The 124,527-nt window shown below is 35.8% G+C and overlaps 8 protein-coding genes, 1 non-coding gene and 3 pseudogenes across 12 annotated transcripts; 4 read left to right on the top strand and 8 right to left on the bottom strand.

Annotated features, from left to right (window-relative positions):
* Positions 1-12,519: 12,519 nt before the first annotated feature.
* LOC142633370 (DNA N(6)-methyladenine demethylase ALKBH1C-like) lies at positions 12,520-18,459 on the top strand. Of its 3 annotated transcripts, XM_075807598.1 has the most exons (6): positions 12,521-12,947; positions 13,936-14,112; positions 14,339-14,515; positions 16,590-16,696; positions 16,961-17,711; positions 17,908-18,459. In XM_075807598.1, the coding sequence occupies exons 1-6, from the start codon at positions 12,855-12,857 to the stop codon at positions 18,181-18,183; spliced, it is 1,581 nt and encodes a 526-aa protein (XP_075663713.1). In that variant the 5' UTR covers positions 12,521-12,854; the 3' UTR covers positions 18,184-18,459. The 3 variants fall into 3 exon arrangements, with proteins under 3 accessions (XP_075663711.1, XP_075663712.1, XP_075663713.1); XM_075807596.1 differs by having other exon boundaries at positions 12,520-12,947; positions 16,590-17,711; XM_075807597.1 differs by lacking the exon at positions 13,936-14,112 and having other exon boundaries at positions 12,520-12,947; positions 16,590-17,711.
* A 1,913-nt stretch (positions 18,460-20,372) lies between these two features.
* LOC142634156 (uncharacterized) lies at positions 20,373-24,029 on the bottom strand. The gene is made up of 5 exons (XM_075808444.1): positions 23,917-24,029; positions 22,684-23,377; positions 21,826-22,062; positions 21,332-21,423; positions 20,373-21,229 (listed from the first exon to the last, which is right to left on the bottom strand). The coding sequence occupies exons 2-5, from the start codon at positions 23,332-23,334 to the stop codon at positions 20,617-20,619; spliced, it is 1,593 nt and encodes a 530-aa protein (XP_075664559.1). The 5' UTR covers positions 23,335-23,377; positions 23,917-24,029; the 3' UTR covers positions 20,373-20,616.
* Positions 24,030-25,089: 1,060 nt separating this feature from the next.
* LOC142633349 (ABC transporter B family member 19-like) lies at positions 25,090-32,605 on the bottom strand (annotated as a pseudogene).
* Positions 32,606-37,238: 4,633 nt separating this feature from the next.
* On the top strand, positions 37,239-37,718 carry LOC142633480 (glucosamine 6-phosphate N-acetyltransferase-like; annotated as a pseudogene).
* Positions 37,719-44,354: 6,636 nt separating this feature from the next.
* On the top strand, positions 44,355-48,539 carry LOC142634286 (amidase 1-like; annotated as a pseudogene).
* A 3,809-nt stretch (positions 48,540-52,348) lies between these two features.
* On the bottom strand, positions 52,349-65,401 carry LOC142634357 (uncharacterized). 2 transcript variants are annotated; one of them, XM_075808654.1, is made up of 11 exons: positions 64,991-65,401; positions 64,141-64,357; positions 63,861-64,043; positions 63,649-63,748; positions 63,521-63,551; positions 60,689-60,731; positions 59,901-60,053; positions 55,535-57,791; positions 53,590-54,994; positions 52,903-52,983; positions 52,349-52,712 (listed from the first exon to the last, which is right to left on the bottom strand). In XM_075808654.1, exons 2-11 carry the CDS (start codon positions 64,197-64,199, stop codon positions 52,648-52,650), a joined length of 4,377 nt encoding a protein of 1,458 aa, XP_075664769.1. In that variant the 5' UTR covers positions 64,200-64,357; positions 64,991-65,401; the 3' UTR covers positions 52,349-52,647. The 2 variants fall into 2 exon arrangements, 1 of the variants encoding a protein (XP_075664769.1); XR_012844125.1 differs by having other exon boundaries at positions 52,575-52,712; positions 52,798-52,983.
* An 11,250-nt stretch (positions 65,402-76,651) lies between these two features.
* LOC142633524 (trihelix transcription factor ASIL2) lies at positions 76,652-78,904 on the bottom strand. Its single transcript, XM_075807761.1, has one exon. It carries the CDS (start codon positions 78,178-78,180, stop codon positions 76,855-76,857), a length of 1,326 nt encoding a protein of 441 aa, XP_075663876.1. The 5' UTR covers positions 78,181-78,904; the 3' UTR covers positions 76,652-76,854.
* Positions 78,905-83,093: 4,189 nt separating this feature from the next.
* LOC142636878 (uncharacterized) lies at positions 83,094-88,074 on the bottom strand. The gene is made up of 8 exons (XM_075811167.1): positions 87,946-88,074; positions 87,318-87,391; positions 85,628-85,695; positions 84,649-84,716; positions 84,312-84,418; positions 83,909-83,958; positions 83,558-83,640; positions 83,094-83,465 (listed from the first exon to the last, which is right to left on the bottom strand). Exons 2-8 carry the CDS (start codon positions 87,373-87,375, stop codon positions 83,390-83,392), a joined length of 510 nt encoding a protein of 169 aa, XP_075667282.1. The 5' UTR covers positions 87,376-87,391; positions 87,946-88,074; the 3' UTR covers positions 83,094-83,389.
* Positions 88,075-88,076: 2 nt separating this feature from the next.
* On the bottom strand, positions 88,077-88,149 carry TRNAA-UGC (transfer RNA alanine (anticodon UGC)). Its single transcript has one exon. It is a non-coding gene; the product is annotated as a tRNA-Ala (tRNA).
* A 14,275-nt stretch (positions 88,150-102,424) lies between these two features.
* On the bottom strand, positions 102,425-105,765 carry LOC142633469 (MATH domain and coiled-coil domain-containing protein At2g05420-like). The gene is made up of 5 exons (XM_075807709.1): positions 105,761-105,765; positions 103,599-103,768; positions 103,035-103,323; positions 102,767-102,927; positions 102,425-102,570 (listed from the first exon to the last, which is right to left on the bottom strand). Exons 1-5 carry the CDS (start codon positions 105,763-105,765, stop codon positions 102,425-102,427), a joined length of 771 nt encoding a protein of 256 aa, XP_075663824.1.
* Positions 105,766-110,226: 4,461 nt separating this feature from the next.
* On the bottom strand, positions 110,227-112,313 carry LOC142633467 (MATH domain and coiled-coil domain-containing protein At3g58260-like). The gene is made up of 5 exons (XM_075807708.1): positions 112,282-112,313; positions 112,050-112,219; positions 110,836-111,127; positions 110,570-110,730; positions 110,227-110,375 (listed from the first exon to the last, which is right to left on the bottom strand). The coding sequence occupies exons 1-5, from the start codon at positions 112,311-112,313 to the stop codon at positions 110,227-110,229; spliced, it is 804 nt and encodes a 267-aa protein (XP_075663823.1).
* A 3,299-nt stretch (positions 112,314-115,612) lies between these two features.
* Positions 115,613-116,029, top strand: LOC142633883 (large ribosomal subunit protein uL11x-like). Its single transcript, XM_075808139.1, has one exon. The coding sequence runs from the start codon at positions 115,613-115,615 to the stop codon at positions 116,027-116,029; it is 417 nt and encodes a 138-aa protein (XP_075664254.1).
* Positions 116,030-124,527: the final 8,498 nt, after the last annotated feature.

Raw genomic sequence — 124,527 nt, 5'->3', positions numbered from 1 at the left:
ACAAAAACAAATTGATATCTACTTTAATGATATACATACAAACATTGCATTAAAAACCGATTTCCAATCAAATTCTTTACTTAATAGAATGCAAATCCTCGAAGAAAATTTTAATATATATGTGTGTGTATGAGTATATATGTGTGTGCGCAATACATACTTGGCGGATATATAAAGGGCATCCTTTCGAAAATTTTAAATCAATCACTTTTTATAAATTAAAATAGACTATTCTATTCATCAAAAAAAAAAGAAAAAAAGAAAGACGATGCTATATATTATTTATAGTCCACAATAATATTCACTTTTGAAACTATAATTTCTCTTTATGGTTAATTTTTATAAATATTTCTAATTTCCAATTTTATTGATTTTCATTTGGATAAAGTTCTAGGGTAAAATACTATTTTTATCCTTAAACTATAACAAAATTTTGTTTTTCATCCCTAAACTTTAAAAAGTTTTTTTTATCCCTAAACTTTGTAAAGAGTTTTTCCAATGGTTCTAAGACAAAAAATAAGGATAAAAAAAAACTTTTTTTGATAGCTTAGGGATGAAAAACGAACTTTTAGTAAAGTTTAAGGACATACATAAAAAAATTTCAATAGTTTAGAGACGAAAGATGAACTTTTTCGTAGATTAGGGACGAAAAATGAACTTCTTAAAGTTTAGGGATAAAAAACAAATACCTGGTAAAATTTAGAGACTAAAATTGTATTTTACCCAAAGTTCTAAAAATTGGTCTATTTTTGGATGGTGGCTCTTTAAAATTGAATTACTCATCCTATGTAAATACTAAACAAAGCATCAAATTTATGAATCTTATTCCTCTTAAAACATTTCTCAAAAAAAAAAATCCTTTAAAAACAATATAAAAAAATCAATGATTCCTCTAAATTTGTGACAAAAATCCCATCCTTTTATTTGTGTCCAATGCAAAAAATAAAGTGCACAAGAAAAGTCATATTTTAAACTACATTAAAATATACATACATACATATATATATATATATATATATATATAAGCTACATTTAAAATAGGATAAATTATTGGTCCAAAAAAAAAGGATAAATTATATCTTTCCATCTTAATCTTTCACTATGATTACACTTGTTAATCCCATAAATTATCAAAACACACAATCGACCCCCTAAAATTGTTTCAATGTCCCCCCACTGTCTATTTTTGTATTGATTATGATAGAATTTAATATTGAAAGACCATTTTACTCCTCTCTTCAAGATAGACATCAAAAGGGTAAATTAGTCCTTCATTGCTAGATTCCATCATACTCCGTAATTACCAGCAAAACATTTTGTAGAACGTAAGTGTAATATATTTTTAAAATTAAGGGGTCAACCATATGTTTCAATAATTCATATGTTTAAGTGTAATCATAGTCATAATTCATGGTAGAAAAGTGTAATTTTTCCATTAAAAAAAAGGGGAAGTTGGCTTTATTTATGATATTATAAATGTGTGAAATTTTACCTTTATAGTTGAGGGGTTTCTATGAAATGTATTAATTATTAATTTTTTTTTTCCTTTTATGACTATTATTTGAGAATTATATTTTTACCAATGAACTTAATGAAAATCTCTTCTTCTTTTTTTGAGAAGGAAATTTAATGAAAATCTTATAAACCTAAATTTTCATATTTTTATTTGACTTACAATTAAGGGAAGATCAAATAACTCTGTCTCTCTCTCTCTCTCTCTCTCTATAGAAGATTATCATGCATATTATAAGCGTTAAATTTTATTAAATCAAATTTTTAGGCATTATTTTAATGTAACCCCAATGCATATGAATTTTCATTTTATTACGTTAACTATTGTTCTTTCTTTTTCCTTGCAAGTTGCAACAAATAGGGTACAGAATATTTGAACCTAAAATCTTAACATTAGAAGAACTTGGTAATACCATTGAACATTAAGATTCTTGGCTATATGGATTACGAAGTGCTTTATATTACAATACTAAAATAACAAGTACATTTTCTCTCGTGGTTTGTCATCATTTAAATCTATAAAACTTTTAGCATAGGCTTATGAATGACCTATTAGTTTTTGTCGTTGTTATTGTTTTAGCGATAATTTGATAGTTCAATAAGGAGGGTGGATTTGAATCATAGATGTTTTAGAAACACCTAGAGGTAGCAACGAATTGAATTACAAGTCTCTTAGCATCTCTTAGATTTTTTTTTTTTTCCAGAATTTCAACCTATGGCGTTCACTTCTAATGATAGCTCTTTATTATCAGACCAATATACCAATCAATTTTTAGTGTAGGCGGTGATTAAACCCTAGATTTCTTATTCAACCATCAGAGACTTTACCAGTTGAGTTAATTGGAATTCACAGCATCTCTTAGGTTAGTTTAATATGATAGAGAAATAAATCAATGACTCTTTTCATTGTGTTAGTAAGATTATTAGCATGGCTTTTGGCACCTCTTGGGTTAGTTTAATATGATGGAGAAATATATCAATGACTTTTTTTTTTTTATTGTGTTAGCAAGATTATTAGGATTAGTCCCATATTTGTAAGGATTTTTGTTTGTTTTATTTTTTTGATAGATTCAACAAATACAACGAGGATGTGGGATTTTGAATTTTGGACAACTCCATTGAAAATGCCAAAAAGGTAAGCTGCTAGTTAAGTTACAAAAGGCACTTAACCTCGTCAATGTAGGTTATATATTCACTTATGTAATTTTCGATTGCGTTACATTGAATAAACTTTATTAAGTCACAATGTGTTATATCATCACTGATTATGTTATACCATATGGTAGCATAAACTTTTAGAGAATCTTTACTATCACGTTTGCATAGAGTTCTATAAAGGATAACATCTGTATTTAACAAACGTTTGCATAGAGTTCTATAAAAGATAACATTTGTATTTAACAAAAATACTTTGACACAATTCTGAAAAAGCTTTAATCCTATATTTGAGTAAAGAAAAGTAAGGAAGAAAAGTAAAAAAGAAGAAAAGAAGAAAAAGTATACATTACTACTTCATGCTCCATTCCATTTAGTTTGCCACTTTTCCTAGTATTTCATTGGCGTAAATTCACTTTTAGTCCCTACATTTTGGGGCTTTTTCTATTTTGGTCCCTACATTTTATTTTTACCACTTTTAGTCCCTAAACCAATTAACGTGTGACATTTAAGTCCTTATCGTCACCCAACTAACAGAAAATACTGACGTGGCTAACGGTACAGTAAAATAATAATTAAAAAAAATCTATTTTAACATTAAAAAGTTGCCACGCCAGAGTTTAAATAAATTTTAATTAAATAAGAAAAAATTAAAAACAAAATTAATCTTGTGCTCTGTTTCTCAAAAAAAAAAAAAACTTGTGCTCTCGAATTTCGTGCCCAAATCAAAGTTCTCAAATATCGTCTTTAACAAAAAGCAAAAAAAAACCCAACTTTACTTTACAACTATACATGATTGGTCTATAATTTTCAAGTTTCTTTTCACAAACTGTGATTTGCTGAAACGGCAGGCAAATTGGGTTCTTTCAGATACACTTTTACAGAGAAGAGAGAGAGGTTGCTATCAATAAAGGGGTACTCCGAGCTAGGTGGGTTCAATCCTCTAGGACCCTATGAAGAAGAAGAAGAAGAAGCAGGGACCAAGTGTTGGTCATTTGGTTCGGTTAAGGATAGAGTTTCGAGGCTATGGAGAACAGTGAAAGATGTGGGTTACAAAGCTTGGAAGATGGGTCGGAGCGACCCTAGAAAGATTGTGTTCTCAGCGAAAATGGGTCTAGCTTTGACTCTCATTTCGCTGCTGATTTTCTTAAAAGAACCGGTCAAAGACCTTAGCTGATACTCTGTCTGGGCTATTCTTACTGTTGTTGTGGTCAAATCTCTTGTGTTTGGGATCGGAGAAAGCAAAGCGAAGTGAAGAGAGAGAGAGCGGCGTAGCTTTTTCGATAGGAATCTCGGTCCGATTCCGTCTCGATGGAAGGGAGCTTGTTGTTGGGTGCTGGGTTTGACTAGGTTCGTTGGTTGGGATTGTAGGGTTTGTTGTTGTTGTTGGTCTGATCAGTGTAGGTTTGTTGTTGTTGGTTTGGGTGTGGTTCAGTCTGATCTATTTTGTTGTTATTAATGTTCATATTCTTGATTCTGGGTTTGATGTTCATGTTCTTGATCCTGGGTTTGTTGTTCTTTGATGTTCATGTTCTTGATTCTGGGTTTGATGTTCATGTTCTTAATTTTGGGTTTGTTGTTCATGTTCTTAATTTTGGGTTTGTTGTTCGTTGATGTTCATGTTCTTGATTCTGAGTTTGATGTTCATGTTCTTGATTCTGGATTTGTTGTTGTAGACGTTTATGTTCAATTTTTTGTTTTTAATTTTTTTTATTTAATTAAAATTAATTTAAACTCTGATGTGGCAATTTTTTAATGCAAAATAGATTTTTTAATTATTACTTTACTGTGCCGTTAGCCACGTCAACATTTTCTGTTAGTTGGGTGACGATAAAGACTTAAATGTCACGCGTTAATTGGTTTAGGGACTAAAAGTGGTAAAAATAAAATGTAGGGACCAAAATAGAAAAAGTCCCAAAATGTAAGGACTAAAAGTGCATTTACGCCTATTTCATTTTGAGTTTTACTAAAGTATGCCTTTAGATGATATGTTAGTAAATTATTTTAAGAAACTTTTTTGTGAAATAAAAAAATGACAAATAATGCTAGAGATACAAACTATTTTACAAAAAATTTTATAAACTGCTGATGTGTTAAGATGCTGTGTGTGTGTGTACTTAGGGAGTGTTGTGCTCAGTAGTTGTGCATATAATTGTACTTTGCTTAGTCACGTGCAATGCTGGTGCAAGGCATAAGTGAGTAATTGAGAATTAGTTAATAAGGTGGTTAGAGTTGGTTAGAGTTAGTTAAGCGAGTAGTTACGAATTAGAGGATTTGGGAATTGGTTGTAATTGTATATAACTCCAATTGTTGACAGAGAATGGGAAGTATAGAATGAATTCAGTTTCTTCCCTCAAAGTCTTTTCTAATCTTGCTCTGTTTGGAGGAGGTTACCCTCGAAGCTAACCAACACTTCTTCTTTCTCCCTTTCCAATTCTTGCAATCTTTCTGATTTACCAAGCTCTTAACAATTGGTATCAGAGCCCTCTTTCCTACGACCATGGCTGAAACTCGATCTACTTCGTATATCAATGAATCCATTGCATCCTTACGTACCACCATAGACCACCATGCCCACTCTCTTCAAGAAATCACCAATCAACTGAATGTCCATACCCAGTAGTTAAACGCCATTAGTGTTGCCTTACAAAAGTTAACTGATGCTGAAGAGAAGAGACAACAACCCTCATCGCCCAAGACACCATCGTCCCAAGCTGTGACTTTGCCATTACAGAGCTTGGCTAAAAGTGTGCGACTTGAATTTCCAAGATTTAGAGGAGAGGATCCAACGACGTGGGTATACAAAGCTAATCAATACTTCAATTTCTATCAAACCCCACTTAGTGAGAGGCTTCTGATGGCTTCTTTTCATATGGATGGTGATGCTTTAGTCTGGTTTCAAGATTGTGAAGCATCAGGGTTGTTTGTGGCTTGGGAGAGCTTTGTGGAGGCCCTGTTAATCAGGTTTGGTTCATCTGCCTATGAAAATCCTATGGAGGCCTTGACAAGGTTAAGACAAACAAGTAACGTGATTAACTACAAAGGGCAATTTGAAGCTCTCTCCAACAAAATTAGGGATTTGTCTGAAAATCACAAACTGAGTTGTTTCCTCAGTGGCCTTAGAAATGAAATTAGGCTGCCTGTAAAAATGCTTAATCCAAAAACTCTTAATGAGGCTTTTGGTTTGGCTAAAATTCAAGAGGAATATGTGATGAGTAGTAGGAAATTTCTAAAATCATCCTCATTGGAATTGTTTAAACCTTCAATTCTCGGACCAAGACCTGATACTAAGTTGGACTCCAAGTTCAAGATGCCTTTGCAGAAATTGTCACCAGCACAGATGGGAGAGAGGAGGAAGAAAGGACTCTGCTTTAATTATGATGAGAAATTTCAACCTGGACACCATTGTAAGTCTTCTAAGTTCTTTTTGTTGGAAGGCCTTTGCCCCTTTCAAGGTTCTAGTTCTAATGTACAATTGGTGGAACTTAATGATAATGATAGTTCATTAAATCCTGTTTCTGATATGCCTCATCATGTGTCTGGTGGGTCTAAACGTAACATGGTTGAAGCAGATATTACCCTTTATGCTCTTTTAGGTAGCCCTTCACCTGGTACAATGAGAATTAGGGGCACAATTAATGGTCATTGGGTTACCATCTTGATTGACACTGGTAGCACTCATGACTTCCTTGATGCTGCAATTCTTTCCAAGTTACAACTGCATTTGGATCCTACTATGTCATTTGAGGTTAAGGTAGCTAATGGAGAAGCCATTAAGACTAAGGGCGTTTGTTTAGATGTCAAAGTGGCTATGCAAGGTCATGTATTTTCTATGGACTTGAATGTCTTACCCTTAAGGGATTGTGAGTTGGTCTTAAGCACTCAATGGCTTAGGTCTTTGGGTATGATTCAATGGGATTTTTTGGCATTATCCATGAATTTCATGCATCTTGGCAAATCTGTTACCTTGTTTGGTTTGCATATTTCTAATTCTACTCTTCAAGAAGGTGAACATTTCTTTAGGAAGCCTATTAGGAAGAGAATTTTTCTGCAGATAGTTTCATTGGGTTCAGGAACTTCTCCATCTCAGCCAGCTTGTGATCCTCTGATTGAGAAGCTGTTGCTGGAGTTTGCCTCAGTTTTTGATACATCCCATAGGTTTACCACCTTCTAAAGGGCATGAACATCAAATTCTTTTAAAGGATGGGGCTTCTCCAATCTGCCAAAGGCCTTATAGGTACCCACATTTCCAAAAAACTGAAATTGAGAAGATTATGACTGATTTGTTGGAAGCTGGTTCTATCAGGCCTAGCCGAAGCCCTTTTTCTTCTCCAGTTTTGTTGGTGAGGAAGACAGATGGTTCTTGGAGAATGTGCATTGACTATAGAGCTTTGAGTCAAGCTACAATCAAAGACAAGTTTCCCATACTTGTAGTTGATGAGTTATTGGATGACCTTGCTAATTCCACCATCTTCTTTAAGCTTGATTTAAGATCAGGTTACCATCAGATTCGTATGAAGGAGGAGGATGTTCCAAAGACTGCATTTAGGACACATGATGGCCACTATGAGTTCTTAGTTATGCCATTTGGCTTAACTAATACTCCATCCACTTTTCAGGCCCTTATGAATGATGCTTTTAGGCCTTATTTGAGAAGGTTTGTACTAGTATTTTTTGATAACATCTTAGTTTTTAGCCCAACCTTAGAGCTTCATCTTCAACATCTTAGATCAGTGTTGGGGCTGCTGCAACATCACCAATTGTATGCCAAGAGAAGCAAATGTGCCTTTGGCTGCCCAGAGGTAGAATATTTGGGTCATATTATTTCTGGTAATGGTGTTAGCACTGATCCGAGGAAGACTGCTGCTATGGAGGCCTGGCCAACTCCGAATTCTGTCAAAGCTTTGAAGGGATTTTTGGGTTTGACTGGTTACTACAGGAAGTTTATTCAGAATTATGGTCAGATTGCTGCTCCCTTGACTGCTTTGCTTAAAAAAAACGCCTTTGTGTGGTCTGATGCAGCGGATAAGGCTTTCCTACGACTCAAGTTAGCTGTTAGTAAGCCTCCAGTTCTTGCTCTGCCTGATTTTAGCCAACCCTTCATAATTGAATGTGATGCATCAGGGGGTGGTTTAGGAGCTGTTTTGATGTAGCACCAAATACCAATTGCATTTCACAGTCAAGTTCTTAAGTGCAAAGCTTTGCAATTGTCTACTTCTGAAAAAGAGTTGTTAGCATTGGTCACAGCAGTGCATAAATGGAGACCATATCTCTTAGGCAGGCCATTTATTATTAAAACTGATCAACAAAGCTTGAAGTATATCCTAGAGCAGAGAATTGCTACCCCTTCTCAACAGAAATGGCTAACTAAGTTGTTAGGGTATTTGTTTGTGGTGGAATATAAAAAAGGATGTGAGAACAAAGTTGCTGATGCCTTATCTAGGAGGACTGAGTCAGATCTTGTTCCTGAGGATGCTTCTGTATTCAGCACTTCAGTGCACTCTCCCTGCTTGTGTTTGATTTCCTTTCCAAGTCCTTCTTGGATTGTGGAATTGAAGGCTAGCTATCAATCTTCCCCTGAAATGCACCAACTGCTGCACCAACTGCAATCTGGTTCAACTTGTTCTAGATTCTTTTCCCTGCAAAATGGTTTGATTTTGTACAAAGGGAGAGTTTACTTGGACTCGCACAGTGGGTTGAAGTCTAAAGTGCTTCATTTGGTTCATGACAGCCCTTTGGGAGGCCATTCTGGTTTCCTCAAATCTTTCCATAGATTGAAACAGGACTTCTTTTGGGTAGGCATGAAATCAGACTTGAAGTTGCATATCAGGGAATGTGGTATCTGCTAGCAAATGAAGCATGAGACTTGCAAACCAGCTGGGTTGTTACAGCCCCTACCCATTCCCACTAGGCCTTGGACTGCTGTTAGTATGGACTTTGTTGGTGGATTACCTACTTCCCAAAGGTTAGATACAATCATGGTGGTAGTGGATAGGCTCACTAAGTATGTCCACTTCATTGGGTTGTCTCATCCCTACTCTGCTGCTAAGGTGGCTGCATTATTTTCTCAAAATGTTTTGAAGCTACATGGTATGCCAACTTCCATTGTTTCTGACAGGCATCCTGTGTTTACTGCCAAGTTTTGGGCTGAATTGTTCAAACTACAGGGAGCTCAACTTGCCATGTCTTCAGCTTATCATCCCCAAACTGATGGGCAGACAGAAGTGGTGAATAGATGTTTAGAACTATACTTGAGGTCTTTTTCTGCAGATAGGCCTACTGAATGGTCAGATTGGTTGTATTTAGCTGAATTTTGGTTCAACAGTAATTACCATTTAGCTACAAAATTAACTCCATATGAGGCTGTGTATGGTCTTCCCCCTTCTCATTTGTTGGATTACATACCAGGTACAGCCCAAGTGGCAGCTGTGGACTCATTTTTACAGTCCAGGCAACATATCCTATCCTTGCTCAGACAGAATGTGGTGGATGCACAAGCTCGTATGAGCAGCAATATGACCTTCATAGAAGTGAGAGAGCATTTAATGTGGGTGATTGGGTTTACTTAAAATTACAGCCTTACAAGCAGCAGTCAGTGGCTTATAGAGCTACTCATAAACTCTCTCCCAGGTTTTTTGGTCCCTTCCAAGTTCTTGAGAAAATTGGAGAGGTTGCTTATAGATTGGATTTACCTGCTGGTTCTGCTATTCATCCAGTCTTCCATGTCTCTTGCTTGAAAGCTCAGTTGGGCCAACACCAAGTAGCTATTTCCTTGTTACCAACAGTGAACTCTCAAGGCATCCTTACACCTGAACCTGCAGCTATTCTTCAGACCAGATCTCATAGACTTCAAAATAGGCTTATCACTCAACACCTGATCCAGTGGCAAGGGGGAACTGCAGATGATGCTACTTGGGAGGATTTGCTCTTCCTCCAACAGCAATTTCCCCATCTTGTGGGCAAGCTGTTCTATGGGGGAAGGAGTTGTTAAGATGCTGTGTGTGTGTGTATTTAGGGAGTGTTGTGCTCAGTAGTTGTGCATGTAATTGTACTTTGCTTAGTCACGTGCTATGCAGGTGCAAGGCATAAGTGAGTAATTGAGAATTAGTTAATAAGGTGGTTAGAGTTGGTTAGAGTTAGTTAAGTGAGTAGTTACAGATTAGAGGATTTGGGAATTGGTTGTAATTGTATATAACTCCAATTGTTGACAGAGAATGGGAGGTATTGAATGAATTCAGTTTCTTCCCTCAAAGTCTTTTCTAATCTTGCTCTGTTTGGAGGAGGTTACCCTCGAAGCTAACCAACACTTCTTCTTTCTCCCTTTCCATTTCTTGCAATCATTCTGATTTACCAAGCTCTTAACATGATGTGGTGAGTGATTATTGATAAATGAAAAAGTGATATTAATGGTAGACATAAATGAAAATCAATAAGCGGTTAGTCACATTAACATTTTAAAAAAAAAATTGTAAAATAGTTTGTGGCGGTAGCATTTCTCATGACTAACCTTTTTGACTTTTTTTTTTTTTTCAAATTTCCATAAAAGGTTTCATAAAATAGATGACTAATGTATGCTTTAAATGTAGGAAATATGGATGAAATTCCCAAATATGTGAGATGCAAAAAATAGAAAAAAGAAATATGTACCAAAGAAAATTATCATACAAGACAAAGATTTATGTTGTTTGGTAATTTGGCTATTTTCACAAAGTTATAATAATTTTACTATTCACAAAGAAAATACAAGATGGGGCAGTACCTTTTTTTTTTTTGACGAAAACTCCATTTTGGTCCCTAAAAGGGTCATAGTCAATTTGATTCATACATTTTAGTAGCAGTCAGTTTGGTCCCTGCTATTTTCAATTTGTAATTGATTTGGTCCTTACCGTTAACTCACTAACAAAAAATATTTACGTGGCACTTGGTGTACACAATTGGAACATGTGATGCTGATGTGGAAAAAAAAATAATTCTATTTTATAAATATTTTAAAATGTCACATACGCATTTATTTAAAAAAAAAATAATAATTTCGCAAATTTTAAAGATGAAAAACAAAATTAAAAATCCCAAATTTTCTTTGATTTTCATGGCAACCAAACACAAAAATCACCTTGATTTTTCTATCTTAAATCCTTGAAATCTTAAATACATTCCACAACATCTCACCTCTATACAATTGAGAAACACGTGGAATAGAAATAACCAATAGGAAATTGAAATTTTAGAACACAAAAAATTCAACAAATTCCCCCAGCAAACTTTCTCAAAAACCAAACAGAAACCAAAAAAAAAAAAAAGGAAAAAAAAGCCCAAATGAAGAAGAGACTCTCATTTCAGGTTGGTGTCTTTGTGTTGAGTACAATCCAGTGGCTTTGATGGAGACAAATCCAACTAAATTTGTTTATACAAAACCCAGATAATTTGGTGGCCAAATTTCACCTTAAACCTCAAAAACCCAAATCAAAACACCAAACCCACGAATCTAAAATCAACCTCAAAACCCCATATTCCAAACCCAAGCAACCAAAAGAAAATCCATTACAAAGAAAACAACTTGCTCATTGGGTGGCTACGATGAGATATTCGTTTGGTGCTGAGGTTCAATGGCTGGTGATGGCGCAAGGCAAGAACGGCGACAATGGCGCTATGGACAATGAAAAGACATTTTTCAAATGACTGCATTTGAATAGCCAAAGAGATCTAAGTTTGCTGAGACAAGCAAGCTGGTGTTTTTTTTTTTTGGTGAATACAAGCAAGCTGATGTTGTGCATTGCTAAAGGATCTCTGGAAATTGGCCTATGATATATCTCTGTTATTAAAATTATGATGTCTTATTAAAATTAGAAAAATACATAGGTTACATTTTAAAATATTTATTGCAAGTTTCAAAAAAAAAAAAAAAATTTATTGCACCATATTTTTATTATTTTATCTTCCTTGTCAGCATCACATATGCCAACTATTGCGTAAACATTTTTCGTTAGTGAGTTAATTGTAAGGACCAAATTTATTGCAAGTTAAAAATAGTAAGGACCAAATTGATTGTTATCAAAATGTAAGGACTAAATTGATTGTGACCTCAAAATGTAAGAACCAAAATTGTATTTTTGTATTTTTTTTTCTCTCTCTCAAAACAATACACAAAACCCTAGGGGGTGTTTGGTTAGTGTTTTCAAATAAACATTTTTAGTTTTTAAATAATATTTTACGCATTTTTATATACTTTTTCACCCACATGTATTTTTATAAAATTTTCAAATAACAATTTTAAATTTTTAAACACATGTATTAAACGGGCCCCTAATTTTCAAAATAATAGTTTTTTAATCATGCGCACAAGATTTATAATGGGCTAAAAAAAGACCCCTAAGGAGGCTTGTCCATGAGTGCTCCGACTTGGCTCATTAAAAATCGTGACACATTTTATATCAGATTGTGTCATAATTCAAATCAAATATAGTTAGGTTCCACAAAATTTTTTCTAAAAAAAAGGGATCCATAAAGCTTAACACTAAGGGCATGCATAAATCGGATTCTTTTATTTTATCCCAAAAAGGTTTGTCTAATTTTATAAATCAATAAATACATTTTCATAACTTTCTTAATTACACCTCATGTCTATCAAAATATTATAAGTTGATGGGTTACTCTACTGTAGAATGCTCCATTATTTGATTTTATTTGAAAAATCAATTCTTAATATTTTATTTGAGTTTTGAATTTTTGAAAACTCATAATTTTTCATTTTAAATAATACTATTTATCTTACAATTAAAAAAAAACATGAATAATACTATTTCCTTAGAAATTTAAGCTGGGGAAAATAGATTTCTTGTTCAAAATTCACATCCCTTATTAATTCAGATTCTTTATTCTTAGCCTTAGTTCTAGGGAAGACAAAAAGTTTTAAAACCCTTCACCTTCTTCCTTTCTTTCCTTTCCTTCTCCTACAAGTTATATTATACCATCCTCTACTTTACTCTTTCTGAATTTTCAAAAACAAAACTTTACTATCTGTGACTGACTTTATATCTCTTACACAAACACAAAATCTCCGCCAACCCAGAGCAGAGTTTGTGTTCATCATCATCATCATCAAAGATCATCAAACACTCAAAAAGTCTCAAACTTGATTTATCCACCTTCATTCTTCGCCCAATAAAAGCAACCCCACCAAAACAAACATGCGTCGTGGAACTGACCGTGGCAGAACTAGGAGCACCGTAGCCAAATGGGTTCAAAAGGGGACCGGTGATTCAGTGCATCGTCAAAGCCCTGTAATTTTACCACACCCCTCTTCCCATTTTTTCTTCTTATTGTAGAATTTTAGCATAAAAAAATGCAGTCTTTGTAGAATTTGTGATTTCTCATTTTGTTGAAGGTGTTTTGATATATGGGAAATGTACAGTTAGTGGTTAATATTTTGATTATGATGTGAAATGAGACATGTTTATGTAAAAAGTTGCAAATTTGAGATATGGGTTTTTGTCATTGTTGGATTAGTTCAAGGAATATTGTGAAAGATCTGCAAATGACCCAAGTTGAATATTTGAATTGAAAAGGATGGTGTGGGTTTAGTAAGTAAGAAAATTTGGTCATGATTGTGTAATGTGTGAAAATTCTGCAAATTTATGTAACTGTGATTGTGTACTGATTGGATTACACAATATTTATCTGGCATAATATGAGAATTTCATTACAAATGTCATATATGATATATGTTCTGTGCTACAGCCTTCGCGTTACTGCGTAAGTTTTTAATGTCTATATGTGATAAATCCTACAGAAATTCCAGGTTGTGTGTTATCCAGTTTAAATATATACACACAGAAATTTGTTATTAAGAAATATTACACTCATTTTATTTACTTATGGTGAATTTGATAGTTCTGTTTCCATCTTGGACAAAAACTCAATTCCTAAGCTGTCTGGTATTGTTGTTATTTTGGGGGGCAGGGTTTTGGGTGCTGGTCATTGTTTGAAGTTGCTGTACTCAGAATATATACTTGAAGCAAATTGATTATCCTCTTTGTATTCTATTTCCATTATTTATCAATTGATTTTATGAGTGTTTATGGGGGTTGAGCCTGAGTAACTGGTTTTGATTAAACTTGGGGTTTACTTATTTATTGTACAAACTACAGGTCATATTCTCTTTCCATTATTTATCGCTTGATTTTATGAGTGTTTATGGGATTTGAGTTTGAGAAATTGGTTTTGATTAACCTTGGGCTTGTTTTATTTATTGTATTATACAAACTACAGATTGGAGCAGATAGACTCACTGAGGAGGCTGTTCGTGGTAAGGATGGATCCTCCATAGGCAAAAGGAATAATTTCCAGCAAATGTCACATGGTAGTGCTCCAAAGCACTCTGAGTATAAACCCAAATTTGTTAGCAAAAACAGGCAGGAGTGGCATTCACATGGTGGCATTCAAGAGGTACCAATTAAGTTACAAGAGGGTCTTGATCCCTTATATATGTGTGTGTGTGTGTGTGTTCACTTATGTAGTTTTTTCGATTGCGTTGTATTGAGTAAATTTTTTATTTTATTTTATTTTTGGGTAGAAGCGCTTGATTTTATGAGTGTTTATGGGATTTGAGTTTGAGAAATTGGTTTTGATTAACCTTGGGCTTGTTTTATTTATTGTATTATACAAACTACAGATTGGAGCAGATAGACTCGCTGAGGAGGCTGTTCGTGGTAAGGATGGATCCTCCATAGGCAAAAGGAATAATTTCCAGCAAATGTCACATGGTAGTGCTCCAAAGCACTCTGAGTATAAACCCAAATTTGTTAGCAAAAACAGGCAGGAGTGGCATTCACATGGTGGCATTCAAGAGGTACCAATTAAGTTACAAGAGGGTCTTGATCTCTTATGTATATATATGTGTGTGTGTGTGTGTTCACTTATGTAGTTTTTTCGATTGCGTTGTATTGAGTAAATTTTTTATTTTATTTTTGGGTAGAAGCATTGAGTAAATTTTGTTAAGTCATGTATTATTTCATCATTAATTGTGTCTAACCATATGGTAGCATAAACTTTTAGAGAATCCTTACTATCACTTTTTACAGAGAGTTTTGTAAAGGACTACACTTTGCTTTTAACAAAGAATACTTTGACACTATATTGAAAAAGTTTTAAACCCTACATTTTTTTTTAATTTTATAAAGATGCTTGAACCCTACATTTGAGTAAAGAAAAAATAAGGAAGAAAAGTTGAAAAAAAAAAAAAAAAGGGCATACATTACTACTTTTAATTTTAAATTATCCTTAAATCTTTTTCCAATTTTAAAATTAATAAATAAATTTTCATAACTTTCTTAATAACACCTTATAATTTGATGGGTCATTCTACAGTTTCTACTGTAGAATGCTCCATTTTTTGATTTGGTTTATTTGAAAAATCAAATTTTAATATTTTATTGAAGTATTTTTTTATTTATAAAATATGTATAAATAATATTCCCTTAAAATTTTAGAATTTAAGCTGGACAGAAAGGATTAACTTGTTCAAAATATCCCTTATTTTCACATAATTTTTTTTTTTTAAAATCACTTATTTATTAGATTCTTAGCCCCTCGGTCTGGAGAAGAGAAAAGGGTTTAAAACCCTTCACCTTCTTCCTTTCCTTTTCCTTCTGCTTCAAGTTATATAACACCATCCTCTACTTTACTCTCTGTGACTGACTCTATCTCTCTCACACACACACAAACTCAGACAACCCAGAGCAGAGTTTGTGTTAATCATCATCATCATCAAAGATCATCAAATGCTCAAAAAGTCTCAAACTTTCCCTTTCAATAAAAGCAAATAATCAAAACCACCAAAACAAACATGCATCGTGGAACTGGCCATGGCAGAGCTAAGAGCACCGGAGCCAATTGGGTTAAAAAAGAGACTGGTGGTTCAGTGCATCGTCACAGCCCTGTAATTGTGCCACACCCTTTTTCCCATTATTTTTTATTTTATGGAAAAGATAGAGTCTTTGTAGAATCTGTGATTTCTCTATTTGTTGAAGGTGTTATGATATATGGGAAAATTACGGTTATTGGTTAATTTTATTTATTTATTTATTATGATGTGAAATGTGACATGTTTGTGTAAAAAGTTGCAAATTTGAGATATGGGTTTTTGTCATTGTTGGATTAGTTTAAGGAATATTGTGAAAGATTTGAAATAAACCCAAGTTGAATATGTAAGAAAAGTTGGTTATGATTGTCTAATTAATGTGTAATGTGTCAAAATTTTGGAATTTATGTAATTATGATTGTGTAATGATTGGATTATGCAATATTTACACGGCATGATAGGGATAATTTCATTACAAATGTGGTATGATATATGTTATGTGTTACAGCTTTCGCATGACTGCGTAAGTTTTTAATGTTTATATAAGATAAATACAACAGAAATTCCAGGTTGTGTTATCCAATTTATATGTATACACACACAGGAATTTGGTATTAAGGAAGATTGAGAAATGTTACACTCATTCTATTTACTTATGGTGAATTTGATAGTTTTGTTTCCATCTTGGATAACACCTCAATTTCTCAGCTGTCTGGTATTGTTGTCATTTTGGGGGGCAGGATTTCGGGTGCTGGTCATTGTTTGAAATTGCTTGAAATTAATTACTGAGAATATATGCTTGAAGCAAATTCATTGTCCTGCTTGTATTCTCTTTCCATTATTCATCAATTGATTTTACGAGTGTTTATGGGATTTGAGTTTGAGTAATTGGTTTGATTAAACTTGAGGTTTATTTTATTTACTGTACTTTACGAACTACAGGTTGCATTCTCTTTACATTATTTATCACTTGATTTTATGAGCGTTTATGGGATTTGAGTTTGAGTAATTGGTTTTGATTAACCTTGAGTTTGTTTTATTTTTTGTATTATATGAACTACAGGTTGGGGCAGACAGACTTGCTGGGGAGACTGTTAGTGGTGAGGATGGATCCTCCATAGGCAAAAGGAATAATTCACAGCAAATGTCACAGGGTATTGTTCCAAAGAACTCTGAGTATAAACCCAAACTTGGTAGCAAAACCCGGCAGGAGTGGCATTCACATGGTGGCAAAGATGGTTTTGCTAATATAGTGAGGTCTCAACGAGGAATAAATTCACCAGAGAGTGTAGGCAGTAGATCAAAACAATTCAAGAGCATGGGTACTCCAGATTCAGCCCATAAACAGGATTTTCCTCAATTGTCTGGGCAGTCTAATTCTGAGGACTTGGATGCAGGGAGAATTCAGAGTGGGAAAATCTTAAGTGTGGGGACTGCTGATAGCATAACATTACAGGATGATCTCCCGCACCAAGCAGCTCCTTCCAACGAAGGAGCCAGTTTGAAGGTGGACGTGGAATCCAAGTTGAAAACTTCCGTCCATCAGGTTGAGACTCAGGTCCTCTCCATATCTACTAAAAAATATGAGCCTTCTTCAAGCAAGGATCCAAAAAGTTCTGCAGGCCATAAAAATTTAGAGCATTCCGAGCACTCTGCGATGCTTGATCCTTTTGATCTCTGCCCAACCAAATCTGAGAAAACTGTTATGCTCAAACCTCCTTTACTTGTACAGAATAGAGAAAGGCGGAATGAAATCAAGTCCTCCTTGGAGGGGCAAAATGTAATTGTGTTGAGGGCTGGGATGGTCCTTCTAAAGAGTTACATATCATTCAGTGATCAGGTCAAAATAGTAAAAAAATGCCGGGACCTTGGTCTGGGTCCTGGAGGTTTCTACCAACCAGGTTACCGTGATGGAGCAAAACTGCGATTGAAGATGATGTGCCTCGGTAAAAATTGGGACCCTGATACAGGTAACTATGGAGATCACCGTCCAGTTGATGAGGCTAAACCACCCACTATACCTGCTGAATTCTATCAGTTGGTCAAAAAATCAATTGAAGATTCCCATTCCCTTATTCAGAAAAATTCCAAATCAAGCAATGTAGAAAGCATACTTCCCTGGATGTCACCAAACATTTGTCTTGTAAATTTTTACTCTGAAAATGGTCGACTTGGTCTCCATCAGGTGTGCCTTACCCGTATAATCTGACTTACCAATTTCTTTGCAATTTCTATTCTTGGAAATTCTTCCTTCCTTGATTATGTTTTCTTTTTCATGAATTATTCATCCATAACTTGCACCTCACTTGTTTCTCTAGATTCCTTGTTAACTATGGCTTTGTGAAGTTTCTATGACAGCTAATGACTACAATTCCATGCAGGATCGCGATGAAAGCCAAGAAAGTCTTGCTAAAGGTTTACCTGTGGTCTCTTTTTCCATTGGTGACAAGGCAGACTTCTTATATGGTGATCAGAGGGATGTTGACAAGGCAGAGAAGGTTGTGTTGGAATCCGGAGATGTTCTTATATTTGGTGGAAAATCTAGGCATATTTTTCACGGTGTTACAGCCATTCACCCAAACAGTGCACCAAAGTCCTTGCTTGAAGAAACAAAACTCCGGCCTGGCCGGTTGAATCTTACTTTCAGACAGTATTGAAAACCTTGGTATATATTTTGAACTCCCTCAAAGTGATTAAGAAAGTTTCTTGAAGCAGAGAGGTACATGATAGTTTTGTTGATGTAATAACCGTTTATGTAGATATTCTGGGTGGTCATTGTAAGCGCTGCTTAGGCCCTTACCTTTTGATGATGACTACCTTCCCTTTCCTCTCCTATCTCCATCTCCCACCTCCAAAGTCCAAACATATGCAAAAAAGACGTGTATCACAGTTTTCCTTGTAAATGATTTATGTTTCAGTTTTCATTTTTACAATTTTCCTTTCTTCCCCCTCCCCCTAAAACAACTTTTAGCTCTTTTTATTTATTTATTTTCTCATTAAACGACCTGTAGAGGTGGCATATTTTGGTTTCAAGTAATACTAGTGGTATAAAATTCCATATATAAAATGGTCTATTATTGCAAATATTGGTGGTACTGGTATAAGATTGTGATTGTTGCCAAGAGCCTTGAAGATCAATTGACGCTTTCAAATGTTTCCAATAAAGAGACGCTTAGGGTTCAAATTCCATTTTCCTCAACTGTCAAATTAAAAGAAAAAATGCATTTGTTTTCTCAGAAAAAATTTCCCATCTCATTAAGTAATAATTCAACTCTCTCTCTCTCTGTCTGTCTGTCTGTCTCTGCAGTATACCCTACAAAAGCTTCTATGGTTCCACATGAGAAACCAGTACGAATATAAACTACATATCCAATTGAACTATGAGCTAGAGGTCTTTTTACTTTCGTTTGGGCCATGGCGGCCAGTGCTCCTAAGATCATAGAAGCAATGCTGCAGTCTAATCATTTAGATTGTCTTGCTATTGGAATCAAGTTATTTCCATACGGCATGCCCATTTGCCTAAACGACGCACATTCTCTTTTGCTAGGTGCAAATAAACCATTTTAATTATTATAATTTTACTTTTGTGTAAGAATGCTCTTGCAAGGCAATTGTACCTTTTAAGGATTCTTGAATCCGACAGTTCCTTTGAAGCTACCTGGTTCAACAATAGGATCCCTATTGGTAAGGGATGGTGAGAGTACAGTTTGTTTAGATCTCCAACTAGGCCATGGTGGGTGGTCTGCCATACCCTGGGGGTACTACTTTATGTTTGCATTTGGTTTATCTCATATGGGCGTAAATTCACTTTTAGTCTCTACATTTTTTGCTTTTTTTTTTTTTTTTTTTTTTTTTTTTTTTTTTTTTTTTCATTTTAGTCCCCACATTTTAATTTTACCACTTTTAGTCACTAAATCAATTAACGTCTTTTATTTTGGTCCTTTCCATTAGCCCACTAACGAAAATTGCTTAGGTGACATGCTGAGTACATTGCTTGTTGACTCGGCCAATTAAAAAATAATAAAAAATTTTAATTAACATTTTAAAAAATGCCATGCGTTCTTTGTGTTTGTAGTGAATTAAATCTAAATTTGATGTATTTTAGCTGAAATTTTTTGTGCTTTGGACACTTCATTTACCGCTTATTTGGCAGCCAAACTTCAACAGTCACTTCACCAAAGTTTGTTTGGTACTAGCATGCCTTTGGTTTTTGCTTAATGCATGACATAAAAATTCTTATTTTATACGCAAACCACAAGACAACCACTCTCCCACCAGAAAAAAAATGCTTGCATTTAAAATTTCATATGTGGGATCCACGTAAGCTCATCAGCCTTGGACAGCGTTAATCACAACCATACAAGTACATTTTACAAAATACAAAAAGTATTTGGAATTCCTTGTATCCCATTATTCAACAATGTTGTTTAATATCTATCAACCATATAAGTGCCAGTTCTAAGTCTAAACATTAAGCTATTTAACCAATGCTTTTGAACTTTCAGCCTCCAGGAAATGGAGATAGGGAGAGGGTGAGCCATGCTGGAGAAGCAGGGCACATGCCAGATATATCAGAATGAAGATCTGAGAATTTTGCATGTGCTCTAGCTCTCCAGCTTGGATCCTCTTTCTTGCAAGTACAGGTTAAATAGATTGAGCAGGCCTTGAAATAAAAGAGGTAATTTGCCTGCAAGTTTGTCTTGAAACTTCTACTTCAAAAGATGCATTTGCTAAGGGTCTAAAAAAGATTGTAGTATCACAATGTTTCATCTTCATACATAATCATTTGTCCTACATATTCTTGACATATCATTCTATTTATTCTTTAAATTAGGTAGAGGATCCATTGAGGAAATAACACACACACACACACACCATTTACATTAATATGGACCTTTGGTGGCCTTAATTATTTTCACACACAACTAAAATAATAAATAATTTGCAATACAAACCTGTTTGGCCAACACTTCAAGAACATTGTTTGGCTCCTATCATCTGTAGTTAGCAATCCACGTCACCTTAACCATAAGTTATTTTCAAACATCATAAGACAAACAAAGTTTTTAAAACCATCCTTTGTTGATCAATCAACTACGATTCTCCAGGGCTGATGCAGCAGACTCTACATGAGCAAGCAAACAAGAATAAACTTTCTGCTTCAACCGCTCAACTGTCTCTGCTAATCCATCATTCTCTGAGCTCAATTTGCTTCTCAGTTTATCCAACCACTCATTTGCATGCTTAAGCTGTGACAGTGTGACAGCAATATGGTTGTCTGGCTCCATTCGCCGTCCTGCACTGTCCTTACCTTTCTTCTCTTGGGTAACTACACGAAACCCGATATCCAATGCTCCCTCCAAAAATTTCAAAAACCAAGATCTTGTTTCATTTAAGAGAACCTCTCTAAGTTCTTTGATCTCTTTTGCACCATCCCCTTTAGCCCATTCTAATTTCTCAGTCCCACTTAACTCAATAGGGGGCTTTGGAGACTTTAACATACCTTTACCATGAATAAGACCAGCCTTTTTGCTAGTTTTGTCTGTGTTTGGAGCAGATTGGTGAGCCAATAACTGAAGTGATTTATTCTTTAATGGATCTGCTACATTTGGTTGTTCAACGAGCTGGTACAGTGTAAAGAACTTGGTGAGATATAGGTGGGGGTTCTCTGGTGAGGAATATGCGCAGAGCTCAGCAAACATACTGAAAGAAAAATGCGCAAGTAAGACTTGGATATAATTATAAACTGGTTCCTTTATGGTGATATGTTTTGAAATGAATGATTTTGTCGTGAAATGAACTTACTTGAGGCACTTTACAAGAGTTGCAGCTGTGGATGCCTCCTTTTGAGCTTCTGCTGCAACCAAAGAAGCTAAATTTCTCCTTCTAAGCATTCCCTTATAAAATTTTAATAAAGGAAAAGAAAGAAGAATCACTTAGTGATATTAAAGAATTTGTGATATTTTGTTGTTTTAAGGTATTTTTCCCATGTCAATTCTAAATTGATTATTAGGCCATCTACTCAGTCAACAAAAACTGATAACAGATAGTCCATTTGGTCAGATAGTAGGCAATGCAAGGCATATTTGGCCATAATTTTAGTGAAATGCAGCAGGATGAATGTAGTTGTTCAAATTAAGTACTGCCATATATGCTACCAAAAAAGAAGCAGCAAAAGATATCCATTGAATTGTCAATGTGGCAGATGAAACAGTAACCATATATCTAATTTATGAAATATAGAAGTTGTATAAAAGTAAAAAATAATTAATGGAAGTGGTGGAAACAAGGAAAGTTACCTTCCCTGGCTTCGAAAGTTTAGCAGGTAGAGAAGCCCATAAAATTGCCTCAGCTGATTGGTTTTTATCTTTATTGTTTGATAAAAAATTAAAGTTCATGTTTTCCTGTTTACTTGAAGTACGTTTTGCAGGAGTGCTCTTCGAAGGCACTGCAGTCTCCTTGTTGTCAGATACAGCTACGTCTGGCTTTGATGAAAGTGAATCAGATCGATTTCTGGAAGGAGTCATTGAGCGTGTCTGTAATGATAGTACAAATGATTGTCACTAAAGAGGTTTTTTACACACATTTAAGCTTCATTTGATTGACATTTCTTCATTGAGCCCATCACATGAACCATGTATCATTTATTTGATTGTCCCAATGACATGAATCATTGTCTAAAATTGCTTTTTTTTTTTTTCCTTTTCTTTTCTTATAGGGGACAATAAATCCTAAATAATTCTGTATAATACACACCACTATTTTCATTTGATGTATAGAAACTGTTTCTTTACTAATTCCTATAAATACTTCTTGTTAATTCACTTATTTCACTGTATGCACCTTACATTTTTATTGTATCAGGAGTTTTGCAGAATCTAATTACATTAGGATTTCAGGGTTGTACTGCATAAAAACATGACATCCTAATAAATTGGCACATATATTATTATTATTATTATTATTATTATTATTATTATTATTATTATTATTATCATTATATTCTAAATTTTTCCCATGGCTTTTCAATTGTTACCATACTAATATAATTTCCAACAAATATTGCCTAGACAAAGAAGGCAGAATAAAAAAAGTACTAGAATTGTTTATTTTTTCCTTTAAGATTGGAATATATGTCAAACAAGCAAGAATCATACCTGACCTTTCAGCTCTTGCTGCTTTCCTTTCACTAATCCAATCTTCTTACTTGCTCCAACACTCTCATTCTCATTGCTTTTCCCACCTTCATTTGATTCTGCCCCACTTGCCTTAGCATTATTTGGTGTCAAAACACCCTGCATGTACCTGGATGCAACAGCTGCCTTTTCCTCTTTGATTACAATTTTCTGCCTTGAGCTTTCCTCCTTCACTTCCAATAACTCATTCAATTTTGTGCCATTTGTTCCTTCATTATCAGATTGGACTGGACCCTCTGATGGCTCTAACATTTGCATCAAATCCTTTGGATTCCCCACAAAAGGGTGGCGTCCTGGGACCGGTCTCACTCCAACAAGAATAGGAACTGGTCTTCCAGCTTCCACCCTATCAACATAGAAAAACTGCCCAAGTTGCAACTTGTTGTTCAAGATGAGCTCATTGTCTTCTCTTGATAGTGAGACATATGTTGAATGAGACGAGTCAGAGACTTTGATGAAGAAGCCTTGATTAGGCCACAAGTCAGACCCAGTTAAGGCAGGCACAATGCTAATCACTTGCAGTAGAACGGATCGATATTCTCCACGTACTTTTACATTGGAATTTATACTCTGAAGAAGCTTTAGTAGTACTCCAGGAGTAAGTGATGCCATTCTCTTCCCTTGTCTTCTGAATATCCAAATTTGTAACGTCTACCTGAATGATGCATTGAAGTTCATGGCATTAACTAATCAGAGTTACCTGTCTATTCCATGAAATTTACCTCATACATTACAAATATTAATACTATGCATTCCTTCATGCCAAAGACTGCCACATTTTCAGGATGTGTAAGATTTTTCTAGGAAAATTAGATTGACACTTTCTGTCTATAGCTTCCTATTATTAATAAGGTTTCATTCAAGTGTGTGGTAATAGCAATAAAATTTCCTATTACTGAATTGTACTAATCATTTAAATAAATCAAGTACGAAAATTTTAAATGTTTTGCACCCTATCAGGCTAGACAATCTTTCACATCATAAACTGGGGGGAAAAAAAAGAACTATAATGCTTGAAACATCACAAGGCTATATTCATTGACAAACAAGAAATAAACCAAGAAAAGTAAGCATTGGATTTTTTTTTCTTTCTAAAATGAATAAATGGTATAAGTTATTAAGCTGTATGTGTTACAATGATGTGCTTTGGAATGAATAAAAATATTGACATGAGCAAGAAAGAAATATAAGTACCTGAGAGAGAGAGAGAGAGAGAGAGAGAGAGAGAGAGAGCATAAAGAGCCAAGAGAAAAAAAAATAAAGAGGTCCTTCTCTGAGTGAAAGAACAAAGTTTTGCATAAAGAAGTAAAACAACTGTAGCTTGAAGACACAAAGTGAGTCTTATTGTATTGGTCCAAGGCTTCAACAAGAGCCTCTATAGCTTTGCATGTCAGGCACGTAATTATCAACTTTCTCTTGGCTTTTAAGCCAAGAGACAATATTTATATGTTTGAATTATGTGGTCCTTTGATTTAAAATGACAAATCTGCCCCCCCTTTAGTGGAGCATCATGTTAGAGCTTTATTAGCACGTCAATGGGCATTCTAGTCAGTTGGTTGAGGGTGGTCTTTTCCAGGTTGCATTTCCTTTTACGTTAGAGGAAAGGGAGCCATTGGGAAAGGTAAAGGGATTCCAATGTCTACTTCAGTCATTAATGCAGTATTTAATCATTTTAATTTTTTTTATAAACTTAATCATTTTAATTTGACTAGAGAACTTGCACATATGACACATAAGAAATGGGATAAAAATGTGACCTTTTTTTTTTTGGATAAACATATTGATGTAGATGGTAGAACAATGAGCTCTCATACCAATATGGTAACTCAGGAAAAAAAAAACCAAAACTTGATACTAATTAGCTTTATTAACTGTAATATAAGACTTAAAATAACATACAATTGACTTCCTAAATGGAATAAAACAAAATTAAAATGAATATAGTCCTATACCGAGCATTCTCTCAACTAAGGCTATTGAAAGTGAACTATTACCTAATACTTATCTAGGCTCGGCTTAGATTCATGGAAAAAGTAATAAGGAAGCCAAGTCTCTTTTCTTTTGTCCCCTTCTGACTCAAGAAAAGATAGGAAAAAAAAAAGGAACTCATTAGGACACCTACCCCAAGTGTAAGTTTCAACCAATCCAAATCCATGGGCCCAATTACAAATCTAATAAAAATGTAGGACCTGAATCATCTGATGTTACTTGATGTAAGTAGATATAATAGTCAGTTCAAACTCTCGACTTGATGGTTTCACATTAAATATCAGCTATCAATCACAAATTACAATCATTAAAATTACAAAAAAAAAAAAAATGTTTAGTAACAAAATGAAGCTAAAGTTACTCTATTCATGGGAAGCAAACTTTATAACATGAAGATATGAATAAAATATATATTGCTCAGGAAAATGCATTGGCTTCAGTTTCTGCACGAACCAAGCTAGCACAAACACCATTAACATGGGAAGCCATGAGTGTCTCATGGTCCCCATACTCCACAACTGCACCATCTCCACAACAGCAATCATTCCGGCCTCTTTGATCGTATTGAGGCGGTGGGCCACTATGATTGTGGTGGCTCGCTTAGTAATCTTCCTTAATGCATCTTGGACATGCTTCTCTGACTCCAAGTCCAGTGCACTGCTAGCTTCATCTAGTAGTAGCACCCTTGATCTCTTCAGTATGGCCCTTGCTATTGCAATCCTTTGTTTCTGCCCACCCGATAACTGGACCCCACTTGCACCAACCTATAAAACAAACAACAATAATCAAGCTTTAGTCCTAATATTTTGGGATCAGCTATGAATTCTCAAAAGACTAACCAAGGGTAGGCCACATGTATACTAGTAAAAAATTAAAAGAAATGGTAAGGTAATTAGAGATTGGTCACTTGCTATGGTGTATCATATAAGGTCCCTCATAAGCCATCTAATTACAATTTCATCTCACCCTTGATTAAACCTTTAAGAGAATGTATTTTAGATCTTATGATAATCCCAGTATTTATTCCATACCTGAGTTTCATAGCCTTCAGGTAGGCCACTGATGAACTTGTGAATGTAAGCTTCCTTAGCAGCCTCTTCGATCTCAGCCCATGACGCATTTGGATCCCCAAATGCAATATTTTCTGCTATGGTCCCTGCAAACAATGCAGGCTCTTGACCCACCAAAGCTGTTTGCCTTCTCAACCACTTAGCATCAAATTGCCTCAAATCAATACCTCCCATCATTACCTTCCCTTGAATTGGATCATAAAATCTTTGTATCAACCATACTACCGTTGATTTTCCTGATCCACATCCCCCCACTAAGGCCACCATGCTTCCACCTTTGACCTTTGAGTTGAAATCACTTAACACAACCACCTCTGGCCGAGAAGGGTATGCAAATTTCACCCTTTTGAACTCAATATCCACTGGCTTTGACCTTTCAATCTTTCTGCCTTTATGTTGATCATTACCAATCAATGGCCTACGATTAATGATGTTGAGTATTGCTGGAATTGCTGTTGCAGCCATGGAAGTGTCTGGGGCTAGACCAGCTAATTGTCCAACAGAAAATGAGCTCAAAACAAGAATGAGAAATATCTTATATACCACCCCAAAGTTTGTTGTGTCTTCTTGGACAAGGCGTGCACCATACCAAAGGATTAAGGTATATGCTCCATACAGGGCACCTTGAGAAAAGCCAAGTGTTAGGCCTTGAATTTGTGACCTTTTCACTGATTTTTTCTTAGGCTCTGCTAAGGCTTGGTCAAATGACTTAATTATCTGTTCTTGAGCTGAAAATGTTGTGACTTTTCTAATGTTTGAAACTGCACCAGATGCAATATTGCTAGCTTTGGCATATGATTTGTTATCAAGTCTTGGTCCAATATTTATGATCAAACTCAAGTAGCTTGCACCAAGGGTAAAAGGAGTGAGAGCTGCAGCTACAAGGGTTAGTTTCCATTGAAGGTAAAATGACACACCAGGTCCAACTGCAGCTGAACTCAATCCCATTAATAAGACTGATAGACGATCACCAAGGACTAAACGAAAACTAGTACAACCAATTGAGAGCCTTGAGACAAGTACCCCAGTGGAGTTTTCTTCAAAATCAAACCAACCAGGTTCTTGCTTTAATATAGATTGGAATAAGAGGTCTCTCACTCTTATTGTGAGATTTGTTCCAGCCCAACCACACAAGCCTTGCTGTCCTGTAATGAAGATTATACACCCAAAGCCAAGCCCAACAAGTACTAAACAAAGGTCACCAACTTTTTGTTTCATCTTTGATGGGGGTTCATCAACATAAAACTGAAGGGATAGGCCAAGAATTAGAGGAAAAATAGATAGAACTGCACCTGCAAGCAATCCCAAGAGAAATCCTAATACTAACATGAAGATGTCTGGTCTTTGTAACTTCCAAATTTCTGAAAGTTTATAATTTTCTGGATTTGTTTCTTGTTTTTCTTCCTTCTCTTCTAGTTCTTCATCTAGCATAGACTTCAGGTAATTCGACCTTGAAACATCATTTAAGTACTTCAATCCCGATACATCATAAGTTGATTTCCCATTCATAGACAACTCAGAAACTTTTCCAGTATTATTTTTTGAAGTGTGGTTTGAAACTGCATCAGAAGCAAGCTTGACAAGGCTATAGTAGGCCCCGGCTTTTTCCATAAGCTGATTATGGTTGCCAATTTCTACAGCAGAACCACGGTCAAGAACCACAATGGTATGAGCATTTCTTACTGTTGCTAGCTTGTGAGCAATGACAAATGTGGTTCTGCCAGAGCAAATCTTGTCAATGGCCTGTTGGACTATGGTCTCAGACTCAGGGTCTAGTGCACTGGTAGGCTCATCCAAGAGAAGGATGCTGGGGTCTTTGATCATGGCACGAGCGAGTGCAATTCGCTGTTTTTGACCACCTGAGAGCTGGGTTCCCCTGTCTCCAACCTGTCCAAGTAAAGTAATTAAACCAAGTCAGAGTATGAATGTGTTTTGTAAGTATTTATATATGTATAATGGTCTATGTATATGTTGTTAACTATGTCTGATTGGACCTGAGTATCATAGCCTAGTGGGAGGTCAGTGATGAATCTGTGAGCATTGGCTGCAACGCAAGCCGCAATTGCCTCTTTCTTGGTAGCATTCTCCTTCCCCATCATCACATTTTCTAATATGCTTGTGGCAAAAAGAGCTGGCTCCTGACCAAGCATACCTATCTGGTCTCTTAGCCACTTGACTTGCAGTGTCCTTAAATCATGACCATCCAATGTGATTGTTCCTGCCAAAATATTTGATACTCTAACCAAATCAGGAGTGAAATGTAGTAATGGCAACACTTTTGCGTAATATGATCATAAGCTTACCTATGATAGGGTCATAGAATCTCTCTATAAGAGCAAAAATAGTGGACTTTCCACCTCCACTTGCACCAACCAATGCAAGAGTCTTATGAGATGGAATCACCAGATGAAGAGAATTGAGAATTTGAGCATTGGGACGAGATGGGTATGCGAAAGTAATGCCTTTGAACTCAATCCTTCCACGAACACTTTTGATTGCCCTCCCTTCAGGGCTGTAGGGATTTATCTCTGGAACTCTGTCCATAATTTCAAACACCCGGCTTGCCGCCACAGTTCCTTGTGCAAATTGAGCATAGTATGATAGCGGCAATGCCAAGCCCCTGTGAAAATGTAGACACGTATCTTTCATGTCAAGTACTAACAACATTGTTGAAGATTTGGTGCCTTTTCAAGAAAATTTCAGAATCATTTTAATGTCATTGTGATGCCCGGAAAAATTTGATAATTTGTTTTTTTGTTAAGTGAAAAATGAAAATAGTAGTTAAGACCTATTAGTGTTAGTTCCAAAGCCTTCTTAAAATGATGTGATTATTTTCTAACAAAATATAGTTGATACATTATACTATTAGATTTTCTAAATTAAGTTATTTATATTTGTTATTTTAAAGTGTTTAAAATTTTGTAAGTTTTTTTTTTCAAGAAAACATAATGCACTTTACATTCAATTTATTATATAAAGCAACATATTTTATAAATAATGTAATGCTTGATTGGGATTTGTTTCTAGTACTCTTTACAAATGATTTATATTTGATAAGTCTTGAATGACCTAAGGATTAAACATATATAAGTAAATTTATCACGAAAAAAAATATACACAAGACTTTAATAACATAATAAAAATGTAATTTTATCAAGAACCTACCAAAATCACACTGAGAATGTGACACAATGAAGCAGCTCCTCTTTCTACAAAAACTTCTACTTCCAAAATATCAACGAAATGGATTGAATGGAAGTAGATCAAAATTTACCTAAATAGACTGAGATAGATCGAAATGGACCAAATGGACTGAGTTAGATCGAATGGACTGAATTAGACTGAAATAGACTAAAGTAGATTGAAGTAGACCTAAATGGATTGAAATTATTCTATAAAAAAAAACAAGGATTGAAATAAACCAAAGTCGATCAAAATAGACCAAAGAAAACCTAATCAACCAAAGTGGACCAAATAGGCTAAAGTAGACCGAATTAGACTAAAATGATCCGAAGTATATCTAAATGGATTGAAATGGACCGAATAAACTGAAGTGACCTAAATGGATTGAAATGGACCAAAGTGGACTGAAGTAGACCTAAATGGAATGAAATGGATCGAAGTAGACCAAAATAAACTGAAGAGAATCTAATGGACCAAAGTCATCCGGAGTAGACCAAATGGGCCAAAGTAGACAGAAACGGACCGAGTAGACTAAAGTGGACTTTATGGACCGATTGGACCTAATTAGACTGAAATAATTTGAAGTAGACCTAAATGGATCAAAACGGACTGAGCTAGACCGATTGAACCAAAGTGGACCGAACGAACTGAAGTGACCTAAATGGACTAAAATGGACCGATATGGACCGAATTAGAACTAAATGGACTGAAATGGATTGAACCGGGCCAAATTGGACCATGTTGGACCGAAATGCTACACTGATGTTGCTTAATGGAGTATAACAACAATAAATGTTATGCTTCAGCTTTTAGATATTATAGATGCAATGTGCAGGATTATGTTTCAAAAGGCACATGTAATTGAGAAACTAATTTTCATTTAATGGAATTAGTTTGCATGATTCTTAGTAATTTCTTAAGAAAGTGGATATCAAGTTTATTACCTTTCCCCAAGATTGACACCAAAGAAACAAGCAATGGCAGCACCTCCAGAGATCTCTCCCCTAGCAACCAAGATACCTCCATACCAGAAAGCCAATGCCCATGTTGAATAAGTAACCAAATAGATTACTCCAATTCCTGCACCCTTAGCAAAGCCAAGCTTTGCTCCAAGAGGCATTGATTTTGTCAACAATTCAGCATATCTTGCAGTCAGTTTATCCTCGGCAACAAATGAAAATACAGTTCTGATTGAACTGATGGTTTGCTCTACCACACTACCAGCTTTCCTATAGGAAACCTGAAACAAAATCACCAAAAAGAATGAGCAAAATGCTAAGACATGACACGAAAAGAAGTTGTTTAGTCCATGTTATTCTCTTTTCTACTTACCTCTTCTTTTGCAGCTAGACCTACATAAATAGCTTTGTAAGCAATACCACAGAACATCATCAATGGGATGACTGAGAAGACTACTAGAGATACTTTCCATGACCTCAAAAATCCAACAGTATATCCACAGATGAAGGTAAATATATGGTGGATGAAGTGTGCCATCTACAGTTAAAAACACATGATCAAAAAAAAAAAAAAAAAGGTGCAAATTTGTTAAAATGCTAATTGTCTTAATAACATGCTACTCAACTTAGCTGTTCTATAAACATAGACATACTGCTGGCTTAAATCTCCAAAAAGAATACTTCATATGAGATTATCTTATAATTATGAAGCAAATAACAAATTATAATGAAAAGGAATGTGAAATATTTTTTTGAAACATTGAGGTTTAACCTTCTCTCCCATCACTTCTTGTATTTGAGCAACATCACTTGAAATTCCATGCATGATATCACTAGTGCTGATTTCTGTGTCAAAAAGGCCATTATCCTGTAGCAGAACTGCTCTTAGATATTCTGTTCTTATTCGTTGGGCAGATCTCTCTCCCACCAGTCTCCAGCAAGTGATCTCTGCAAATTTTGAGATATAGAAAACAGTACACTGTTGTATTACTTTTGAAGACATTTAAGTCTTACAAAAAAGGCTCTAAAAAGTTACAAAGGAAAATGAAATGAAGTATTGTAGGTCTTTATTCTGTAATCTCCCTCTTACCCAGGTATGCTCCAACGACCACAATTGCTGATAATCCAGTCATAATTACCTACCTAAGAATTGAAAATTTCAAAGAAAAAATGATTAATTTCCAGTTAGTCAAAATATATTCTGACTCATTCTTTTGGTTTATTACAACAAAATATTTAAGAATATTAGGATGTAACCTATTAATTTATCCTTTCAGTTTTGTTAGAATAATAGTTAAATGATTAAATTTATATTTTCCTAACAGTTTAAACTTTTAGAACAACTGAAAATTTAATTATCATGGTATTAGAGTAAGTGGTCTTGAGTTTTAAGCTTTTGGAACAATTAAAACTTTATTAGGTGGAACATTGAGTTGCATAATAAGGCTAATCCTCCATTTTCAATCCTTTATCTTCCATGGTTCAATACTCATAGACCTCCCTTCTGAGGTTGGAGGGGCAAATGGTACTTGTTATTTCACTCTAAAAATAATGGCACTAGGGGGGGAAAGGTTATCTATACAGAAAGTTGTGTACCTTCTCTACATCCTTCATCATCTGTTCTTTTTCTCCATTTAACGATTCTGTGGCAATATTATGCACAAACGCTCCAAAAAAATATGAATACCAAGGAAGGGATCCTCCATTAATCAGAGCTCCCAAACAACCCAAGATCACAAGAAATATATCCCACTTTGTTGAATACTTGAACAAGCCAAGCAGCCCAATTGACTTTGCTGGCCCCCCATCACCCTCATCATCATCATCTTCCTCATACGCTGAAACCTTATCACTGTCATTGTACTGATCATCACCCCCATAATGATGACTTGGAGTTTGCTGACCCCCATGTGATAGCCCATGACCATTGTGCTCATAACTATATTGTTCACCATGGTGTCCAATATGTGAAATTTCCTGACCACGGTGATCATAACCATGATGATGATAATTACCAAGGTCATGTCCAATATGTGATAGGTCATGACCATGATGATGATAATTACCTTTATGAGACGAGCCATGAAGAAATTCATGTTCTTGAGACTCATATTTAATCATATTAAGCTCATCTTTCGTAGCCAAAGGACCACTACCATTTCCGCCTCTAATGTCCAATGTTGAAACCCCACGAGGCCTACATTCACCAGAAATGAAACTGTTTCCAAAAAATGGACTCTCGCCGTCTCTAGCAACATAACTTTGGAGCTCAAGCCTCCCTGCAGAAACAGCCCCATAGCCTGAATAATCATGATATGGACTTCTGAAGTCTCGAAAGCCTTTTGATCGAGAGTGGTAATAGTCATTGGCTGAACGACGAAATATACGACTCTCTGAGGGGGGCATGGGAGTCCATGGATTTAAAGCTGCACTTAAGTTGCTACTAGCATGCCAGCTAGTAGGCTCAAACTGCCATGATAGTTCACCTTGCCATGACATGTCATTGTCTGAGGCAAAAGGTGTGGCCGGAGGTCTGTTTCGGGTTCTTCTAGGGGTGGGAGTATGGGACCTGTGATGAGAGCTGGAAGAAGTGCCAAAGTGTGAGCTGGTGGGTGTGTGATGGAGGTGGTTTTGGTGGCTTGAGGGAGAGTAGAATTCCATTTCAAAGGAGGAGTCGGCCATTGATGGAGGAGTGTGATGGTGTGGAAATGTGGCATGAGCTTGAAATGGAATTGGTGAAGAGGAAGGGAAGGGGAGAATATAGAGGTGAAGAAAGAACAAGGACTACATTGTTTGAGTTGGCGTCCATTGTTGGTTTGTTAGTCACTATACTTTGACTCTTCCGCCTGTATTTTAGTTTAGTTAGACTAAGGTGGATTATGGTTAGTTTAATTGGTAAACTCTTTTGTCGGACTTAATTTTTAATTTTGTTTAAATAAAAAAAAAAGTTTATTTTGGTGTCTTGATTAAATAGTAAAGAACAATCATCATAAAGTGAACCTCATAAATTTGAAATCTTATCGAATCTAAAAAAAAAATGAAAAAGATTAGTTGTTAAAGGTTCTGTTTAGTATAGTCCAAGTTGCTCTACAGGATCAGAACAATCGAAAGATAGGTTCAAGGTTCTCTTTGTTTTGTCTGAGTTGAGGTCTTGTAATTGCAAAGGTACAAGGACCAGCAATATTATGCATATTAAGAACAGGAGGGTCTATTGTTCTAGTTTGAAAAAATGTCAAAACATTTTGTTGACTCATCAATTTTTAAAGTTAATAGTGTCATACTATCCTTCTTTATTCAACCAAAGGGAGATTTTAACATCTATTTTAAGTTGCAACACTATTTGAATAGACAAATGGCCTTGTTTTGGGTATGTGAGTTAATCCCTAAAGACAGACATCACAACATAGTGCACGGCCAGCGTATAATGCAAGGAGGCCGGCTACTAAAAAATGTTCATATTTATAGTTGAATTAAGACATTGACTTAATCATTTTAGGAAATATTAAAAAAAAATATATTTGTATCTTTCTAAACTAAGCAATGATTTATAGTTGTAGATACTAAATCTTAGCAGTATTTTCATTTTTTGACTGAAGCAGTATTTTCTTGAATTGTGATGGGTTGTTTTCACTTAATTTTGTTATGAAAACGATTTTTTTTTATTTTTATAGTAAAGATTCTGAGTGTTTGCTAGCGAATAATAACAAATATTCTCTCCCTAGATGGCAGAAAATTATCAATAGTTTATATTTACAAGCTTTCCTAATGTGATTTAACAAGGGCCCGGACTGGATCCACTGGTGAAGAGACCACAGCATCCAACAATGAATGATAGTCAATTATACATGAAAGATTGTCCATGACACTGTCCTCAAAAAGTTCTCAAAAAAAAAAAAAGGAAAAATACTGTTAGAAATACTGAATTCAATAGTATTGTATTTCATGAATAAAATAATATATATGAGTGCCTTTATATAGAAGGCATATGAGTGCTGTACAAGTAAATATGAGTGTAGTACAAGTAGTACAATGTGTGCTCTACAAGTAAGTGATCTAGATGAGCCAAGCCCACATATGAGTGTACGTTAACAGCCCCTCTCAAACTCAAGGTGGATGTGAGACCAACTTGAGGTTGTCAACCAAATCACGAAGGCGTCCCTTAGGATGGGACTTGGTGAAGATGTCTGCAAGTTGATTTTTGGAGGAGACGGAGTAGAGCTTGAGAGCACCATGAACAAGATGATAACGGATCAAATGACAATCAATCTCAATATGTTTAGTCCGTTCATGGAAGACATCATTGTGAGCAATGTGAATGGCACTCTGATTATCACAATAAAGAGGTGTAGAAGAGGATGTAGACACACCTAAGTCTGTAAGAAGCCATCGTAACTAAAGAAGCTCAGATGTGGTATCAGCAAGAGCACGATATTCTGCTTCAGTACTGGAGCGGGCCACAAAGGTTTGTTTCTTACTTCGCCAAGAAATCAAGGAAGAGCCAAGTAGAAAACAATAGCCAATGGTGGACCTACGATCAGTGGGATCTTCTGCCCAATCAGCATCAGAGAATGCACGGAGTACAAGAGGAGATTGAGCTGAGTAGAAAAGGTCATGGAAGAGAGTGCCCTTCAAGTATCGAAGAATGCGCAGAACAGTAGCATAGTGAGTCGACTGTGGAGCAGACAAATACTGGCTGACCTGATGAACAACATAAGAAATGTCTGGACGAGTAACTGTGAGATAAACTAGGCTGCCAACTAATCGTCTGTAAAGAGAAGGATTAGACAATGGTTTCCCCCCCGAGGGAGTCAGATGCGCATTAAGCTCAACTGAGGTGTCAACAGTCTTGCTGTTAGTGAGTCCAGCACGAGACAAAAGATCAGAAGCATACTTGGCTTGAGTAATATAAAGACCATCTGAGGAACGAGTGATTTCAAGACCCAAGAAATAGCTAAGATGTCCAAGATCTTTCATCTCAAACTGCTGAGTAAGAAAATCATTGAGTTCTTGTATGCCACTAAGGTCATCACCAGTTATGATCATATCATCCACATAGAGGAGAAGTAGAATGGTGCCCTTATCAGTACGACGAAGAAATAAGGCAGCATCATAAGGACTGGCAGTGTAACCCAAGCGAAAAATAGTAGAGCTAAATTTTGCAAACCAGGCTCGAGGAACTCCCAAAGCTTAGGGAGGAATTAAAGAGATAATTTTACCATCAAATCCAACTAGCATCAAAATGGACAATTACGTTTTCATAGTTTAAAATATGAGACTTCTCAAAAAGAAAACAAATGAAAATACAAGATATCAATCTGCACCAGGATAGATATACCTATTACCTATCCACCTGCTGGAAGGTTATGTATGATATAATTTGGATGGATTTGATTTGATTGGATTGAATTGTTTAAATTTGTATTAAGCGGGTGTGTGTGCTAATTTTCATTTCGAATTTTTACTTACTAGATGAATCTTGAGTTCATTAGTGATTATGAAAAGTTTCGATTGCAACTTTAAAAAAAAAAATTTTTGATAGTTGGGGAAAATGAGATTTGACCTTGAATGTCATTACTCTTTTCCAAAAATATGATTTCTATTTTTCTTTCATTTTAATACCTACAATTATTTATTTATTTTATTGAATGACAATTTTATACCTATAAAGGATGCGTGACAAGGTTTGACATAAAAAACTTGTTACTCGCAACATTGGTTTACAACATATGGTTTTATTCTTCCCCAATAACCCATTGAACATATTCAAAAAATGAAAAGAAAAAAAAGAGTAGCCCATTGAACATACCATCAGGTATTATTAGTGATATGCAAGAAGCCTATATAGAAGTGCTATGAAGCTTCTTTTTTTTTTTTTTTTTGGAAGTGCTATATCCAATTTATAACAAATTATAGATAGTAAGTTAATATTGGTTATAATTTAAACTTACTACTAAAATTACTTTTTTACTCACCAGTAATAACCCATAACAATTTGTCACTTATGAGGCTTTGTTGGTAAGATGAGAATGAGAGATCAAATTCCAAGTAGATAATACCAAGTCCTATGTCTCACTTATTGCTTTAAGACCAAATTCTATATGAAAGGTTGAGATTTCAGTGAAAGAATTCAGCCTGTTCAAAATGGTACAAAGATGAGTACTGCCATTTATATCCACATTGTCTTTTTTCCTTCTTGGGATGCAATTTATGAATTAATGTTTAGTAAAGAGGATGATGGTCATTACTCATTAGTCACATTAAACATATGAGGGCATGAACATGTGTACCATTATATTGGAGACGGTTTTCACCATTTGAACCAGAGAATAAGTTCATGTCAACCCGGCACGGCCTATAAGAGAAAAGGCATATTTATTGACACCTATATTTCAGTTATCATAGTACACACGATCATAAGCTAAAAAGTTCATAATCCACACGCATGCACACCTCAGTGTTTGGCACGGGTTTAAAAAGCCTAATGTTCGGAGTCCGCTTATTTTGCTGAAATTAAAATTTTTTATTGAAATTACTGAAAATAAATGTAAAAGTTAGCTGAAATAATATAGTGGGGTCTGTGAATAGTACCAAAAAGTGCAGTAAGACACATGAATAATAGCAAAAATAAGTTGACAAAATTAATTATGCCAAACGGACTAGTTTATTTTCTACTATTCAATTTATTTTTGTTACTATTCAGTTTATTTTTGTTACTATTCAGCTTATCTTTGCTACTATTTATAGGTCTCATTACACTTTTTTGTACTATTAATAGGTTTCACTGTATAGTGAAATGCCTTTTAGCTTTATCTATAGTATTTTTAGAAAAAAAAAAATTTAGTTTCAACTAAATAAACTATTCCCAAATAGACACTTAAGGTGTGATTGTTTGGAAGTGAAATATGGTGAATAAAAAATTTTGAAGAGAAAATACGGCAGAAAATGGGTTTGCATGTTGTTTGGCTAGGAGGGGAAAAAAACGTTTGTGGGACCAGGCATTTTCCACCCGACCCACACAAAACTTTTCTCTCCCAAACAGAGAGAAAAGAGGGGAGAAAATGCTAAGGCCTCTTCATCCTTATCTCTTAGCATCGATGGACTCCACGTTCTCTTCTTCTTCTTCTTCTTTTTGCCTTGTCCTCGTTATATTCCACATTCTATTGAATTAATCTATTGTTTCTTGTTGATTTTTTGTTTCGTATGGAATTGAAATGTTTTTTTTTTTTTTATCATCATTTGTTGATCTGCCTTATCCTCGTTATTTTCCTTTTTTTCCTAATAAGTTAGGCAAAGAACTGAAGTACTTTCGAAAAAGATGCGTGCCAGTAACTCGTCTAGTGAAGAGTAGAAGTTTCAGGTCCGAAAATTACAGATCTCAGACAAAAACAAGGGTTTCATAGAGCTACTGAGGCAACTAACTGTTTGTGACTCTGTATTTGACAAAGATTTTGAAGATCGATTTTGGGAGCTCAGTGCCCTTGGAGATGACCACATTATTTTTGTGATAGAAGATGAATCTTCTGGGAAAATTATTGCAATTGGGAGCATTTTCATTGAGAAATTTTTTTTGAGGAATTGTGGCAAAGTTGGGCACATTGAAGATGTTGTAGTTGACTCCAATGCTCAAGGGTTGAAATTAGGCAAGAAAATTATTGCATTCCTCACAGAGCATGCTCATTTGATGGGATGTTATAAGGTGATTCTTAACTGCAGTTTGGAGAATAAAGTGTTTTATGAAAAATGTGGCTTTAAACAGAAAGAAATTCAGATGGTTAAGAGGCTGTTTGGTTTTTAAAATTTCATCACTCATCACTTAATTTTCGCCACTCATCACTCATCATTCATCATTCATCACTTATTACCCATCACTTAAAATACCCCAATTTCCTAAACTCCATCCGTTTGGCACATATTTTCAACTTCTCATCACTCAAATTTTTCTACTTTTTGTGGGACACATACCTGAGCATCATGTCATAAGTTCTATTAGCCTACCCACCTCACCCTCAACTCATTTCATTTCATTTTCTTCTCCTTTAGTCACCATTGCCCTGTTACTCTCCTAACACAAACTTGAACCTAGCTAAGATAGAAGACGATCAGACCTATGGCGCCGATCTCCACTATCACTAGGGCCACTCGATCTCCTCCGACGTGTAGCGGTGGTGCCAATCTCCCACCTTCTCAACACACCAGCTCTGATGAAGTGTGAAGAAACGTGACCCATGTCTATGTTTTATTGGTGTTGATTTTTGAAAACCCCAAGGCTTGATTTTTCATAGACCCCTTAAGTTTTATTGGCAAAATTTGTAAAGATTTTTTGTGGGTATTTTTTTGTTTGAAAATTTTGTTTCTTGATTTTTTTTATGGGTTTGAGACTGAGATGATGGTGCCGAAGATGGAAATGGAGAAGAAAAATAGCAATACCCACACACAAACATCCTACTAGGTTTCTTTTTTTGTGCAGTTGGGGTTGTGTTTGTTTTGGGTTGAGGTTTGTTTTGGGTTGATGTTTGTTTTGGAGATTGTTTGAATTGAAAAGTTTGTTTCTTGATTTTGGAAGGATGGAGAAGATGGTGGATCTGAGCTCTGATTGGTAGTGGAATGAAGATGGTGGTATAATTTACCCAAAAAAAAATGTAACCAAACCCAGAAACCCAATGTGAAAAGGAAAGAAAAGAAGAAGAAGGAGAAAAAAAAAAAAAAAGAGAAGAGAACCCAAGCCTAGAAACCTAGTGAAAAGGAATGGAAATTAAAAAAAAATGCAACCAAACCCAGAAACCAACATGAAAAGGAAAGAAAAGAAGAAGAAGAAGAAGAGAATAGAGAAAGGTGATCCAGACCCAGCGTGAAAGACAAAAAAAAAAGAAAAAAAAAAGAAAAAAAAGAAGACAAATGTGTTGGAGAGAGAAAAAGGTATGACCGTGGGTCTCTCAATATGTGCGTATTTACAAAAATGCCATCATAACTCTGTTTCCATAACTTGAAAACACCTAAAATGTATTTTCAGTTTTCATAACCGATCACTCAAAAATCAGAGAATTGAGTGATGGAAACAAAACTTGAAAACAAATCCAAACAAGCTTCTCTCCGTGGGTTCCACCATTTTTGAGTAGTGAGTGATGGAAACACTAAAAACCAACCAGCCCCTAAGTACTTTATTTGGTTTTATTTTTGTATTACATACAAACCATTTTTGGCAGCGGTTGTTGTCTAATTATATTTGGAGATTTTTTTTTTCAATTGGATTGAGGAAAATTCTCTTTGTGCATGGTGTCTACATGTACAAGATAGGTTTTCTCGAAATCAGTGAGTTTAGATGTTCAGTTCCTCGTTCACAATTACATCGTTTTGCCCATTGGTAGCATCAGCTTCAGCATCAATAGGTGGGATATCGTTCTGGCCATAGTTAATATCAGCAAGTGGGACTTCGTTCTGGTGGTCATTAGCAACAACAGTAGGTTGTCTTGCAGTCCAAATGGACCAAATCCTTCTGCATATGCATATCAGTAGTAGGAGTAGAACAACAAAGTTGACAAGGGACCCAACTACATCATGAATGAATGAGTTCTAGGACTGACACAACTTGCTGGAATCTGAAACAAAATGGAATTGTTAGGATAACAGTAAAGTTGACAGAGCATTAATAATGGGTTATGGGGAGAAAGAAGCTGAAATACTTTCTCACCCTTCATCTGCCATTGAGATTATTTGGTGAAGATCGCTTATTAACCGCAGGAGTAGAACAACAATGCGGTCAAGAGTCCCAACTACTTCAGAAATGAGTTCTAGGACCAACTCAACTTGTTGAAATCTAAAACAAAAATAGATTGTTAGAAAAAATTTACAGAGTGCCAATAATGGGTTGTGGGGAGGAAGAAGTTGAAACTCTCTCACCCATCATGATTCATGTGCCATTGAGATTATTTAATCCATTTTTTCAAAATTATTCTTGATGTGTTCTAAAAAGAGTATTTACAAACAAATTCCCAAAAAAAAAAAAGGTTAAAAAATAAATAAACATATGGCTACTACTAACATTATGTAACTAAATTAATTCTGCATTAAAAGATTTTATCTTTTTAAAATTTTTCTTTATGACTAAGAGGTCTCAAATGGTCAAAATGTAATTACCAAATACCCAAAAATTGGATGATTTAGTTGATCAGTGATACCATTTATGACCAAAGCTGGTTCCGATCAATATATATTAAATTGATTAATGAAACTTTCATAATATTGATGAGAATGAGAATCTTTTATTCCACCCGTAATATTCCATTTTTTACACCGGTATGCATTTTCCTAAACAAGGGGAAAAAATCAGTATATCATGTGCATGTGAAAAAAAGAAGGTGTGGCATATTACGATTGTTGGAATAGAAAGTGGACCAGTCAGATTTGGACATCATTATATTGATTTTGGGGCAACCTTTTCGTTCTAACAAAGATTTGTTGATCTACACAAGTTTTAATGTAGTAAGTGGTTAAGAAGCAGTGTGATGCATCTATTCTAACACATTAGATGGGTATATGTACACATAATTTCACACTAGCTACGATTTTTAAGCAAATAATTTTTTTTTTTCTGTTTTTTTTTTTTATAAAATAAAAATGAGGGGGTATTCGAGTCCAATATTTGTCATGGAAGAGATTAGAAACTACCACTAAACTACAAGATCAATGACAAGCAAATTATGATTTAGTGCAGAGTGCTCAGACTATCAAATGCTATTACTTTATATAAATAACTTTCTCTTTTTTTTCTTTTCTTTTTTTATACTGGCCCATTCTTTGTTTTGACAATATAATACCATTGTAGGCTAATCTAACAAAATTAATCCATGTATCTTCTTGATTTGGTGCTTCTTTATGATAGTTTAAACTTATTGGCTTAAAATATAAGTCGAATAAAAATACAATTGTAACTAAAAAAAATATTAAAGCCACAAAAAACTATACATAAATTAGATAAAGAAGTCAGCTTATAAGCTGAAACAAATGGGCTCTTAATGGAATTTGATCATGGGAATCGAAACATGAAACTGGAGGCAAAGAGAAATATTTTATAATTAGTAAAGGTAACAACTATAATTTAGCCAACTTTTAGCAAAAAGCCAAAAAAGTTGATACCCAAACAGACACCAAACTCCTCATTAGATTGACCAAGATCCTATGCTGCTGAATTAACAAAGCTAAATTTGAGTCAGAATAGAAAGAATTTTGATGGACTCCACTCAGCAAATTCACGCAGGAAGTTGCTCTAAATGTGAAGCAAAAAGAAGATGATTAAAGTGACTCTTGAGTGTGGATTTGGCTTCTATTTCAAGCACCTTAATAACAGAGGATTTAAGTCTAGTGTGAAAATTAACAAATCAAAATTGCTTTTCAGACTTCAACCTCATTTGAAAATTGAACCAATGTCCATGTTTAGGGATGACAATAGGGCGGGGAGAGGTGAGGCCGAAGGATGGGATCTTTCCTCCTACCCCACATAGTTTTGTCTTGCCCTATACCCATCCCGCTCCACATGACAGGAAAGTTTTTGTTACCCCGTCCCTACCCCTTAGGGCCTTGTGAAGTCTCACCCCACCCCATAAAACTCTACTTTTTGTTCATTTTCCCTAAAACTATTTCATTAATAAAAATATCCTTGAAATTATAACTAAATTTATCCCATTAAATCAAACTAATTTTTAACAAAAACTGAATAATAATATCCAAGTGTTTAACAAAGACAATATCACAACAAAAACAAAATCTCATAGTATAACAAATAAGAAAATAGAGGCAGAAAGCCATGTTGGATAGAATAAAATAAGCTAATATTGATATTTTATTTAAATAGTAGGGTTTTAGGGTATGAAAAATTTACAATTATAACATTTATTAATGCAAGGTGGAGCGAGGTGAGTCTAAAAAGTCTAAACTCATCATCGCCCCGCCCCGTGGTGCGGGGCTAAAATCTCACCACATCCTTACCCCACCACCTTTACAGGGTGAAAAAAATTCGCGCAAAGTAAAGCAGGGAGGGGTGGGTCAAGTGGGGCGGGGCAAAATTGCTATAAAAATTGATGTTGGAAGTTAGAAGAGTAACACAATTGTTAATTAACTCTCATATTTATAAGAAGAAAGAGTAATACTACTATTTAGAGTAAGTAGCACTCCCTTTGAGCTATTCTAATTTTAAGCATCTTGACACACTAAAATTACCAAGTACCAATGCCTTTGTATTTTATTGCGCTTAAATGCTTCTTTTTGCTTTTAAGACATTTTTTTGTCTATTCAATAAGCTTATTCATTTTCTTATGCTCTTCTTACTATCATGGTATTTTATGCACCAGACCATTCTATCCCTATACTTCTTAATTGGTTATAGAATATATTTATCATTTTAGGATCACATATTATAGTGTTTTTTTTTCAACTACTGTGATGCAAGGAGCACCAAAAAAATTTCAGATTTTAATTTTGAACTTGAAATTATTTTTCTTTTTGAATTTGGTTTTTTATGGGATTTAATTAGATATTTCATATGGATGTAATTCTTGAAAGTTGAAACCCTATTAAACTAGTGCTCTTGTAATCATGAAAGACTTTAAGATTGGAATAAGAAATTCACGGTATGTGTTTCTCTTTGTATGGTGGTGATGTCAAACACACTTAGGTGATGATGCCTAAGGTTTTCAAGCAGATTCTTGGTGGTGAACCCAAGCATTTGTTCTGTTTATTTTACTTTCCTCTTTATCTCAATATTCCTACCCTTTTTCTACATTATGTTGTGACTTAAATCCTACAAGTATTGAGAATATTCAGAAAATATGAAGATTTTCATTTTCATGGCTATGCAGATATATAATTAGATATCGTTTCTTTTTCAGAGTTGATGTTAGATATAAAATTAATCTCTGCTTAAATATGCTCTTTCATGCAGGTATGTTGGTATCTCGAATAGCTTAAGGGCTGTATTTTTTGGTAAATTCCCCTATCCATGTATAGGGATGTCTTTGCAATGGTTTAGCGATGGTGGGAATAATTGGTTCTGAACTGCTAATTTTCGTACTTCCTAACATCCATTTTTCTTGCCTGGGTGCAAACAGCTAATCTGTTCTCTGTAGACATTTCTGTACCCTTGGGCATCAATTTATACCATTCATTAATCATGTGATCATCATCGTTTCCACTAGCAATGCATATTTGAAAGCATTAGACAGATTTATACAGCACTTGTCTGTAAAAAACTGGTATTGGTTTTGCTAATGGGTGTTGGTGATGGTTGCAGGCCTTGCTTTTAGCACTGCATGTGTTGATCGGTGGTTGATTAGTGAGTGTCCATGCATGTATTGTAATTAGTAGGAAAGGTCTATGGAGTTTTCATTTTCACAGTTAATGTTAATACCCTTCTTGAGCACTATCTTGGGGGCCAAAAAGGTTAATATGTTGGGTACAATCTTTGTTGAAAGGAACTCCAGCTCTCACTTCTCATAGAGATTCATCCACCTGATAGATTTGAAATGACTGTAATGGCCTCAGCCCCTCCCGAATCAGAGGTTCAATATTGTATAAGGGATATACAGTGTAAAATAGGTAGGTAATTTATACAGGCTTTCAAATGTGACTTGCCACACGGTCGCAAAACAAGTATATAACAAAAACTATCAAATGATAACTTCATTATACTTTGTAAGGGCCTTGATAGAAGAGAGCAAAGTGGAGAAAGGAATTTCATCTGCCTCTTTTCTCTTAGATGTACCAAATGGAGGCAATCAATTAGACACCTTCCAAACGATTTTTTTTTTTTTTTTGGGGGTAAGCTCTAAGGGCAGATTTACTATTGTCACCACCCTTTAAAATTATACTTAAATACAATATTGGTAATGCAACTTGCTAGTTCAAATATGGCCGATGTTCAGAGCTATATTGAAGCTTTGATGATTTTTTTTTTTTTAGAGATAATTACAACATGCTGCTAGCCCTGCAGCTCGAACTCTTCCTCCCCTAGACCCCTAAGCACTTTGTACATGGAGAGGTGACAATTCAGTTACAAGACCTTTAGCAAGCTTTGATGATTTAGCACATTAAAAAGTTTCTTCGCTCACATTGAATGTCATCTATGCGACTATATCTACATTTCTATCTATCTACTAACTATATAAAAAGTGTCAATGACACTTTCTACTGTTCTTTGGTTTAGTCAAGTACCTTGTCTGTTTTTTGTGAGTCCAAATGTTGAGTTTTGTTGAGAAAAAGCCAGTCTCATTTTCAGTGATAGACCCAAACAAAACTTGATGTACTAAGGCATGTCTTTAGTGTTTTTGGCTGAGTCAATTTGGAGAGAAAAAACTCACAGCTTCACGACACCTGGCCTCTTTTCTTTTCTGTTTTTTTTCTTTCTTTTAAACACCTGGCAACATTTTCCACTTTAAAAAGATGTGTGAGAGAGAGAGAGACAGAGACAGAGACAGAGACAGAGCTCAGACATGGCAAAAGATTCAGACTATGGTGCATTCATGGAGAAGTTCGTTCTACAACCAAGCCCATCAGCCCATGAGCTTCCTTTGAATTCACTCACCTTTGCTGTTAAAGACATGTCAGTCCTAATATACACTTTCACTTTTATTAGTTTTCAGTTATACTATTTATCAATCATCTTTGTCCTCCAAAAATTCAAAGCTTTCGTACTTGTTTTCTTTTGCTTTTAAGTTTTAACTACTGGGCTTTCTCCAATTTTTTATTTTGAAGTGTGTTGGTGCGTGAAAAATCATGCACAGTAAAATTCAGAGTGAGATAGTCTTTTATGAATCTTAACTATTGGGTTTAAGCCATGCTTTTTTGAAGTTTGAAGTTTGTGTATCTATATTCTTTAATTGTGTGTGCAAGCTTCTGCATCAATGTCATATATTGTTTGTGATTTTGTGTTTTTTGTGTGTGGATAACAATATCAGCAATTGGGTTTTTTTGTGTGTGTGTGTGTGTTGGTCTGCAGACTGCAGATTGTGTGTGTGTATTAGATTTGTCTTTTTATGTTTTTTATCTGGAAACAGATATGATGTGGATGGATATGTGACTGGGTTTGGAAATCCTGACTGGGCAAGGACTCATCCGGCTGCCACGTCGACAGCCCCAGCCGTTTTGTCAGTCTTAAGGGCAGGTGCTACATGCATTGGTAAAACTGTCATGGATGAAATGGCATGCAGGTTAGTATTGAAAATATCAATAACTTGATTACCATCTATTAACTTTTTTTTTTGGAATTGATAACAATTCAATTCAAGATTATCACCATGTCTCTATGTATAACATATAGTCTAAACAAATTTTTTCACATGGAAAATGACATGAAATATGATACTGAAAAAAATTCATGTCTGCCCAGGTTCTAATTGCTTACTAAATAGTTGAGGCCTCACTTAGTTATTCATCTTGAAAAAAAAAAGGGCCCCTTAATATTCATATCATAGTTGTTGGGCATATCAATGAAGGGACCGCATATTTTTCACAGTATAGAAGGAGAAAATATACATTATGGCACACCTAGAAATCCATGTGCGCCTGATCGGATACCCGGAGGATCTTCCAGTGGATCAGCTGTTGCTGTAGCCGCAAAGCTTGTTGATTTTGCCTTAGGCAAGTTTCTTTCGTGGACAATTTTTACGTTTCTTGGATTTTCCTCAACAAATTTAAACAAAAAGTTCTTTCTATCATAGGAACTGACACTGGAGGAAGTGTAAGAGTACCTGCATCATACTGTGGAATTCTTGGCTTTCGGCCTTCACATGATGTCGTTTCTACAACTGGAGTTATTCCTATGGCACAGAGTTTTGATAGCATGGGTAAGGAACTGACCATTTGATGGCTTGATTTGAAATTTCTAAACTTAATATTGTGTGCATCTAAAACAGATTCAACTCTGCACCTGAAAGGTATGGCCATATGGTGATGATATTGTTGACATTGGTACATTGGTTTAGACAATGATGCAACAAGAAACTTCTGTTTTTTGAGTTTTTCCTCAATGTCTAATGACCAAAATTGCTGCTATTTTTTTTAATAGTGTGATTAGTGATTCCTCATCTATTTGGTCCTTTTAATGGCACACACTTTGTTCTAACACCAATTTCTCATCCAGGATGGTTTGCTAGGGATCCTGTGATTTTGAACAGAGTTGGACGAGTACTAATGCAATTACCTGATGTGGATCCTGTCAACCCCTCCTAGATAATTATTGCTGAAGATTGTTTCCAGCTTTCAGCCATTCCAAGTGATCGTGTTACTGAACCACTTTTTAAATCAGTGAACAAGCTCTTTGGAGGTTAGTGCATTGACCATATAAATTTGTTGGTTGTATAGTTCTATATGTGGGACGAGTTCGTACATCATATAGATTTGAAATAATTCAATCTTGTTTCATTAGAATTTTAATTACAAAAGCCCCCTCTAGAGTGGATTTATGCAGTATCACCCTAAAAAAGATGGTAATTTACTAGAGTGTCTCCTTAATCATGTGGCGAATGAGACATTTTTTTTTAATGCTAAAAAGAGAAAGAGAGAAAGCTTAGATCTTTATCAATTTTATGCCATATAGTATTATTTCATTGTTTTTCTGTTTCCAAACACATCCATGTTTGCGCAAGTATTTTTTTTCACTGAATGAGAAGTCGCATCATGCATTTCACAAATAATGCAGGTGATCTTGTAAAGCATGCAATCCTTGGGGACTATGTCAAGGAAAAAGTTCCAAGTTTAAAACAATTTATGACTGAGGAAACTGCAGATCAAGAGTACAATATACCATCTTTGGCAGCCCTTTCAAGTGCCATGCGGCTGCTTCAAAGGTGCTGATTTTCACTATCTTAATTAATTCAAATGACTTGAATGATAACTGTGATATCGGTGTTTATCTTTCTAGATGATAATAATGTTCTTATATAAACATTGGCTCCTGAACTTACTAATTTTGCAAAGCTTAGGTATGAACTCAAGAAAAACCATGGTGAATGGGTCAGTACTGTCAAACCTGATTTGGGTCCTGCAATATCAGAAAGGATATGCAAAGCCGTTAGGACAACAGATGAAAATGTGGATGTCTGTCACTCTGTAAGGACTGAACTATGTGCTGCTCTTAATGCTCTTCTTGGGGTAATCTCTCTTTTCCTATGCTGCTGAATGTTTTAACAAAACTAGGATCGTCTATATGGAAATCCCATAATCCCACAATTATTATTTTTTTTTTTAAATAAGTTTGGTGCTTAATATGTGATCGTGGATGTGTCTATGAGATGACAATATGTGCTTGTATGCCTCTATAGGACACACCCTCATCTTCCATAAAGAGAAACACCCTTGAGGCAAAAGAGGCACTAAAAAGTAAAAGATAATTTGTATGCATTAAAAATTAATTTCTACACCAAGACATTTGTTCTTTTAATCTTTTTATCTTATAAACACATCTCAATCAAATTCTCTCTAATTCAAATTTTAGAACTAGGAGTGATGTGATTGCAGTTGTTCAGTCTATTTAGCTTCAATTTATTTATGTGCGAAACACAATTTGAAAAAGAAAAAAGGTTAAGTGTTTTCATGCTATTGACACAAACAAGATGGAATACAGGCCTATTTCTTGGAAATGCATTCCAAAGTGAAAGTGAAATTATTTTCTTCAAGAATTACAGATTGTTTTAAACAAATTACATATGTTGCTTTTTAAACAAATTACATATATATATATTGACTGGTGTTTTCCATTACAGTTGTAGTCATATTCTTTCTACAAGTACTAACTGGAGTTTAAAATTTTTGAAAAGTGGTGAGGGTAGTGAAAGTTGCATATAGTTATGACATGCTTGTATTTCAAAATTGAGTAAATTTTAGGAAGTATAGAACACCATATCTGCATCTCTTTTCTTTTTCTCTCACAAACAACCTGTAGCAGCTAAAGAAAGTGGTATCATCTCTGATAAATGAATTCAACTTTCCACTATCTTGAGTTACTCTTCTGTATGACGATTTTTCAGGATTGTGGTGTCCTGGCAATTCCCACGGTTTTAGAGCCTCCACCAAAACTACAATGTGATCCGATTTCATTAGAAGCTCTTTCAGTCAAGGCTTTTAGCTTGGTGTCAATTGCTGGATTATCCGGATTCTGCCAAGTTCTCTCTCTCTCTCTCTCTCTCTCTCTCTGTGTCGAGGCATGACGTTCTTACTTTTTCCTTGTTTGTTTTAAGACCTTTGAAAAACCACATAAATTTGTTTCTGCATATCTACAGGTGAGCATACCACTAGGGCTGTATGATAATCTTCCTGTGTCAATTTCCTTGTTGGCGAAACATGGCTCAGATGGGTTCCTGCTTCATCTTGTTGAGTCTCTGTACAAAAATATCCAAGAAGAGGCTGGCATTGCTGAGAAAAAGGGTTACTGAATTCTCTCTCCCTAATGTTTTAATGTAACTGTTACATCCTACTCAAAGAAATAAAATTGGGATAGGGCTTTCTGCTTGCACTTTGGTGCCACAGAGGCCATTTAATCCCAAAACACTTTAATTCTCCAAGTGACTCTGTAATGTAACTAATAACTACTTGATCATCGTCAATATATATTGTGCTATTTCCAACTCAATGGATTATACTTCATAGCCAGACCTTTCTCCAGTTTTATCTTCAGTTTGAGACAATCAAGGAATTTTGCGCTAGATATACCTTTTGATAATAGATTTAGGTTTAAAACAATTACTTATCCCAGTTTATAATTTAATACTGGAGATAAGATAGTATAACTTGGACATAGATCGGAGGCATTGAATAAGATGGCTAGTATCTCTATATCTTCTATATCTATATATAAAAGCGCCAATGCACGTATGCACTGTAGCTACCGTGCTTTTGGTTTAGTTAACTGGCACTGTAGCTAAAGTTTTTTTTTTTTTTTTTTCCTTTTAAATATTTGGTATATATATTGTTATACTGACACAACAAATTTCATAATATTTTTACGCGAATGCGCATATCTCTTGGTTTAGTTAACTGGCACTGTAGCTACAGTGCCTAAAGTTTTTTTTTTTTTTTTTCTTTCGGCAATCGGTTTGTGTTTTTTTTTTTTTTTTAATATTTATGTAAGATAGTATATATATTGTTATACTGACACAATAAATTTCACAATATTTTCACAATTATTAACGTGTCAATTCCTTACGAGTCGAAATAAAATAAAAAATATGAAATTGTGACCAATCACAACTAAAAATAAATGTTTTGTGAAAATGTTGTAACACTTGTTATCACGATATTTTCACAATTGTTGAAAACTCAATTTCTTATAGATCAAATAAAAAATTGCTAAGTCCACAATATTTTCATATTAATTTCACAACAAATCATAAGTGGTAAGCTACTATTGATGGATAAAAAAAGTGATATCAGTTGTGGGTCCATTTTAAAATCAGTAACAATTTGCCATTTAGAATTTGTTATGTAAATATTATGGAGATAGCATTTCTATAATATTTATATATATATATATAACCAAAATTTATCACGATTGAAAATAAAAGTATTGTGAAAATATTGTGACATTTTGTTATGTTCCTAGACTTCTCTTTTGGTTTAGTCAAATTTGGTGAGCAAAAATTCATTGTTTCACGTATAATTTTCTTTTGTTGGTTTTTTTTTTTTAATGCATAGTTTAAAGTGCGTGTCCCAATTAAAAATCAACAACAATTTACCATCTAGAATTTGCTGTAAAAATGTTGTGGATATAGCATTATTCTAAAATAAAATTATAAAATGTCATATCAGGACCCACCATAGCTAAAATAAAAGTATTGAGAAAATATTGTGACATTTATTGTGTTCCTAACTTTTTTTTTCTTGTTTAGCCAATTTGTTGAGCCAAAATTCATAGTTTTACAGACAGTTTTCTTGGGGGGTTTTTTTTAACACATTGTTTAAAGTAAAAAACACATAATTTACCAACAAAAAAAAAATTTATAGAAAAAAGTACTTTCCCCCTTTATGTTTGGAGTAGTTTTATCCCCTAACTTTAAAGTTGAATAATTTCCTCATTTATATTTTGTACACAAGCATATAATCTCTATTGTTACTCTCTTAGTTAAATCATAACAAAATCTTATGATTTCTAGAATATTTCATCGTGCAATATCTAAAAATGTCTCACTAAATTTTAATGTCCCAAAAATTTTCTTTGTATATTTTGAGATTTATGTGTTAGTTATACTTAAAAAGTAAAAATTGTGATCTGGTATTGTGAGGTCACTTCCCCAATTAATCGGTAATTGTCCTCTTTGGGGAGCCAGTCCCTCACGGTTTTGTCCTCGTCCCCGAGTGTAGGCAGGATTTTCACCCGGACCAAGGGCTGGCCTTGTAATCGTAGGCTTGACACCAAGTCCCACATCGGTTAGAGAACCCTCCCACTCATGGTTTATAAGCTTCTGGAGCGACCATGAGTGTACCACTACTACACATGGTCCGGGTGAAAATCCTCCCTGCACTCGGGGACGAGAACAAAACCGTGAGGGACTGGCTCCCCAAAGCGGACAATTCCGATTAATTGGGGAAGTGACCTCACATTAAAAGGGCTGGCCTTGTAATCGCAGGCTTGACACCAAGTTCCACATCGGTTAGAGAACCCTCTCACTCATGGTTTATAAGCTTCTAGAGCAACCATGAGTGTACCACTACAACACCTTGTAATCGCAGGCTTGACACCAAGTCCCACATCGATGTGGGACTTGGTGTCAAGCTTGCGATTACAAGGCCAGCCCTTGGTCCGGGTGAAAATCCTGCCTACACTCGGGGACGAGGACAAAACCGTGAGGGACTGGCTCCCCAAAGCGGACAATTACCGATTAATTAGGGAAGTGACCTCACAAGTATTCTATTTGTTACCTAGAGAACACTAATTTATCTAATTTATTAGAGGTTTAAATATTCTAGATTTATAATTTTATCTAATAGAAACTTCAATGACATATGTCTTTTGTTATTTTATTTTTCTATTTCTTTTATTTCTTAAAAAGGTGTTCATTAAAAATTAAGTAAGCGAAGTATCGTAGTTAGTCTCATAAAATAAAATGATAAAGAAGGAAGTATGTATAACAAAACATTCATTGCAAATGGTTGTAAGTATTTAATTTGATGAAGAGTTTCAATTGTAGCATATGTCATTATTTATTGCGAAAATTTAAATATTGTGACAATGTTTTATCAAAACTTAGTTGTTTATTGTTGGGAAATGATGACATTTGTTATCATTCTTATTATAATTTTTTTGGTAAATAGATACTGTCTTTAGTAAATAAGTTCTAAGAAATTATAATACTAAATAAATAGAGAGTCATATGTTAAATAACTATTCGAAATTTAAATACATGATTTGGTACTACTTTAAATAAAAATTCTATATCAAATTTTTCACTCAAGGAGTAGCACGGGCCTTGCATGTGCAACCCTTACTAGTATATATAAAAAGGGCAAGCAAATGCACAATAGCTACAATGCCTTTTTGGTTTGTTCAATTGGCACTAAGCACGAATGTACAAATGCACAGTAGCTATAGTGCCTTTTTGGTTTGTTTAATTGGCACTGTAACTACATTATTATTATTTTTTTCAGTCATCGGTTTGTTCTTTTTTTTTTCCTTTTAAATATTTATATGAGTTGGTATATGTATTCTTATACTGACACAACAAATTTTACAATATTTTCACAATTATTAAGATGTCAATTTCTTATAGGTTAAAATAAAATAATAAAATATGAGACTCTAACCAACTACAACTAGACATAAATGTTTTATGAAAATAAAAGGCGCAAATGTGCAAATGAACAGTAGCTACTGATTGGCACAGTAGATATTTTTTTTTTTTGGTCATTGGTTTCTTCTTCTTTTTTTCTTTTAAATATTTATATGAGCTAATATATATATATATATTATATTGACATAACAAATTTAACAATATTTTCAATTATTGAAATGTCAATTTTTCATATGTCGAAATAAAATAATAAAATATGAGACTGTGACATACCACAATTGAAAATAAAAGTTTTTTGAAAATTTTATAACACTTGTTATTATTACAATATTTTCACAATTGTTGAAATCTCAATTTTTTATAGATCAAATTAAAAAAAATGCTAAATCCACAATATTTTCACAACAAATCATAGGTAAGCTACTATTGATGGATAAAAAAGTAATATTAGTTGTGGGTTCATTTTGAAATCAATAACTTACCGTCTAGAATTTGTTATGAAAATAACATTTCTATAAAATAAATAATAATATATCAAACCGAAACTTACCACAGCTAAAAATAAATGTATTGTGAAATTATTGTGCCATTTTGTTGTGTTCTAGACTTCTTTTTTGGTTTAGTAAACAATAAGTGCCTATCATTCCCAACAAAATTCAATGACAAAAGTCTCTGACGTAAATTGATTACAAACATTCACAAAATTTTGACAAATACAACCAAAAATAGCGACTCTTCGTTCAATAGCATATACAACATATTGAATCACACTATGAGATTACCGACTAAATCATGAGGAAGGCCTCATGAGACCAAGAAGATATACATAGTCCATTCTAGATCTTTTATAAATGTTCGTATCATCCCTACCTCAAGCATTTGTATCTTATAATCCTTTACACCCTACCAATTTCAACAATCCAACACATTTGCTCTGGACCATCCACTCAATGATTATCTAGGCTTTGAATCACTTCCCTTGCTTCGGAATGATGAGAGCGAGAAAAATGATCTTGGAGCTGTAAGATTAAAAATTTGGGTATTACACCGTCAGAAAAATGTTCAACAATTCTTTAATGATTAATTATTTTGATCAAGAGTCACCTCTGACAGAGAGACTATTTCTTCAGCTCCATCGCATTGATAATGTTACTGCTAGGAAAAGTATGATAAACAACACAGAATCAGATTAATGCTGATTAACCATACCTTTTAAGGAGCTTCCGGACATATGATCGTCCCTTAGTTTGAAGTTTGCTGGAGGTGCTGGGATAGAGCTGTAGGCTTGGACTGAAAGAAATGAAAGCGATTGATTGATCAACTTTTGTTTTAATTTTATTGAGTGATCAACTAGAGAAGTGATGTTACATTTCTCTGTCTATCCCAAGCATAAAAAAGAAAAGAAATAGACAGATAGAGGAGAAGATGCAACAAATAACGAAAGCATAATTTAACCCAGTGGAAAACAAGTTACACACTCTAAATAAGTTGCAAGTGGCTATCATGCAGACCATAAACTCAAAGTTGGCAGCAGTTACATTTAGAAAAATGATCATTTAACAGAATGATGGTTGAAACTTAACCCATATAAGCAAGCAGCACCAATGGAACTCCTGAAATCTTTTTATTAAGTGACAAAATTTTATGCTTGCTGCCAACAATTGAACTCCATTTTCTGCAGAAGGTTTTCTAGATTTTGGGATTCCATGAGCTTTCATTAGTTCCTGTTTATTCGTTACTTTTGTTCTCTTCTTATTTCTTTCTGTGGTATCACTTGCATACAGTCCGTGTACTTGGGCACTGCTTTTCTTATTGATTTTTCAATAAATTTATTTACTTCTAAAAGTAAAAATAATAAATATGAAAAACTTAAAAATAGGGGAAAGAGTAAGTTACCCTGTTCATTGAACTCGCTCTCATTGAAGCTCTCGTCAGAAGGATGACCATGTGAGAATCCCATTCTGGACTTCCTCAAGTCTTCTGATGATCTATTGGCAACATCACGCCCATCTTCTGCATCATCATCTCCTTCAGAAGTTGTAGCAGAGATCCAGTCAACCAAACTATCAGCCCCGCGACTTTTCCTTCCAAACTTCAACAGCCGTTTAAACCCTTTTGTGACATCCTTACGAGATTGATTGTGGGATGCATTGGCAACAACAATAGGCTTCTGAGCAGCTCCCCATTTCTTTCTCATTCGAGCTGCATCAGCCTCTGTTTGGGTAAGACTATGAGAATTCCAAGATGCAGGGCTCCCAATTGGAGAATCCACAAAAGCATCAATATCAGATGTCTCATGTGGGTAAGAAAATGGATGATGCATGCGTGAATTCCATGAGATCGGGCTTCCATTTGGTGAGTCCTGCAGAGATCCTACATTGTGGAAAGTTGAAGCCACAGTAGCAGGCAATTCAGCAACAGAAGTAGGGTCCACTTGAGAAAGAGATATCATGGAATCACCATTTTCAGACCCAGAATTAGCTGACTTGTCATATTCTTGACTTAGTCTTGTTTCTCCATTATCCATGTCAGCACAATCTTCGACTGGCATGGTTTCAAGCTCTTCCTCTTCTTCCTCTTCTTCCTCTTTGGCCATATCCACATCATCTGCTGATTCATATTCTTCGTCATTTTCCAAAGTCTCGGATGCCAATGAAGCTTTCAGCTTAGCTATACTAGCCCCAGCACCAGGACCTATGCCATTACCCTTCCTGAGGAAAGCCTTTGAATCCACATTCTTTGAAATTTTTTCAGATGGGATCTGCTCAGTCTGCTCTTTATCAAATTTTAATGGAGCCAAAACAGAGTTGTCAGAGTTCACAGCAGACAAATCCTTCAACTCTACAGGATTAGAGGCACTTTTTCTTGAGGACTGAGACCGCCGTGGCTTCTCTTCCTTAGCATTTGGTGCCTCTTCACTGATACTCTTGCTGCGGTTAAAGTTTCTCACCTGTGAGCGGGGGGTTGTTTTGCCGACTCCCAAAGAAGGTTTTGTGTTTTCTTTCCTGAAATCTGAGAAGTTTGGAACTGACTGTGCAAGAGGATTTTCCGCTTGCACTCTTCTCCTCCCAGTACTGGAATTGGAGACTTTGGCTGATGACCGTGTAACTGAATTTACTGTGGTGCGAGGAGTAGATGTAGACATGTTTCTGTTAGGCAAAATCTTCTTTGCTTGAGTGCTTCTGGAAGCAACATCTCCCACAGATGGTTCGCTGAAAAATCTGTCTTGTCCATAAAATTTATGTTCAGGAAATTCAGAAAGGTCTTCATCTTCTTCACTCTGAAAGGAATCTATTGGGTGCTGTGAAAGCACAATCTTATTATGATTAGTTACAAGAAAGAAAATCAAAAACCAAAATACGGCTTCAGAATTAAGATTGAGTGTACACATCAAATTATACAAGTCATCAGATTTAGCACTTATGTCCTATATGTTAGTCCCAAGTCTACTTCAAAAGGAGTACTTTAAGCTCCGATAAGCACTTATAAGTCTACATGCTCGCTCCTTTGGGTTTTGGGATTAAGCTCATAAGCATGAAAAGTTCTATTTAATTTGGTTAAGAGAATAGATGATATTAGGACTTATAGGTGTGGTGTTAAATGACAGGAGAAAAATGTAGAAAATAATGATCCATGGAGGATAGGAGAAAATATAGGTGAATGTGTCAAAGCTTTTAAGAACCATTGCTTTGCATTCAATTATACAATTTCAAATAAATCCCAAGTGACAGCACAATTAGCTGGGAACAACTCCTCATTAAGCTTGATATCATACTCAAAGGTACATAAATTTGAATGAGGGGACACTTATTTCCTAAAAACATAACTATAATAAGAATACCTGTTCCCTCTTCACACTCGACCGAAAATTGAAAGATCTGAGTTTATCTGCACGTCTACGAGCACTAGAGACATCCCTATCAGCAGAGGCAGAAAACTTGAGCTTCATCTCAGCTTTACTCTGCTCAAGGTTATCCTGCATGGCCTTCATCTTGGCTTCCTTCTCTGCCCTGTTGGAACTCCATTCTTCCCTCAGTTTAGCATCTCTTTTTTGCATGTACTTCTCATAGAATTTTCCTCTGGAATCATCTGTGAAATGAAGCTCAGCAAAGTTCTTCCTCAGACTATCACCATAATCCTGAATATCTACCATCTTCATTGGCGGCGGGGTAGAGGTATTGAACTTTGCCATATTAATAGAAGTCCCAACTGGTTCAATCACTGAAGGTTTTTCAGATAATTGTGCAGGAGCTACCTCCACTGCTTCTGGTTTTTTATACTGTGAACTTGCTGCCTTTTCCATTTGTTTTTCAGCAGGCTTGTTTCTCCGTGCAGAACCAGACTGATCCCCAGGAACCCGAAGCTTGTGCTCAGCAAAAAGCTTTTCAAGTTCATTAGCCTTCATTTTCAGCTCATCATTGAGCTCCTGATTTCCCTTAGACTGTCTAACTCTCTGAACTTGCTCCAATGGCATTGTTGGCATCGTAGAAATGCTTTCTTGAGCCTCCGAAGCCTTTTTACCAGGATAATCCAACTTGCTATTTTCATAAGAAAAACCAGCCTCATCCTTCCTACCACCCTGAGGCTTCTTAATCTGCTCACGACTAGCAGAAACTGGTTTCTGAAACTTCATGTTCTGGGGTCCAGATTCTTCCACTTTCTGAAACTTCATGTTCCCAGACTCTTCCACTTTCATTTGTTGCCTATCTGATGAACCCAATTCTTTCTTTCCCACCTCCTCTAGTTCTCCCGTAAAAGATCTCCACTTGGACTGAGGATCCAATTGATCACCCTCAACTCCTTTGACCAGACCCGAAGGGGCGGCTTCCCGAAGTTTTAGCCCACTACCACCTTCAAACTGTCCCGAAAAGGAGCGGCTATGACTATTATAAGCCCTAGACCGCGATTGAGTCACCGTTCCTGAATCCCCGACTCTATTTACAAATCCACCATCAGATGATCCATCCCCTACCTTGCTTCCAAAACCTCCAACTTGATTCTTCCCTCCAACAACCTCAGACCGATCCCTATTTACAAATCCACCATCAGACGCACCATCTCCTACCTTGCTTGCAAAACCCACAACTTGATGATCTTTAACCCCCTCTTGATCACTGAAATCCCTTGATTGATTCAAAGACCCCACTTTATGATCCTTCCAATTCGCCCGCCCCTTCACTCCCACACCTTCCTCTTCTTTACCTTGATCTTTCAACCCAACAGAGCTTGCAGTGTCATTCAACAACCCCTTCTTATCCTTATCCTTACAATCCTCAGCTCCACTGCCCAAAAACCCATTACTACTATTCAATTTGGGCTGCAAAACAAACGGAGAATTAACAGAAGACGGTGTACACAAGGGGCTCTCTACTACATCCTTCTTTTCTCCACTAACATCAATGCTCATATCACTGGCACCACTCCATCTCCTCAACACCGGCAGAGGTGGCGCCGCGGCCGCGGCAGCAGAAGATACGTCAGAAGAGAGCCTCCTGAGCTCCACTGCCGCCTTCCCAACTACGACAACCGGCTTGCCACCACTACTACCGCTACCGCTACCACCACTGCCGCCAGTCTCCTTCTGCTTGTTCTCAAAGAGGTTTATACGGTCCTGCACGCTGAGTCGCCTCGCAGGTTGACTCGCCGCTATGGAAGAAGAAAATGGCGGAGAGTCTGATGACTCGGTCACAGAAAACGAAGAATCTTCTTTCTTGTTGTCGTTGCTGTTGTTGTTAATGTTGTTTGTAAGTTGTGCTGTTGTTGCAGTATTGGCGGGTTGGTTGGGTTCGTTTTTCTCGTTCAAGTTTCGTCTTGTGGGGAACTTGGGCTGCTGACACGTGGAGATCTGTGATTGGTTTTGCGCTGTACCATAACTGTGTTGTTGTTGTTTTTGATGTTGTTGTTGGTCTTGACCGGCTGTTGTTGTTGTTGGGTGGTGGGTCCCGTTGTTTGGGTCTTCTGCTGAAGTGGGGTCATCGATTGACATGTCAGACCCTGTGGATGATCGGACGGCTGTGTCGTCGACACCTGGCTTCCATGTGTTGATTATGAGGTCGGGTCTTCTTTGGCACAGTGTCATAAACTTGGTGCATGCTTCACTGCACACAAAAAAATTTAAAAAAAAAAAAAGAAAAAAAAATTATTTTATTAGAAAAAAAAAAAGGTACAACTATATTAAAAGGTGAGAGAGAATTGAAAGCCAGATGGGCTTTGAAAAATGGAAAGGACCCCTATAACTACTGTAACTTCCAAATCAATATTGAATGTGATGGTACTTTTTTATTATTTATTTATTAATTAAATTAGACTTGTTCAATAAGTCCAACATGGTCCACTAGATAAAAAAATCATAAAATCTTTGTCATGGGTCCACCATAAAGTAAAAGAACAGATGGTATCCAGCATAAATTTACCATGTTAAAGACTGTAAAAATTGATAAATTGAGGAGCTTTGGTAACTTTTGGCACATAATAGTAAGAGCTTGACCCCCATAAAAATTGGGATTTATTACCCACCCCTTGATGAAACCGACAAGTGGGGAATGGGAACAAATGAGCAGGCCAACAATTGGTCAATTCAAGAATGGGCCCCACTAACCCAAAGAACGAAGTTTTGAAAGGAAACAAGATCTGGGTTCTGTTTAATTTGGGACTTATATGATGCACCTTGTGGAGATTTCATGATTTACCAATCATGAAATACAACCATAGCCCATGACAATAATGACCCTAGATAAAAATATATATATTTAAAAATGTTTACAGTGCTTTCCTATTCTCACATCTGACAAATCTTATTCACCAAATGATAGATCACAAGCACTTGTCAGGCCAGCCTATTTTATATCTTTGGCTATCACTGAGCATTTTTAAGGATAGGTGCTAGAATTTCATTTTCAAAGTAGCTTGGCAATTGCATAAATTTAGGCAAGTGGACCCGGGATGATGTGACCTATCAACATTGATTATTATTGGCCTAAACAGCTTAACAAGTTCCTCACTCAAGGGCCTAAAGTTGGGGCATTTGAAAACTGCACGGAACCATAATGATTCAATTTTTAGTGCCCTCATCACTATTGCTTTTTATAAAAATGAGGCATTATCAAAATCATCAAAATGACAATGGACTTTTATGGAAAAATTAGTGATGGGAGCTACTTTCACAAACCAAAAACTTCGCCAAGTAATAGGAACATTAAAAAAATAAATTCAAAAAAAAAAAAAAAACCAATTCAAAAACCAAATAAAACCAGAACACACTCCCATGGTTTTTAAATTTTGGAGGGGGAAAAAAAGACTCAAGTTAAATGATAAGAGAAACAAAAAGAAGTAACCTTTGCACTTTGGTTTCCAAAATGCCCCAACTGACTCTTCCAACACAAGCTGTTTCAAAAGACATTGGGATTATACCAAGAATTAGTTGACAACATGGCAAATAAGTTAAACTTCCATTAAAAAACAAGGTATCTCCCTGACTTGACTGCATATGCTACCAATTCAGCAGACAATGTGTCAAAATCCTTTGATAAGATAACACAATGAGGAGCAGGGTCAAGGGAAGAATAGGTGAAGGGTAAAATCTTGGCAATTATGTTCTATTCTATTAGAAAATCTAGTTGTGAGGGTAAAGTTTTGTGAATAAATTACTGACCTGGCATACTTGCTAATGTTTTCTATATAAACCCCCCAACGAAATGGTGAAGCGTATGGAGAGAAAACTTGAAACAACAGTTAATTTTAAGTCATATTAGTTTCCCCCTTATTACATGTCTTCAGTAAAAGGGATTTTCATTTTCCATTGTCCACACCACTTGCAATTGGTGTTGATGAAAAAGCATTGTGGCATAAAAGGTTCCCGTCAAGCATGCATTACTTTTGAAGTTTTCCACCTTATTTCAGTTTGGGAAGAGATTTTGACCTGAAGGGGGAGAAGTTTTAAACATTTCCTCTTCAATTCTCTTTTCTTTTGTGTTTGCCATCCCAGCAAACCAGAGGAAGATTCTTCCCTCTTTCACTGCTACCAAACCCCAGGACTAAATTGCTACAAAAAGCTGGATTCACTTGATGCCACATCCACAAGCAAACATGCACACGCACACGCACACATGAATAGGCACACACGCGCACACACACACACTGAGAGGAGGAATAGGAGCTTTAGCTATATAAGGTTTAGTTGAAGATAGAATTTCTCAGAGAGTTCTTACTTCAAGCGATGGGCGCCAAACCGATTTGCAAAATGATGGAGTTCAGACACTGAATCGGGGTTGAAACCAGCAGCTGATGCACGAGCACAAGCTGTGGTCAAGTCCTGCCTAACTGCAACAAGCCGTACGTCAATGGCCCTTAGAAGCTCCTTCCTGGATAAGAGGTGAAAATAGCAAAACAAAAATAAGAAAGAAAGTAAGCAACTCAGAGAGTTGTCAATACAACATATCAAGAACATCTGTTATAAAATAATTTGTCATTTTAAATTGTTGATGACCAAGTGATGGCATTTTTTCTAAGAAATTAATGCAATTTACTATGATCATGAACTGTGTACTTCAATCATTGGTCATGATCAACATAACTGTCTTTGCGCTTTCTTAACTGTTGACCATGTATGCTAGTTTGTCCACCTGCTCAAAACATTAAATCTTTGATACTCCAGTCGACTTCCATGATATGATGATTCCTATGTTCGTGAAAATCCCAGACCTACTCTATTAAAAACCAAAAAGGGCTTCAAAACATTATTGCTGCGATGCAGGATCCAAGCTAGCATACATCAGTCACAGCAAAAAGGGAGATCTCATCTTAAATAAATATCAAAAGTATCTTCAATGGCTGATTTTTAAAGGGCACGTGCAATTGACTAAGTGAACATTTGCAAAACAAAATGAAACCCAAAGAGTTCAAATGAAACCCAGAATATAGTAAATGTTAAGCAATTTGAAAAACTGATCAAATTTAGTTTAAACAAAAACTTGGGGGGAAGAAAAGTAAGTATTACTTTGTTGCATCTGCTGCTCCTGCGGTTCCTATTCCATCTCCACCTGGAGCATATTATCCAATATCAGAATATTAACAACTCGTGCTTTAAAAATAATGTAGCTTTTACTAGACAGTTCCCACATAAAATATTTCAAAAGAATTTTCAGGCGTCTAATAACCTAGGCAGAACATAGCCCATGACATATTCCAAGGAAATGAGACTCTCCAAAGAACCATACTGAAGATGGGAAATTGACAAAGTAAAAGATAACATTAGTAATATTGGCAAACAGCTGATCTTAACACAACAGACAACAAAGAATTCAACAACATGCTTGATTATTAAAAGAAAAACTTAATTCCTAGAGCTAACTTTTCAGGATGCATTACCACAACTGTTAAAATATGTTACGTAATGATTTAACCAAAAACAATAGCTCAGGATGAGTTTGCATTCCTCTTCCAATTCCCCCCAGAAACCATCATGACCCATGACATCATAGAAAAATTACGTTTTTCTTTTGGGTATGTATCATGGAAGGCAAATTCACAATTGTATGACACAACATCCTATACCCCCCCCCCCCCCCCCACAAAAAACATAAAAGAAGTATGGACAAAAAATAAAACAAAGGACTAAATTTCATGCATAGGTATATTCAATAGTTATTTCCCTAAAGAATCTCCATAATCGCTTCTATAGGCTCAAATGTGATAATGATCTCCAGTAAAATAAACAATTCATGACTGGCTCTTAAACAGAAAAGATTTGGAACAAAATCTCTAGCAGATGTCCCTCAGCAGAACACAACTCCAACTCATTTTCTCAGTAGTGTGCTACTGGCATCAACACAACAGGTAGACCAATTTACGTAAAATGCATCACATACTTGATTAAGCAGAAGAAACCCTTGCCGGCAAACAAAATTATTCACAGTAAAATTCACTAAATCAGAGAGGTCTACTTATTGAGCCAATGAGCCACCACTTGGATCAAAAGATACACTTTAAGTGTTTAACCCAAAAACCAGGCCTAGCATAATACCCTTAGTACAATGGCAAGTTAATTATGTGAGATTCCATTGGATAAGCCACCAATTCCCAGTTCCTAGATTGTCTTCACTATAAGAGCCATTGCCCATAGAAAGTTTGCAGTAATATCATCAGTACATCTTCGCCTCGGTGCCCCACTCCCAAGTCTGATCCAGTGCTCCATACCTAATGAAACTGAGCTTGCCAGTAGATCCCAACAGCTCCAAGGAAGAGATCCAAGCTTTAAAAGAACAGGTAATGGGCTTTACCTAGGTCAAAGGACCTTTCTTTTTTTCTTTTTTCTTCTCTGATATTTCTCTCATGATGCAACCATTTTTGTCTACAACAAAATGATGAAATAAGTTTCTCCTCTTCACTAACTTCTTCAATACAATCCATAGCAAAACTCTAGTGTCATATTTTTGCAAGGATATGGGGTGTTGATCTTCAATATTCATGAAGGCACGCTGTTAAAATTTCAATATATGTTTGTAGTACTTGCTTGCTATGATTGCATGCACACAATCAAGCTCCCCCCCCAACCCCTTTGTCCTTTGCCAAGTAAATTGGCCATAACATAAACAATGGAATCTTTATTTCTTTAGGCACCAATGCACTACATACAAATGCAAACTTAGTGTAGTCTCATTCTAAATGCAACTTGATATAAGTGCCCAACCTTGTGTAAGATGAGTATTGATGATGCAACTATAGTGACTGATCCACCATGTATAACTAGAAGAAAATGATCATAATTACATAGATAATGTCAAAATAAATCATGTGACTTAAGTAGATCACCTCTATGAGGAATAAGCTAAATTATCAGATAAAAAAGAAAATAAAATTCTTATTGCTAATGAATTTGACTTATATTAGCAGGTTATATGAGATTATAATTTTTTTTTTTTTTTCTTATAAGGAAGTCATTCTAATTGAATACTTCCAGCTTGACATTCTACACCACGAATGTATAACTTAACATATAACTGCATCAAAAAGAATCTGATCTTGACAAGACTCCAAGGCTTTTTGGCATGCATAACTTATTGAAGGCTTCACGAAGAGGCACTCAGTGATGACATTTGCATAGATTTGTGCTCTATGTATATAAAATAATCCCCACTAGCCAGAATTTAGTCCAGTTTGTGGCAGTTTATGCTTCAAAGATTGACAACATTCCGGTGAAATTGATGCTCTGTGCTTTATCCTTTATCACTATGTAAAAATTTTCTCTTGACTAGTAATTTCACATGGACCTAGTGGGCAATGAACCCAAAACCTCCCCTCCACCATGCATTTACAGGGCGATGAGGTGCCATTCAAGCTAGAGCTCATTGGCACATTCCCATTATGTATAATGTCAGCATGTACAAGGTTTTTAATAGGCACCTTAGAAAATTAATTCAAGAAATTCAGCAGTCTCAATGGGATATCTATTGCTATTCTTCTGATCATACCAGCATCACCAACCATTGGCACCTTGGTTTATGCCTATGTTGAGAACCAATGCAACTCAGACTTTGCCACTAGTAATGATTAAAACAAAATAACAATAATGGTCAGCCACTGGGCATTTCCACTAACTCTAATGTCCCACTTCTCAGTCTCAGCTTAAACTTTCACTGGTACTGTCCACATAATATCACAAAAGAATAATACAACATTAACTCCTAAACATCATACTTGCTTCTGTGTATAAAATATATAATGTCTTCCTAGACAGGATTTTGCATGGTAAGTTTTCTTGTAATGAGACCATCCGAGGTTAGAAGTAAAATAAACTATCTAAAGTCAAATAGAAAGAAACAAAGCATACCTAATGCCCCAGAATTCTGATCTCCTGCCCTCTGACATAAAATAATTTCCCAAATTCAGTGATAAAAATAATTGTATTTCCAATTATCAGCACATTGGTTGTCTAATTAATTGAATTGTGGTTATTACCTGTGAATATATTTTCTGGGCTGCTTCCAACTGAGACATCTCTGCATCATATGTGTTAACCAGTTCCAAGACCTCTGGTGTACTAACAAACCGAACAAACCTGGAGAACAAGTTCCAATCAAGTCAAAGAGAAAAATTAAAACTGTATTATGTAGAAAGGCAGCAAAATCCAAGTATACTAAAAATTTGTTTCAACTGGCAGTATGTATTACCTTTCCAGTGTTCCTTTAGTGAACCATGTCTCAGCATTTCTTCGCTTCTCAACTTCAAGCTTAATCGACTGAACTGCAAGTGCAACCTGCTCTTCTGCAACCTTTAAATGGGTCACAAATGGCTTTACTAATCCTGATGCAAGCTTCTCAGTGTTTCCATCACTTGAGACAAACAACTCACAACTGCCCAGAAAGGAAGAAGATTATAACCCCATATCAAAACAATACAAATAGGAAAACAGAATATTAAAATCTAAAACCCAGTAACAGTTATCCTCACCGTGAACGTTTTGGTGACAATTGGAACACAGCATAATCAAGAGGCATGTCAGACTTCATCTTCCCCCTACTATTGCTAAATTAGCTCTTCTCTGAATTATTCATATACCCAGATGTACTTTCAGTAAAATGCAAGCCCAGATCCTCACAACTTTAATTATTCAAGTCATAAACCAGCAAAACTTCAATCACAAAACTCCACTACCACAATGTAGATTCTGGAAAAATCAATAAAAATACACAGAAACATAGTTACCATTTATAAAAGTGATGATGCAAATACATAATCTAAATTCATAAACTACAAATAAAGATGAAGTTAATAAAGAGGTGAGAAACTTTAATTATTCAACTCAAATAAGAGAACCATCTATGGTAATCCACATTTCAAATCCAACTAGATTACTAAAAATAAGTTCAAATTAAAAAAGTGGATGACAAGTGGCTAAAACCCACTAAACTTTTTGGCCAGATTGCTTACCAAAAATACCCAATAGATCTCAATCCCAAAGAACAACTCCAAAACCAAATGCACCAAAAAAATTCAAGCTCTTGAACTAAAATAGAAACCCAAACTTCACACAAATCAAACTTGTCCCAGATCTGGTTCAACAAATATCCAAACCCAAATGCCAAACCAAACCAAACCCACAAAGACTTCATAGTTTACACTCATAAATCCAAATTCAAATGCAAAACCAAGCCAGACCCAGATGAAAATAAACACATACAAATAAATATACGCATTAATACACACAACCCAGAAACAAAAATAGAATTTTCAAAATACCCATTAGTCTTTTGCAATAATTTAAGTAAATGTGAGAGGGATCAGTGAAACCAAAGAGTACCTGAGATCTTGGACTGTAGAAATCGGATCCTCCTAATCGGGTTCAAATGCTTACCAACATTTTCACTCTCTGAGCTTTATATATTCCACTTTTTTCTTCTTCTTCTTCTTCTTCTTCTTTGAGAATAACTTTCTTTTCTTTTCTTTTTTATTACTTTAATGGGTTTATTTTTGTTTCTGTTTACTATTTTTTATTCTTTAAGTTCTAAGAAAACCCTAACATTGACAAGATAGTCTTTGCTTTACTCTTCCCTCAAATGTATTACTTTCTTTCTTTCTCTCTCTACACTCTCTGATACAGTAGAGAGAGATAGGGAGAGGACAGAGGAGAGAGAGTATAGGTGTGTGTTTTTTTTGTGTGTGCTTTCAGACAAGTTTGTTTGTAATTTGCAAGTCCAAAAATAGTTCAAGTAGGATTTTGAGAGACAATGACTCTTTTAAGTCATAACAGTGTGATGTTAAAATTTTGAAATTACAGAAATAGTCTTTTGACTGTATGGTGTTGTTGGTCATGCCAATTTACTCAAATGGGCTTGACTTGATATTAGCTTGCTGTTATTTTTCAAATTAAAAAAGAAAACGGTACTATATTATGGTCCGTTTGAATTGAGAATGAGAAAAAAAAAATAGAGTTGAGTAAATTTAGTATAAAAACAGCTTATTTTTAATCAACTCAACTCTACTCCTCTTAAAAAAAAAACTCTACTCTACTCTACTCCCTTCCACTTCTCCTCCTTTTACCTCCATCTAAACAGGCCATTAGTTTAGAAAATATTTTTATAAACTTTGAATGGAAAAAGAAAAAAGCAAACAATTCTTTTAACAATTTTTATACTCTCTCCGTCCAAGTTTGGCTTGTATTTCATTTTGGGATGTCCCAAAATTATGTCTTATTTGAAAAGTCAAACACCATTAATTTACGAACATCCCCTTTATGCGCTTAATTTATTTGTGAGAGCATTTTTTTTAAATTAAAAACCTAAATTTTGAAATTCACTATACATGCCATCTTTATTCAAATTAAAATTTTTTTTTTAAAAAAAAACCTTCAACAAAGAAAAACAAATTTGTTTTAAGGGTAATTTAGGAAATTTCTATCTTTTTTCAAAAAGATAAGGTAGTTAATAATGTTTCCTTAAATAATTGGTTTTTTTTTTAACTAAACCAAACAATTTGGGACGGAGAGAGTATTTCTCAAGAAAATGATATCAAAACTTTTGTAAAATAATTCATTTGCAAATGTCCTAAGTACCCTTATTAACCGAACCCAATATGGTCATTTAACTAAATTAGACTTATCTCATTCTTCAAATTTTCCATTTACAAATGTCATAAGAGTATCCATTAACCGAATCAATATGGTCATTTCACTAAATTAGACCTATCTCATAGGAAAATGTGTGAAAATTTTGATGTCGATATTCTAATCAATATGGCTGCCTAAATAAGTTCCAAAATGGAGCATGAAGCCAAACAACTTGTGCAAAGGAACATTCTCATAGTAGGTGTTTACATGATTCAGTTGGACTTGAGGTTGAAGTTGTGTTGCCTTTGGAAGCATCATCAATGGTTATTAAGTCTACTTTCATAGAGAAGTAAAAAATTTGAGACTTTCTGCGATTGATAAACAACGAAATTTTAGAACTACCCCTAGGATCCTAAGCCCACAGCAGTTATATAGAACGAAGAATGAACATAATTATAAAAAGAAATTAGAAAAATTTATTTGTCTTCATAAAAGGTAATGATTTGATTAACTCATATTTTTTCTTCTTCTTTTTTGACAATTTATTAATTCATCCAGTTTCATGTTTTATAAGAGAAATAAATTAAAAGAAAATTCACAATCAATCTAATTATGTTAATGAGAAACTTCCAAATGCTAATTGAAAATTCAGGCTAATTTAGAGACACGAATCATTAAATACGACAACAAATCATATCAAATTTCTCTTATAATCAGTGTTATATTAAAAATTTGAAAAGGAAAACTACTACTTAAGAATGGAAATGCAAACTACATGAGAGTTAAGAGTTAAGACTTCTATGTTCATGTTACGTCTTCTATATGTGTGTTTTGGCCCTAAAAGGAGAAAGAAAAACTTCTATCATGTTCATAGTTATTCTCTCATGCAAAGAAATTCTTATTTACAAATAACAAATTACAATTTATCCTTAATTATTTCAATATCATTTCACTCCTAATATATATGGCTCATTGACATGTCAAGGAAGAAAAATAATTTCAAACAAATATTATAAATTAAAAGGAGATAATGAAAGCAACATATAGATTTTATTTTCATTCTTTAATAATGCCTTTTCCCTTTTTGTTTCTTTTTTTGAATAATGCCTGGTGGGAAAGCTGTCTGTGAAGAAAATGGGCATCATTGTCCAAACATATATGATCTTGTAACCTATAGGTGGAATCATGGGATGGACCACTATTGAATGAGGTGGGCATTTTTGTAATTTAAGCACGGTCAATTGGGTACATCCACTATTAAGTAGAGATTCTAAATTTAACGGTTTCTTTGGGGAAAAAAAATAACTTTTAAAAGTGAGAGAAAGAAAAAGGATATCGTATAGTCCAAGCAGTGACCCTGGTTTTTCTAAATTTTTTTGGATATGTGAATTTACCAATTACCCTCCTTTAAAAGTCCTCGAAAGAAACTATTATATTGTTCTTCAACTCCACTTATCTTGTGACACTTGTCACCATCATTTGAGTCAGCACAGCTTCATATGGAATAATAAATACTATTAATAATAGAAATAATTATAATTATAATCATCAACATGATAACAACAAAATCCCTTAATTATTACTATTTTTTAAAATGAAAGTCATTTAACACAATTGATGGTAATTTTGTAGGGCTTTAATCAAGGTGAAAAAGACGGTTTTATTCTTTAATTTTTGAGAAGAATTTGAAAATCAAACTTAGGAGATTGGCCGTTTACTAAAGTAACAAAGTACAAAAAAATAATAGTAATAAAATAAAAACCTTATTTCATAGGTTATATTTGAGCTCAAGAAATTAGAAATTGATATGACTTGTGAGCCATCACTTTAACTACAATGATAGTTAAGTATTAGAGAGATTGTGCATGGGAAATTATTAGTTTATTAATGGTTGTTTGTCTAGTATCAATTTTAGACCTTCCAAAGTGTATGCCGTTACCAACATGGCAGTCTTTTGTCAGTTGTGTGGTATCAAGCAACTACCAACCATGTCCACTCACCATTGCCAAATTTATGATAGCTACTTCTATTCTACTTCTAATGTTTGCGGTATATATTGATTTTTTTTGGGGTAGAGTTATTGTTAAATGTCACATAAGTTGTTAACCATACGATAAATTTATTTGATATATGTGATCATGTTTTTGTCTACCCAAATTAAATATGAGCTACTATGTGCTGTCATGAAACCTACTATTAGGTTTAATGTAAATATCATCTTATTTGACTTGTCAAATTCTAATGTGAACAAAGATAACGAAACATGTTATAAAAATTGTGGAGTTGGTGCTCAATATAACTAAAATTATGAAGTGATCAATATGATAAAGTTACTACCATATGAAATAGTGTTATTGGTAGAGAATTCGCCAATTATGCTCTGCAAGAGGGATGTGTTGCTTGATGAAGGTTACATCAAATGAAGGTTACAAGAGTATTGTGATTGAAGGAGATGTATGGAATGTAAGTAGAGCCATTGAGAAATTGAGAAACAACTCCCCATTGGAGTATCAAAACAAGAATGGAGGACATTTTGTATTTAGCTAATTTCTTTAAGTATGTTTCCTTTTCTTTTGTATTAAGAGGGGGTATGTTTCTACCCACTACTTAGCCTATTGAGCTACTTTTTTTAATTGAACGGGGCTAGTCTCCATCTCCAACCTGTCACCTATGTTAGTTCAAGTTATGGATAGAAATGGTTCCAGGCCCTCTCCTGATTGTATTTCTCTCATTTTGTTTTGAATGAAGTATTTATTTAGTGTATAAAAAAATTGAGCTCCACCCATCCTGTTTCCATCCCACTATAACCAAATAAATGTCTTCATTAATAAACTACTATAACATTTACCCAAACCATGACAATTATCACAACATAGTTTATAAATGCCAAGTTCATAAATTGTTAATGGTAGACTATGAAGTGATAATAATGATAAGCCCAAACAAGAACTAATAAAAACCTACCAAGTCATCTTTTGTGAAAAAATGTTATGAAAATCGATGTGTTTATAGCACTACTCTTGTACAATTTCTCATCTTTGATACATGATTTATTATTATTATTATTATTATTATTATTATTATTGGAGAAGGGAGATTTGAATCTAGAATCTTATTGATGGAAGAACTAGACATGCCAATGTTGAAATATAAGACAAATAACAATTTATTATTTTGATTTGTCTAAGAAAAGTTTTTGATATTGATATATTACTTAAGATACAAGAAATAGACTAACAGAGTTCTGCTTGTATTGTATACACCTTTCTTCCTTGTCAAAAGATCATAGTCGTATTCACTATAATTTCAATAATGCACACATTAATTGCTAGGTCACTATTGTTGGTAAAAAACATACATAATATAAAAGAGTATAGAGTAAATCGCTTTTTACTAAATTATGCTGCTAATATTAGAACTTTTTGGATAATGAAAGATAAGGAGAAATAAAAAATCTTTGTTCCTATGCTCTTTTCTTTATGTTCTTTCTTTTCACCTAAAATTTGGTACCGTACACTTTAAATGTGTTATTCCATTTTGATATCAATGTCATGGGAACAAAAAAAAGTTACCATTTTCAATGGTTAAAAAAAATAATTGCCACTAAGTTCTAATCAAGTCAACAGAGGTTTGGCCATTGTAGCCAAACAGTTAATTTTTCATTTTCTGTCACTTATCAATAAAATTTTCCTATCTTATCCATACAATGTCAAAATTTACCAATCGATTAGATGGATAATATTTGCATCCTATCCTCCATGATGGCAATATTATAATGATGTTGCAACAACTTGTTGGCCGGTCTTCATTCATGTGTCCTCTTCAAAATTGCAAAACCTAATTCATTTAATTATTTCGAGGATTCACAAAACCTATTCATCCATGTTTCGAATTAAGCATTTAAAGAACCATGATATTCAGCAGTTTTAGGAATTAAAGAGCACTTCATTCACAAAACCAAGGGAGTCAGCTACTTTTCAAGTGGCAAATTGACTTGCTAAACAGTCTTTCTAACTTCCAGGCCATGATTGTAAGAAGCTATGAATGTCTTATTCATGTACTGCACAATCTTCTTTATAATGTATAAGCGCCAATGCATAATTCTAATTTTTGTGGTCCACAATAGTACAAAATTGTAACTGTTTTGCAAAGTTCTATTGGAATGCTTTCCATCACTTCCATTTTTCATTTGGTGTTTTTGATGTCGTGTAGGAGGTGAGATTATTCCTCTGATTTTGTCTAGATTGTTGGAGGCTTTAACTTTTTTTTTTTAATTTAAAAAAATAATAATTTGATAGTTACAATAGAAAAAAAAAAAAAAAAAAAAAAAGGAGATTTGAACTCAGAATGTCTAAGTAGCACACAAAAAAAAAAAGAAAAAAAAGTGCCAATGCCATAATCTTCATCTTAGTTGGTGAAAATACCTACTAAATAATACTGAAATAATAAAAATTGTGCTGGTAAATTCATTGGTAAGGAATATAGTATATGTGCCAAAAAGAGGACCCCAAAGAAAGAAAGGGGAAAAAAAATTCTTATTCATAGCAAGAAAAGTAAAATTGAATGTTACTCATATTCTATATGTACCTACCAAAATTGTGTTGTCTAATTCATTGGAAAAAGAAATTGAGGAATATATAATATAAGTACCAAAAAGAGGACCCCCAAAGAAAGAAAGGGGGTAAGAAATACTAATTCATAGAAAAAGTAAAATTGAATGTTGCTCATATTCTATGCGTACCTACCATTCAAGATCAAATTAAAGCATGAAAGGTCTTAATCTAACTTTAGATTATCAAACTCACTGATCAGCTACAATACTCTTTTCTTTTACAGTAGCATTATCTAATCTTTATCTGTGAAAAGTAATCATATATTTAGTGAGCCCCAAAAGTGGGCTTCATTAAATGCAATTCCAACTTCCAAGTTACCAATTTGCCTCTCACAGAAAAATAGTATAGGAAAAAAAAAAAAACAAACACAAGGTATATTTTTTTTTCTTTTTTCCTAGAAAAGTAAAATCCTTACAATGATATTGTCCTCCGTTGTGTCTCTTTCTTACCCAGAAAAGTTGAAATGAAAGAGAATACAAGTCTTCATTACTGGCAAAATTTGCTATTCTTTGGTTGGTGGTTTGGATGTAAGACACTTGTGCAGCAACAACAACAATCCAATTTTTTTGGGTACGTGTCAGTGACATAGATCTTCTTCATCTACTTTCTTCCTCAAAGGGGTTAACATCTTAAACTTTCAATGTGGCCACCAATGGATGAAAATGTATTCCATCTTTGAGTGACTGGCCAAACATGATTAGCTTGGTTGTTGACAAACTTTGCTTAACCAATCCTTGTTGAACATGTGTCAAAAAAAAAAAAAAAATGAAGATTGAGCAAAACCCATTATGAATCATTAAGGCACGTGGGATGTGGCTCTATTTGCCCCCTAAAGTCCACCTATTTTACTTATCTAAATTGGTAATTATGATATGATTATTATCATTTGATTGGGATTATAATTGAGAAGAAAATATGAGAAATCCATGACTTTTAGATGGATTTAAGGTTAACCCAAAAGTATTATTTAAAGAAAAAGAAAAAAATAAATATGAAAGACTTTCTTTTTATCATGAGAATCAAAAGCAAAATGGAGGATTTTGATACACATGGTTTGTGAGCCCACTATAAAAGATCCACCAACACCTTCACCTGACAATGCTTGTTTTTGTGGCCCCTAGGAACCATTGAGTGTAATTTTAACGGTTGGACCATAGAAAATCATTAATATATCTAAGGGTCTTAATTGCATGATGGTTGGACTTCTTTTTGCCTTTCAACAATCAGCCTTAGATTTCAATTTTAAAGGGAGCCCACCACTTGAATAATAAGTGGGGCACTTCACACATGTATGAGATTGACTATAGAGAATGGCTATGCTTGTTTTCATTGGGAGCGTACGAACTCGTAACTCAACTGACACGTTTTGATATTTCTAATGAGTGTTTAGATTGGTTAAAAAATTTATACCTAAAAAATAAAATTGAAAAAAATTTGAGCTTAATAAAAAAAAAGGTGCAGATTTGACACTGCTATATCAAACAGGCACAGTCCAGAATGACTGGATGTCCAAATGATATCCTCTTGTCTTTACTGCAGAACATCCAGCAATTAAGGGTTGTGGAAGATGTGTTTTTTTCTTCTAGAGGGACATTGCTATGTAGTCGGTAAGCTGTTGTGAATTGCTGACCAAACAAAGTGTCTGATACACTTTTATTTTTTATTTTTTTGGGGACACTTTAAGGGCCAAATCCTTTCGGCACTCATTTGCGAGGTGGTTGTTTGGTAGAATGCTTAGTCAGACAATTTAGTTTGTCGTTTGTATTATTTCTTGTTTCATCAATCTTCTCTCCCATGTTTTGTCACTGTTCAAACCACAGATTAAAAAAAAAAAGGTATATATTACCAATACAAATACATGTTCGATAGTATTATATAGCATGAATAATTGGGTTTAAACATAGCAGAAGTGCCATATAAATACCATGTGAAGTGTGCAGATTCGATTATTAAGAGCAACCAATACATATATGTTTTTTTTTTTTTTTTTTTTTTGTTTCCTACATGATTTTCTCAAAACTTTCATCTAGAGACTAATCATTGTTCGCGATAGGTGGGCCCATAGCGGGGTAAATCACTAGCCCAGAGAGTTTTTTTCAAAGTGCTGATACCCGCTTGAATTAGAGAACTCCTAGTTAAACCCAAGACAGCTATTTTGAGACCGAGTGCCCAATCACTCGACCAACTCCACTGGGTTACCAATACATATATGTCAATACCATATCAAGCGGCCTGGTTCATTACTGTTATTGAAAGCAACTACTTCATGCAAAGAAAGTCATTGGACAGAACTGCATATAATTCTTCCCTTGAATGACCTTTTCTAATGGCTGTGTCACTTTTTCTTATTCTGGCTCATCTTAACACTTCTATAGAAAACAAGTGGTTCAGTAACTTCTAGGAAGGAAACTAATGAAATACAATGGTTGAATTGCTCCACCTTGTATCGTGGCTTATGTTCAAATAAAAAGTACACAATAGAGCACTCACAGTAGTAGAGCTAAATAGCTATTTTAGTTCCACTAAAACAAAAAAATACACACTACAGCAATGGAGCTAAAGGTAAAAAATTCTAGCTTCTTGCTATAGTGCACATCTATTTATGGATGTACATTGTAGCAAGAAGCTAAAAAAAAAAAAAATTATTAAACTTCTCTCTCTTCTCTCATTAAAATAATATTTTCTCTTTTTCTTTATTTCTCTCTCTCCGGCATCCCTCATCTCCTCTTTGCTTCGCCGGCTAGCTTGCCGGTGGTGGTGCTCATAAAATCCATATAAAACCCACCGAATTGGACACCCAGCCATTAGAAAAACACCAGATCAAACCACCAGCAACGCCGATCCACCAAACCCACATCACAAAACACAAATCCACAAAGATAAAGTAGAGAGAAAGATCGAAGCAACGCCGGTCCAAATTTCATACAACCACCACAAAACACAAACCCATGGCAGATCAGTTAGAGTAGAGAGAAAGATCACAAACCCATGACATAACCCACAAACCCACCTCCCGGTAACCTCCAAATCATCAATCCCACCGTCTCCTCCGCCTCAATCGCAATCTCATTCTCGCTCTCGTTTCGGCTTCGCTCTCGCTTGCTCGGCAACTCGTGCAAGTAAACCGGGCAAGACATTTCGCGAGCCTCAGATCCAAGTTGGAATTGTTCCTTGCAGACCGCGTAGTGCGACTTGGCTGGCATGTGGGTCTCGACGATTTGGAGGTGGTCATTTGGAGGTGGCTGTGGTTGGGTTGTGATGTTGGGGTTTAGGTGGCAGTGGGTTTGCTGAGTTGAGAAGAAAGAGTGGAAGTTTGATCATTTGTTGGTTCATCTTGGTTTAGAGAAAGAGACAGAGAGGAAGAGAGAGAAAGAGATAATAAAAAATATTAAAGAAAAAATAAAGAAGGGATATTTGATTGAAGTGGTAAATTTTCTCAAAAAAGAAAAAGAAAAAATGAAGTTGTAAAAAAATATCATTGCAGTGGTGGGGGCGGCAGCGGTGGCGGTAGAAGAGTCGGTAGCGGCAGTGGTAATAGTGGTAGCGGTAGCGGTTGTGGGTGGTTGTGATTGTTGTTTATTGTAGTGAATATATTATTTTATTGTAGTAGATATATTATTTTATTGTAGTAGATATATTATTTTATTGTGATGTTTATATTATTTTATTGTGTTGAAAGCTAAAATAGATCCATTACTGCAGCATGTTTTGTAAAGTGAGTAAGTAAAATAGATAAAGTATCTTTTTGTGGAGCTAAAAAACTAAATTTTTAACTCAACTGCTATGGATGCTATGCTGTTCTTTGGTTTTTTTCATGGCTTATTGACAAATATAGAACCATATAACGTATTAGCTTGTTGCCAATGCGCTTTTAATTGAGAAATTTAGAGTATCGATACCTAAGTTTTGATTAATAAAAAATGGGTTATGCTAACGAGTGTCCTTAGGGTATTGGTTAACAATCCATTTTAGAAAAGTTTTGATATCACTTCTATGGGAAATAAAAAAAGCTGTCAAAACATTAATTGTTTTTCTTTCTTTCTCCATAAAAACTTTTTTTAAATAGATTATTAAACAATGCCTAAGGACATTCATTAACATTTCTCATGAAAAATTATGCTACCTTATAGCATTCATGATTAATGCAACACAATTGGACGCAGATATGAAGAGTAGATAGTAAGACCAAAAGTAACATTGTGTTTATTCTGTAATAAATATTGTCTTGAAAAGTCAAAATCAGATGAGATCTCATTTTAGAATCCGATCAAACTGATGTAAAGATAAATAACAGCTTTTGTTGCTTCTACCATTCAACTATATTGTCAGATGTTCAGGGAGATTTTATTAGCTTTTGAGCCCATCAGCCCCACTCTCTTTACTAGTATGAAAAATGGAAGCACTGATATCCACTATGGGAGCACATTCAAATCATTCAATGATTCTGACTGAAAGCGAAATTGTGTAATTTTTAATTATGAGTTTTGGGCAACACATATGTAGCATTGCCGGCCACATATACAGCTAACAAAGTCCAAGATGCTTGTGCTTGCAGTGAAGTTATTTTCACATTAATTATATAGGGAGTGCCTAATGATCACAACTTCACCTTCAAGATTCATTGATGTCCTGGATATTCTTTTTTCCCTTTCCAGCTTATTAATGATTATCTTACTATCTAGAATTGGATGCTATTTATGTGTGGTTTACGGATTAGAAATTATGTGTTGCTTAAGTTGATCATCACATTCTATATGAAGAGATGCAACTTTGAAGCAGTTCACAGAATGCTTCTGGAGAAGCTCCTGCACTGGTTTGGAATTTACATGTTCAGTGTGCTAGGTTCATTTAGCAGACTCAGATCTGGGAAAGCTAGGTTCTAGTTTAAACATACACATTCACCCTTTAGTGTGACTTTCTTACCCTGCATCTCTGTTTCTAGATCTCAGCATTTTTCTACATTTTTTGCTAAATGACATCTTATGGTTTTGCCAGTCATACTGGGCATTGACCTACTGGCTTCCACCTAGCAAATCAATAATTCTAAGAGCAAAGAGTGAACTCATCTTTCAAACCTGCAGACTAGTTTTAGCAGAAAATTGCTCCTAATGCCCCTTGGATAGTATCTAAACTCTAAAGCACTGGAAAGAATTAATCTGTTCAGAGATGTTGATATCAGTTTCTTGACAGGCATTTGCTAGGACTAAAAAGTTTTATGGTATAGCAAACTACATTAATGCACAGAATTGCTCCTTTTTCATATCATCTCAGGAAAAAGGCCTTTAAGCTCTTCATGAATGCATAGAATTGCCATAGATATCACATGAAGATGTCATTGAACAGATAATGCATGATATTCCACCAGGTAAGGAGCTTCTCCTGTCAGATAGCTCATTTCTATTTTCTATACATACAATGTAACTGTAGGATTATGGGAAAGAATCAAGTTCTTCAACTATATCTTCTACCAATTCCTTTTTTTTTTTTTTTTTTTTTTACCACATAAATTCCCAGAACCAAGTAAGCTGTTCTGTAACAATCACAGAAGATAAATTACACTCAGAACAGGAAACTACATGAAGCAAAACCCACATTTCATACCATACCATCTCAAAAAATGGATTTTAAGCAAAGCTCATTGAAAAAGCAGGAGCATGAGATTCAAACTAATAGCTAGCAAACATAGGATATGAGAGACTGTATTATATAGACCATTAAATCAATAGGTTTAAGCTGCACATTTCTAAGGGTAGAATAATTAACTTAAGGCAAAGAAAAATTGACAATTGGTGTCACATTCTACTGTAATTTAAGCATCTAATCAGTCTATTCCACCAAATTAACAAAGTTACAACTCTGATCAAACTAAGACTCAATAAACTTACACTTGCACACACACATAAATACTACCAATTTCCAATACAGATCCTTCTCTCCAATGGGTCTATATCTTCACTCATCAGAAAAAAAAAACATAAAAATCCTAAAACCTCAAATCCTAAAACCCTAGTTACTATCATCACTATTATTGTTATTGTTATTACTATGATGATTACTAGCATTCCCAACACCACCACCACCGCCACCACCACCTCCTCTCTTCCCACCACCACCACCATGCTTCAGTTGCGAAATCTCCAACTGGGTCTTCATAAAAAACTGCATCCTCTGCAACTCCAACTCCTTAGCAAACTTCATCCTCTGCTTCTCCATCTCCACCACCTGCTGCAGCTTCGCGCTCTCGGCTTTCTCATACGCCTCCCCAAACCTCAATATCGCTTGAGTCAATTCCCTCACCGCATTCCCCCATCCCCCTCCTCCTCCGCCGCCTCCTCCTCCTCTTTCTTTCCTCTCCACATTCCCCCCTCCTCTTCCCCCCATCACCATCATCCTAGGCCGCTTTCTCTCCGTCCTCGTCATCACGGGAGGCGGTAAACTATCCATTGAATCCCTCTCCTCCGCCTCCAATTCAGAGTCTGAATCCGTCTCCACCCCGCCCCGCTTCTTAAACATTTGAAACCTCTGCCCACCACCACCACTACCACCGACACTACCACTCCCACTCCCACTACCACCACTATTTCTCAACACCAATTCCAACTTCTTCTGCTTAGTATTACTATTACTATTACTCAATTGTTTATTAAACATCTGACTATTACTGTACTGACTCGCCGCTGCGGCTGCGGCCGCGGCCGAGGACCGATTACCGACCGGAATTCCCACCGGAACTTTTGGGAGCGTGGCGAGCGGAATTTTGGCAGTGGGACCGATCAAGTGATCCAATTTGTCGAAAAAAGGCCACTTGCTCGATCCGCCGCCGGTGGCGATCCTCGCCTTCTCGAGCTTGTACTTCTTCTTCACCGTATCGATCCGATTCTTGCACTGAATATCGGTTTTCGGAGTCTTCCGATAGTCTTCTCTGCTGCTCACGATATCGGCGACCTCTTTCCAGTGCTTCTGCTTCAAATTCCCTCTGCTCAGCTGAAGGTACCGCTCTCCCCACGCGTCGATCAGCACCGCCGTCGCGCTTTCGCTCCAGCAATCCTCTCTTCCGCCTCCTCCTCCGCTGGATCCTCCGGCACCGGTACCGGCGGATCGAGGCTGCTGAATCGGGAGAGCTAGGGTTAGCGTGTTGTTGTTATTGTTGCTGTGGTGGTTGTGGTGGTGGTGGTGGTGAGATTGCGGCGGCGTCGGCAGCGCTTGCGGCGGAGCAGAGGCTACCGTCACCGTTATCCTACCGTTCGACGGCGGTCTCGGCGGAGTCGACGACGCCGGAGATTCCGACTCCGGCGATCGCTGCGGCGAGTGGATCTCCTCGTCCTCCTCCATCTCTTCCTCCAGCTCCTCCTCCTCTACCTCCACCTCCACCTCCACCTCCTCCGCTTGCTTAACGTGCGCCGTCCTGTCTAACGTTCACCAGATCTCTCCCTCTCTAAAACGAGGCCGCGCTAAACTGCGCCGGTGAGCGCAGGACACGTATGAAGGAAAGAAAGAAAGAAAGGAAGGAAGGAATATTACGATCGTAACTAACGTGCGCCGGTGAGCGCAGGATAAGGCGATCTGAGAAAAAAAAAAGAGGCTCTCTCAGAGAGAGAGAGAGAGAGAGAGAAATTAGGGTTTGTTTGTGTGATTGATATTTTTTTTTGTTTAGAGTGATCGATCGGCGAATATAATGACTGACTTGACTGACTGACTGACTGACTTTTTATATTTTCAGAGTTTTTTTTTTGTTTTTGTTTTTTTATTGACGGGGAAAAAATTAAAAAATTAACGGCGTCGGAGGAGGATTGGTGAGGTGGCAAGACGTGATTGGTTGGAGCGAGGAAACTCCGTCACCGGTCGTTGATGACGAAGGTGATAAAAAAAAAAATCAGAGATGTTAAAGCCGGCTCGGGTTTGGTTTTTTTTTGGTTTGGTAGGTATAAGAAAAAAGAACCGCGTGGGTGTGTGTTTGTTTGTCTTTATTTGACGGAAAAAGCCACTCTGCTTCTTCGAAATTACCGAACCCCCGGTTTCCGGTGCCTCCTGCTGCTGCATTTTTAAGCTCAATCCTAACATTTGGTGTATTTTTAGTGTTTACAATAAAAAATTAAAAAAAAATAGGGAAAAGAAAAGGTGTTTTTTGTATGATGTTGATGCTTTGCAACTAAGATGTCGGCCTACACTATTGATGTTTATGTGTATGTATATATATAGGGGTTTGTTTCTCAAAAAAGAAATTAGAAACTTGAAAAAGTGTCTTTTGTATATTGATTGTGTTAAATAATAGTATTCATTAATTATTATCATTAGTTGAGTTTGAACAGCTTTAATTGAAGTTGGGTACTTGAATGGAACTTTTGCAATGTTTTGAATTTGATGTAGATTTTCTGAGCTTAGCTTTAGCTATCCTCACAAGTCACACAATTAATTTGACTTACCTTTTTAATCCCAAAAAAAATCACTCGAAGTATCTTTCTTGTATTTTATATAAGCGATTTGTTAACAAGCACCGGTGTGCTTGTTAAGGTGAAAAAGACAAAAAAATAGCAATTAGAAAAAAGTAAAAAAAACAACATATAATACTTAAAAAATTAAAAATTTGACATAAAAATAAATAAAGACAAATTTTTGTTAGAAAATATACAAAAATATTGCTGTTAATGAGCACCTTGCGGTGCCCGTTAACACAACCCTTTATATAATAGATTCGATTAATGTATTCTTTTAATATCTATTTTAGAAAATTTTATATGAAAAATTGAAAAAATTAACCACTTTTTCATAAAAGAATTTCTAATAAAATTAGCATACTTCTTATATCATATTGCTAAAAGTCATACGGCTGAATTGGAACTTTCTTATGCACAAAGTATTTGAAGTCTAGGAGGAATAGAAAATTTAAATCCTAACGTTTAAATTAAAAACACCAATAATTACATAATTTATTTATAACAATTTTGTGTGTTAATATTACCCACAAGCAATACTGTTCTAGAAAAAAATATCACGAACCATTTTTCTTATATAATTTTAAATGTCGTGTTAACGGGCACCGTAAAGTACTCGTTAACAATTTTTTTTGGGTATTTTTTTGACTTTTCTTCTAGTATTTCTTTTTTTGACTTTTTAGTGTTAGTTAACAATTCTCTAATTTCAAAACACACTTATATAACATCATTCTCAAATGTCAAATACATGGGGGTGACAAAAGTCATTGAGGGTAAGTTTCACTTCACAAAAACTAAAGAAAAAGTGGAAAGAGAAAAACACATTTCTTTCAAGCAAGCGTGTTTCAACTTTGAACTTTGAACTTTGAACTGAAGTTGTTTTCATGAGATGACATCAAAATCAAAGCGTGCGTGTTCACAAAAAGCATGCATGCCGGCACTCTCACGAGTTGTACTTTTTTTATTATTATTTATATTTAAGTTGTGCACTGATTGTTTGACTGTTTCATTTAAGCTTTTACAGTACAGTCGGTCTTCGGCGGTAACCCAAAAAAGGCTAGTCACCGTCGGGTGATACTATCGAGATCGAAAACCGACAGGTGCCGGTGGCAAAAGACCGGGAGCGGGACTCACGTTACTTGAAAAACAGGGTGATTGACATACCGTTGCCGGTAATTTACAGCTTCCTTCAATGACTCATGGCTGCCCAATTTATACGGCTGTGTCGTGTACGTATCATATGGATTGCCACCAAACTTCTTTTTTTTTTTTTTTCATATGACAAGTTTGGATTATATAAAAGCACATTTATTCTCAAATAATTTATAATTAATACCATTTTTATGGTGCATTATGTATAATAACTTAGCAATTTTAATAAATTTTGCGTCCCTAAAATTAGGGTGCAAATGTTGGGTTTAGTGTTTTTGTACACTGGACTTATTGAGATGTTGATGTGAGGCAATTATTTGATATACATTCAAGTTGTTTCCTTAATTTATTCTTACAAATTTATTGTAGGAAAAGTCAAGATCACAACATTTTTCACAATTTTTTGTCATAATTGTAATGTGACAGAGTGTGATTGGTGAGAAAAAAATTGTGGGTTTATGTGAAAGTGATGGTTAACTACTCACAATTTACCATGTCAGAATTGCAAGAAAAAAGTTGTAAAATTATTTGTGGTCCTAGAACTACTCTTTATTATATTAGCAATCAACTCTTTCATTTGTTTTGACATAAGACAAACTACTCCATGTTTTATGGGAAAGATTGAACTTTTCATTAATTTAATTGAGACGTGTGTAATGTCATTTCTTTCATACAAGTGAAGATCCTTTCCTTTTACACTAGATAAAATAAATTCTAAATTAAAATTTGAGGAATTTTCCAGTTGATGCAACGACTTGTACAAATTCATAAAATTCGTGCTGCTACTGTACTATGGTATGAAGCAATTGAATTCAAGACCATGATGAGTTTTTGGGTTTGGTAGAATTAGATTAACCTTTGTTTATCATATATATCTATAGAAAGAACTAGATTAACCTCTCAGTTAGGGTCAGACATTGGAGCATTAATTGGTAATATTGGTGATATAAAGGTTGGATAAACATGTGGTTTACAATGCAGCTAGAAAATTCAACTTATAATAAAAGTAAGTTATATACTAATTAGCAATTAAATTCTATAGGATATAATAGTTGGTCCAACTAAATTGCGGTCCATGAATGAGTGAAACTTACAAGAACCAAATCCTTGATGGTGATTGGTGCTTGTTTGCTAATTTTTTTAATTGGCAAGTTACACACGCTCTTGATAGATCTTGTATAACAACTTAGCAATTTTAATAAATTTTGTGTCCCTTATCTTAGGGTGCAAATGTTAGTTTAGTGTTTCTGTGTACTAGACTTATTGAGATGTTGACATGCGACAATTATTTGGCATGCATTTAAGTTGTTTCCTTAACTTATTCTTACAAATTTGTTATAGGAAAAGTTAAGATCACAAAATTTTTCACAAAATTTTGCTACAATTGTAACGTGGAGAGTGTGATTGGTGAAGAAAAAATAGTAGGTCTATATGAAAGTGATAGTTAACCACTCACAATTTACTGTGTTAGTATTGTGAGAAAAAAGTTGTGAAATTATTTGTGGTCCTAAAACTACTCTTTATTGTATTAGCAAGCAACTCTTCCATTTGTTTTAAATGAAACAAAGTACTCCATGTTTTGTGGGAAAGATTTAACTTTTCATTAATTTGAAACAAACTACTCCATGTTTTATGGGAAAGATTTAACTTTTCATTAATTTAATGGAGATGTGTGTAATGTCATTTCTTTCATACAAGTGAAGATCCTTTCCACTTATCAAAAAAAAAACAAGCGAAGATCCTTTCTTTTACACTAGATAAAATAAATTCTAAATTAAAATTTGAGGAATTTTCCAATTGATGCAACAACTTGTACAAGTTCCTAAAATTCGTGCTGCTACTGTACTTGTGGTATGAAGCAATTGAATTCAAGACCATGATGTACTGGTGTTTTTGGGTTTGATAGAATTAGATTAACCTCTCAGTTAGGGTCAGACATTGGAGCATTAATTGGTGAATTGGTGGTATAAAGGTTGGATAAACATGTGGTTTACAATGCAGCAAGATGATTCAACTTATATAAAAGTATGTTATTTACTAATTAGCAATTAAATTCTGTAGGATATAATAGTTGGTCCAAGCTAAATTACTGTCCATGAATGAGTTAAGCTTACAAGAACCAAATCCTTGATGGTGATTGGTGCCTGTTTGCTAATTTTTATTTATTATCTTCTTTTACAATAAATGAACCCTACCCACCTTTTTTTTAATTGGCAAGTTACACACGCTCTTGATGGATCTTGAACCCTTAGGAGCAAGTAACCAACCAGATATTAAGAGACTACGCCAGTTTGCTTCAACTTGCAAGCCTCAGTTGTCTTTCAAACCTTCCACATTTGTCTTGTGTTTCTCTCTTTTGCAGTCAATTTTTCTTGAATGATCACAGCTAGTATTTAGTTTATGTAGGCCTTAGGCATGAATTTTGTGGTACCAATTTTTTATGTTTTGCACCAAGAGCCTTGTAGCTTGGTCATCTTTATGAAGAGAACCAAGATTCAAATCCCCTCTGACCCACTTATTTTAATAGTTGAATTATCATTATATATAAATTTGCGTTGTGTTCATAATCAAATAACTATATGCAAGTCCTGAAATATGACTAAGCTTTAGATGCTTCTCATAAACAAATATCACCGACAAAATTGAGAAAAGAAGTCATTGATAATATTAAGAACTAGGCTTTACTGGCAGCCACATAAGCAATGCTAATCTATATAGATAAAGTGCCACAGAACCACAAGGCACTGAACTTGTAGATAAATATATAATTCATCAACATAATAATGCATTGTCAGTATGAACAAACTACTTTGGTAGCTAGGGCCACATGTAATTTACTAAGATGAGGCATGTTACAAAATTGAGAGAGTTCCATCCAAGACCTGAGTAATCTTGCATCTTCTAATCAGAAAAAAAATCTAGTGTACCTTTGCTTTTTATCCATAGACAGCATGGTTTCATGTGGCAGAGGGCAGTGCTAGGCAAATTCCATCAAGTTCATGTTCTGCAATCAGTTGGCAACCTAGCCGAGACCTGAAACAAAGTATCAATATAGAATTTAAACTAGCTTGGACAGCAAGAGAATTTGCAGGCCAGTTTGACAGTTTCAATGCAGAGATATATACTTCTCAGTTAGCCCAAAAGCAAGATCCAACATGTCATTTTCCTCATCAGTAGGATCTTCTAGTTTATTGTAGTACTCCATGTCCTAGCCAAGAGTTTTAGGAGTTAGCATCAGACCCTCAGACCATACCTCATTAGCTCATTGGAACTAAATTAACTCAACACAATGGGGGGTAAAAGGAAAGAAAGGAAAAGCATGCATTTTAGCCAGGGAAGGAATGTAATCCGGTGACACTAACTGGATAAGAGCTAAATGCAACAAACATCAGTTTGCATTATTGGCTCTTATGCAGTGATTATTGCGAAGGCTAAATTTTCTTCTAGAAACAAGCAAGTTCCAAGCACACATATACCTGCACAATTATATGACATGTGGAACAGGCACACGATCCTTCACATGCCCCTACAATCACATTAAAACTCATTAATCTTACAAGAAATGCACTATAGGTATACTTGGGACTATTCTACTTGAATTTCAAGTGAACCAATTTAAAAAGCCTTGACCCTAATCACTGAAGGACAATTTCACTAAATGTCTTCATAATTCAATTCAATCAAGTAATTGTCAAGCAATATGAAATAGTGAATCAATTCATCTCACATAAAACATAATTCGACATTGTGGAAAGAGTTAATAACTTCTGCCTTTTACCCTTATTTTGGTAAGGTTAAAAGAATACAATATCAAGCGGAGGCCAAAAAATGGAGGCTCAGGCGAGGTGCAAAACATTGAATATCATGCTCAAGTATTACCTTCAATATCTATGTCATGTTCAAGGGCAGCTTCTAACATAGACATTCCAATTGGAACATTAATAACCTTCTCCTCTCCATCCTTCTCAATAAATGTCACGCATATTCTGCAGAATTGAACAAATGGGTGTGAGGAGAGAGCAGGAAAAAAATAACAGTGAGTTCCAATAATTAGATACAAGAGCAATAGATGGCATCAAGGATGGCAGTCCATTTTTTCATATTTTACTATATTGCACGAGTTTAAGTAGGCATGTTCATCCTCTTGAATATATCAATTTGAAAGCACCTAAACCCTTGTCCCTAAAAGCCTCTTTCCATTTAAAGAGAAACTTACTTTTTTTTTTCTTCATTCCATTCTTCATGGGCCTTGTCAGAAGCTTTTGCACAAAAAGAATGACTCTTCTGAAATGAAGATAATATTTAGAGACTGAACAACGTTTTTGGTGCTAGATAAAACAAGAGATTCCATGTATTTTAAGCAGAAAAAATTCACATACAGTACTCTGACTGCCAAAGTACTTACATTAGATTGCACCCTTAAAAGGATCAAACTGATATGAAACCAAAGTATATATATACAAAAGCAAATAAGAGGCACATCAAAAAAACCTGTCAGCAAAAGCTACTCTACATTACATAACCAATTAATCTACTGTGCAGTCTCAATCCTATCACTTGCAATCACACCCCTTCCACAAAAACTTCTTCAATACACAAAACTAGGTCTATATCTTTTTGATGATAGGAGAGGCCAGCTGCAAGTATCATCCAATTTAATTGCCTCTTTAGAGAGCCAAGCAAACCATCACTACTCTAGCCAAGATACTTTTGGCTCAGTTGCACTTCCAGCTCTCCCATTAGGGACAGCTTGGATTCAAAACCTAGGGCCAAGGTCCACTCAACTTATTGTTGCAATTTTTTTTATTGAAAAAAAAAAAAACCATCACTAGAGTAAAGCACTTTTTTACAATTCTTTATCACTAACCACAAGGGTGCCAATTGTGTTTCTGCTACTCTTTGAATCCTCATTTGTATTTTTAAGGAATCAAAGTCTATCTTCAAACTGGTATTATTGCCCCTCCCCCCTCCTTCCCAAAAGAAATCTTAGTAGAATGAAGCAATGGCCATATGAATATGAAGATGAACATTGTCACCAAAATGATTACACAGTTGTGACTTAATCAATTGCTTGGATGCGTATGTAACTTTCAGACCAATGATATAAAAGAACATGGTAGCCAAGAACATTGGGATGCTTAGAAGGTTTTTTTAAATGAAAAAAAAAATACAAAATTTTACTTAAAAAGGCTAACCAGAGGTTGCAAATAATGATTGCAAAATGCATGTGATTGTGCCATCTTTGATGTGGATGTCAAATGCCCTGCCAATAAAGATATGACATCAAAACATTACCTAGTCAAAGTAATAATGACTGACACTGCTACTTTATGGAAATTTTAGTGAATGTACTGGGAACAGAGCCTGAGACAATTGATAGCGTTAAAAATACTTGGAAGCACTAGACCAATGACTTCAAACTTCATTCAATTCAACAAAGCCTAGATCTTAACTACTTAGATGTAACTTAGTATTGAAACGTTTTCTATTCTCTACTTGTCAATTACAAATTATGCAGTTATAAAATGTTATAATCACAAGATATAATAAAAGAAGGGAGTCAGTGGACACAAGCAATCCAATAACTTATGACTTTCTAGTCATTATGCAAGATTGTTAATAGTTCTACATGTACAGACAGAAAATTCCCAAGCCCTAAGGATACCACATCTCAGATCCCACCAACACGAAACTGAGTGTCCATGCCACTATGAAGTGCCTTCCAATCATGTTGATAAGAAAGAATATGCTACTACAAGTTCAAAGATGTGGAACAGTAATCACAACAGATTTGTTGCTATATCACAGACAGAATTATCTTATAGAAATCCACTTTTCTAAAATTAACCTTTTTCTTCTTCAACACTGATCATGATTAACAATGAAGGTTTTCAGTTCTGACAAATTTTGTAATTTTTCAAGGCAACATGAAATGAAATTTTTTTAATCTTTTACAAGGTAATGACAGATTCATAGTGCTCTGTTAAATTAAGTCTCCTAACACGTGGGACAACTTTGGAAAAGAATCCACTCCCAATAAATTAAGATTCAAGAATCGGGATAGCACCAAAGGAATTTATAACAACAAGAGTTCATCGATAATTGGGTTCTAGAAAAGGGAACATATATTTTGGTTTCCATTCCACATGTACACGAAATCATCAGTAGGAACACTTTACTTATCAAGTTTAAAAGATCTTAAAGAAGGCAACTACCTTACTAGATTTCATTAAAGCAAATTAACGATTGTTTATTGTTCAGGAAACTAACTTGAAATTACTACCTGAAAAATCCTACAAACAATGCAGAAGTGGATATCAATCCCAATCAAAAAAGCACAAAAACTGTTCCACTTGTATTTAATTAATATTTGCTTATGTGTATTCATTCATGTTGTGATTGTTGGAAACATTAATATTAGTAACTAGTAAGTGACCAAAGGATCCATGTCCAATAAGCCCATGCCTTCCATAGTGTATTAGTGTTAATTTAAAGTATGTACACTTAGGCATCCCATTCCCACCAACTTAGCTCCTATCAGATATGTAAATTCAGTACACGATAATTGAATAAGGTCATTCATGCAAAAGCACCAAATTTCGCTTGTTACCCAACTTGAAAATCAATAAGATTTTAGCAAACTACTACTCATTAGTGCCTTCCACCAAAGCGGCATGATGTGGGTTCAAGTACCAGAATCAATCTCTCCAAAAAAAAAAAAAAAAGCTGCCTCCCAATCAAAAGTGAGAGTTTTGTCCACTAAGTATGACCTTTTTACTACTCATTAGTGAATTTGATCTAATTAAACAACAAAAATATTATTATTAATAATGTCAAGCTAAAGCACAACACACATTACTTTACATATCAACTTCAAGATCGTACCTCTTGTGAGATCCTTGATAATCCTAGCTCCGAGCTGAGATATCTTATAAACAAGCATAATGAAAGACAACTACCTGGAAACCAGACCATAATAAAATAAAAAAGTTCTAAGCCATTACCAAAAAGGAATTAAAAAAAAAAAGAAGTTGAAATATATACAAACAAAGGCGGTCCTGTAGATGAGAAAAAATAAAGCAAGCTAGATACTTTAACAACCTAGAAGCTCCATTTTCTCAGTTGGTTGATTTTACAAACATATAAAGTGAGTAGTGTAATCTTTTTGGTATCCTCTAGTGAAAGTGGGAAATACTCAGATATATACAAACAAAGGTGGACTCTACTCTCTAGAGGAACAAAAATGAAACCTTTATGCAGAAAGTATCAAACTTTATCTACCCAGAATCTCCATTTTCTCAGTTGGTTGATTTTACAAACATATAAAGTGAGTTAATTTAAACAAAGTGAGATACATTTCCTTTCAGCAACATTAACGTGAACACTTGGTGTCCTCTAGTGAAAGTGGGAAAAACTCAATCAAATTCAAAAAACTTTAAAGACCCACTTCAGATTGAAACATATAAATATGGAAAACACAAAACAAAAAGAGAGAAGAAAAGTAAAAGCAAACCAGAGAAGAGGGAACGCCTTGTGAAATGGGTATTGAAACTCTGTCTTTGTTCTTTGTTGGATTTGGCTTTAAGCTGGTTATGTATAGGTTTCGAATGAAAAAAACGACACGTAGTGTTTGGTGGATATAAATGGAGATGCGGGGTATCGAACCCCGTGCCTCTCGCATGCAAAGCGAGCGCTCTACCGTTTGAGCTACATCCCCATTTGATAGACGATGCACTCAAAGACTAATCAATCATTATTTTTGTGAAGCTTGGCCTCCCCGTTCAATGGAATTGAACTCTTAAAAACAACTACATCAGTTCGTGTAAAAGATTCTATTTATTTTACACAAAAAATTAATTTTTATTTTATTTTACACCATCACTTTTACAAAACACCCATATCAATTTATTTATTTTACAAGAATTTTCAATAAAATATTCATTCTTCATCAATTTTTTTATTAATTTCCTTAAGAGGGAGCCCATAAAAAGGCTAATTTACCCTTAAGGTTTTCCTACATGGATTTAATTTAAGCTAGACATGAGTTTTAATTAACGCAATTAGTAAGTTTTTTTTTTAATTGTTGGACAAGAGATATGACATTTAATGACATGTTATTTAAAACTATAAATTACATGATGATAATATTTATAAAACACATGTATTTAGCTATGTATTTAGGACAATATTTGGGCTTACAGAGTATTTGGATTTTATATATATATATACATATATATATATATATATATATATATATATATATATATATATATATATATTGATAGCGGTGGTTTTACAAGTTACTAATACTTTAAGAAGGCTAACGGGAGTATCGAACTTGTCAGCCATAGTCACTAGAACATCTCCTTTTGATGCTCGAAGCCACACCCCATGCGTGACGGCATTAGGCTGAAGTATCAGCTGACGGGGTCAAGGCTGAAGGTCCTAAGCTGACGACTGTGTAGGAGACATACGTAGGCTGACGACCTTAGTAGGTGAAAGCTGAAGGGGTAACCCAACCTTCATCCTTAACCTATTTTGTCTTCTACATATGTGAATATAAGAAAAGTTCTTGCGTTACACGCTCGGCCTTAGTCAAGAAGATTCCTATAAGGAAAAGGGCTCTAGATGATACGCAAAATTCACAAATTACTCTCCTAGAAGGAAAGTACTTCCTCACCAAGGCGTTTATTTTGGATCCATACCACTATATATACCCCAAAACCCTCATAAGCCAAGGTACGCACAGTTATCTCAACTCTGGCACTCTAGGGTTGTTAAAAAGACTCTAACTTGACCGTCGGAGGGTTTTTGGCCGGCAACACACCGGTACTCACTATTCGGTCTTCTATTTTCTCTTTACAGGTGTTGCTTCGATCTGGAGAGTGCTCGCAGCTTACTGGTGATTTATTCGGCATCATCAGTTGGCGCTGTCTGTGGGAACAAGAGTTACTTAGCCTTTGCTCTATTCCTGAGACAAAAAGTTGCATGGTACTCACTCGATCGATGGCAACAATCAACAACCAAGGCGATGAACCGCACGCCACGGCTCTAGAGAGGCAAGTCCAAACGCTTGCAGCGGCGGTTGAGCGCCTCACCAAGCAGAATCATGATTTAGAAGAGCAACTGCGACAAAGGAATGCACACCAAAGTGCACCTGAAGAAGATCAGAAAGGTGCTAGTCCGGAAGGAAGGAACGCGGAAGGGCCTAAGGGTAGCAACGCTCCAACGAGACCGGAACGGCAGGAGACCAATCGGCCATCCGTCTCCGAGACATTGCTGACTCACATCGCAACTGAGATGCAGGAGATGAGGGAACGTATGGACGTGATGATGAACGCCCTTAGAGGACGAATCTCTAACGACCTGGACGACCTAGTCCATAGAATGGATTTGCCTTTCACAGCACTCGTGAACTCATGCCCCCTTCCTCCAAAGTTTTGCATGCCTCACATCGAGAATTACGATGGATCCAAAGACCCATTGGACCACTTGGAATCTTTCAAGACCCTAATGCATCTTCAAGGCATACCTGATGAAATCATGTGTAGGGCTTTCCTCACCACGTTGAAAGGGCCTGCAAGGGACTGGTACAGTAGGCTGACGCCTAATTCCATCAGCACTTTTAAGGAATTAGGTGCACAGTTTGTATCACATTTTATCGGGAGTCACCGGCATAAGAAGTCTACTGCGTGTTTGTTGAACATTAGGCAACGAGAAGACGAGACCTTAAGGTCATACATAGCCCGCTTCAACAAGGAAGCCCTCTCGATAGACGAGGCAGATGACAAGATACTTGTGGCAGCATTCACAAACGGGCTACGAAAGGGTAAGTTCCTATTTTCTCTGTACAAGAATGACCCAAAGACTATGTCCGACGTGTTTTACAGGGCAACGAAGTATATGAACGCAGAAAACGCGTTACTGGCCCGAGAGGACAAACCCAGAAAGAGGGAGAGGCAGGAAGATGCACAACCGAATAGGGGACGAAAAGTGGCTAGAACCAGAGAACGGCAGGATGATCGGCGACCTAAACCGCCTACAGGAAGATTCACGAACTTCACTCCCCTAAACGCATCTATCGACCAGGTACTAATGCAGATTAAAGATGAAGAAACTTTGGCCTTTCCTGGCAAACTGAAGGGAGATCCTAACAGGAGACCAAGGGACAAATACTGCCGTTTTCATCAAGATCATGGCCATGACACCGCTGATTGCTACGACTTGAAACAGCAAATAGAAGCTCTTATTAGACGAGGAAGGCTGCAGAGGTTCGTCAACAAGGAGAGGGCGGACCCGCCTCAAAATCAAGCCCTTCGACGAGACAATGATCGCCCCAGGCAACCTGTAGGAGATATAAGGATGATTGTAGGGGGCACCATGACCGTCGAGTCATCCAAGAAAGCCCGAAAGACATACCTCAGAACAGTTCAAAACGTCCAGATGACAAGTCACGCACTCGAAAGGTGGCGGATTGACAATCCCCCCATTGAATTTTCAGAAGGAGACGCCCGGCGCCTTCATCATCCCCATGACGACGCTCTGGTCGTCACCATACAGGCAGGAGACTATAACATACACCGAGTCCTCGTAGACAACGGTAGTTTAGCAAACATCCTTTACTATCCCGCTTTCCAACAAATGGGAATTGGAAGGGAACGACTAGTTCCGACTAACGCCCCGCTCGTTGGCTTTGGAGGAGCGAGGGTACTTCCACTTGGCGTTGTCACTTTGGCAGTAACCATTGGAGACTACCCACAGCGGATCACTCGGAATGTAACATTCCTTGTAGTCGATTGCTCGTCGGCCTACAATGCCATCATAGGACGTCCAACCCTCAACTCATGGAAAGTCGTAACATTGACATACCATTTGATAATAAAATTCCCTACTGATTATGGAATTGGAGAATTGAGAGGAAATCAAGTATCTGCACGCGAATGTTACGTAGCCATGATGGAGATGGACAATCACATTCAGGCCATGAACATAGAGGAACGTCGGGTGACGACAGAGCCCGTCGAGAGGCTCGAAGAGGTACTTCTTGACGAAGCCCACCCGGAGCGAACGACCAAAATCGGCACCCTGGCCGACCCGGCGGTACGTCAAGAACTCATGACCTTCTTGAAAGAAAACAGGGACGTGTTCGCATGGAGCCACGAAGACATGCTAGGAATCGACCCATCAGTCATGGTACACAGGTTGAACGTGTCGCCATCTTTCCCGCCCGTCCGACAAAAGAAAAGAACCTTTACCCAAGAAAAAGATCAAGCAGTAGCAGAAGAAGTCCACAAACTACAAGAGGTGGGATTTATCAGGGAAGTGTACTACCCTGATTGGTTGGCAAACGTCGTGATGGTAAAAAAGAACAACGAAAAATAGAGGACGTGTGTTGACTTCACGGACTTAAACAAAGCATGCCCCAAGGATAGATACCCCCTCCCGCGGGTCGACATCCTGGTGGACTTTACGGCCAAACATCAGCTGTTGAGCTTCATGGATGCATTTTCTGGGTATAACCAAATCCGAATGGACAAAGCTGATCAAGAGAAGACTTCGTTCGTAACAAGCCAAGGCCTTTTTTGCTACAAGGTCATGCTCTTTGGCTTGAAGAACGCTGGCGCGACCTATCAGAGGCTCATGAACAAGATGTTTGCACGACAGATTGGAAGAAACGTCCAGGTATATGTCGACGACATGCTGGTCAAAAGTCAAAGGGAGGAAGATCATTTGGAGGATCTCAAGGAAACCTTTGATACTCTTTGCTCCTACAACATGAAGCTCAATCCAAGCAAGTGTGCTTTCGGAGTGACGGCGGGAAAGTTCTTAGGGTACATGGTATCCCAAAGAGGCATCGAGGCCAACTCAGACAAGATTCAGGCCATTATGAGGATGGCACCTCCTAAAAATATGAAGGAAGTACAAAGCCTCAATGGCAGGATCGCCGCGCTTAGTAGGTTCGTGTCGAAGGCGGCGGATAGATGTCTACCTTTCTTCCGCACATTGAAAAAATCCTTTGAATGGATGACCGAATGTCAACAAGCGTTCGAAGATTTGAAGGTCTATCTCTCTTCGCCGCCGTTACTAAGTCCCTCACAATCAGGAGAAGAACTATTCCTTTATCTGGCCGTTTCCCCTGCAGCTGTCAGTGCGGCCTTAGTTAGAGAAGACGACAAGGTTCAACGGCCCGTGTACTACGCGAGCAAGGCATTGCATGGTGCAGAAGAGAGATATCCCCCCATGGAAAAACTTGCCTTCGCTTTGATCATGACGGCCCGTAAACTCAAGCCATACTTCCAAGCCCATACGATAGTCGTCCTAACTAACAAGCCTTTACAGCGAGCAATAGGCAGCCCTGCAGCCGCCGGATGAATGGCATTGTGGTCAATAGAATTAAGCGAATTTGACATACAATATCGCCCCCATATCGCCATCAAGGGATAAACGGTTGTCGACTTCATTGCGGAGTTCACCAGCGCGGAAGGCGAAAAGGCAAAAAAATCCCCAATGGAGCGTTTTCACAGACGAGTCGTCCAACAAAAAGGTTGGAGGGGTAGGGGTCGTACTTAAATCTCCAGAAGGCGACGAGATCGAATGTATGATTCGTCTTGATTTTCCTACAACTAACAATGAAGCTGAGTACGAAACCCTAATAGCAGGTTTAGACCTTGCCTAAGTTGTAGAGGTCGCGAACGTAGTTGTTCACTGCGACTCCCAGGTCGTTACAAGCCAAGTAAATGGCAAGTATGAGTGCAAGGGCGAAAAAATGAAGAAGTACTGGGAGCAAGCGAAGAAGAGGATAGATGGGCTGCAAGCCAAGATAGTCCAAATTCCAAGAGGTGAAAACGAACAGGCTGACCGTCTTTCCAAAGTCGCAACTGCAGAATCTATGATCACCATTGACAAGGTACTTTCTTTTACTTAGCCCTCACCACTGATAGACGTTGTCAACATACAGGAAATTGGTTCCGAAAACAATTGGACCATCCCCCTGATCTCCTACTTAAAAGATGGCACGCTGCCTGATGGGAAGGAGGCCGCAAGGAAGCTGAAGGTCCAGTCAGCACGGTTCGCCTTGATAAAGGACGTCCTCTACAGGAGGGGCTTCTCTTGACCGTACTTAAGATGTGTAGGCCCCGAAGAGGCAGACTCTGTTATGAGAGAAGTACACGAGGGGATATGAGGCAACCATTCTGGGTCACGGTCATTGGTACATAAGTTGATTCAAGCCGGATATTACTGGCCGACAATGCAAAGTGACACCCAGGTTTATGTGAGAGCTTGCGACAAATGTCAAAGGTTCAGTAATATCATTCGGCAACCGGCGGAAGAAATGACCCCCATAACCGCCCCATGGCCGTTCGCCCAGTGGGGGTTGGATATCATGGGACCATTCCCAATGGCAGCAAGGCAGCTGAAGTTTCTCATCATCGACATCGATTACTTCACCAAATGGGTCGAAGTTGAAGCCTTAGCCACGATCACTAAAAAGAATGTAAGGAGTTTTGTATGGAAAAACATTATTTGCAGGTACGGAATTCCAAGAGTCTTAATTTCGGACAACGGTAAACAATTTGACAACGACTCCTTCCGAGCCTTCTGCTCAGAGTTGGGAATCAAGAACCATTATTCCTCCCCGGCCCATCCTCAAGCAAACGGACAAGTTGAAGTCACCAACCGATCCTTGCTTCGAATCATCAAGACTCGGCTCGAGGGGGCAAAAGGCATATGGCCTGCATACTATGGACATACAAAACGACAGTAAGGACCCCTACAGGAGAAACCCCGTTCCAGCTGACATACGGGAGTGAAGCGATCATTCCAGCCGAGATAAGACTCATGAGTTACAGGGTAGACAATCACGACGAGGGTAGAAATGATCAAGAGCTACGTCTACAATTGGATCTAGTTAACGAGGTAAAGGCGATGGTTGAGCAGAGACTCGCACGATACCAAGACCTCATGGCCAAGCATTACAACTCCCGAGTCAGGCACCGAGACTTCAAAATCGGAGACCTTGTTTTAAGGAAAGTAATGGGCACTGTCAGAGATCCCGCACAAGGAAAGCTTGGCCTAAACTGGGAAGGACCCTACAAGATTATATCATGGCTAAGAAAGGGCTCCTATCACTTAGAAACACTTGACGGGCAGAAGCTACGACACCCATGGAACGCCGAGCATCTCAGAAAGTACTACCAGTAAAAGATAGTAAGCAGAACACTACTCCTCATTACCAGTCTATGTTCTTTAATTATTTGTACTAGTTTATTCTTGTCTACAATATATTTTAAGCCCAAGGGGTTGAAAGTTTATCTTTTCTTTTCGAACAAAGTTTTACTTATGCATTCGTCATAATAAGAGGAGGTTTATTTAGAAACGACTAGTAAGTTTATTATGTTTTCAAGAAAACAGCAAGTCCTCTACGCCTAAGTCCACAAAGTGGACGGTCCCATGGCTAAACCCACAAAATGGACGGTCCTATGGCTAAGTCCACAAAGTGGACGACCTTATGGCCAAATCCACAAAGTGGACGACCTTATGGCCATATCCACAAAATGGGCAACCTCACGATTAAGTCCACAAAATGGACGGCCCCATGGCTAAGTCCACAAAGTGGACGATCTCACGCCTAAGTCCACAAAGTGGATGACCTTATGGCCAAATCCACAAAGTGGACGACCTCATGGCTAAACCCACAAAGTGGACGACCTCACAACTAAGTCCACAAAGTGAACGGTCCCATGGGTAAGTCCACAAAGTGGACGATCTTACACCTAAAGTCCACAAGGTGGACGACCCTATTCCTAAGCTCACAAGGTGGACGACCTTATTGCTAAGTAGAAGACCTTATCACTAAGTACATAAAGTGCACAAGGGCAACAAAGTACTGATTTGTCCTCTTTATTGAACGTTATACTGAACCCATCACCTTGTCATGATGCAGATGAAGCTGACGGTGTTATATACAAAGTAACGGGTATATAGCAAACGTCTTACAATAAGTTATTAATTGGCTAAAAGAAAGCTGACAGTATTGTTCATAAAAGTGGTAGGTGTATGACAAATACATAAATCGAATTGAATCAGCTAAGAAAGTTGACGCCGTTAAAAATTGACAGGCATACAACTATGTTTGATCCAACGACGTCGCCCATAAGGCTGACAGAATGATAAAAACAACTAGAAGTTTCAGCTAAAAAGAAGTTGACGCCGCTACTACTTCAACAAAAAATAGAGAAAAAATGCCGTCACCCATATACTGACGGGCTCGTCATAAGCAAGTGGTTTTAACTTGGAATATAAAAAAAACATACTTGGAATATAAAACGACATATTAAGATTAACGCAGATACTGTCTTTACAAAAGCCCAGAAAAATGGGCGTCAAGCATTAAAAGTCGTCTACACCTTTAAAAAAAAAAAAAAGGAAAATTGTTGAGATTCATGAAGTTGGGGGATCTTGGGACCTTCCGTCATCTTCGGCAGTAAAGGGCTGGGTGCAAGGGATAGAAGGGCTGACGGCATTTGGATCATCACCATGAGGGTTGGCTGGAGTCAAAGTGACAGACTGGTCCGTGGCTGGCTGAGCAAGAACGACGTTGTTATCCCTCTGATTATCGTTGTCACCTTCCTCATTGACGGCGTCGCCTGCAGGGGTTGACGGAATGGACTCATCCATGGAAATCTTGGATAAATCCAAGCCAGGATGGACGGATTTTACTTGTCTTAAGCAGTCCTCAAACCCGTCACCATAGTAGGCGGCGCAAGCGTCTATAAAGGATGACGAATTCTTAAACTCTGTCACAGCGTTGTTCCTAGCCGTCTCCACCTGGACTAGGATGGACTTCAGCTCCTTTTCTGCCGTCAGCTTGGCTTCCTTTTCCAACTTCCATCGACGGCTTTCCTTCGCCAGTTTCTCCTTGAAATCTTCAGCTCCGCACCCAAGATACGGTTTGCATCCTTGTATTGCGCTTGACCGTCAGCCAGATACTTGATGCGCTCATGCAGACGGGCAATCATCCCCTTCTTGGCAGAGCACCTGTTTGACAAAGCCTTCATGCAAACCATAGCCTACATGGAAAAAGGTAAAACAACGTCAGAATGTTAAGATTGGTCGGGCACCAAAGTAGAGAGAGAGGCATACCCTAGTAAGATCGACAAGGCCTGACGCCCCAATCTCGTCAGTAGCCTGCTCAGCACAAGGGTCCATTTCTTCATCCTTCAAGATGGATTCTGTCACCTCCACAGCATAGTCTTTGTGGGTTAATAGGCAGCGTAAGGATCCTTGGGTGATGGGGCCTGACGAAGTCATCGGCCCCTTACCTGCCCCATGGACGGACCTGGGCGGTGACGGCCTCTTTGAAGACTTGTCCCTAGGAGTTGTGACAACCTTCTTCACGGGACGGTCATCCTTGCCGTCAGGTTTCCTCTTGGCTCCTGTCCTCCCGACGGGTTTCGGGGCAGATGGCGGGGTCAACTCACCCCTAGCCTTCTCTTGTTCTTTCTTCTTAGCGGCAGCGGCAGCTCGTACCCTTTGCCTAGCTGACTCCATTTCTGCCAAAGATAAAGAAGGTTAAAAAAAAAAAAAAACAGCGTCAGGATGCAGATGAAAGAAATTGAGGGATACTCACGCCGACGAGAATAGGCGTTTAGTTTACAAGCTTCTTCCGTCAGCTCGGGACCACCACAATACAAATGCAGAGTATCTAGTGTGATTAAGTCCCAACACTTGCGCTCGTCCAAAGGGATGGCCATCACTCGACTAATAAAGTCCTCTTGTTCCACGGTAATGCGCGAACGGTTGTTAGCTTCAATAAAGGAGGACGGGTTAGAGGACTGAATAGGTAGACGAAGCAAGAAAGCCGACGGGACTAACCTGAATTTCTAACATGTGCCCAAGTGTTGTCAAAACCATTGGGCATTGACTCCCATTCCTCCTGACGGCATACCTAATTCGTCCCCTCTACAAAGAAATACCTGCCCTTCCACTTCCTATTGGAATCGGGCATGTCTGATACCAATTTTAACTCCTTTTCCCTCACTGCAAAATGATACACCCCCTTTGACGAGGAAATATGCTGAGGGCGGTAGCACCAAAAGAACTCATCCAGGGTTAACTGATGGTTCCCACCATTTAGACGACCCCATAGGATCTCCGCACCAATAAAGGTTCGCCAGGCGTTAGGGGCGATTTGGCTGACGGATATCCCCAGAAAATTAGCTAGCTGACGATGCAACGCCGTCAGTGGTAGCCTTAGTCCGGCAGCGAACATGGCATCATACATGCCGACATTCGCGGTTCGTCCCGAATAACACCTCTCACCTTCCTCGGGAAGGCGGATGGGGATGTCGTCTAGTATTTGGTAACGGGACCGCAAACTTTTGAAAATATTCTCCGACATTGTCGGAAGGAACTTGTTGACGGACCATTCTGGGGGTAGGATGAAGGGACGGTCATCACCAGAGGTTCCAGAGATACTCTCTAAGGTTTCCTCGTCGCTGTCACTCTCACCCCCGTCACTGATACTTCCTTTTTCATTGATCCTCTGGTCTCCGTCATCTATCCTCTTTTCTCCACCGTCCTCGCTCACCTCACTTCCCCTAGAACTCCCTACTTACCCGTCAGAAGGAGTTGATGTTTCCCTTTCTGACGACCAGGATAGGCCCTCCGCGGGCTCACGGCCTGATTGGAAAACTTCGTCGTAACCCGCTCTGTCGCGGATCGATGATTGATCACTCGTCGTCTCCCTAGACATCTGACTACCTACAAACGGTGGGTTTTTATTCTAAGATCCTAGGCAGATGACTTCACTAAAGGGCATTACTAGAAAAATAAAAAGTAAAGTGAAGGGAACTTATGAGTAAAAGGACGGCCTCAAGAAAATGACAGCAATCTGGTTGACGGTGCGATAAGATCAGCAGTGACATTCTCTTTCTCTCAGAATGAGCAGGATGTGAAAAGTGGGAAAAAGTGGAAAAATGAAATATATATAGGTGAAAGGGGGCACGAAAGACGAAGCGACACACTTGTCTAGACACGGAGCCAATCAGTCTAAGCCATGTGTCCCACCATTTAATGAAGATGGCACAAATTACCACGCATGAATCGTTTCCCCATTAACGTCAACTCCATAACCCGTCAGCCACAGTGACGAGGTAATGGAGTAGGGGGCAGCTGATAGCAGTGGTTTTACAAGTTACTAATACTTTAAGAAGGCTGACGGGAGTATCGAACTCGTCAGCCATAGTCACTAGAACATTTCCTTTTGACGCTCGAAGCCACACCCCATGCGTGACGGCGTTAGGCTGAAGTATCAGCTGACGGGGTCAAGGCTGGAGGTCCTAAGCTGACGACCATGTAGGAGACATACGTAGGCTGACGACCTTAGTAGGTGAAAGCTGAAGGGGTAACCCAACCTTCATCCTTAACTTGTTTTGTCCTCTACATACGTGAATATAAGGAAAGTTCTTACGCTACACGCTCGGCCTTAGTCAAGAAGATTCCTATAAGGAAAAGGGCTCTAGATGATACGCAAAATCCACAAATTACTCTCCTAGAAGGAAAGTACTTCCTCACCAAGGCGTTTATTTCGGATCCATGCCGCTATATATACCCCAAAACCCTCATAAGCCAAGGTACGCACAGTTATCTCAACTCTGGCACTCTAGGGTTGTTAAAAAGACTCTAACTTGACCGTCGGAGGGTTTTTGGCCGGCACCACACCGATGCTCTCTGTTCGGTCTTCTATTTTCTCTTTGCAGGTGTTGCTTCGATCTGGAGAGTGCTCGCAGCTTACTGGTGATTTCTTCGGCATCATCATATATATATATATATATATATATATATATATATATATATATATAGCTAAAATATTTTATTCTACAAGACAACATGAAACAACTTTTGGTATAATATTAACTACCTTGATTTTGAGGGGTTGGCTCCACTAAGCGAAAAGAAGAGATAATTATTGAAATCTCTGTCAATGGCTTTCTTTCTTTGGGGTAATCTTTGTATAAATCTTTGTCAAATATAAAGTATAAATCTTTGGGATAATTATATAAATATTTATATAAATCTTTGTCAATGGCTTTCTTCAAAAAGCGAAAAGAAGAGGAGAAATTTTATTCTAGTCTAACAGGAGTATATTAAAGTAGAAGCCTCTACTAGGGCTTTACCATTTGTCAAATTTGAAACTTCAAATATTTTACATGTGGCAATTTAAAAAAAAAAAAAAAAACGATTCAAGCCATGTGGACTACCAATTCCACACGGCAAGTCACAATTCATCTCTCTCTCTCTCTCTCTCTCTCTCTCTCTCTCTCTCTCTCTCTCTATATATATATATATATATATATATATATCATGTTTTATTAATAAATAGATTTTATTTTATTTATTAAAAATTTACTCATCTTAATTGACAATGCATTTCTTTCTCAAAAAAAAAAAAAAAAAAAGGAAAAAATGACAATGCATTTACATTAATTATATACAAAAATTCCTCACATCCTTCCTAATTACATGTGCACTACATTAAAAATAAATTTTCCCTTTTACTCGTGCACAACCCAAGAATATCATTAAGAAAACGGGTGCACAACTTGCTCCAAAATGTCATGATAATCTAATAATTACAATAAGGAGGGAGGATTTAAATCTTGAATATTTTTGTTGGAAACACAAAAAATGATAATACATTTACATTAGTTGAAAGGAACGCATTTGCATTAATTATATTTCATCATATCAGTGGTGAAACCAAGATGAATTGAGAGGAGAAAAAAATTTAAATATAACACGTGTAATTATGCACGTGAATATGTTTAATATTTTATAAAAATTTGAAAAATTAAATGCTATTCATTTGAATATACTAAGTGATCTGAATTCCTTATCAATAATAATTCTATCCATGGTTAAATTCTAGTTATTAGTATCTAATAAAATGTTGAGTTCTTAAAGTCATTGTTATTCTAAGTGGTTATTATTATCTCTATGATTACATTCTTGTAAATTATTAAATTAGTTAGTATAATTTAGTTAAAAACTCTATTACCTAAGCTCCAAGAAATTAAACACTCTCCAACTAAGATTCTATTTAACTTATTAATTGTTAAGATGATTTAATTTAAGTAAAATTTTATTATCCAACCTTTAAGAAAATTAAATTATACTCCAATTAAAATTTTATTATAAAAAATTCAAGATTTATAATAAAGATTAGTATTTATTTTAATTAGTTTATTCATTTATTATAATTTTGTAGTTTAATATAACGAAACTTACCCACCATATACTAGCTATGTGCCAAATGGCTCAATATATGTATGTAGTACGTTAACTAATTTAGAGATTCATGTGACTCACTAATTATTATGATAACTAGTCATTAACCCGTGTTATGTACGAGAATCTACCTATTTGTGAGGTAGACTAAAAAATTTAAGAAATTACATCATTGCATGATTTGTTCTTGTATGATTTCAATTTGATAAAAAAGCCATTACTTGAACGTGTAATGACTTACAAAAAATTTGTGAGACAATTTCATATACTACAAAAAAAAAAAAAAACTCAAAAATTCAGATAATAAAACTTCTGAAAGACAAAAAAAATTCAAAGAATTAGATGATTCATTGCTTAGAAATTATTGAAACAAAACAAAATATATATGACTAAATAATAGAGAAATATAAGAGAAAGATGAGCTACATTCGAAAGGATAATTTCAATTATTGCAAGCTTTTTATCTTGTAAAAAATGGCTAAATAGAGTTTGGTGGTTCATGTACGAAAATTGCTTTTTAAAAAATACGTGAAAAACCATAAAATAATTTTTTTTAACAAAGTAGAGAAGAAGAAAATAACATAAGAAGAGCTCATACCTCTACTCGGTTTTCAAAAAAAAAAAAAAAAAATTAGGGTTTGCTTTACTTTTATAGTGTTTATAATTAACTTTGCAAATTTGGAGATAAATTATCAATGTTTGAGTTTGAGTTTAAGTTAAATTTATTAGAGAGATAGAGTTTCACTTCTTATTAATTTTAGATTAAACAAAAATAATTTAAAAAAAAAATGATAATGATGAGTTTATATTTAAGTTGGACTAGCATTCATAATGGAAAATGCCATCATGTCCTATGCTATTACACCATCCCCAAAAGCTACTTTATCAATTATTCAATATTATTTTACAACACAACCAACCTCCCAACTTTTATTTTCCTATTCTACTCATTAAAATAATACCCACTAAAATAATATAATATATTCCAATACAACTCTCTCTCTCTTTCTTTTCCCCATCTCTCTTCCACTTTATCAATTAAAATATATTATAATTAAGATGGCATTGTAGCACAATTGTAGTACAATTGCAAAAAAAAATTTGCAATTGTAAAATTTTACAAGTCCAGTTGCTGGGCTCTTTTTGTGCCTTTATGCTAATATTTCTCTATATATACCATTTACAATTGCTAATGGGAATATTCTTAAAGAGATAGAGTTTCACTCCTTATTAAGTTTAGACTAAAAAAAAATAATTTTATTTAAATAAAATGAAATATTGTGATGACGTGAAAAATTGTGAGAGTTTCAGAGGTTTCGGTTATATATATTACAATAAATAATCCATGTATAATATATAGGGTATCATTGAGATCCTTGCAACAATAATCAATAAATTGAGCTCACAAACTATTGTGTCACAAATCATAAGATGAAAAATTCAAATATTTATTTATGAGGTGATTAAAGTATACCAATCATATCCATTGTTTTATAATAAAAAAAAAATTATATTTATTGTTACATTAGTTTGTAAATATTATGTAATAAAATTTGTAGTATCTTGGCATTTTTCATTAATTAGTATATAACCAGGACGAATTTAAACTATTCTCATATAGATAAATATCTCTAAAATTGCATTAATAATGGTCCCATAGTATCACAAATGTAGTTCACTGATAAGTATGTGCTGTTGCTTCACTACTTAAGTTTAGACATCTTTATAATTTCTGCTTCTACAATTACAGTATCATTCACAAGAAAACCCTTTGATGCATTATTGAGATCCTTTAGAAGCAAAAATTCTGAATGACGCCAGCCATCTGAGGAAGGAAACCAATATTCAGCTGCAAAGAAAAAGAAATTGAACAAATTCAACATACAGAACTGGAACAAAACAAATGAAAGACACTAGATAATACATCCATAGTGAAGAAACCCTTGAGTTTGACCATATAGTTCTGGTACGATTTTAAGCATGTTGAAAACACGCACCCTCCACTCTCAACATTGACAAGAAAATGATAAATTTTTTTGATTTACTTATTTTTTCTTTGTGCTTTCCTTTGATTTGATCCCTAATGCGGAGCTTGTATTTTGCAAAAACATTTGGTTCTGATAGATCACAATTGCATGGACAAAACCAGACTGATATCGCTTTCTTTTTTACGAAAGAATCTCCTTTGGGAAAGACGATAAACAACCTGGATTCAGTAAAAAGATCAGTTGCAAATAACAGCTGTTAAGTTCAGGAAAACAAGATTTTCATTTTTATAACAATGTTAGTGCAACTTCTAGTAATGGATATTACCAATTTGAATCTCCAACAGTGAATTCTTGAGAAAAATAATATTCTTCATTTAGTGTCGAAAATCTTTCTATCTTCCAAGTCAAAGTGCTGTTATCGGGTTCTTTAATGAAGGAAAGACACTGCCTTTTGACACTACGTTCATGAACAAAAACCTCTGCACCAAATACACAACAGTTGTTGACAAGGTATCCTTGAGAAGCATCATTGAAGGTATCAAGGGGAAGAAATTTGGCAAATCCCCATTTACTATTTATGTCGTTGAATCTTCTCATAGCACCACCACCAGCATCTATTAAAAAAAAAATCATGAAAAGATAGTAAATAAATAAGAAAAAGGTTTGGCTCCAAATATATATTTGGAGCTTTGAACTCCAACCACAAATAAGAACATAACATGGGTTCTGTCATGTGTAATGTATACAAACTCTTAGTTGATTGGTTAAGTGACTTCTTAATAAAATAAAATATAATCAGACCCATGATATATTACAATTGACGAAACATAAAGTGACACAAAAAAATGAAATTGAAGATTTTAATTGCATCAATTATGAGAGAGCAAACCTTGAACGGTCAAGTACTCGTCCCGTATCTGATCAAATACAAACAATTTGAAGCTGGCATTAACCTCCCAACCAAGAGGAAGTTCTCCCGTCTCAGTGATAGCCAAGTAAAGGGAGATGTGACCATTCACGACATTCTTCTTAATTCCTTTTGGATAGAGAGACAACCTCCTGCAAAAGAAGACAAGTTATATAATCACTTGACTAAACAATAATTCATAGGGTAGAGAATTAGAGCTCCCACCATTTATACCCGCCAGCTTCAAAAAAATCGGACTTGTACTCTAGCCAAGACTTGGACAGTAAAGAGAATGACTCTATTTTAAGTAGGAAATTATCTGGAGTAAAATGTCTTTTGGATCTTGTGATTACTGCAATACAATAGAATAATATGAATAATTAAGGGGCAATCTATAAAAATGTTGGGTACGTAATAGCGTTCAGGAAAGAATTCAACCAAGAAGTTCTAAAGAATGATCAATAAAGTCAGAGATCATGTAAATACAACACATTTTCTTTTCATCATCTATCATCTATCATATGTCATATTATGTTTAGCTAAATACCTTTTTTTTTTTTTTTTTAAATTTGAGGAAAAAAATTACTTTTTATAGATGAGAAAACGATTATTGTAAGGAACATAAATTAAAACAAAACAAATATAAAATAAACATAAAATATTTCGGAGTCATGAATATGGACAACTGCATATATACGGCCTATTTCATGTTTTAACTATTATAATCATATTTTTTATATTAATCTCTTTTCTTATCTTCATGGCATCACAGATGTCTAACATAATTACTTGCAGGATAGAAAATATAAGATATATATTTTTTCGAACATATAGTGTGACAATAACTTAGGAGAGGGATAAAGAACACACATGATTTATCACGGGTGGTAGGAAAATCGCCCATTACTAAATATTTAGGATTCTAGAAATCCTTTGAGATCAATATATTAGGCTAATGTGCGTGAAACATAACAGTACAAAACATGTATTTATAGAGAGAAATCAGAGGGAAATCAAAGGGCACGAGTACTTAGCATCCATGCAATGCACTTTAACGTATCGATTATCATGGCTTTATTTACATAGAAAAATCAAAGGGCATGTGTACTTAGCATCCATGCAATGCACTTTAATGTATCCATTATCGTGGCTTTATTTACATAGAAAAATCAAAGGGCACATGTACTTTGGAACAATGCGATGCACTTTAAACGTATCATGGCATTATTCATGGAGGGAAATCAAAGTGCATTAATACTCTAGAGCAATGCAATCCACTCTAAACATATCATTGCACTTAAAACAACCGGAACATGTATTGGATGGAACTTGGAAGTGAAATGATAAGGGATGATACAAATCCTCAGTTTCATTTTTTATATTCTACTTTATATTTTGTCAATTTGTCATATATTTGTTTAATCTTAGTTTAATTTCCTTTTTTTTTGAGAAGGTGGTTTAATTTACTACAATCATTATATCATTATAATTTAATAAGAAAACTTAGTTTGTATAAATGCATACTTTACTTAGAAACATGAGGTAACATTAATAATATACAATATGCAGTGATTTTGCTAGATGAAATTTAAAATAAAATTGAACATACATAATAAATTATAACATAAAATTGTGTGTTCTAGTTATCTTAAGTCTTAACTAGTACCACCGCACACCCTTGGTGCGATGGTTACTTCACAAGTATAAGTGTTTATGGGGTGTGGGGGATAAGGGTCGGGGTTCAAGTCTCCAGGAGGAAGCTTCACACATATATACACTTAAATTAGGCTAGAGTGGAATTCTATCTTGTATCAAAAAAAGAAAAAAGTCTTAACTAGTAAAATCGAATATTATCCAATAAATATTGTTACTCTTCTGGGAATGACTCTTAAATGACAACATTGTTTAGCAAATTTATTTATTTATCTACAATATATAGATGAATATTTTGCAAAAGTAACTTTGATAGATTTTTGTATAAAATTTAAACAATTCTTTGTTTTTTCTTCTTTGATTGCACATTATGATTCCAATGTAAAAAATCCCTAACCTCTATATCAAATATGAAATATGCAGATAAACATTAGGATTCTAATTATCTTTATCTTCCATGCAGTCCTACTCTCTTCTCTTGAATAATGTACCCCATAACTATTCAAGATACTATTCAATGACGATAATTACATATAAAAAGAAAAAAAGAACAATAGTAATAAATTGAAACGCACAATATTGTACCATCCAATAGATATTGCAAGGCTTTTTTTTTTTTGCGCTAAATATTCGGTTTTTGAAAATTATTTTGTTACAAAGTTGCTATTGCAACTTAGTAATCCAGTGGAATGTGGAACTCGATTTCACCAAGTTTGAGTTCTATGCAATTCAATGGAATGTAGAAGTCAAGTTTTGAGAAATCAAGTTCTACATTTGCCGCATATCAATGATATTATTGAATTGCATAGAACTTAACTTTGGCGAAATTGAGTTCTACTTTGAACTTCATTTTGAGAAAGTTGAGTTCCAAAAGGAGGCTCCATAGCTAAATAAGTTGTAATAAATATTTTTTAACAAAATATTTTTAAAAGCCGAATATTTAGCCAAAAAAACACCAATAAATGTACTGGGAACAGAACCTGGCACAACTGAGTGCATTAGTTAAAAATACTTGGAAGCACTGGTCCCAATGACTACAAACTTCATTCAATTCAACAAACCCTTGTCTTAACTGCATGGACATACTTAGTATTGCAAGATCTGGGCTTGAGACATGGGAGTATCCTGGAAGTTGAAAAATATTGTAATTACAAGATATAATAAAATAAGGGTTTCAGTGGACACAAGCAATCCAATAACCTCTGATTTTCTTGATATTGGGTAAGATAGTTAGTAGCTCTACTTGTACAGAAAGAAAATTCCAAAGCCCTAAAGATATCACATCTCAGCTCCCTCCCACATGAAAGTGCACATGCCACTATGAATTAGTGTCTTCCAATCATATTGATAACAAATAATAATATACTATATTACTAATACAAGTTAAAAGAAGGGGAAAACTAATAACAGTTTTGTGCCAATATTAAAGCCAGAGTTATCTTCAAGAAACTCACATTTCTAAAATTAACCTTGTCTTCTTCACCACTAATCATGATTAACAATGCAGATTTCATGTCTAACCAAATCAAATCCTGCATTTGTCAAGGCAACATGAAATGCATATTTTTGTGTTTTATGACCAAATCAAATCCTGCATTTTGTCAAGTGCTCAGTTGGACTATGTCTCGTAAAACATGGAGCGGGGCAACTTCGGAGAAAAAACCACTCCAAAACCAACAAATAAGTTATAAGATAGGGGACAGCATTGTACCAAGGGAATTTTAGAAAGCAAGTGCTCGTCTAATTAGGTTCTAGACTACAAAAGGGATCAGACATTTCCACTTCCATTCCACATGTACGCAAAATCATCAGTAGGAACGCTTTATATCTCAAGTTTAACATATTTAAAGAAGGCAACCACTTAAACTGTTTATAAACTTAAATATATCTTACAAGATTTCATGAAAACAAATTAACTACAAATGGGAGTAAAGCTGCCTCCCACTCATATCTTTTAGTGAATTGATCCAATTAAACAACAACAATATTATTATTAATAATGTCAAGCTGAAGCACAACACACATTGCATATCAACTTCAAGTATATACTTCATGTGAGATCCTTTATCATCCTAGCTCCAAGCTGAGATATCTTAGAAACAAGCATAAAATACAAAAGTTCTAAGCCATTACCAAAAAGGAAGGAAAAAAAAAACATGAATCAAATATATACAAACAAAGGTGGTCTCTAGAGGAGTAAAAATAAAACCTTTAAGCAAAAAGTAACATGCTTTAACCACCTAGAAGCTCCATTTTCTAAGTTGGTTGATTTAATAATATAAAGTGAGTTACTTAATTTAGTAGTGTAATCTTTTTGGTAATTAGTGTAAACAAAGTGCGATAATTAGTGTAAACAAATTAACGTGAACATTTGGTATCCTCTAGCAAAAGTGGGAAATACTCAGATATATACAAGCAAATGTGGTATCTACTCCCTAGAGGAACAAAAATAAAACCTTTATGCAGAAAGAAACATACTTTGGGTACCCAGAAATAGAATCTCCATTTTCTCTCTTGGTTGATTTATAAACATATGAAGTGAGTTAATTTAAACAAAGTGAGATAGTTTTCCTTCAGCAACATTCAACGTGTGAACACTTGGTATGTCCTCTAGCGAAAGTGGGAAATACTCAGTCAAATGACCCACTTCAGATTGAAACATATACATAAGGGAATACACAAAAGCAAAAATAGATCAGAAGAACAGTAACAGCAAACCAGAGAAGACGGAACACCTTGTGAATGGGTATTGAAATTTGAAACTTTGCATTTGTTCTTTGTTGGAAAAGGCAACTGGTAAGAACTTGGGGCTAGCTAATAGCTATATATAGGTTTCGAATGAAAAAAACAACACGTCGTGTTTGGTGGATATAATGAAAAAAACATGGAGATGCGGCCTCTCGCATGCAAAGCGAGCGCTCTACCGTTGGAGCTACATTCCCATTTCAGAAAAGATACACTCAAAAGTTAGTTAATCATTTTTTTTGTGAAGCATGATTGGTTTCTTGCAGATCTTATGAGTGAGTACCATTCAAAATAGCATGTCATTTAAAATTATAAATATGGTGATATTAAATACACCTTTAAATTTATATTTAATACGAAATTATTAAAAAAATTATTTTAAAAAGAATTGTTTTTTTCTATAAATACATGGGATCCCACGTTGTGAGAGGTCTGCTCCATGAAGTGTATGCGAGCAATAAATTGATAATTGCCGAAATCTTATAGGTACTTTGAGTAAGGTACGTAGTTCATACTGGCTGGTATGTTCTGTACCAACTACTAAATCAGAACTAGTATTCTTCTGAAAAAAAAAAAAAACATTTATTGATTTGTAGTGGTCTATAACGGCTGTGTTGAGGGTTTCTCAGGAGTTTTAGATGGTATGGAATTTATTGATGTTTTGTTTAGTACTAGAAAATAATTAAAAAAAAGTTAAAAAAATTAAATTTTAAAAATAGATTAATAAAACATGTTATTGAGCTATTATGTTGGATTAATGTAGGCCCATATAGGCTTACAAAGGATGTGGATTAACATTAATTGAAAGGAATGCATTTACATTAATTATATGCAATCTCATTATATACCCGGTAGAACCAAGATTTTAGTTAAGAGGGTGTAAAATTTATGCATTATGACACGCATAATTATGCACGTTATGTTAATTTATAATATTTTTGACAAATTTAAAAAATTAAAAACTATTCAGTTTAGAGAATAAATTCATTAGGGACGAGTGTAAAACCCTTTGGTTTACATTAGTCAATATGGACATGCCACATCAACTTTTTATTTAAGACTCATAGCAAAATCAATATTTCCTAATACATTTAATAATATCTTTAAAAAAAAAAACCCCTATTTCACATTTTCTAACTTGATTTGAAAAAGAATCTCTAAAATCTCATCTCCCTCCTCAGCTCCTCTGTCTCCCACCACAAACCTCGTCGGACCTCCATTTACCGCCGCAAGCCTCGCTGGACCTCTGTTCTACGCCACATCAATTTGCTGGAGTTTCTAATTCAAGGTCTGTTTTGCTATATTTGTTATTGGGTTTTACTAGGTGATGAATTTGTGTTTGGATAACAGTATGGTTTTGCACAGTAACATAGAAATTTGTTTTTTTGTTCCATAGTTAACATAGAAACATATATAGAATCCTAACTTTTATTGATAGTTGCAGGCCGGAGCAATGAGATTTCAAATTTGAAAAATTAAAACTTAAGCAAACGATGTAGGAAACGATGAGATTTCAATTTTTTTTTTTCAATACAAAAGAATGAGATTTGGGTTTATGTTTGTTCTAAAATTAAAGACGTTGATGAGCTAATTAATCGAGATGTTATTAGGTGTGGTAGGATATATTTTTTATTAAGTAAAAGACTGACGTTATAATCTATTATTGAATGTGTAAAAATATGAGTTTTACACCTCGTCCTTACCAAATTTAGACTCATCATTTTAATACCAAGTGATATTACTCACTTATCATCAATTAGTCTGCGCATGATTAAATTCTAGTTATTATTATCTATCATTTTCTAATAAAAGTTGAGTTCTTAAAGTTTTGGCTGTGTCAAGTGATTATCTTTTCTCTATTGCTACATTCTCATTAATTATTAAATTAATTAGTTTAGTTTAGTTAAAATTATGTTACCTAAGCTTCAAGAAATTAAAAATTATTCTCCAACTATAATTCTATTAAAAAATAATTGTTACGATGGTTTTATTTAAGTAAAATTCTATTATCCAATTCTTTTGAAGACTATAATAAAAAATTATGATAGATGATTAAACTAATTAAAATAAAATTTAAAATTTATTTTAAATCCTTGAGATCCTTGCAACAATAATATAACCACAATGAAATTGTATTAATATTGGTCCCACACCACAGTATCACCATATGTAGTTCCACGTCCCAGTTTAGCATGTGCTGTTACTTAGAGAACTACCTCACTTTAGACATCACTATAATTTCTGCTTCTACAAGTAGAGTATCAAACAAAAGAAACCCCTTTGCTGCGTCATTGATATCCTTTAGAGGCATAAATTCTGGAAAACCCCAACCCTCCTCTTTGGTAGAAAACCAATGTTTAGCTGCAAAGAAAAAAAAATTAAACAAATTCAGCTTAGAGTGATTCGAAACAAACAAAATATACCAGGTAATAAATATATACACAGTGAAGAAACCCCAACTTTGACCATAGTTCTGGTACGATTCTAAGCATATTGAAAGCACACAACGTCCACTCCCAACATTGACGAGAAAATGATAGGAATATTTGATTTACCTCTTTTTTCTTTGTGCTTTCCTCTGAATTGATCCCTTATGCGCAGCGTGTATTCTGCAAAAACATCTTGCTCTGACCGAAGACAATTGCATGAATACAAGCAGAAAGATATCGCCGTATTCTTTCCACTAGAATTTCCTTTGGGATAGACCTTTAACTTCCTGGATTCAGTAAAAAGAGTTCCAAATAACAGCTTCTAAGTTTAGAAAAGTAACTTAAAAAAAGAAGATAACAATGTTAGAGCAACTTCCAGTAATACAAATTACCATTTTGAATCTCCAACAGTGAATTCTTGAGAATAATAATATTCTTCATTCAGTGTCGAAAATCTTTCAATCTTCCAAGTCAAAGTGCTGTTAGCGGGTTTTTCAATCATGGAAAGACACTGCCTTTTGACAGTACGTTCATGAACAAAAACCTCTACACCAAATACGCAACAGTTATTGACAAGGTATCCTTGAGTAACATCATTGAAGGTATCCAGTGGTAGAAATTTGGCAAATCCCCATTCACTATTCATGTCATTGAATCTTTTAATAGCACCACCACCACGGCCATCTACAACCCAAAAAATAAAAAATAAAAAATCATCAAAATGCACTACTAAAAAGCTGGTCTATAGCGGTTTTTTTTTTTGCTACAAGCCTGACCTGCTGCGGCATTTGTGAAAGCGTCGCAATAGATTTGGTATTTAGCTGTCAAATATGAAATTATTATATTTTGTTTTTAAAAAGACCTATAGCGACATTTGACAACTGCCGCAATAGACTATGAAGCACGGTGCAAGACTTGGCAATTTTTGAAAAAAGTGGGTACGGATGCAGCGAGACTCAGCAATTAAAAAATTACTAAAAATATTTTTATTTATATTTTCTATATATTTTTATTATTAAAATATTTTTAAAAAATATATTACTATGCCTTGATTCACAAAACAAAGAAAGAAGAAAACAAGAAACGCAAAACAAAACACAAAACCAAAAAGAAAACACAAAAGAAGCAACAAATATTCAAAATAAAATTGAGGAATGACTGATTTAGGGTTTTTGGGTCTCATTCAGAGACGATTTCGGCTGTTCCGACATGACTTAAGGCCGATTTCGGCCTGTTTCGGACACCAGCCGATACGACCCGATATTGCTGATATGGTCCGATTCTGGCCGATTCGGCCTGAATTGGCACAAATCGAAGCTGAGTCAGTGCGATTCAAGCCGCATCGGAGCGAGTCAGCTTGGAAAAAAAAAAAAAGTGGCTGACACGCCTCAACGCAGCACCAACGGGCAAGCGGCAGCGTTCCTCACGCGTCGCCGCATCGCGCCGCGTCCGACGCGGGTACAACACCTCTGGTGCCGCGTCCGTGCATCATAGGCAATAGGTCTATGTCACGTTCAAAGCATAAAGTGACATACAAAAAATACAATAGAAGATTACAATTCCAATTAGAATTAAACATTTATGCATCAATTATAAGAGAGCAAACCTTGAACGGTCAAGTACTCGTCCCGTATCTGATCAAATACAAACAATCTGAAAGCGGCATTAACCTCCCAACCAAGAGGAAGTTCTTCTGTCTCAGCGATTCCCAGGTAAAGGGAGATATGAACATTTTTATTTGTGTTCTCAATTCCTTTTGGATAGAGAAACAACCTCCTGCAAAAGAAGATAGATGATATAATTAATTGCCTAAACATTAATAGTTTTATGGAGCATACAGTTCAATGGGTAGAGAATTTGAGCCCACCATTTATGCCCGCCAGCTTCAAAAACATCGGACTTATACTCTAGCCAAGTCTTGGACAGTAACGAGTATGACTCTATTTTAAGTAAGAAATTGTTTGGAGGAAAGTGTCTTCTTGATCTTGTGATTACTGCAATACAATAGAATATGAATAATTAAGGTGATATCTATAAATTAATATTGGGTATATAATAATATGTAGGTGAAGCGTTCGGGAAAGATTTCAATCGAGAAGTTATAAAGAATAATCAATAAAGTCAAAGAAACGAGAAAATGAATAATATGGTAATAGATGATGTAAATAAAACACATTTTGTTTTCATCTTCTATCATGTATGATATGCCATATTATATATGTTTAGCTAAATACTTTCTTTTTATTTTAAATTTTGAGAAACAAAATACTTTTTCTAGATGAGAAAAAGATTATTGAAGGAGCATAAATTAAAAACAAACCAAATAAAAATAAACAGAAAGAATTTCAGAGTCATCATGGACAGCTGCATATATACGGCCTATTTCATGTGTTCCAACTCTTATGATCATATATATATTTATTTCTTTTCTTATCTTCAAATTACCTCACAGAGGTCTAACATGATTAATTGTGGGCTAGAAAATATGAGATTTGTTTATAATTTTTTATGTTTTCGAACATATAGAATGAAATATAACTTCGGAGAGGGATATATATATATATATATATATATATATAGAGAGAGAGAGAGAGAGAGAGCATACATGGTTCATCGCGGGTGGGAGGAAAATCGCCCATGACTGAATAGTTAGGATTCTGGAAATCCTTTTTTTATAACAAGAGAGATCAATATATTAGGCTAATCTGTGTGAAACATAACCGTACAAGACATGTATTTATAGAGAGAAATCAATGGAAAATCAAAGGGCATGTGTACTTAATTAGCAACCATATATGCAATGCTCTTTAACGTATTAATTATCATGGCTTTACATAGAAAAAATCAAAGGTCAGGTGTATCTTGAACAATGCAATGCACTTTAAACATATCATGGCATTATTCATGGAGGGAAACCAAAGTGCATTAATACTCTATAGTCTATACAGCAATGCAATCCACTTTAAACATAACATTGCACTTAAAACAGCCGGAATTGTTAGTGGCTGGAACTTGGTAGTAAAGGGAGAGAGAGATGATACAAATATCTAGTCTCATTTTTTATGTTTTATTTTATGTATAATCAATCACAATTTGTTATGTATTTATTTAATATTCTTTATAAAATAACCAAAATTTAAAAAAAAAAACACATGGCATATCATAATTGATTGATATGAGGTAAAACAAAAAAAGTAGAAAAAATTGTATCCTATATTCTTGTTAATTATTAAATTAGTTACTTTAATTTAGTCAAAAACTCTATTACCTCAGTTCTAAGAAATTAAACATTCTCCAACTAAGACTCGATTTAACTTATTAATTGCTAAGATGATTTAATTTAGGTAAAATTTTATTATCTAACTTTTAAGAAAATTAAATTATACTCCAATTAAAATTTCATTATTGAAAATTCAAGATTTAAAAGAAACTTTAATATTTATTTTAATTAGTTTATTCATTTATCATAATAATGTCATTTAATATAACAAAACTTACCACTATATACTAGCTATCTTTGTGCCTAGTGGCTCAATATATGTATGTATTAGATTAACTAATTTAGAGATTCATGTGACTCACTAATGATTATGATAATCAATGATAAATAATCTGTGTATCATATATAGGGAATCATTGAGATCCTTGCAACAATAATTAAAAAATTGAATTTACAAACTGATGTGTCCTAAATCACAAAGTGGAGATTAAAATATTTATTTATGAGAAGGTTAAAGTATGCCAATCATATCTATTGTCGCATAAATTTGTAAGTACTTCATGAAATAAAATTTGTAGCACCCTCACATTTTCCATTAATTATTGTATAACCATTGCCTCAAAAAATATTAATGTATAACCAAGACGAATTTAAACAATTTTCATATTGATAAATATCTCTAAAATTGCATTAATAATGGTCCCACGGTTTCAGCAAATGTAGTTTTCTGAAAAGTATGTGCTGTTACTTTACTTAAGTTTAGACATCACTATAATTTCTGCTTCTACAAGTACAGTATCATTCACAAGAAACCCTTTTGATGCATTATTGAGATCTTTTAGAAACAAAAATTCTGGAAAACCCCAGTATTTTTTTGAGGAAGAAAACCAAACTTCACCTGCCAATAAAAAGAAATCAAACAAATTCACCAAACAGATTGGAACAAAACAAATGAAAGATACCAGGTAGTACATCCATAGTGAAGAAACCCTTGAGTTTGACCCCATATAGTTCTGGTACGATTTTAAGCACATTGAAAACAAACACCCTCCAGTACTCCCAACATTAACAAGAAAATGATAAAAAAAATATTTGATTTACCTCTATTTTCTTTGTGCTTTTCTTCAGTGGCGGCTCCATGAATTTTTTTCAGAGTGTTCCTATATGTTCTCAGAAATTTTTCCATAAGTTCATTTAAAATATTAATAAAATTATTAATTATTGTTGTTTAGTTATTTTATTAATTTGTTTGTCTTTTATAAACTATAATTTGTTATATTGTTGTTTCATTAATTATAAAATTATTAATTGTTGTTTAGCCTAACCATAATTTAAGTTATTTGTCTTTTATAATGTATTGATTAATTAAATTATTAATTATTGTTTATTAGTTGCTTTCCCCAATTAATTATTGGTTAATTAAATTATTATTTATTAATTGCACTAACACAAATCTCATGTGCATTTACTTCCCCTAATTCAAATCACAAGAGTCAACTGCCAATCAGAAAATTTCACAATTACAAATCACAATACACATTACACTAAAAAAATTAATTAATATCTCACCAACACCAACACATACCAACAACAACGGATAAGATAAAACCAAATTCAAAAAGTCAAAAAAAGGCAAAATATTAATAAAGTTAAAGCTTCAGCTATCACAGTTCAAAAAATCAAATAAAGATTATCTTAAAGAATAAAGAGAGAGAGACTCTCATCCATTTCATTTTAGTGATTTCAGAGAGAGATTAGTGATTTCAGAGAGAGAGAGAGAGAGAGAGAGAGAGAGAGAGAGAGAGAGAGAGAGAGAGAGAGAGAGAGAGAGAGTTAAAGAGAAAAAGATGATATACCTCACAGTTTTTCTAACTCACTTTCACAGTGCTCCCATAGCTATTTCATAAAAGCTCCTCAAACCCTAAGCTCCACCACCAGAAACCCAAAAGATGCCTCCAAAGCTTGATCCCTCACAGGTGGTGGACATGTACATCCAAGTCACCAGAGGTGAGGTTGGAGCAGTGAGTTCACTTGCTCCGAAGATCGGTCCACTAGGTCTCTCCCCGAAGAATATCAGAGAAGACATAGCCAAGGAAACTGCCAAGGATTGGAAGGGCCTCAGTGTAACGGTCAAGCTAATGGTTCAAAACTGTCAGGCCAAGGTGTCCGTGGGGCCCTCCGCCGCCGCGCTGGTCATCAAGGCACTGAAGGAGCCGGAGTGCAACCGAAAGAAGACGAAGAACATCAAGCACAATGGTAACATCTCGCTCGACGATATCATCGAGATGGCTAAGGTGATGAAGCCTAGGTCTATGGCAAAGGAGAAGGATCTTAGTGGGACTGTGAAGGAGATTCTGGGAGCTTAGGGTTTGCTTTAGCTTTAGTGATTTCTGATTTAGTGATTTGAGGTATTGGTTTTTTTTTTTTTTTTTTTTTTTTCTAGCTTGAAAGTAGAACAAATAATTTTTTTTTATAATAATTTGAGGGCGTTCCTAATTTTGATTGAGGGTGTTCCTATTTTTTTTAAAGGTAAACAAATAAAAAAATTTAATTATATATATATATATATTTTTTCAGCTCATGGTGTTCCTGAGCATAACATGGCGCCGCCACTGCTCTCCTTTGATATGATCCCTTATGCGAAGCTTGAATTCTGCAAAAACATTTTGCTCTGATTGAAGGCAATTACATAAACACAAAAAGACTGATGTCACTGGCTTTTCTTGATCACTAGAATCTCCTTTGGGACAGACCAATAGCTTCTTGGATTCAGTACAATTTTCATTGAAAGCAAGATTTTCATTTTTATAACAATGTTAGTACAATTTTGAATAACAATGTTAGTACAACTTCTAGAAAAGCATGCTTATTACCATTTTGAATCTCCAACAGTGAATTCTTGTGAATAATAATGTTCTTCATCTAGTGTCGAAAATCTTTCGATCTTCCAAGTGAAAGTACTGTTACATGGTTTTCGCACAATAAAGGAAAGACATTGCCTTTTGACACTACGTTCATGAACAAAAACCTCTGCACCAAATACGCAACAGTTATTGACAAGGTATCCTTGAGAAGCATCATTGAAGGTATCAAGGGGAAGAAATTTGGCAAATCCCCATTCACTTTTTATGTCATTGAATCTTCTAATAGCACCACCACGGGCATCTATATAAAATAATAATAATAATAATAATAATAATCATCATCATCATCAAAAGATAATAATAAATAAGGAAAAGGTTTGGCTCCATCATGTGTAATGCATATGATCTCTTCGTTGGTTGAATTAATTGAATTATATGCATTTCATATGACAAAGACTAATATCATCTTTTTAATAAAATATAAAATACAATCAGATATATGAAATATCACAATTGGTAAAATATAAAGTGACACAAAAATAGAATTGAAGATTTCAATTCCAATTAGAATTATACATTCATGCATCAATTATGAGAGAGCAAACCTTGAATGGTCAAGTACTCGTCCCGTATCTGATCAAATACGAACAATTTGAAGCTGGCATTAACCTCCCAACCAAGAGGAAGTTTTCCGTCTCAGCGATTGCCAAGTAAAGGGAGATGTGATCATTCTCATTCTTCTCAATTTCTTTTGGATGGAGAGACAACCTCCGGCAAAAGAAGACGGGTTATATAATTACTTGACTAAACATTAATAATTTAATGAAGCAGTGTTTACTGTTAAAAATGTGAATAAGAAGCCCACCATTTATGCCCGCCAGTTTCGAACATATCGGACTTATACTCTAGCCCAGACTTGGACAGTAAAGAGAATGACTCTATTTTAAGTAGAAAATTATCTGGAGTAAAATGTCTTTTGGATCTTGTGATTACTGCAATACAATAGAATATGAATAATTAAGGGGCAATCTATAAATGAGGGTAATAGAGTTCAGGAAAGAATTCAACCAAGAAGTTCTAAAGAATGATCAATAAAGTCATAGATCATGTAAATACAATACATTTTCTTTTCATCATATATCATCTATCATATGTCATATTATGTTTAGCTAAATACTTTCTTTTTATTTTAAATTTTGAGGAATAAAAATACTTTTTATAGATGAGAAAACGACTATTGTAAGGAACATAAATTAAAAACAAATAAAAAATAAACAGAAAGTATTTCATGTTCTAAGTCTTATGAATGGACAACTGCATATATATACGGCCTATTTCATGTTCTAACTCTTATGATCATATATATATATATATATATATATATATATACATTTTATATTCATTTCTTTTCTTATCTTCAAATTACCTGATGGCATCACAGATGTCTAACATAATTACTTGTAGTCTAGAAAATATGAGATATTTTTTTTATTCGAACATATAGAGTGACAATTACTTAGGAAAGGGATAGAGAACACACATGGTTCATCGCGGGTGGTAGAAAAATCGCCCATGACTGAATAGTTAGGATTCTGGAAATCCTTTGAGATCAATATATTAGGCTAATGTGTGTGAAACATAACAGTACAAAACATGTATTTATAGAGAGAAATCAGAGGGAAATCAAAGGACATGAGTACTTAGCATCCATGCAATGCATTTTAATTAACGTATCAATTATCATGGCTTTATTTACATAGAAAAATCAAAGGACACTTGTACTGAGCAACCATGCAATGCACTTTAATTAACGTATCAATTATCGTGGCTTTATTTACATAGAAAAATCAAAGGGCACGTGTACTTTTTTTTTTTGGTTAAAAGGAGAATTGCATTAACACTAACTAGCCACAACAGGCAAAGTACAGGCAGATTGCCTTATTACATACTGACCAGCAGCATCCATACATACAAAAGACACAAATTCAGGGGAAGGGGGAGATAACAGAATTACAAAATCCTCTTGTTGCAAGCAGCCCCTCTTCGCCAAACTATCAGCACACCGATTTGCTTCCCGAAATATGTGCTTCACCCTGACTTGTTGAAATTTTTGGAGCAGGTACCTGCAATCATTTAGAAAGGAAGAGTAGTCTCTGTTAGTCACTATGCTCGAGAGGACCAGGTCTACAACTATCTTAGCATCTAGTTCCACTTCAAGGCAAGACAATCCCAATTGAAAAGCAAGAGTAAGGCCATCACGCAAGGCCCAAAATTCCGCCATGACACTTGTGGTGACTCCTATGCTGCGGCAAAATCCCCTTATCCAGGTTCCTTCATGATCTCGGATAACACCACCAGCCCCTGCTTTTCCCGGATTTCCAAAAGACGCTCCATCCGTGTTGAGTTTATACCACCCTTCAGAAGGTTTGTACCACCTAACTTGGACACTGCCCAACTGCTTAGTTCTAAAAGATTTTGCCACACAATATACATAGTCAATGGTTTGCTTTAGACATGATTCATGGAGTTTTGGGTTTATAGTGGTATTCTCAAACACTATTCTATTCCGGTGTTTCCATAAGGTCCAGATTGCAAAAGGAAATAACGTTTTCCACGGATAACCATGAGCCTTGATCAGAGGGTGGCACATACAATTGGCTTGCAGCCAATTCTGAAGCTCTGCACCGAATGAAGATGAAAGTGAACCAGGAACTCCCAACTGCCCCCAGAAGTACCTTGCAAAAGGGTAGTCCTTCAACAAATGAATAATGGACTCTTCCTCGTTCTTACAGAGAGGGCACAAGACATCACAATCTATTCCTCTCGCAGCAACTACACCTCTAACTGGCACATTGTTGTGGTGGCAAAGCCAAAGAAAGTGGCAACTTCTAGGAAGAGTATCTATCTTCCAAATCCATCTACCCTTGAACTCCGAAACTTGTTCTTCCTCAGCCCTCACAAGATTATAAGCCGTTGCCATGGTGAACTCGCCATCCTTAGATAATCGCTAATTCATTGAGTCCTCTTTGTTCCCATAAAGTTGGAAAGGCGTGGCAAGGATTCTATCCTTGATGCACTGAGGTAAATCAAAGGAAATAGCATTCCAATTCCAAACCCCCCCTTATCTCATCTCCTCAATTGAGATTGAGTCTTCAGCATAGAGAAGAGGCCCTTGTATCAGCTCCCTCACTGAGTTACCTTTTACCCATTTATCAGACCAAAACATTAGTTTAGAGTTACTGCCCACATTCCAACCAATCCCTTGAACAAAGACAAGAAACCCCTTTTTGATAGCTATCCAGTTCGGGGAGCAGGGGAGTTTATCAGGATCTCTGGAGCTCCTTATAGTTTGAGAGCAATATTTGTTCAGTAACACCTTCGCCCAAAGAGCCTCTCTTTCATGGTACATTCTCCAATTGAGTTTTGCCAGTAACGCTATATTCTTTGCCTTGGCTGCTTGGATGCCTAACCCACCTTTATCTTTTGATTTGATTATTTTATTCCAAGCCACCAAGTGCATTTTCTTCTTTTCTGGAGTAGTACCCTACAAAAAGTCTCTATTAATCTTGTCTAATTTTCCACAGAGGTGTGAGGGGAGGGTAGCTCCTTGCATCACATAATTGGGAATGGTTGCCATAACAGATTTGACTAGGACCAATCTGCCTGCAAAGGACAGAAATTTTGACTTCCATCCTGATAGTTTATTTATCACCCTCTCAACAATAAAATTGAATTAATTCCTTGCTATACCTAAATGCTTCAGTGGGAATCCTTTCCCAAAGTTGTTAGTAGCTTGGATATTTAGGTTCTCACATATGCTGGCTTTGAGGCTCGCTTCCACATTATGCGAGAAATAGACCCGGGACTTGCTTGTACTAACTTTCTGCCTAGAATCTTCGCAGAATTTATCAAAAACTTTCCTAATGGCTTCACTTCCTTCCTCACTTGCCTTCGCAAATAGAATCAAATCATCCGCAAAAAACAGATAAGAGATCCCAAGGTTGCCTCGTGAAGCTTTAACTGGAATCCAATCCCCTTCCATGCATTCTTTCTCGATGAGGTTACCGAGATATTCCATACACAATATAAAAAGATATGGAGACAACGGGTCTCCCTGTTTGATGCCTCGAGATGGATAAAATGTCTCCATAATACCTCCATTAAACAAGATTGCAGCACTAGTGGAAGATACGCAGCTCATGATGAGTTTAATCAAATAGTTGGGTATGTGGTAAGCTTGGAGAACTTTATGTAAAAAACTCCATTCAAGCCTATCGTATGCTTTCTCCAAATCCACTTTAACAGCCATATAACCCTCCTTCCCTTTCTTATTGTCTATGGTATAAATTAATTCTTGTGCAATGATGATGTTGTCCAAGCCCCTTTTTCCAGGCACGAAAGCAGCTTGTAGAGGAAAGATGAGGTTGTTAAGGAGAGGCCGTAGTCTACCAACTAAAATTTTAGTGACAATTTTATACGCTGAGTTGCACAGACTAATGGGTCTGTAATTAGCCAGAGTCTCAGGGGCTTGACATTTGGGAATGAGAGAAATAAGCGTGTTGTTTAGAACTTCAGGCATTGTACCCGTAGTAAAAATGTTCCATACCTCTCCACACACCGAGTCCTTAACATCATGCCAGAAGTGTTGGAAGAATCCAGCATGAAGGCCATCAGGCCCAGGGGCCTTAAAGGGTTTAAGGGCCCATAGAGCAGCTTTTATTTCCTCTTCAGTGACATTAGAACAAATCTGCCTTCCCTCCTCTTCTGATAGATGACAGCACGAGAATTGACTAACCTCAGATGATAAAGTAGTGCATACAAGTTCAGTTGTGTAAAGGAGTTTAAATCCTTACAAAATAACCTACTTAACTTTCTCTTCCACTGTAATCCACTCCCCTTGGTTGTCTTTAATACTCCTGATCTTATTCCTATGTCGTCTCACAATAGTTGATACATGAAAGAAGGATGTATTTCTGTCCCCAAACGCAGCCCAATTAAGACGCGACTTGAGGGCCCAAAATTCCTCCTCTTGAAGCATAATGAGATTATATTCTTCAACCAAAGTCTTCTCCAGCTGAACAAGAAATTCATTGGGGTCATTTGAAAGGGCCTTCTGCACGCCAGTAATTCTGGCCAGCACCCTTCTTTTTCTAGAAAAATATTTCCAAAAACATTGACATTCCATTGCTTTGCTTGCCTTGTGAAAACAGAGATAGCATTTATGAGAATTTGTTCCCTTCCCCAAGACTCTTGTACCACTCTGGGAAAATCAGGATGAAGCATCCACATTGACTGAAAACGAAAAGGTTTTTCCCGGGCCACCATAGGGGTTTACATAATTCCAATAATACAGGGTAGTGATTGGAAAAAACTCTGGGAAGATGTGTGACAGAGGCTTCAGGGTAAAGAAGTCTCCAAGTGGGGTTTACAAGCATCTATCGATCCTTTCCAGAATTAAATCTGAAATCTGTCAACGATTGGACCATGTGTACTTCGGGCCAGAGAATCCCAAATCCAAAAGGTTACAAGTATCTAAACAATCTTTGAAGTCAAGTGCCCTATTCAAATTAACACTTCTTCCACCAAACTTATCCTCTCCACTAAGAATTTCATTAAAGTCTCCCAAAAGCAGCCATGGGAGCTTATGTAATTGAGCTACTTTAGTAAGGTTTGACCAGAGAATTCTTCTTTCTATTAACCGGGGACTAGCATAAATAGAGGATAAAAGCCAGGAAAGGTTATTAGAACATACCTTTACAGTGGCGTGTATCTCTTGTTCTGTGGAGGAAAGCACGAAAACGTCCATTGCATCCTTCTTTCAAAGTAACCATAATCCCCCTGCATATCCAATTGTATCAGTTACAAAACACCCATCAAATGGGAGGTCTTCAATAATCCTTCTGGCTCTGTCACCCCCAACTCTAGTTTCAGTGATTACCATAATATCAAGATGATGATTAACTACCATTTCAAGAACTCTCCTCTTGAAATCCACACTTAAAGCACCTCTACAATTCCATAGAAGGACATTCATTTTGACATACCCATTACACGGAAACTCCACTGGACTAGGCATCAGAGCTGCTGCCTCCATCATACTCCATCCCAACCGCCTCAAAAGGTCCTTTGAATTTGCCCAATTCGGCTTCCACACCAACATGTACTTCAGAATGCCTACTATGTCCTCCATGCAACAAATCAGGAGGTCGCAATTTTAAACTGTTCGTAGCATCTGAAACAACTTCATCGTTGGGAAGTTCCCCAAGTGGGAAGACACCGTCCCTCTACGGTCTATGACTTTCCTTTCCTGTACTATCCACCCCGATGCGTCCAAGTGTGGCACTACCAATGGCCTCCTCTACTTGTTCAAGATCTCTGCTTCTGCCTCCGTTAGCAGGGGGATATCGGAAAGGAATTTCCACCATTGATTGGGTGTTGTTCCCCAAGCTGGATGCTCCATCACGAGATCCCTTGACCTGAGGCTACTTGGTGTGATTGGAAACAAGTTCCTCTATGCTTTGCGAAGATCCTCCTTAAACCACCCCATTGTGTCTGTTGGAGAGGCCCTGATTTGAGCTATTATCTCGTCTGGGATGGTTACTGCTCGATTCTTGTACCACAGCGCCCATCCTGGCCGAGTCATAACAAGAGGAAGATGGTAGTAAGGTTCCATTCTCAGAACTGGCAAGCAGATCAACAGCTCCTCGACGCGGCGCGAGCTTACTTCCTGAGCTAGGACTAGCTCTCTTGAAACCTTTGGTGTTTTTGGCTCTCCCAAGCTTCCTTTCCCTTGAGGATTTCAAAATGCTAATAAGTCTAACATCAGACCCATCTTGTCCGTTGCTTGAGGCTTCAGCACAGACGTCCATTAACTCTTCAGGATTTCCTTCTGACTCCTTTTGCGTGCGTATCTTCATTTTTTCCCCAGTCATAGCTGTGTTCCTACTGTCCACCTCCACTTGAGTACATGAAATGGAGTTAATCACGGGTTTGGCAGAGATATTAGGTCCCATCCCTAAATTTTCCTGTACAAAATTACCCTTGCTTTTATCTTCGTGGACAATATTGCCCTTTCTTGACTTTTCCCCTAACTGGACGTGATTATTGTTGCCACGTGCTCTTCCATTACGAACTAGATTCTTCTTTCTAGTTACTAACATCCATGCACCAAAGTTTGGATCAAGTTTCTCCATTTCTTGGCTGGCCTTTGGCGTGGAGTTGGGTTCATCTCCAACCAAACCTTCCTTTTCCTTTGGCCTGATCTGATACAAGCAGCTCTCTTGTTTATGGCCAAGTCTTCCACAACAAAAACACAATGAGCCAATACCTTCATACATAACCTTCTGCTTTAATCTACCAACTCTAACAACGTTGATAAGAGGTTTTCCAAATCAACTTGGACACATAATCTGGCATAGCTACCTCGTGACCCAGAGGCAGTAAAGGAGTCTATCCTTAAAACTGGGCCAATGGCATTGCCAATCTCCTTCAGCACCGCTAAATCATAAAATTCTATGGGAAGCTCAAGAAGTCTCACCCATACTGCTACTGATGAGAAGGTAGCCTCTGAAGCCTTAAAATAAGGCTCCCATGGCTTGATTGCTAAAAAATGCTCTCCCACAAACCATGGTCCACCCTTCAACACCTTGTCATAATCTTCATCATCCTTGAATTTGATCAGAAAAAAATCTTTTCCTAAATCCACACAGTCCATATTTGCTGATGGCTTCCATAAGGTATTGATTTTGAAAGTAAGGTAATTGAAACCAACCGTTTTACCATATACTTTCACTATCAAGGCCTTGGACCAAGGTGCTCTAATCCTCTCTTTAGTCTCCCTAATTAACTTAACATCAGCCATTCCTTCCGATAATGCCTTCAGCTCAGTGTCTGAGTCTTCATCCTCTTCTCTGGTCCTAACGAACTGAAATGCGTTGGCATATGCCCCTGATATTTCTCCAACCAGACTATCCTTATAGCTAACTATTTTACGGGGCTGT

This window comes from Castanea sativa, chromosome 5 (genome assembly GCF_040712315.1).
Source record: "Castanea sativa cultivar Marrone di Chiusa Pesio chromosome 5, ASM4071231v1".
NCBI classification, from domain to species: Eukaryota; Viridiplantae; Streptophyta; class Magnoliopsida; order Fagales; family Fagaceae; genus Castanea; species Castanea sativa.
This window is presented reverse-complemented; position numbering and strand designations above follow the sequence as displayed.

What these genes read in the sequence shown, in the direction of transcription:
- LOC142633469 (XM_075807709.1), bottom strand. An exon ending in CGAGTACTTGACCGTTCAAG is followed by an intron (nt 103,324 to 103,598) that starts GTTTGCTCTCTC and finishes TTTTTTTAATAG; the next exon opens with ATGCTGGTGGTGGTGCTATG. An exon ending in ACTGTTGGAGATTCAAATTG is followed by an intron (nt 102,928 to 103,034) that starts GTAATATCCATT and finishes TACTGAATCCAG; the next exon opens with GTTGTTTATCGTCTTTCCCA.
- LOC142634357 (XM_075808654.1), bottom strand. Translation starts at nt 64,199, where the DNA reads ATGAAGTCTGACATGCCTCTTGATTATGCTGTGTTCCAATTGTCACCA. An exon ending in ACTAAAGGAACACTGGAAAG is followed by an intron (nt 63,749 to 63,860) that starts GTAATACATACT and finishes CTTGTTCTCCAG; the next exon opens with GTTTGTTCGGTTTGTTAGTA. An exon ending in GAGCGAGTTCAATGAACAGG is followed by an intron (nt 52,984 to 53,589) that starts GTAACTTACTCT and finishes CATTTCTTTCAG; the next exon opens with TCCAAGCCTACAGCTCTATC.
- LOC142633370 (XM_075807596.1), top strand. Translation starts at nt 12,855, where the DNA reads ATGCGTCGTGGAACTGACCGTGGCAGAACTAGGAGCACCGTAGCCAAA. An exon ending in CACATGGTGGCATTCAAGAG is followed by an intron (nt 14,516 to 16,589) that starts GTACCAATTAAG and finishes TATGAACTACAG; the next exon opens with GTTGGGGCAGACAGACTTGC. An exon ending in GTCGACTTGGTCTCCATCAG is followed by an intron (nt 17,712 to 17,907) that starts GTGTGCCTTACC and finishes AATTCCATGCAG; the next exon opens with GATCGCGATGAAAGCCAAGA.
- LOC142633467 (XM_075807708.1), bottom strand. Translation starts at nt 112,313, where the DNA reads ATGGTGGGCTCAAATTCTCTACCCATTGAACT. An exon ending in ACTGTTGGAGATTCAAAATG is followed by an intron (nt 110,731 to 110,835) that starts GTAATTTGTATT and finishes TACTGAATCCAG; the next exon opens with GAAGTTAAAGGTCTATCCCA. An exon ending in AAAGCACAAAGAAAAAAGAG is followed by an intron (nt 110,376 to 110,569) that starts GTAAATCAAATA and finishes TTTTCTTTGCAG; the next exon opens with CTAAACATTGGTTTTCTACC.
- LOC142633524 (XM_075807761.1), bottom strand. Translation starts at nt 78,180, where the DNA reads ATGGAGGAGGACGAGGAGATCCACTCGCCGCAGCGATCGCCGGAGTCG.
- LOC142634156 (XM_075808444.1), bottom strand. Translation starts at nt 23,334, where the DNA reads ATGGCATCACTTACTCCTGGAGTACTACTAAAGCTTCTTCAGAGTATA. An exon ending in AACTTTCGAAGCCAGGGAAG is followed by an intron (nt 21,424 to 21,825) that starts GTAACTTTCCTT and finishes AAATTTTATAAG; the next exon opens with GGAATGCTTAGAAGGAGAAA. An exon ending in ACTCTTGTAAAGTGCCTCAA is followed by an intron (nt 21,230 to 21,331) that starts GTAAGTTCATTT and finishes TTTTTCTTTCAG; the next exon opens with TATGTTTGCTGAGCTCTGCG.
- LOC142636878 (XM_075811167.1), bottom strand. Translation starts at nt 87,375, where the DNA reads ATGCTTGTTTATAAGATATCTCAGCTCGGAGCTAGGATTATCAAGGAT. An exon ending in CATGTCATATAATTGTGCAG is followed by an intron (nt 83,641 to 83,908) that starts GTATATGTGTGC and finishes ACTCTTGGCTAG; the next exon opens with GACATGGAGTACTACAATAA. An exon ending in GCTTTTGGGCTAACTGAGAA is followed by an intron (nt 83,466 to 83,557) that starts GTATATATCTCT and finishes ACTTTGTTTCAG; the next exon opens with GTCTCGGCTAGGTTGCCAAC.
- LOC142633883 (XM_075808139.1), top strand. Translation starts at nt 115,613, where the DNA reads ATGCCTCCAAAGCTTGATCCCTCACAGGTGGTGGACATGTACATCCAA.